This window comes from Phyllobates terribilis, unplaced genomic scaffold (assembly GCF_046119375.1).
Source record: "Phyllobates terribilis strain yellow unplaced genomic scaffold, ASM4611937v1 Scaffold_43__1_contigs__length_10536358, whole genome shotgun sequence".
Classification (NCBI taxonomy): Eukaryota; Metazoa; Chordata; class Amphibia; order Anura; family Dendrobatidae; genus Phyllobates; species Phyllobates terribilis.
This window is the reverse complement of record NW_027362803.1, coordinates 4,481,970-4,626,148: the sequence shown is the minus strand read 5'-3', so window position 1 is coordinate 4,626,148 and position 144,179 is coordinate 4,481,970.

The window sequence follows — 144,179 nt, the reverse complement described above, 5'->3', positions numbered from 1 at the left end:
ATGTCATAATGGTCGTCATGGCGACGATGATGTCATAATGGTCGTCATGGCGACGATGATGTCATACTGGTCGTCATGGCGACGGTGTTGCCATAATGGTCGTCATGGCGACGATGATGTCATAATGGTCGTCATGGCGACGGTGATGTCATAATGGTCGTCAAGCCGACGATGATGTCAGTATGGTGGTCATTGCTTTGGTGATGTCATAATGGTCGTCATGGCGACGATGATGTCATAATGGTCGTCATAGCGACGATGATGTCATAATGGTCGTCATGGCGACGATGATGTCAGTATGGTGGTCATGGCTTTGGTGATGTCATATTGGTTGTCTTGGCGACGGTGATGTCATAATGGTCGTCATGGCAATGGTGATGTCAGAATGGTCGTCATGGCGACGATGATGTCAGTATGGTGGTCATGGCTTTGGTGATGTCATAATGGTCGTCATGGCGACGATGATGTCATAATGGTCGTCATGGCGACGATGATGTCAATATGGTTGTCATGGCTTTGGTGATGTCATAATGGTCGACATGGCGACGTTGATGTCATAATGGTCGTCATGACGACGATGATGTCATAATGGTCGTCATGGCGATGATGATGTCATAATGGTCGTCACGGCGACGATGATGTCATACTGGTCGTCATGGCGACGGTGTTGCCATAATGGTCGTCATGGCGACGAAGATGTCATAATGGTCGTCATGGCGACGATGATGTCATAATGGTCGTCATGGCGACGATGATGTCATACTGGTCGTCATGGCGACGATGATGTCATAATGGTCGTCATGGCGACGGTGATGTCATAATGGTCGTCAAGCCGACGATGATGTCAGTATGGTGGTCATGGCTTTGGTGATGCCATAATGGTCGTCATAGAGACGATGATGTCATAATGTTCGTCATGGCGACGATGATGTCAGTATGGTGGTCATGGCTTTGGTGATGTCATAATGGTTGTCATGGCGACGGTGATGTCATAATGGTCGTCATGGCAATGGTGATGTCAGAATGGTCGTCATGGCGACGATGATGTCAGTATGGTGGTCATGGCTTTGGTGATGTCATAATGGTCGTCATGGCGACGATGATGTCATAATGGTCGTCATGGCGACGATGATGTCAATATGGTTGTCATGGCTTTGGTGATGTCATAATGGTCGACATGGCGACGCGTGATGTCATAATGGTCGTCATGGCGACGATGATGTCATAATGGTCGTCATGGCGACGATGATGTCATAATGGTCGTCACAGCGACGGTGATGTCATAATTTTTGTCATGGCGACGATGATGTCATACTGATCGTCATGGCGACGGTGTTGCCATAATGGTCGTCATGGCGACGATGATGTCATAATGGTCGTCATGGCGACAATGATGTCATAATGGTCGTCATGGCGAAGGTGATGTCATAATGGTCGTCACGGCGATGGTGATGTCATAATGGTCGTCATGGCGACGATGATGTCATACTGGTCGTCATGGAGACGGTGATGCCATAATGGTCGTCATGGCGACGATGATGTCATAAAGGTCGTCATGGCGACGATGATGTCATAATGGTCGTCATGGCGACGGTGTTGCCATAATGGTCGTCATGGCGACGATGATGTCATAATGGTCGTCATGCCGACGATGATGTCATAATGGTCGTCATGGCGACGGTGTTGCCATAATGGTCGTCATGGCGACGATGATGTCATAATGGTCGTCATGGCGACAATGATGTCATAATGGTCGTCATGGCGACGATGATGTCATAATGGTCGTCATGGCGACGATGGTGTCAATATGGTTGTCATGGCTTTGGTGATGTCATAATGGTCGTCATGGCGACGGTGATGTCATAATGGTCGTCATGGCGACGATGATGTCATAATGGTCGTCACAGCGACGATGATGTCATAATGGTCGTCACGGCGACGGTGATGTCGTAATGGTCGTCATGGCGACGATGATGTCATAATGGTCGTCATGGCGACGGTGTTGCCATAATGGTCGTCATTTCGACGATGATGTCATAATGGTCGTCATGGCGACGGTGATGTCATAATGGTCGTCATGGCGACGGTGATGTCATGATGGTCGTCATGCCGACGATGATGCCAGTATGGTGGTCATGGCTTTGGTGATGTCATAATGGTCGTCATGGCGACGATCATGTCATAATGGTCGTCATAGCGACGATGATGTCATAATGGTCATCATGGCGACGATGATGTCAGTATGGTGGTCATGGCTTTGGTGATGTCATAATGGTTGTCATGGCGACGGTGATGTCATAATGGTCGTCATGGCGACGATGATGTCATAATGGTCGTCATGGCGACGATGACGTCATAATGGTCGTCATGGCGACGATGACGTCATAATGGTCGTCATGGCGACGATGTTGTCATAAAGGTCGTCATGGCGACGATGATGTCATACTGGTCGTCATGGCGACGGTGTTGCCATAATGGTCGTCATGGCGACGATGTTGTCATAAAGGTCGTCATGGCGACGATGATGTCATACTGGTCGTCATGGCGACGGTGTTGCCATAATGGTCGTCATGGCGACGATGATGTCATAATGGTCGTCATGGCGACGATGATGTCAATATGGTTGTCATGGCTTTGGTGATGTCATAATGGTCGTCATGGCGACGGTGATGTCATAATGTTCGTCACGGCGACGATGATGTCATAATGATCGTCACGGCGACGATGATGTCATAATGTCGTCACGGCGACGGTGATGTCATTATGGTCGTCATGGCGACGATAACGTCATAATGGTCGTCATGGCGACGATGATGTCATAATGGTCGTCATGGCGACGATGATGTCATAATGGTCGTCATGGCGACGATGATGTCATAATGGTCGTCATGGCGACGATGATGACATAATGGTCGTCATGGCGACGATGACGTCATAATGGTCGTCATGGCGACGATGATGCCATAATGGTCGTCATGGCGACGATGATGTCATACTGGTCGTCATGGCGACGGTGATGTCATAATGGTCGTCATGGCGACAATGATGTCATAATGGTCGTCATGGCGACGATGTCAGTATGGTGGTCATGGCTTTGATGATGTCATAATGGTCGTCATGGCGACGGTGATGTCATAATGGTCGTCATGGCAAGGGTGATGTCAGAATGGTCGTCATGGCGACGATGATGTCCGTATGGTGGTCATGGCTTTGGTGATGTCATAATGGTCGTCATGGCGACGATGATGTCAATATGGTTGTCATGGCGACGGTGATGTCATAATGGTCGTCATGGCGACGATGATGTCATACTGGTCGTCATGGCGACGATGATGTCATAATGGTCGTCACGGCGACGATGATGTCATAATGGTCGTCATGGCGACGATGACGTCATAATGGTCGTCATGGCGACGATGATGTCATAATGGTCGTCAATGCGACGATGATGTCATACTGGTCGTCATGGCGACGGTGTTGCCATAATGGTCGTCATGGCGAAGATGATGTCATAATGGTCGTCATGGCGACGATGATGTCATAATGGTCGTCATACCGACGATGATGTCATAATGGTCGTCATGACGAAGATGATGTCATAATCGTCGTCATGGCGACGATGATGTCATAATGGTCGTCTTGCCGACGATGATGTCATAATGGTCGTCATGGCGACGGTGATGTCATAATAGTCGTCATGGCGACGATGATGTCATAATGGTCGTCTTGCCGACGATGATGTCATAATGGTCGTCATGGCGACGGTGTTGCCATAATGGTCGTCATGGCGACGATCATGTCATAATGGTCGTCATGGCGACGATGATGTCATAATGGTCGTCATGGCGACGATGATGTCAGTATGGTGGTCATGGCTTTGGTGATGTCATAATGGTCGTCATGGCAATAGTGATGTCAGAATGGTCGTCATGGCGACGATGATGTCAGTATGGTGGTCATGGCTTTGGTGATGTCATAATGGTCGTCATGGCGACGATGATGTCATAATGGTCGTCATGGCGACGATGATGTCATAATGGTCGTCATGGCGACGATGATGTCATACTGGTCGTCATGGCGACAGTATTGCCATAATGGTCATCATGGCGACGATGATGTCATAATGGTCGTCATGCCGACGATGATGTCATAATGGTCGTCATGGCGACGATGATGTCAGTATGGTGGTCATGGCTTTGGTGATGTCATAATGGTCGTCATGGCGACGATGATGTCATAATGGTCGTCATGGCGACGATGATGTCATAATGGTCGTCATGGCGACGATGATGTCATACTGGTCGTCATGGCGACGGTATTGCCATAATGGTCATCATGGCGACGATGATGTCATAATGGTCGTCATGCCGACGATGATGTCATAATGGTCGTCATGGCGACGATGATGTCAGTATGGTGGTCATGGCTTTGGTGATGTCATAATGGTCGTCATGGCAACGGTGATGTCATAATGGTCGTCATGGCAATGGTGATGTCAGAATGGTCGTCATGGCGACGGTGATGTCAGTATGGTGGTCATGGCTTTGGTGATGTCATAATGGTCGTCATGGCGACGATGATGTCATAATGGTCGTCATGGCGACGATGATGTCAATATGGTTGTCATGGCTTTGGTGATGTCATAACGGTCGTCAAGGCGACGGTGATGTCATAATGGTCGTCATGGCGACGATGATGTCATAATGGGCGTCACGGCGACGGTGATGTCATAATTGTCGTCACGGCGACGATGATGTCATACTGGTCGTCATGGCGACGATGATGTCATACTGGTCGTCATGGCGACGGTGTTGCCATAATGGTCGTCATGGCGACGATGACGTCATAATGGTCGTCATGGCGACGATGATGTCATAATGGTCGTCATGGCAACGATGACGTCATAATGGTCGTCATGACGACGATGATGTCATAATGGTAGTCATGGCGACGATGATGTCATACTGGTCGTCATGGCGACGGTGTTGCCATAATGGTCGTCATGGCGACGATGATGTCATAATGATCGTCATGGCGACGGTGATGTCATAATGGTCGTCATGCCGACGATGATGTCATAATGGTCGTCATGGCGAAGATGATGTCATAATGGTCTTCATGGCGACGATGACGTCATAATGGTCGTCATGGCGACGATGACGTCATAATGGTCGTCATGGCGACGGTGATGTCATAATGGTCGTCATGGCAATGGTGATGTCAGAATGGTCGTCATGGCGACGATGATGTCAGTATGGTGGTCATGGCTTTGGTGATGTCATAATGGTCATCATGGCGACGATGATGTCATAATGGTCGTCATGGCGACGATGATGTCAATATGGTTGTAATGGCTTTGGTGATGTCATAATGTTCGTCATGGCGACGATGATGTCATAATGGTCATCATGGCGACGGTGATGTCATAATAGTCGTCATCGCGACGATGATGTCATAATGGTCGTCTTGCCGACGATGATGTCATAATGGTCGTCATGGCGACGGTGTTGCCATAATGGTCGTCATGGCGACGATGATGTCATAATGGTCGTCATGGCGACAATGATGTCATAATCGTCGTCATGGCGACGATGATGTCAGTATGGTGGTCATGGCTTTGGTGATGTCACAATGGTCGTCATGGCAATGGTGATGTCAGAATGGTCGTCATGGCGACGATGATGTCAGTATGGTGGTCATGGCTTTGGTGATGTCATAATGGTCGTCATGGCGACGATGATGTCATAATGGTCGTCATGGCGACGATGATGTCAATATGGTTGTCATGGCTTTGGTGATGTCATAATGGTCGTCATGGCGACGGTGATGTCATAATGGTCGGCATGGCGACAATGATGTCATAATGGTTGTCACGGCGACGATGATGTCATAATGGTCGTCACGGCGACGGTGATGTCATAATGGTCGTCATGGCGACGATGATGTCATACTGGTCGTCATGGCGACGGTGTTGCCATAATGGTCGTCATGGCGACGATGATGTCATAATGGTCGTCATGGCGACAATGATGTCAGTATGGTGGTCATGGCTTTGGTGATGTCATAATGGTCGTCATGGCGACGGTGATGTCATAATGGTCGTCATGGCAATGGTGATGTCAGAATGGTTGTCATGGCGACGATGATGTCAGTATGGTGGCCATGGCTTTGGTAATGTCATAATGGTCGTCATGGCGACGATGATGTCATAATGGTCGTCATGGCGACGATGATGTCAATATGGTTGTCATGGCTTTGGTGATGTCATAATGGTCGTCATGGCGACGGTGATGTCATAATGGTCGTCATGGCGACGATGATGTCAATATGGTTGTCATGGCTTTGGTGATGTCATAATGGTCGTCATGGCGACGGTGATGTCATAATGGTCGTCATGGCGACGATGATGTCATAATGGTCGTCACGGCGACGATGATGTCATTATGGTCGTCACGGCGACGGTGATGTCATAATGGTCGCCATGGCGACGATGATGTCATACTGGTCGTCATGGCGACGGTGTTGCCATAATGGTCGTCATGGCGACGATGATGTCATAATGGTCGTCATGGCGACGATGATGTCATAATGGTCGTCATGGCGACGATGATGTCATACTGGTCGTCATGGCGACGGTTTTGCCATAATGGTCGTCATGGCGACGATGATGTCATAATGGTCGTCATGGCGACGGTGATGTCATAATGGTCGTCAAGCCGACGATGATGTCAGTATGGTGGTCATTGCTTTGGTGATGTCATAATGGTCGTCATGGCGACGATGATGTCATAATGGTCGTCATAGCGACGATGATGTCATAATGGTCGTCATGGCGACGATGATGTCAGTATGGTGGTCATGGCTTTGGTGATGTCATATTGGTTGTCTTGGCGACGGTGATGTCATAATGGTCGTCATGGCAATGGTGATGTCAGAATGGTCGTCATGGCGACGATGATGTCAGTATGGTGGTCATGGCTTTGGTGATGTCATAATGGTCGTCATGGCGACGATGATGTCATAATGGTCGTCATGGCGACGATGATGTCAATATGGTTGTCATGGCTTTGGTGATGTCATAATGGTCGACATGGCGACGTTGATGTCATAATGGTCGTCATGACGACGTTGATGTCATAATGGTCGTCATGGCGATGATGATGTCATAATGGTCGTCACGGCGACGATGATGTCATACTGGTCGTCATGGCGACGGTGTTGCCATAATGGTCGTCATGGCGACGAAGATGTCATAATGGTCGTCATGGCGACGATGATGTCATAATGGTCGTCATGGCGACGATGATGTCATACTGGTCGTCATGGCGACGATGATGTCATAATGGTCGTCATGGCGACGGTGATGTCATAATGGTCGTCAAGCCGACGATGATGTCAGTATGGTGGTCATGGCTTTGGTGATGCCATAATGGTCGTCATGGCGACGATGATGTCATAATGGTCGTCATAGAGACGATGATGTCATAATGTTCGTCATGGCGACGATGATGTCAGTATGGTGGTCATGGCTTTGGTGATGTCATAATGGTTGTCATGGCGACGGTGATGTCATAATGGTCGTCATGGCAATGGTGATGTCAGAATGGTCGTTATGGCGACGATGATGTCAGTATGGTGGTCATGGCTTTGGTGATGTCATAATGGTCGTCATGGCGACGATGATGTCATAATGGTCGTCATGGCGACGATGATGTCAATATGGTTGTCATGGCTTTGGTGATGTCATAATGGTCGACATGGCGACGCGTGATGTCATAATGGTCGTCATGGCGACGATGATGTCATAATGGTCGTCATGGCGACGATGATGTCATAATGGTCGTCACAGCGACGGTGATGTCATAATTTTCGTCATGGCGACGATGATGTCATACTGATCGTCATGGCGACGGTGTTGCCATAATGGTCGTCATGGCGACGATGATGTCATAATGGTCGTCATGGCGACAATGATGTCATAATGGTCGTCATGGCGAAGGTGATGTCATAATGGTCGTCACGGCGATGGTGATGTCATAATGGTCGTCATGGCGACGATGATGTCATACTGGTCGTCATGGAGACGGTGATGCCATAATGGTCGTCATGGCGACGATGATGTCATAAAGGTCGTCATGGCGACGATGATGTCATAATGGTCGTCATGGCGACGGTGTTGCCATAATGGTCGTCATGGCGACGATGATGTCATAATGGTCGTCATGCCGACGATGATGTCATAATGGTCGTCATGGCGACGGTGTTGCCATAATGGTCGTCATGGCGACGATGATGTCATAATGGTCGTCATGGCGACAATGATGTCATAATGGTCGTCATGGCGACGATGATGTCATAATGGTCGTCATGGCGACGATGGTGTCAATATGGTTGTCATGGCTTTGGTGATGTCATAATGGTCGTCATGGCGACGGTGATGTCATAATGGTCGTCATGGCGACGATGATGTCATAATGGTCGTCACAGCGACGATGATGTCATAATGGTCGTCACGGCGACGGTGATGTCGTAATGGTCGTCATGGCGACGATGATGTCATAATGGTCGTCATGGCGACGGTGTTGCCATAATGGTCGTCATGGCGACGATGATGTCATAATGGTCGTCATGGCGACGGTGATTTCATAATGGTCGTCATGGCGACGGTGATGTCATGATGGTCGTCATGCCGACGATGATGTCAGTATGGTGGTCATGGCTTTGGTGATGTCATAATGGTCGTCATGGCGACGATCATGTCATAATGGTCGTCATAGCGACGATGATGTCATAATGGTCATCATGGCGACGATGATGTCAGTATGGTGGTCATGGCTTTGGTGATGTCATAATGGTTGTCATGGCGACGGTGATGTCATAATGGTCGTCATGGCGACGATGATGTCATAATGGTCGTCATGGTGACGATGACGTCATAATGGTCGTCATGGCGACGATGACGTCATAATGGTCGTCATGGCGACGATGTTGTCATAAAGGTCGTCATGGCGACGATGATGTCATACTGGTCGTCATGGCGACGGTGTTGCCATAATGGTCGTCATGGCGACGATGTTGTCATAAAGGTCGTCATGGCGACGATGATGTCATACTGGTCGTCATGGCGACGGTGTTGCCATAATGGTCGTCATGGCGACGATGATGTCATAATGGTCGTCATGGCGACGATGATGTCAATATGGTTGTCATGGCTTTGGTGATGTCATAATGGTCGTCATGGCGACGGTGATGTCATAATGTTCGTCACGGCGACGATGATGTCATAATGATCGTCACGGCGACGATGATGTCATAATGTCGTCACGGCGACGGTGATGTCATTATGGTCGTCATGGCGACGATAACGTCATAATGGTCGTCATGGCGACGATGATGTCATAATGGTCGTCATGGCGACGATGATGTCATAATGGTCGTCATGGCGACGATGATGTCATAATGGTCGTCATGGCGACGATGATGACATAATGGTCGTCATGGCGACGATGACGTCATAATGGTCGTCATGGCGACGATGATGCCATAATGGTCGTCATGGCGACGATGATGTCATACTGGTCGTCATGGCGACGGTGATGTCATAATGGTCGTCATGGCGACAATGATGTCATAATGGTCGTCATGGCGACGATGTCAGTATGGTGGTCATGGCTTTGATGATGTCATAATGGTCGTCATGGCGACGGTGATGTCATAATGGTCGTCATGGCAAGGGTGATGTCAGAATGGTCGTCATGGCGACGATGATGTACCGTATGGTGGTCATGGCTTTGGTGATGTCATAATGGTCGTCATGGCGACGATGATGTCAATATGGTTGTCATGGCGACGGTGATGTCATAATGGTCGTCATGGCGACGATGATGTCATACTGGTCGTCATGGCGACGATGATGTCATAATGGTCGTCACGGCGACGATGATGTCATAATGGTCGTCATGGCGACGATGACGTCATAATGGTCGTCATGGCGACGATGATGTCATAATGGTCGTCAATGCGACGATGATGTCATACTGGTCGTCATGGCGACGGTGTTGCCATAATGGTCGTCATGGCGACGATGATGTCATAATGGTCGTCATGGCGACGATGATGTCATAATGGTCGTCATACCGACGATGATGTCATAATGGTCGTCATGACGAAGATGATGTCATAATCGTCGTCATGGCGACGATGATGTCATAATGGTCGTCTTGCCGACGATGATGTCATAATGGTCGTCATGGCGACGGTGATGTCATAATAGTCGTCATGGCGACGATGATGTCATAATGGTCGTCTTGCCGACGATGATGTCATAATGGTCGTCATGGCGACGGTGTTGCCATAATGGTCGTCATGGCGACGATCATGTCATAATGGTCGTCATGGCGACGATGATGTCATAATGGTCGTCATGGCGACGATGATGTCAGTATGGTGGTCATGGCTTTGGTGATGTCATAATGGTCGTCATGGCAATAGTGATGTCAGAATGGTCGTCATGGCGACGATGATGTCAGTTTGGTGGTCATGGCTTTGGTGATGTCATAATGGTCGTCATGGCGACGATGATGTCATAATGGTCGTCATGGCGACGATGATGTCATAATGGTCGTCATGGCGACGATGATGTCATACTGGTCGTCATGGCGACGGTATTGCCATAATGGTCATCATGGCGACGATGATGTCATAATGGTCGTCATGCCGACGATGATGTCATAATGGTCGTCATGGCGACGATGATGTCAGTATGGTGGTCATGGCTTTGGTGATGTCATAATGGTCGTCATGGCGACGATGATGTCATAATGGTCGTCATGGCGACGATGATGTCATAATGGTCGTCATGGCGACGATGATGTCATACTGGTCGTCATGGCGACGGTATTGCCATAATGGTCATCATGGCGACGATGATGTCATAATGGTCGTCATGCCGACGATGATGTCATAATGGTCGTCATGGCGACGATGATGTCAGTATGGTGGTCATGGCTTTGGTGATGTCATAATGGTCGTCATGGCAACGGTGATGTCATAATGGTCGTCATGGCAATGGTGATGTCAGAATGGTCGTCATGGCGACGGTGATGTCAGTATGGTGGTCATGGCTTTGGTGATGTCATAATGGTCGTCATGGCGACGATGATGTCATAATGGTCGTCATGGCGACGATGATGTCAATATGGTTGTCATGGCTTTGGTGATGTCATAACGGTCGTCAAGGCGACGGTGATGTCATAATGGTCGTCATGGCGACGATGATGTCATAATGGGCGTCACGGCGACGGTGATGTCATAATTGTCGTCACGGCGACGATGATGTCATACTGGTCGTCATGGCGACGATGATGTCATACTGGTCGTCATGGCGACGGTGTTGCCATAATGGTCGTCATGGCGACGATGACGTCATAATGGTCGTCATGGCGACGATGATGTCATAATGGTCGTCATGGCAACGATGACGTCATAATGGTCGTCATGACGACGATGATGTCATAATGGTAGTCATGGCGACGATGATGTCATACTGGTCGTCATGGCGACGGTGTTGCCATAATGGTCGTCATGGCGACGATGATGTCATAATGATCGTCATGGCGACGGTGATGTCATAATGGTCGTCATGCCGACGATGATGTCATAATGGTCGTCATGGCGAAGATGATGTCATAATGGTCTTCATGGCGACGATGACGTCATAATGGTCGTCATGGCGACGATGACGTCATAATGGTCGTCATGGCGCCGGTGATGTCATAATAGTCGTCATGGCGACGATGATGTCATAATGGTCGTCATGCCGACGATGATGTCATAATGGTCGTCATGGCGACGGTGTTGCCATAATGGTCGTCATGGCGACGATGATATCATAATGGTCGTCATGGCGACGATGATGTCAATATGGTTGTAATGGCTTTGGTGATGTCATAATGTTCGTCATGGCGACGATGATGTCATAATGGTCATCATGGCGACGGTGATGTCATAATAGTCGTCATCTCGACGATGATGTCATAATGGTCGTCTTGCCGACGATGATGTCATAATGGTCGTCATGGCGACGGTGTTGCCATAATGGTCGTCATGGCGACGATGATGTCATAATGGTCGTCATGGCGACGATGATGTCATAATGGTCGTCATGGCGACGATGATGTCAGTATGGTGGTCATGGCTTTGGTGATGTCACAATGGTCGTCATGGCAATGGTGATGTCAGAATGGTCGTCATGGCGACGATGATGTCAGTATGGTGGTCATGGCTTTGGTGATGTCATAATGGTCGTCATGGCGACGGTGATGTCATAATGGTCGTCATGGCGACGGTGTTGACATAATGGTCGTCATGGCGACGATGATGTCATAATGGTCGTCATGGCGACGATGATGTCAATATGGTTGTCATGGCTTTGGTGATGTCATAATAGTCGTCATGCCGACGGTGATGTCATAATGGTCGTCATGGCGACGATGATGTCATAATGGTCGTCACGGCGACGATGATGTCATAATGGTCGTCACGGCGACGGTGATGTCATAATGGTCGCCATGGCGACGATGATGTCATACTGGTCGTCATGGCGACGGTGTTGCCATAATGGTCGTCATGGCGACGATGATGTCATAATGGTCGTCATGGCGACGATGATGTCATAATGGTCATCATGGTGACGATGCTGTCATACTGGTCGTCATGGCGACGGTGTTGCCATAATGGTCGTCATGGCGACGATGATGTCATAATGGTCGTCATGGCGACGGTGATGTCATAATGGTCGTCAAGCCGACGATGATGTCAGTATGGTGGTCATTGCTTTGGTGATGTCATAATGGTCGTCATGGAGACGATGATGTCATAATGGTCGTCATAGTGACGATGATGTCATAATGGTCGTCATGGCGACGATGATGTCAGTATGGTGGTCATGGCTTTGGTGATGTCATAATGGTTGTCATGGCGACTGTGATGTCATAATGGTCGTCATGGCAATGGTGATGTCAGAATGGTCGTCATGGCGACGATGATGTCAGTATGGTGGTCATGGCTTTGGTGATGTTATAATGGTCGTCATGGCGACGATGATGTCATAATGGTCGTCATGGCGACGATGATGTCAATATGGTTGTCATGGCTTTGGTGATGTCATAACGGTCGTCAAGGCGACGGTGATGTCATAATGGTCGTCATGGCGACGATGATGTCATAATGGGCGTCACGGCGACGGTGATGTCATAATTGTCGTCACGGCGACGATGATGTCATACTGGTCGTCATGGCGACGATGATGTCATACTGGTCGTCATGGCGACGGTGTTGCCATAATGGTCGTTATGGCGACGATGACGTCATAATGGTCGTCATGGCGACGATGATGTCATAATGGTCGTCATGGCAACGATGACGTCATAATGGTCGTCATGACGACGATGATGTCATAATGGTAGTCATGGCGACGGTGTTGCCATAATGGTCGTCATGGCGACGATGATGTCATAATGGTCGTCATGCCGACGATGATGTCATAATGGTCGTCATGGCGACGGTGTTGCCATAATGGTCGTCATGGCGACGATGATGTCATAATGGTCGTCATGGCGACAATGATGTCATAATGGTCGTCATGGCGACGATGATGTCATAATGGTCGTCATGGCGACGATGATATCATAATGGTCGTCATGGCGACGATGATGTCAATATGGTTGTAATGGCTTTGGTGATGTCATAATGTTCGTCATGGCGACGATGATGTCATAATGGTCATCATGGCGACGGTGATGTCATAATAGTCGTCATCTCGACGATGATGTCATAATGGTCGTCTTGCCGACGATGATGTCATAATGGTCGTCATGGCGACGGTGTTGCCATAATGGTCGTCATGGCGACGATGATGTCATAATGGTCGTCATGGCGACGATGATGTCATAATGGTCGTCATGGCGACGATGATGTCAGTATGGTGGTCATGGCTTTGGTGATGTCACAATGGTCGTCATGGCAATGGTGATGTCAGAATGGTCGTCATGGCGACGATGATGTCAGTATGGTGGTCATGGCTTTGGTGATGTCATAATGGTCGTCATGGCGACGGTGATGTCATAATGGTCGTCATGGTGACGATGATGTCAATATGGTTGTCATGGCTTTGTTGATGTCATAATGGTCGTCATGGCGACGGTGATGTCATAATGGTCGTCATGGCGACAATGATGTCATAATGGTCGTCACGGCGACGATGATGTCATAATGGTCGTCACGGCGACGGTGATGTCATAATGGTCGTCATGGCGACGATGATGTCATACTGGTCGTCATGGCGACGGTGTTACCATAATGGTCGTCATGGCGACGATGATGTCATAATGGTCGTCATGGCGACGATGATGTCAGTATGGTGGTCAGGGCTTTGGTGATGTCATAATGGTCATGGCGACGGTGATGTCATAATGGTCGTCATGGCAATGGTGATGTCAGAATGGTTGTCATGGCGACGATGATGTCAGTATGGTGGCCATGGCTTTGGTGATGTCATAATGGTCGTCATGGCGACGATGATGTCATAATGGTCGTCATGGCGACGATGATGTCAATATGGTTGTCATGGCTTTGGTGATGTCATAATGGTCGTCATGGCGACGGTGATGTCATAATGGTCGTCATGCCGACGATGATGCCATAATGGTCGTCATGGCGACGGTGTTGACATAATGGTCGTCATGGCGACGATGATGTCATAATGGTCGTCATGGCGACGATGATGTCAATATGGTTGTCATGGCTTTGGTGATGTCATAATAGTCGTCATGGCGACGGTGATGTCATAATGGTCGTCATGGCGACGATGATGTCATAATGGTCGTCACGGCGACGATGATGTCATAATGGTCGTCACGGCGACGGTGATGTCATAATGGTCGCCATGGCGACGATGATGTCATACTGGTCGTCATGGCGACGGTGTTGCCATAATGGTCGTCATGGCGACGATGATGTCATAATGGTCGTCATGGCGACGATGATGTCATAATGGTCGTCATGGCGACGATGATGTCATAATGGTCATCATGGTGACGATGCTGTCATACTGGTCGTCATGGCGACGGTGTTGCCATAATGGTCGTCATGGCGACGATGATGTCATAATGGTCGTCATGGCGACGGTGATGTCATAATGGTCGTCAAGCCGACGATGATGTCAGTATGGTGGTCATTGCTTTGGTGATGTCATAATGGTCGTCATGGAGACGATGATGTCATAATGGTCGTCATAGTGACGATGATGTCATAATGGTCGTCATGGCGACGATGATGTCAGTATGGTGGTCATGGCTTTGGTGATGTCATAATGGTTGTCATGGCGACTGTGATGTCATAATGGTCGTCATGGCAATGGTGATGTCAGAATGGTCGTCATGGCGACGATGATGTCAGTATGGTGGTCATGGCTTTGGTGATGTTATAATGGTCGTCATGGCGACGATGATGTCATAATGGTCGTCATGGCGACGATGATGTCAATATGGTTGTCATGGCTTTGGTGATGTCATAACGGTCGTCAAGGCGACGGTGATGTCATAATGGTCGTCATGGCGACGATGATGTCATAATGGGCGTCACGGCGACGGTGATGTCATAATTGTCGTCACGGCGACGATGATGTCATACTGGTCGTCATGGCGACGATGATGTCATACTGGTCGTCATGGCGACGGTGTTGCCATAATGGTCGTTATGGCGACGATGACGTCATAATGGTCGTCATGGCGACGATGATGTCATAATGGTCGTCATGGCAACGATGACGTCATAATGGTCGTCATGACGACGATGATGTCATAATGGTAGTCATGGCGACGGTGTTGCCATAATGGTCGTCATGGCGACGATGATGTCATAATGGTCGTCATGCCGACGATGATGTCATAATGGTCGTCATGGCGACGGTGTTGCCATAATGGTCGTCATGGCGACGATGATGTCATAATGGTCGTCATGGCGACAATGATGTCATAATGGTCGTCATGGCGACGATGATGTCATAATGGTCGTCATGGCGACGATGGTGTCAATATGGTTGTCATGGCTTTGGTGATGTCATAATGGTCGTCATGGCGACGGTGATGTCATAATGGTCGTCATGGCGACGATGATGTCATAATGGTCGTCACAGCGACGATGATGTCATAATGGTCGTCACGGCGACGGTGATGTCGTAATGGTCGTCATGGCGGCGATGATGTCATAATGGTCGTCATGGCGACGGTGTTGCCATAATGGTCGTCATGGCGACGATGATGTCATAATGGTCGTCATGGCGACGGTGATGTCATAATGGTCGTCATGGCGACGGTGATGTCATGATGGTCGTCATGCCGACGATGATGTCAGTATGGTGGTCATGGCTTTGGTGATGTCATAATGGTCGTCATGGCGACGATGATGTCATAATGGTCGTCATAGCGACGATGATGTCATAATGGTCGTCATGGCGACGATGATGTCAGTATGGTGGTCATGGCTTTGGTGATGTCATAATGGTTGTCATGGCGACGGTGATGTCATAATGGTCGTCATGGCGACGATGATGTCATAATGGTCGTCATGGTGACGATGACATCATAATGGCCGTCATGGCGACGATGACGTCATAATGGTCGTCATGGCGACGATGTTGTCATAAAGGTCGTCATGGCGACGATGATGTCATACTGGTCGTCATGGCGACGGTGTTGCCATAATGGTCGTCATGGCGACGATGTTGTCATAAAGGTCGTCATGGCGACGATGATGTCATACTGGTCGTCATGGCGACGGTGTTGCCATAATGGTCGTCATGGCGACGATGATGTCATAATGGTCGTCATGGCGACGATGATGTCAATATGGTTGTCATGGCTTTGGTGATGTCATAATGGTCGTCATGGCGACGGTGATGTCATAATGTTCGTCACGGCGACGATGATGTCATAATGATCGTCACGGCGACGATGATGTCATAATGTCGTCACGGCGGCGGTGATGTCATTATGGTCGTCATGGCGACGATAACGTCATAATGGTCGTCATGGCGACGATGATGTCATAATGGTCGTCATGGCGACGATGATGTCATAATGGTCGTCATGGCGACGATGATGTCATAATGGTCGTCATGGCGACGATGATGACATAATGGTCGTCATGGCGACGATGACGTCATAATGGTCGTCATGGCGACGATGATGCCATAATGGTCGTCATGGCGACGATGATGTCATACTGGTCGTCATGGCGACGGTGATGTCATAATGGTCGTCATGGCGACAATGATGTCATAATGGTCGTCATGGCGACGATGTCAGTATGGTGGTCATGGCTTTGATGATGTCATAATGGTCGTCATGGCGACGGTGATGTCATAATGGTCGTCATGGCAAGGGTGATGTCAGAATGGTCGTCATGGCGACGATGATGTCCGTATGGTGGTCATGGCTTTGGTGATGTCATAATGGTCGTCATGGCGACGATGATGTCAATATGGTTGTCATGGCGACGGTGATGTCATAATGGTCGTCATGGCGACGATGATGTCATAATGGTCGTCATGGCGACGATGATGTCATACTGGTCGTCACGGCGACGATGATGTCATAATGGTCGTCACGGCGACGATGACGTCATAATGGTCGTCATGGCGACGATGACGTCATAATGGTCGTCATGGCGACGATGATGTCATAATGGTCGTCATGGCGACGATGATGTCATACTGGTCGTCATGGCGACGGTGTTGCCATAATGGTCGTCATGGCGACGATGATGTCATAATGGTCGTCATGGCGACGATGATGTCATAATGGTCGTCATACCGACGATGATGTCATAATGGTCGTCATGGCGAAGATGATGTCATAATGGTCGTCATGGCGACGATGATGTCATAATGGTCGTCTTGCCGACGATGATGTCATAATGGTCGTCATGGCGACGGTGATGTCATAATAGTCGTCATGGCGACGATGATGTCATAATGGTCGTCTTGCCGACGATGATGTCATAATGGTCGTCATGGCGACGGTGTTGCCATAATGGTCGTCATGGCGACGATCATGTCATAATGGTCGTCATGGCGACGATGATGTCATAATGGTCGTCATGGCGACGATGATGTCAGTATGGTGGTCATGGCTTTGGTGATGTCATAATGGTCGTCATGGCAATGGTGATGTCAGAATGGTCGTCATGGCGACGATGATGTCAGTATGGTGGTCATGGCTTTGGTGATGTCATAATGGTCGTCATGGCGACGATGATGTCATAATGGTCGTCATGGCGACGATGATGTCATAATGGTCGTCATGGCGACGATGATGTCAATATGGTTGTCATGGCTTTGGTGATGTCATAATGGTCGTCATGGCGACGGTGATGTCATAATGTTCGTCACGGCGACGATGATGTCATAATGTCGTCACGGCGACGGTGATGTCATTATGGTCGTCATGGCGACGATAACGTCATAATGGTCGTCATGGCGACGATGATGTCATAATGGTCGTCATGGCGACGATGATGTCATAATGGTCGTCATGGCGACGATGATGTCATAATGGTCGTCATGGCGACGATGATGACATAATGGTCGTCATGGCGACGATGACGTCATAATGGTCGTCATGGCGACGATGATGCCATAATGGTCGTCATGGCGACGATGATGTCATACTGGTCGTCATGGCGACGGTGATGTCATAATGGTCGTCATGGCGACAATGATGTCATAATGGTCGTCATGGCGACGATGTCAGTATGGTGGTCATGGCTTTGATGATGTCATAATGGTCGTCATGGCGACGGTGATGTCATAATGGTCGTCATGGCAAGGGTGATGTCAGAATGGTCGTCATGGCGACGATGATGTCCGTATGGTGGTCATGGCTTTGGTGATGTCATAATGGTCGTCATGGCGACGATGATGTCAATATGGTTGTCATGGCGACGGTGATGTCATAATGGTCGTCATGGCGACGATGATGTCATACTGGTCGTCATGGCGACGATGATGTCATAATGGTCGTCACGGCGACGATGATGTCATAATGGTCGTCATGGCGACGATGACGTCATAATGGTCGTCATGGCGACGATGATGTCATAATGGTCGTCATGGCGACGATCATGTCATACTGGTCGTCATGGCGACGGTGTTGCCATAATGGTCGTCATGGCGACGATGATGTCATAATGGTCGTCATGGCGACGATGATGTCATAATGGTCGTCATACAGACGATGATGTCATAATGGTCGTCATGGCGAAGATGATGTCATAATCGTCGTCATGGCGACGATGATGTCATAATGGTCGTCTTGCCGACGATGATGTCATAATGGTCGTCATGGCGACGGTGATGTCATAATAGTCGTCATGGCGACGATGATGTCATAATGGTCGTCTTGCCGACGATGATGTCATAATGGTCGTCATGGCGACGGTGTTGCCATAATGGTCGCCATGGCGACGATCATGTCATAATGGTCGTCATGGCGACGATGATGTCATAATGGTCGTCATGGCGACGAGGATGTCAGTATGGTGGTCATGGCTTTGGTGATGTCATAATGGTCGTCATGGCAATGGTGATGTCAGAATGGTCGTCATGGCGACGATGATGTCAGTATGGTGGTCATGGCTTTGGTGATGTCATAATGGTCGTCATGGCGACGATGATGTCATAATGGTCGTCATGGCGACGATGATGTCATAATGGTCGTCATGGCGACGATGATGTCATACTGGTCGTCATGGCGACGGTATTGCCATAATGGTCATCATGGCGACGATGATGTCATAATGGTCGTCATGCCGACGATGATGTCATAATGGTCGTCATGGCGACGATGATGTCAGTATGGTGGTCATGGCTTTGGTGATGTCATAATGGTCGTCATGGCAACGGTGATGTCATAATGGTCGTCATGGCAATGGTGATGTCAGAATGGTCGTCATGGCTTTGGTGATGTCAGTATGGTGGTCATGGCTTTGGTGATGTCATAATGGTCGTCATGGCGACGATGATGTCATAATGGTCGTCATGGCGACGATGATGTCAATATGGTTGTCATGGCTTTGGTGATGTCATAACGGTCGTCAAGGCGACGGTGATGTCATAATGGTCGTCATGGCGACGATGATGTCATAATGGGCGTCACGGCGACGGTGATGTCATAATTGTCGTCACGGCGACGATGATGTCATACTGGTCGTCATGGCGACGATGATGTCATACTGGTCGTCATGGCGACGGTGTTGCCATAATGGTCGTCATGGCGACAATGACGTCATAATGGTCGTCATGGCGACGATGATGTCATAATGGTAGTCATGGCGACGATGATGTCATACTGGTCGTCATGGCGACGGTGTTGCCATAATGGTCGTCATGGCGACGATGATGTCATAATGATCGTCATGGCGACGGTGATGTCATAATGGTCGACATGCCGACGATGATGTCATAATGGTCGTCATGGCGAAGATGATGTCATAATGGTCTTCATGGCGACGATGACGTCATAATGGTCGTCATGGCGACGATGACGTCATAATGGTCGTCATGGCGACGGTGATGTCATAATAGTCGTCATGGCGATGATGATGTCATAATGGTCGTCATGCCGACGATGATGTCATAATGGTCGTCATGGCGACGGTGTTGCCATAATGGTCGTCATGGCGACGATGATATCATAATGGTCGTCATGGCGACGATGATGTCAATATGGTTGTAATGGCTTTGGTGATGTCATAATGGTCGTCATGGCGACGATGATGTCATACTGGTCGTCACGGCGACGATGATGTCATAATGGTCGTCACGGCGACGATGACGTCATAATGGTCGTCATGGCGACGATGACGTCATAATGGTCGTCATGGCGACGATGATGTCATAATGGTCGTCATGGCGACGATGATGTCATACTGGTCGTCATGGCGACGGTGTTGCCATAATGGTCGTCATGGCGACGATGATGTCATAATGGTCGTCATGGCGACGATGATGTCATAATGGTCGTCATACCGACGATGATGTCATAATGGTCGTCATGGCGAAGATGATGTCATAATGGTCGTCATGGCGACGATGATGTCATAATGGTCGTCTTGCCGACGATGATGTCATAATGGTCGTCATGGCGACGGTGATGTCATAATAGTCGTCATGGCGACGATGATGTCATAATGGTCGTCTTGCCGACGATGATGTCATAATGGTCGTCATGGCGACGGTGTTGCCATAATGGTCGTCATGGCGACGATCATGTCATAATGGTCGTCATGGCGACGATGATGTCATAATGGTCGTCATGGCGACGATGATGTCAGTATGGTGGTCATGGCTTTGGTGATGTCATAATGGTCGTCATGGCAATGGTGATGTCAGAATGGTCGTCATGGCGACGATGATGTCAGTATGGTGGTCATGGCTTTGGTGATGTCATAATGGTCGTCATGGCGACGATGATGTCATAATGGTCGTCATGGCGACGATGATGTCATAATGGTCGTCATGGCGACGATGATGTCAATATGGTTGTCATGGCTTTGGTGATGTCATAATGGTCGTCATGGCGACGGTGATGTCATAATGTTCGTCACGGCGACGATGATGTCATAATGTCGTCACGGCGACGGTGATGTCATTATGGTCGTCATGGCGACGATAACGTCATAATGGTCGTCATGGCGACGATGATGTCATAATGGTCGTCATGGCGACGATGATGTCATAATGGTCGTCATGGCGACGATGATGTCATAATGGTCGTCATGGCGACGATGATGACATAATGGTCGTCATGGCGACGATGACGTCATAATGGTCGTCATGGCGACGATGATGCCATAATGGTCGTCATGGCGACGATGATGTCATACTGGTCGTCATGGCGACGGTGATGTCATAATGGTCGTCATGGCGACAATGATGTCATAATGGTCGTCATGGCGACGATGTCAGTATGGTGGTCATGGCTTTGATGATGTCATAATGGTCGTCATGGCGACGGTGATGTCATAATGGTCGTCATGGCAAGGGTGATGTCAGAATGGTCGTCATGGCGACGATGATGTCCGTATGGTGGTCATGGCTTTGGTGATGTCATAATGGTCGTCATGGCGACGATGATGTCAATATGGTTGTCATGGCGACGGTGATGTCATAATGGTCGTCATGGCGACGATGATGTCATACTGGTCGTCATGGCGACGATGATGTCATAATGGTCGTCACGGCGACGATGATGTCATAATGGTCGTCATGGCGACGATGACGTCATAATGGTCGTCATGGCGACGATGATGTCATAATGGTCGTCATGGCGACGATCATGTCATACTGGTCGTCATGGCGACGGTGTTGCCATAATGGTCGTCATGGCGACGATGATGTCATAATGGTCGTCATGGCGACGATGATGTCATAATGGTCGTCATACAGACGATGATGTCATAATGGTCGTCATGGCGAAGATGATGTCATAATCGTCGTCATGGCGACGATGATGTCATAATGGTCGTCTTGCCGACGATGATGTCATAATGGTCGTCATGGCGACGGTGATGTCATAATAGTCGTCATGGCGACGATGATGTCATAATGGTCGTCTTGCCGACGATGATGTCATAATGGTCGTCATGGCGACGGTGTTGCCATAATGGTCGCCATGGCGACGATCATGTCATAATGGTCGTCATGGCGACGATGATGTCATAATGGTCGTCATGGCGACGAGGATGTCAGTATGGTGGTCATGGCTTTGGTGATGTCATAATGGTCGTCATGGCAATGGTGATGTCAGAATGGTCGTCATGGCGACGATGATGTCAGTATGGTGGTCATGGCTTTGGTGATGTCATAATGGTCGTCATGGCGACGATGATGTCATAATGGTCGTCATGGCGACGATGATGTCATAATGGTCGTCATGGCGACGATGATGTCATACTGGTCGTCATGGCGACGGTATTGCCATAATGGTCATCATGGCGACGATGATGTCATAATGGTCGTCATGCCGACGATGATGTCATAATGGTCGTCATGGCGACGATGATGTCAGTATGGTGGTCATGGCTTTGGTGATGTCATAATGGTCGTCATGGCAACGGTGATGTCATAATGGTCGTCATGGCAATGGTGATGTCAGAATGGTCGTCATGGCTTTGGTGATGTCAGTATGGTGGTCATGGCTTTGGTGATGTCATAATGGTCGTCATGGCGACGATGATGTCATAATGGTCGTCATGGCGACGATGATGTCAATATGGTTGTCATGGCTTTGGTGATGTCATAACGGTCGTCAAGGCGACGGTGATGTCATAATGGTCGTCATGGCGACGATGATGTCATAATGGGCGTCACGGCGACGGTGATGTCATAATTGTCGTCACGGCGACGATGATGTCATACTGGTCGTCATGGCGACGATGATGTCATACTGGTCGTCATGGCGACGGTGTTGCCATAATGGTCGTCATGGCGACGATGACGTCATAATGGTCGTCATGGCGACGATGATGTCATAATGGTAGTCATGGCGACGATGATGTCATACTGGTCGTCATGGCGACGGTGTTGCCATAATGGTCGTCATGGCGACGATGATGTCATAATGATCGTCATGGCGACGGTGATGTCATAATGGTCGACATGCCGACGATGATGTCATAATGGTCGTCATGGCGAAGATGATGTCATAATGGTCTTCATGGCGACGATGACGTCATAATGGTCGTCATGGCGACGATGACGTCATAATGGTCGTCATGGCGACGGTGATGTCATAATAGTCGTCATGGCGATGATGATGTCATAATGGTCGTCATGCCGACGATGATGTCATAATGGTCGTCATGGCGACGGTGTTGCCATAATGGTCGTCATGGCGACGATGATATCATAATGGTCGTCATGGCGACGATGATGTCAATATGGTTGTAATGGCTTTGGTGATGTCATAATGTTCGTCATGGCGACGATGATGTCATAATGGTCATCATGGCGACGGTGATGTCATAATAGTCGTCATCGCGACGATGATGTCATAATGGTCGTCTTGCCGACGATGATGTCATAATGGTCGTCATGGCGACGGTGTTGCCATAATGGTCGTCATGGCGACGATGATGTCATAATGGTCGTCATGGCGACGATGATGTCATAATGGTCGTCATGGCGACGATGATGTCAGTATGGTGGTCATGGCTTTGGTGATATCACAATGGTCGTCATGGCAATGGTGATGTCAGAATGGTCGTCATGGCGACGATGATGTCAGTATGGTGGTCATGGCTTTGATGATGTCATAATGGTCGTCATGGCGACGGTGATGTCATAATGGTCGTCATGGCGACGATGATGTCAATATGGTTGTCATGGCTTTGTTGATGTCATAATGGTCGTCATGGCGACGGTGATGTCATAATGGTCGTCATGGCGACAATGATGTCATAATGGTTGTCACGGCGACGATGATGTCATAATGGTCGTCACGGCGACGGTGATGTCATAATGGTCGTCATGGCGACGATGATGTCATACTGGTCGTCATGGCGACGGTGTTACCATAATGGTCGTCATGGCGACGATGATGTCATAATGGTCGTCATGGCGACGATGATGTCAGTATGGTGGTCATGGCTTTGGTGATGTCATAATGGTCGTCATGGCGATGGTGATGTCATAATGGTCGTCATGGCAATGGTGATGTCAGAATGGTTGTCATGGCGACGATGATGTCAGTATGGTGGCCATGGCTTTGGTGATGTCATAATGGTCGTCATGGCGACGATGATGTCATAATGTTCGTCATGGCGACGATGATGTCAATATGGTTGTCATGGCTTTGGTGATGTCATAATGGTCGTCATGGCGACGGTGATGTCATAATGGTCGTCATGCCGACGATGATGCCATAATGGTCGTCATGGCGACGGTGTTGACATAATGGTCGTCATGGCGACGATGATGTCATAATGGTCGTCATGGCGACGATGATGTCAATATGGTTGTCATGGCTTTGGTGATGTCATAATGGTCGTCATGGCGACGGTGATGTCATAATGGTCGTCATGGCGACGATGATGTCATAATGGTCGTCACGGCGACAATAATGTCATAATGGTCGTCACGGCGACGGTGATGTCATAATGGTCGCCATGGCGACGATGATGTCATACTGGTCGTCATGGCGACGGTGTTGCCATAATGGTCATCATGGCGACGATGATGTCATAATGGTCGTCATGGCGACGATGATGTCATAATGGTCGTCATGGTGACGATGATGTCATACTGGTCGTCATGGCGACGGTGTTGCCATAATGGTTGTCATGGCGACTGTGATGTCATAATGGTCGTCATGGCAATGGTGATGTCAGAATGGTCGTCATGGCGACGATGATGTCAGTATGGTGGTCATGGCTTTGGTGATGTCATAATGGTCGTCATGGCGACGATGATGTCATAATGGTCGTCATGGCGACGATGATGTCAATATGGTTGTCATGGCTTTGGTGATGTCATAATGGTCGACATGGCGACGGTGATGTCATAATGGTCGTCATGGCAATGATGATGTCATAATGGTCGTCATGGCGACGATGATGTCATAATGGTCGTCACGGCGACGGTGATGTCATAATGGTCGTCATGGCGACGATGATGTCATAATAGTCGTCACGGCGACGATGATGTCATAATGGTCGTCATGGCGACGTTGATGTCATAATGGTCGTCAAGCCGACGATGATGTCAGTATGGTGGTCATGGCTTTGGTGATGTCATAATGGTCGTCATGGCGACGGTGTTGCCATAATGGTCGTCATGGCGACGATGATGTCATAATGGTCGTCATGGCGACGATGATGTCATACTGGTCATAATGGCGACGATGATGTCATAATGGTCGTCATGGCGACGATGATGTCATAATGGTCATCATGGCGACGATGATGTCATACTGGTCGTCATGGCGACGGTGTTGCCATAATGGTCGTCATGGCGACGGTGTTACCATAATGGTCGTCATGGCGACGATGATGTCATAATGGTCGTCATGGCGACGATGATGTCAATATGGTTGTCATGGCTTTGGTGATGTCATAATGGTCGTCAAGGCGACGGTGATGTCATAATGGTCGTCATGGCGACGATGATGTCATAATGGGCGTCACGGCGACGGTGATGTCATAATTGTCGTCATGGCGACGATGATGTCATACTGGTCGTCATGGCGACGGTGTTGCCATAATTGTCGTCATGGCGACGATGACGTCATAATGGTCGTCATGGCGACGATGATGTCATAATGGTCGTCATGGCAACGATGACGTCATAATGGTCGTCATGGCGACGATGATGTCATAATGGTAGTCATGGCGACGATGATGTCATACTGGTCGTCATGGCGACGGTGATGTCATACTGGTCGTCATGGCGACGGTGTTGCCATAATGATCGTCATGGCGACGATGATGTCATAATGATCGTCATGGCGACGGTGATGTCATAATGGTCGTCATGCCGACGATGATGTCATAATGGTCGTCATGGCGAAGATGATGTCATAATGGTCGTCATGGCGACGATGACGTCATAATGGTCGTCATGGCGACGATGACGTCATAATGGTCGTCATGGCGACGATGATGTCATAATGGTCGTCATGGCGACGGTGATGTCATAATAGTCGTCATGGCGACGATGATGTCATAATGGTCGTCATGCCGACGATGATGTCATAATGGTCTTCATGGCGACGGTGTTGCCATAATGGTCGTCATGGCGACGATGATATCATAATGGTCGTCATGGCGACGATGATGTCAGTATGGTGGTCATGGCTTTGGTGATGTCTTAATGGTCGTCATGGCGACGGTGATGTCATAATGGTCGTCATGGCAATGGTGATGTCAGAATGGTCGTCATGGCGACGATGATGTCAGTATGGTGGTCATGGCTTTGGTGATGTCATAATGGTCGTCATGGCGACGATGATGTCATAATGGTCGTCATGGTGACGATGATGTCAATATGGTTGTAATGGCTTTGGTGATGTCATAATGTTCGTCATGGCGACGATGATGTCATAATGGTCATCATGGCGACGGTGATGTCATAATAGTCGTCATCGCGACGATGATGTCATCATGGTCGTCTTGCCGACGATGATGTCATAATGGTCGTCATGGCGACGGTGTTGCCATAATGGTCGTCATGGCGACGATGATGTCATAATGGTCGTCATGGCGACGATGATGTCATAATGGTCGTCATGGCGACGATGATGTCAGTATGGTGGTCATGGCTTTGGTGATGTCACAATGGTCGTCATGGCAATGGTGATGTCAGAATGGTCGTCATGGCGACGATGATGTCAGTATGGTGGTCATGGCTTTGGTGATGTCATAATGGTCGTCATGGCGACGATGATGTCATAATGGTCGTCATGGCGACGATGATGTCAATATGGTTGTCATGGGTTTGGTGATGTCATAATGGTCGTCATGGCGACGGTGATGTCATAATGGTCGCCATGGCGACAATGATGTCATAATGGTCGTCACGGCGACGATGATGTCATAATGGTCGTCACGGCGACGGTGATGTCATAATGGTCGTCATGGCGACGATGATGTCATACTGGTCGTCATGGCGACGGTGTTGCCATAATGGACGTCATGGCGACGATGATGTCATAATGGTCGTCATGGCGACGATGATGTCAGTATGGTGGTCATGGCTTTGGTGATGTCATAATGGTCGTCATGGCGACGGTGATGTCATAATGGTCGTCATGGCAATGGTGATGTCAGAATGGTTGTCATGGCGACGATGATGTCAGTATGGTGGCCATGGCTTTGGTGATGTCATAATGGTCGTCATGGCGACGATGATGTCATAATGGTCGTCATGGCGACGATGATGTCAATATGGTTGTCATGGCTTTGGTGATGTCATAATGGTCGTCATGGCGACGTTGATGTCATAATGGTCGTCATGCCGACGATGATGCCATAATGGTCGTCATGGCGACGGTGTTGACATAATGGTCGTCATGGCGACGATGATGTCATAATGGTCGTCATGGCGACGATGATGTCAATATGGTTGTCATAGCTTTGGTGATGTCATAATGGTCGTCATGGCGACGATGATGTCATAATGGTCGTCACGGCGACGATGATGTCATAATGGTCGTCACGGCGACGGTGATGTCATAATGGTCTCCATGGTGACGATGATGTCATACTGGTCGTCATGGCGACGGTGTTGCCATAATGGTCGTCATGGCGACGATGATGTCATAATGGTCGTTATGGCGACGATGATGTCATAATGGTCGTCATGGCGACGATGATGTCAATATGGTTGTCATGGCTTTGGTGATGTCATAATGGTCGTCATGGCGACGGTGATGTCATAATGGTCGTCATGCCGACGATGATGCCATAATGGTCGTCATGGCGACGGTGTTGACATAATGGTCGTCATGGCGACGATGATGTCATAATGGTCGTCATGGCGACGATGATGTCAATATGGTTGTCATGGCTTTGGTGATGTCATAATGGTCGTCATGGCGACGGTGATGTCATAATGGTCGTCATGGCGACGATGATGTCATAATGGTCGTCACGGCGACGATGATGTCATAATGGTCGTCACGGCGACGGTGATGTCATAATGGTCGCCATGGGGACGATGATGTCATACTGGTCGTCATGGCGACGGTGTTGCCATAATGGTCGTCATGGCGACGATGATGTCATAATGGTCGTCATGGCGACGATGATGTCATAATGGTCGTCACGGCGACGGTGATGTCATAATGGTCGTCATGGCGATGATGATGTCATACTGGTCGTCATGGCGACGGTGTTGCCATAATGGTCGTCATGGCGACGATGATATCATAATGGTCGTCATGGCGACGATGATGTCATAATGGTCGTCATGGCGACGATGATGTCATACTGGTCGTCATGGCGACGATGATGTCATAATGGTCGTCATGGCGACGGTGATGTCATAATGGTCGTCAAGCCGACGATGATGTCAGTATGGTGGTCATGGCTTTGGTGATGTCATAATGGTCGTCATGGCGACGATGATGTCATAATGGTCGTCATAGCGACGATGATGTCATAATGTTCGTCATGGCGACGATGATGTCAGTATGGTGGTCATGGCTTTGGTAATGTCATAATGGTTGTCTTGGCGACGGTGATGTCATAATGGTCGTCATGGCAATGGTGATGTCAGAATGGTCGTCATGGCGACGATGATGTCAGTATGGTGGTCATGGCTTTGGTGATGTCATAATGGTCGTCATGGCGACGATGATGTCATACTGGTCGTCATGGAGACGGTGTTGCCATAATGGTCGTCATGGCGACGATGATGTCATAAAGGTCGTCATGGCGACGATGATGTCATAATGGTCGTCATGGCGACGGTGTTGCCATAATGGTCGTCATGGCGACGATGATGTCATAATGGTCGTCATGCCGACGATGATGTCATAATGGTCGTCATGGCGACGGTGTTGCCATAATGGTCGTCATGGCGACGATGATGTCATAATGGTCGTCATGGCGACAATGATGTCATAATGGTCGTCATGGCGACGATGATGTCATAATGGTCGTCATGGCGACGTTGATGTCATAATGGTCGTCATGCCGACGATGATGCCATAATGGTCGTCATGGCGACGGTGTTGACATAATGGTCGTCATGGCGACGATGATGTCATAATGGTCGTCATGGCGACGATGATGTCAATATGGTTGTCATAGCTTTGGTGATGTCATAATGGTCGTCATGGCGACGATGATGTCATAATGGTCGTCACGGCGACGATGATGTCATAATGGTCGTCACGGCGACGGTGATGTCATAATGGTCGCCATGGTGACGATGATGTCATACTGGTCGTCATGGCGACGGTGTTGCCATAATGGTCGTCATGGCGACGATGATGTCATAATGGTCGTTATGGCGACGATGATGTCATAATGGTCGTCATGGCGACGATGATGTCAATATGGTTGTCATGGCTTTGGTGATGTCATAATGGTCGTCATGGCGACGGTGATGTCATAATGGTCGTCATGCCGACGATGATGCCATAATGGTCGTCATGGCGACGGTGTTGACATAATGGTCGTCATGGCGACGATGATGTCATAATGGTCGTCATGGCGATGATGATGTCAATATGGTTGTCATGGCTTTGGTGATGTCATAATGGTCGTCATGGCGACGGTGATGTCATAATGGTCGTCATGGCGACGATGATGTCATAATGGTCGTCACGGCGACGATGATGTCATAATGGTCGTCACGGCGACGGTGATGTCATAATGGTCGCCATGGGGACGATGATGTCATACTGGTCGTCATGGCGACGGTGTTGCCATAATGGTCGTCATGGCGACGATGATGTCATAATGGTCGTCATGGCGACGATGATGTCATAATGGTCGTCACGGCGACGGTGATGTCATAATGGTCGTCATGGCGATGATGATGTCATACTGGTCGTCATGGCGACGGTGTTGCCATAATGGTCGTCATGGCGACGATGATATCATAATGGTCGTCATGGCGACGATGATGTCATAATGGTCGTCATGGCGACGATGATGTCATACTGGTCGTCATGGCGACGATGATGTCATAATGGTCGTCATGGCGACGGTGATGTCATAATGGTCGTCAAGCCGACGATGATGTCAGTATGGTGGTCATGGCTTTGGTGATGTCATAATGGTCGTCATGGCGACGATGATGTCATAATGGTCGTCATAGCGACGATGATGTCATAATGTTCGTCATGGCGACGATGATGTCAGTATGGTGGTCATGGCTTTGGTAATGTCATAATGGTTGTCATGGCGACGGTGATGTCATAATGGTCGTCATGGCAATGGTGATGTCAGAATGGTCGTCATGGCGACGATGATGTCAGTATGGTGGTCATGGCTTTGGTGATGTCATAATGGTCGTCATGGCGACGATGATGTCATACTGGTCGTCATGGAGACGGTGTTGCCATAATGGTCGTCATGGCGACGATGATGTCATAAAGGTCGTCATGGCGACGATGATGTCATAATGGTCGTCATGGCGACGGTGTTGCCATAATGGTCGTCATGGCGACGATGATGTCATAATGGTCGTCATGCCGACGATGATGTCATAATGGTCGTCATGGCGACGGTGTTGCCATAATGGTCGTCATGGCGACGATGATGTCATAATGGTCGTCATGGCGACAATGATGTCATAATGGTCGTCATGGCGACGATGATGTCATAATGGTCGTCATGGCGACGATGATGTCAATATGGTTGTCATGGCTTTGGTGATGTCATAATGGTCGTCATGGCGACGGTGATGTCATTATGGTCGTCATGGCGACGATGATGTCATAATGGTCGTCATGGCGACGATGATGTCATAATGGTCGTCACGGCGACGGTGATGTCATAATTTTCGTCATGGCGACGATGATGTCATACTGATCGTCATGGCGACGGTGTTGCCATAATGGTCGTCATGGCGACGATGATGTCATAATGGTCGTCATGGCGACAATGATGTCAGTATGGTGGTCATGGCTTTGGTGATGTCATAATGGTCGTCATGGCGACGGTGATGTCATAATGGTCGTCATGGCAATGGTGATGTCAGAATGGTCGTCATGGCGACGATGATGTCAGTATGGTGGTCATGGCTATGGTGATGTCATAATGGTCGTCATGGCGACGATGATGTCAATATGGTTGTCATGGCTTTGGTGATGTCATAATGTTCGTCATGGCGACGATGATGTCATAATGGTCATCATGGCAACGGTGATGTCATAATAGTCGTCATCGCGACGATGATGTCATAATGGTCGTCTTGCCGACGATGATGTCATAATGGTCGTCATGGCGACGGTGTTGCCATAATGGTCGTCATGGCGACGATGATGTCAGAATGGTCGTCATGGCGACGATGATGTCATAATGGTCGTCATGGCGACGATGATGTCAGTATGGTGGTCATGGCTTTGGTGATGTCACAATGGTCGCCATGGCAATGGTGATGTCAGAATGGTTGTCATGGCGACGATGATGTCAGTATGGTGGCCATGGCTTTGGTGATGTCATAATGGTCGTCATGGCGACGATGATGTCATAATGGTCGTCATGGCGACGATGATGTCAATATGGTTGTCATGGCTTTGGTGATGTCATAATGGTCGTCATGGCGACGGTGATGTCATAATGGTCGTCATGCCGACGATGATTCCATAATGGTCGTCATGGCGACGGTGTTGACATAATGGTCGTCATGGCGACGATGATGTCATAATGGTCGTCATGGCGACGATGATGTCAATATGGTTGTCATGGCTTTGGTGATGTCATAATGGTCGTCATGGCGACGGTGATGTCATAAAGGTCGTCATGGCGACGATGATGTCATAATGGTCGTCACGGCGACGATGATGTCATAATGGTCGTCACGGCGACGGTGATGTCATAATGGTCGCCATGGCGACGATGATGTCATACTGGTCGTCATGGCGACGGTGTTGCCATAATGGTCGTCATGGCGACGATGATGTCATAATGGTCGTCATGGCGACGATGATGTCATAATGGTCGTCATGGCGACGATGATGTCATACTGGTCGTCATGGCGACGGTGTTGCCATAATGGTCGTCATGGCGACGATGATGTCATAATGGTCGTCATGGCGACGGTGATGTCATAATGGTCGTCATGGCGACGATGATGTCAGTATGGTGGTCATTGCTTTGGTGATGTCATAATGGTCGTCATGTCGACGATGATGTCATAATGGTCGTCATAGCGACGATGATGTCATAATGGTCGTCATGGCGACGATGATGTCAGTATGGTGGTCATGGCTTTGGTGATGTCATAATGGTTGTCATGGCGACGGTGATGTCATAATGGTCGTCATGGCAATGGTGATGTCAGAATGGTCGTCATGGCGACGATGATGTCAGTATGGTGGTCATGGCTTTGGTGATGTCATAATGGTCGTCATGGCGACGATGATGTCAATATGGTTGTCATGGCTTTGGTGATGTCATAATGGTCGTCATGACGACGATGATGTCATAATGGTCGTCATGGCGACGATGATGTCATAATGGTCGTCACGGCGACGGTGATGTCATAATGGTCGTCATGGCGATGATGATGTCATACTGGTCGTCATGGCGACGGTGTTGCCATAATGGTCGTCATGGCGACGATTATGTCATAATGGTCGTCATGGCGACGATGATGTCATAATGGTCGTCATGGCGACGATGATGTCATACTGGTCGTCATGGCGACGATGATGTCATAATGGTCGTCATGGCGACGGTGATGTCATAATGGTCGTCAAGCCGACGATGATGTCAGTATGGTGGTCATGGCTTTGGTGATGTCATAATGGTCGTCATGGCGACGATGATGTCATAATGGTCGTCATAGCGACGATGATGTCATAATGTTCGTCATGGCGACGATGATGTCAGTATGGTGGTCATGGCTTTGGTGATGTCATAATGGTTGTCATGGCGACGGTGATGTCATAATGGTCGTCATGGCAATGGTGATGTCAGAATGGTCGTCATGGCGACGATGATGTCAGTATGGTGGTCATGGCTTTGGTGATGTCATAATGGTCGTCATGGCGACGATGATGTCAATATGGTTGTCATGGCTTTGGTGATGTCATAATGGTCGACATGGCGACGGTGATGTCATAATGGTCGTCATGGCGACGATGATGTCATCATGGTCGTCATGGCGACGATGATGTCATAATGGTCGTCACGGCGACGGTGATGTCATAATTTTCGTCATGGCGACGATGATGTCATACTGATCGTCATGGCGACGGTGTTGCCATAATGGTCGTCATGGCGACGATGATGTCATAATGGTCGTCATGGCGACAATGATGTCAGTATGGTGGTCATGGCTTTGGTGATGTCATAATGGTCGTCATGGCGACGGTGATGTCATAATGGTCGTCATGGCAATGGTGATGTCAGAATGGTCGTCATGGCGACAATGATGTCAGTATGGTGGTCATGGCTTTGGTGATGTCATAATGGTCGTCATGGCGACGATGATGTCAATATGGTTGTCATGGCTTTGGTGATGTCATAATGGTCGTCATGGCGACGGTGATGTCATAATGGTCGTCACGGCGACGATGATGTCATAATGGTCATCACGGCGACGATGATGTCATAATGGTCGTCACGGCGACGATGATGTCATAATGGTCGTCACGGCGATGGTGATGTCATAATGGTCGTCATGGCGACGATGATGTCATACTGGTCGTCATGGAGACGGTGTTGCCATAATGGTCGTCATGGCGACTACGATGTCATAAAGGTCGTCATGGCGACGATGATGTCATAATGGTCGTCATGGCGACGGTGTTGCCTTAATGGTCGTCATGGCGACGATGATGTCATAATGGTCGTCATGCCGACGATGATGTCATAATGGTCGTCATGGCGACGGTGTTGCCATAATGGTCGTCATGGCGACGATGATGTCATAATGGTCGTCATGGCGACAATGATGTCATAATGGTCGTCATGGCGACGATGATGTCATAATGGTCGTCATGGCGACGATGATGTCAATATGGTTGTCATGGCTTTGGTGATGTCATAATGGTCGTCATGGCGACGGTGATGTCATTATGGTCGTCATGGCGACGATGATGTCATAATGGTCGTCATGGCGACGATGATGTCATAATGGTCGTCACGGCGACGGTGATGTCATAATTTTCGTCATGGCGACGATGATGTCATACTGATCGTCATGGCGACGGTGTTGCCATAATGGTCGTCATGGCGACGATGATGTCATAATGGTCGTCATGGCGACAATGATGTCAGTATGGTGGTCATGGCTTTGGTGATGTCATAATGGTCGTCATGGCGACGGTGATGTCATAATGGTCGTCATGGCAATGGTGATGTCAGAATGGTCGTCATGGCGACGATGATGTCAGTATGGTGGTCATGGCTTTGGTGATGTCATAATGGTCGTCATGGCGACGATGATGTCAATATGGTTGTCATGGCTTTGGTGATGTCATAATGTTCGTCATGGCGACGATGATGTCATAATGGTCATCATGGCAACGGTGATGTCATAATAGTCGTCATCGCGACGATGATGTCATAATGGTCGTCTTGCCGACGATGATGTCATAATGGTCGTCATGGCGACGGTGTTGCCATAATGGTCGTCATGGCGACGATGATGTCATAATGGTCGTCATGGCGACGATGATGTCATAATGGTCGTCACGGCGACGGTGATGTCATAATTTTCGTCATGGCGACGATGATGTCATACTGATCGTCATGGCGACGGTGTTGCCATAATGGTCGTCATGGCGACGATGATGTCATAATGGTCGTCATGGCGACAATGATGTCAGTATGGTGGTCATGGCTTTGGTGATGTCATAATGGTCGTCATGGCGACGGTGATGTCATAATGGTCGTCATGGCAATGGTGATGTCAGAATGGTCGTCATGGCGACGATGATGTCAGTATGGTGGTCATGGCTTTGGTGATGTCATAATGGTCGTCATGGCGACGATGATGTCAATATGGTTGTCATGGCTTTGGTGATGTCATAATGTTCGTCATGGCGACGATGATGTCATAATGGTCATCATGGCAACGGTGATGTCATAATAGTCGTCATCGCGACGATGATGTCATAATGGTCGTCTTGCCGACGATGATGTCATAATGGTCGTCATGGCGACGGTGTTGCCATAATGGTCGTCATGGCGACGATGATGTCATAATGGTCGTCATGGCGACGATGATGTCATAATGGTCGTCATGGCGACGATGATGTCAGTATGGTGGTCATGGCTTTGGTGATGTCACAATGGTCGCCATGGCAATGGTGATGTCAGAATGGTCGTCATGGCGACGATGATGTCAGTATGGTGGTCATGGCTTTGGTGATGTCATAATGGTCGTCATGGCGACGATGATGTCATAATGGTCGTCATGGCGACGATGATGTCAATATGGTTGTCATGGTTTTGGTGATGTCATAATGGTCGTCATGGCGACGGTGATGTCATAATGGTCGCCATGGCGACAATGATGTCATAATGGTCGTCACGGCGACGATGATGTCATAATGGTCGTCACGGCGACGGTGATGTCATAATGGTCGTCATGGCGACGATGATGTCAGTATGGTGGTCAAGGCTTTGGTGATGTTATAATGGTCGTCATGGCGACGATGATGTCATAATGGTCGTCATGGTGACGATGATGTCATAATGGTCGTCATGGCGACGATGATGTCATACTGGTCGTCATGGCGACGGTATTGCCATAATGGTCATCATGGCGACGATGATGTCATAATGGTCGTCACGGCGACGGTGATGTCATAATGGTCGTCATGGCGACGATGATGTCATACTGGTCGTCATGGCGACGGTGTTACCATAATGGTCGTCATGGCGACGATGATGTCATAATGGTCGTCATGGCGACGATGATGTCAGTATGGTGGTCATGGCTTTGGTGATGTCATAATGGTCGTCATGGCGACGATGATGTCATAATGGTCGTCATGGCAATGGTGATGTCAGAATGGTCGTCATGGCGACGGTGATGTCAGTATGGTGGTCATGGCTTTGGTGATGTCATAATGGTCGTCATGGCGACGATGATGTCATAATGGTCGTCATGGCGACGATGATGTCAATATGGTTGTCATGGCTTTGGTGATGTCATAATGGTCGTCAAGGCGACGGTGATGTCATAATGGTCGTCATGGCGACGATGATGTCATAATGGGCGTCACGCCGACGGTGATGTCATAATTGTCGTCATGGCGACGATGATGTCATACTGGTCGTCATGGCGACGGTGTTGCCATAATTGTCGTCATGGCGACGATGACGTCATAATGGTCGTCATGGCGACGATGATGTCATAATGGTCGTCATGGCAACGATGACGTCATAATGGTCGTCATGGCGACGATGATGTCATAATGGTAGTCATGGCGACGATGATGTCATACTGGTCGTCATGGCGACGGTGTTGCCATAATGGTCGTCATGGCGACGATGATGTCATAATGATCGTCATGGCGACGGTGATGTCATAATGGTCGTCATGCCGACGATGATGTCATAATGGTCGTCATGGCGTAGATGATGTCATAATGGTCGTCATGGCGACGATGACGTCATAATGGTCGTCATGGCGACGATGACGTCATAATGGTCGTCATGGCGACGATGATGTCATAATGGTCGTCATGGCGACGGTGATGTCATAATAGTCGTCATGGCGACGATGATGTCATAATGGTCGTCATGCCGACGATGATGTCATAATGGTCTTCATGGCGACGGTGTTGCCATAATGGTCGTCATGGCGACGATGATATCATAATGGTCGTCATGGCGACGATGATGTCAGTATGGTGGTCATGGCTTTGGTGATGTCATAATGGTCGTTATGGCAATGGTGATGTCAGAATGGTCGTCATGGCGACGATGATGTCAGTATGGTGGTCATGGCTTTGGTGATGTCATAATGGTCGTCATGGCGACGATGATGTCATAATGGTCGTCATGGTGACGATGATGTCAATATGGTTGTAATGGCTTTGGTGATGTCATAATGTTCGTCATGGCGACGATGATGTCATAATGGTCATCATGGCGACGGTGATGTCATAATAGTCGTCATCGCGACGATGATGTCATAATGGTCGTCTTGCCGACGATGATGTCATAATGGTCGTCATGGCGACGGTGTTGCCATAATGGTCGTCATGGCGACGATGATGTCATAATGGTCGTCATGGCGACGATGATGTCATAATGGTCGTCATGGCGACGATGATGTCAGTATGGTGGTCATGGCTTTGGTGATGTCACAATGGTCGTCATGGCAATGGTGATGTCAGAATGGTCGTAATGGCGACGATGATGTCAGTATGGTGGTCATGGCTTTGGTGATGTCATAATGGTCGTCATGGCGACGATGATGTCATAATGGTCGTCATGGCGACGATGATGTCAATATGGTTGTCATGGCTTTGGTGATGTCATAATGGTCGTCATGGCGACGGTGATGTCATAATGGTCGCCATGGCGACAATGATGTCATAATGGTCGTCACGGCGACGGTGATGTCATAATGGTCGTCATGGCGACGATGATGTCATACTGGTCGTCATGGCGACGGTGTTGCCATAATGGACGTCATGGCGACGATGATGTCATAATGGTCGTCATGGCGACGATGATGTCAGTATGGTGGTCATGGCTTTGGTGATGTCATAATGGTCGTCATGGCGACGGTGATGTCATAATGGTCGTCATGGCAATGGTGATGTCAGAATGGTTGTCATGGCGACGATGATGTCAGTATGGTGGCCATGGCTTTGGTGATGTCATAATGGTCGTCATGGCGACGATGATGTCATAATGGTCGTCATGGCGACGATGATGTCAATATGGTTGTCATGGCTTTGGTGATGTCATAATGGTTGTCATGGCGACGTTGATGTCATAATGGTTGTCATGCCGACGATGATGCCATAATGGTCGTCATGGCGACGGTGTTGACATAATGGTCGTCATGGCGACGATGATGTCATAATGGTCGTCATGGCGACGATGATGTCAATATGGTTGTCATGGCTTTGGTGATGTCATAATGGTCGTCATGGCGACGATGATGTCATAATGGTCGTCACGGCGACGATGATGTCATAATGGTCGTCACGGCGACAGTGATGTCATAATGGTCGCCATGGCGACGATGATGTCATACTGGTCGTCATGGCGACGGTGTTGCCATAATGGTCGTCATGGCGACGATGATGTCATAATGGTCGTTATGGCGACGATGATGTCATAATGGTCGTCATGGCGACGATGATGTTAATATGGTTGTCATGGCTTTGGTGATGTCATAATGGTCGTCATGGCGACGGTGATGTCATAATGGTCGTCATGCCGACGATGATGCCATAATGGTCGTCATGGCGACGGTGTTGACATAATGGTCGTCATGGCGACGATGATGTCATAATGGTCGTCATGGCGACGATGATGTCAATATGGTTGTCATGGCTTTGGTGATGTCATAATGGTCGTCATGGCGACGGTGATGTCATAATGGTCGTCATGGCGACGATGATGTCATAATGGTCGTCACGGCGACGATGATGTCATAATGGTCGTCACGGCGACGGTGATGTCATAATGGTCGCCATGGCGACGATGATGTCATACTGGTCGTCATGGCGACGGTGTTGCCATAATGGTCGTCATGGCGACGATGATGTCATAATGGTCGTCATGGCGACGATGATGTCATAATGGTCGTCATGGTGACGATGATGTCATACTGGTCGTCATGGCGACGGTGTTGCCATAATGGTCGTCATGGCGACGATGATGTCATAATGGTCGTCATGGCGACGGTGATGTCATAATGGTCGTCAAGCCGACAATGATGTCAGTATGGTGGTCATTGCTTTGGTGATGTCATAATGGTCGTCATGGAGACGATGATGTCATAATGGTCGTCATAGCGCCGATGATGTCATAATGGTCGTCATGGCGACGATGATGTCAGTATGGTGGTCATGGCTTTGGTGATGTCATAATGGTTGTCATGGCGACGGTGATGTCATAATGGTCGTCATGGCAATGGTGATGTCAGAATGGTCGTCATGGCGACGATGATGTCAGTATGGTGGTCATGTCTTTGGTGATGTCATAATGGTCGTCATGGCGACGATGATGTCATAATGGTCGTCATGGCGACGATGATGTCAATATGGTTGTCATGGCTTTGGTGATGTCATAATGGTCGACATGGCGACGGTGATGTCATAATGGTCGTCATGGCGACGATGATGTCATAATGGTCGTCATGGCGACGATGATGTCATAATGGTCGTCACGGCGACGGTGATGTCATAATGGTCGTCATGGCGACGATGATGTCATAATGGTCGTCATGGCGACGATGATGTCATAATGGTCGTCATGGCGACGGTGATGTCATAATGGTCGTCAAGCCGACGATGATGTCAGTATGGTGGTCATGGCTTTGGTGATGTCATAATGGTCGTCATGGCGACGGTGTTGCCATAATGGTCGTCATGGCGACGATGATGTCATAATGGTCGTCATGGCGACGATGATGTCATAATGGTCGTCATGGCGACGATGATGTCAATATGGTTGTCATGGCTTTGGTGATGTCATAATGGTCGTCATGGCGACGGTGATGTCATAATGGTCGCCATGGCGACAATGATGTCATAATGGTCGTCACGGCGACGATGATGTCATAATGGTCGTCACGGCGACGGTGATGTCATAATGGTCGTCATGGCGACGATGATGTCATACTGGTCGTCATGGCGACGGTGTTGCCATAATGGTCGTCATGGCGACGATGATGTCATAATGGTCGTCATGGCGACGATGATGTCAGTATGGTGGTCATGGCTTTGGTGATGTCATAATGGTCGTCATGGCGACGGTGATGTCATAATGGTCGTCATGGCAATGGTGATGTCAGAATGGTTGTCATGGCGACGATGATGTCAGTATGGTGGCCATGGCTTTGGTGATGTCATAATGGTCGTCATGGCGACGATGATGTCATAATGGTCGTCATGGCGACGATGATGTCATAATGGTCGTCATGGCGACGATGATGTCAATATCGTTGTCATGGCTTTGGTGATGTCATAATGGTCGTCATGGCGACGGTGATGTCATAATGGTCGTCATGCCGACGATGATGCCATAATGGTCGTCATGGCGACGGTGTTGACATAATGGTCGTCATGGCGACGATGATGTCATAATGGTCGTCATGGCGACGATGATGTCAATATGGTTGTCATGGCTTTGGTGATGTCATAATGGTCGTCATGGCGACAGTGATGTCATAATGGTCGTCATGGCGACGATGATGTCATAATGGTCGTCACGGCGACGATGATGTCATAATGGTCGTCATGGCGACGATGATGTCAGTATGGTGGTCATGGCTTTGGTGATGTCATAATGGTTGTCATGGCGACGGTGATGTCATAATGGTCGTCATGGCAATGGTGATGTCAGAATGGTCGTCATGGCGACGATGATGTCAGTATGGTGGTCATGGCTTTGGTGATGTCATAATGGTCGTCATGGCGATGATGATGTCATAATGGTCGTCATGGCGACGATGATGTCAATATGGTTGTCATGGCTTTGGTGATGTCATAATGGTCGACATGGCGACGTTGATGTCATAATGGTCGTCATGACGACGATGATGTCATAATGGTCGTCATGGCGACGATGATGTCATAATGGTCGTCACGGCGACGGTGATGTCATAATGGTCGTCATGGCGATGATAATGTCATACTGGTCGTCATGGCGACGGTGTTGCCATAATGGTCGTCATGGCGACGATGATGTCATAATGGTCGTCATGGCGACGATGATGTCATACTGGTCGTCATGGCGACGATGATGTCATACTGGTCGTCATGGCGACGATGATGTCATAATGGTCGTCATGGCGACGGTGATGTCATAATGGTCGTCAAGCCGACGATGATGTCAGTATGGTGGTCATGGCTTTGGTGATGTCATAATGGTCGTCATGGCGACGATGATGTCATAATGGTCGTCATAGCGACGATGATGTCATAATGTTCGTCATGGCGACGATGATGTCAGTATGGTGGTCATGGCTTTGGTTATGTCATAATGGTTGTCATGGCGACGGTGATGTCATAATGGTCGTCATGGCAATGGTGATGTCAGAATGGTCGTCATGGCGACGATGATGTCAGTATGGTGGTCATGGCTTTGGTGATGTCATAATGGTCGTCATGGCGACGATGATGTCATACTGGTCGTCATGGAGACGGTGTTGCCATAATGGTCGTCATGGCGACGATGATGTCATAAAGGTCGTCATGGCGACGATGATGTCATAATGGTCGTCATGGCGACGGTGTTGCCATAATGGTCGTCATGGCGACGATGATGTCATAATGGTCGTCATGCCGACGATGATGTCATAATGGTCGTCATAGCGACGGTGTTGCCATAATGGTCGTCATGGCGACGATGATGTCATAATGGTCGTCATGGCGACAATGATGTCATAATGGTCGTCATGGCGACGATGATGTCATAATGGTCGTCATGGCGACGATGATGTCAATATGGTTGTCATGGCTTTGGTGATGTCATAATGGTCGTCATGGCGACGGTGATGTCATTATGGTCGTCATGGCGACGATGATGTCATAATGGTCGTCATGGCGACGATGATGTCATAATGGTCGTCACGGCGACGGTGATGTCATAATTTTCGTCACGGCGACGGTGATGTCATAATTTTCGTCATGGCGACGATGATGTCATACTGATCGTCATGGCGACGGTGTTGCCATAATGGTCGTCATGGCGACAATGATGTCAGTATGGTGGTCATGGCTTTGGTGATGTCATAATGGTCGTCATGGCGACGGTGATGTCATAATGGTCGTCATGGCAATGGTGATGTCAGAATGGTCGTCATGGCGACGATGATGTCAGTATGGTGGTCATGGCTTTGGTGATGTCATAATGGTCGTCATGGCGACGATGATGTCAATATGGTTGTCATTGCTTTGGTGATGTCATAATGTACGTCATGGCGACGATGATGTCATAATGGTCATCATGGCAACGGTGATGTCATAATAGTCGTCATCGCGACGATGATGTCATAATGGTCGTCTTGCCGACGATGATGTCATAATGGTCGTCATGGCGACGGTGTTGCCATAATGGTCGTCATGGCGACGATGATGTCAGAATGGTCGTCATGGCGACGATGATGTCATAATGGTCGTCATGGCGACGATGATGTCAGTATGGTGGTCATGGCTTTGGTGATGTCACAATGGTCGCCATGGCAATGGTGATGTCAGAATGGTTGTCATGGCGACGATGATGTCAGTATGGTGGCCATGGCTTTGGTGATGTCATAATGGTCGTTATGGCGACGATGATGTCATAATGGTCGTCATGGCGACGATGATGTCAATATGGTTGTCATGGCTTTGGTGATGTCATAATGGTCGTCATGGCGACGGTGATGTCATAATGGTCGTCATGCCGACGATGATTCCATAATGGTCGTCATGGCGACGGTGTTGACATAATGGTCGTCATGGCGACGATGATGTCATAATGGTCGTCATGGCGGCGATGATGTCAATATGGTTGTCATGGCTTTGGTGATGTCATAATGGTCGTCATGGCGACGGTGATGTCATAATGGTCGTCATGGCGACGATGATGTCATAATGGTCGTCACGGCGACGATGATGTCATAATGGTCGTCACGGCGACGGTGATGTCATAATGGTCGCCATGGCGACGATGATGTCATACTGGTCGTCATGGCGACGGTGTTGCCATAATGGTCGTCATGGCGACGATGATGTCATAATGGTCGTCATGGCGACGATGATGTCATAATGGTCGTCATGGCGACGATTATGTCATACTGGTCGTCATGGCGACGGTGTTGCCATAATGGTCGTCATGGCGACGATGATGTCATAATGGTCGTCATGGCGACGGTGATGTCATAATGGTCGTCAAGCCGACGATGATGTCAGTATGGTGGTCATTGCTTTGGTGATGTCATAATGGTCGTCATGGCGACGATGATGTCATAATGGTCGTCATAGCGACGATGATGTCATAATGGTCGTCATGGCGACGATGATGTCAGTATGGTGGTCATGGCTTTGGTGATGTCATAATGGTTGTCATGGCGACGGTGATGTCATAATGGTCGTCATGGCAATGGTGATGTCAGAATGGTCGTCATGGCGACGATGATGTCAGTATGGTGGTCATGGCTTTGGTGATGTCATAATGGTCGTCATGGCGACGATGATGTCAATATGGTTGTCATGGCTTTGGTGATGTCATAATGGTCGTCATGACGACGATGATGTCATAATGGTCGTCATGGCGACGATGATGTCATAATGGTCGTCACGGCGACGGTGATGTCATAATGGTCGTCATGGCGATGATGATGTCATACTGGTCGTCATGGCGACGGTGTTGCCATAATGGTCGTCATGGCGACGATTATGTCATAATGGTCGTCATGGCGACGATGATGTCATAATGGTCGTCATGGCGACGATGATGTCATACTGGTCGTCATGGCGACGATGATGTCATAATGGTCGTCATGGCGACGGTGATGTCATAATGGTCGTCAAGCCGACGATGATGTCAGTATGGTGGTCATGGCTTTGGTGATGTCATAATGGTCGTCATGGCGACGATGATGTCATAATGGTCGTCATAGCGTCGATGATGTCATAATGTTCGTCATGGCGACGATGATGTCAGTATGGTGGTCATGGCTTTGGTGATGTCATAATGGTTGTCATGGCGACGGTGATGTCATAATGGTCGTCATGGCAATGGTGATGTCAGAATGGTCGTCATGGCGACGATGATGTCAGTATGGTGGTCATGGCTTTGGTGATGTCATAATGGTCGTCATGGCGACGATGATGTCATAATGGTCGTCATGGCGACGATGATGTCAATATGGTTGTCATGGCTTTGGTGATGTCATAATGGTCGACATGGCGACGGTGATGTCATAATGGTCGTCATGGCGACGATGATGTCATCATGGTCGTCATGGCGACGATGATGTCATAATGGTCGTCACGGCGACGGTGATGTCATAATTTTCGTCATGGCGACGATGATGTCATACTGATCGTCATGGCGACGGTGTTGCCATAATGGTCGTCATGGCGACGATGATGTCATAATGGTCGTCATGGCGACAATGATGTCAGTATGGTGGTCATGGCTTTGGTGATGTCATAATGGTCGTCATGGCGACGGTGATGTCATAATGGTCGTCATGGCAATGGTGATGTCAGAATGGTCGTCATGGCGACGATGATGTCAGTATGGTGGTCATGGCTTTGGTGATGTCATAATGGTCGTCATGGCGACGATGATGTCAATATGGTTGTCATGGCTTTGGTGATGTCATAATGGTCGTCATGGCGACGGTGATGTCATAATGGTCGTCATGGCGATGATGATGTCATAATGGTCATCACGGCGACGATGATGTCATAATGGTCGTCACGGCGACGATGATGTCATAATGGTCGTCACGGCGATGGTGATGTCATAATGGTCGTCATGGCGACGATGATGTCATACTGGTCGTCATGGAGACGGTGTTGCCATAATGGTCGTCATGGCGACGATGATGTCATAAAGGTCGTCATGGCGACGATGATGTCATAATGGTCGTCATGGCGACGGTGTTGCCATAATGGTCGTCATGGCGACGATGATGTCATAATGGTCGTCATGCCGACGATGATGTCATAATGGTCGTCATGGCGACGGTGTTGCCATAATGGTCGTCATGGCGACGATGATGTCATAATGGTCGTCATGGCGACGATGATGTCAATATGGTTGTCATGGCTTTGGTGATGTCATAATGGTCGTCATGGCGACGGTGATGTCATTATGGTCGTCATGGCGACGATGATGTCATAATGGTCGTCATGGCGACGATGATGTCATAATGGTCGTCACGGCGACGGTGATGTCATAATTTTCGTCATGGCGACGATGATGTCATACTGATCGTCATGGCGACGGTGCTGCCATAATGGTCGTCATGGCGACGATGATGTCATAATGGTCGTCATGGCGACAATGATGTCAGTATGGTGGTCATGGCTTTGGTGATGTCATAATGGTCGTCATGGCGACGGTGATGTCATAATGGTCGTCATGGCAATGGTGATGTCAGAATGGTCGTCATGGCGACGATGATGTCAGTATGGTGGTCATGGCTTTGGTGATGTCATAATGGTCGTCATGGCGACGATGATGTCAATATGGTTGTCATGGCTTTGGTGATGTCATAATGTTCGTCATGGCGACGATGATGTCATAATGGTCATCATGGCAACGGTGATGTCATAATAGTCGTCATCGCGACGATGATGTCATAATGGTCGTCTTGCCGACGATGATGTCATAATGGTCGTCATGGCGACGGTGTTGCCATAATGGTCGTCATGGCGACGATGATGTCATAATGGTCGTCATGGCGACGATGATGTCATAATGGTCGTCATGGTGACGATGATGTCAGTATGGTGGTCATGGCTTTGGTGATGTCACAATGGTCGCCATGGCAATGGTGATGTCAGAATGGTCGTCATGGCGACGATGATGTCAGTATGGTGGTCATGGCTTTGGTGATGTCATAATGGTCGTCATGGCGACGATGATGTCATAATGGTCGTCATGGCGACGATGATGTCAATATGGTTGTCATGGTTTTGGTGATGTCATAATGGTCGTCATGGCGACGGTGATGTCATAATGGTCGCCATGGCGACAATGATGTCATAATGGTCGTCACGGCGACGATGATGTCATAATGGTCGTCACGGCGACGGTGATGTCATACTGGTCGTCATGGCGACGGTGTTGCCATAATGGTCGTCTTGGCGACGATGATGTCATAATGGTCGTCATGGCGACGATGATGTCAGTATGGTCGTCATGGCTTTGGTGATGTCATAATGGTCGTCATGGCGACGGTGATGTCATAATGGTCGTCATGGCAATGGTGATGTCAGAATGGTTGTCATGGCGACGACGATGTCAGTATGGTGGCCATGGCTTTGGTGATGTCATAATGGTCGTCATGGCGACGATGATGTCATAATGGTCGTCATGGCGACGATGATGTCAATATGGTTGTCATGGCATTGGTGATGTCATAATGGTCGTCATGGCGACAGTGATGTCATAATGGTCGTCATGCCGACGATGATTCCATAATGGTCGTCATGGCGACGGTGTTGACATAATGGTCGTCATGGCGACGATGATGTCATAATGGTCGTCATGGCGACGATGATGTCAATATGGTTGTCATGGCTTTGGTGATGTCATAATGGTCGTCATGGCGACGGTGATGTCATAATGGTCGTCATGGCGACGATGATGTCATAATGGTCGTCACGGCGACGATGATGTCATAATGGTCGTCACGGCGACGGTGATGTCATAATGGTCGCCATGGCGACGATGATGTCATACTGGTCGTCATGGCGACGGTGTTGCCATAATGGTCGTCATGGCGACGATGATGTCATAATGGTCGTCATGGCGACGATGATGTCATAATGGTCGTCATGGCGACGATGATGTCATACTGGTCGTCATGGCGTTGGTGTTGCCATAATGGTCGTCATGGCGACGATGATGTCATAATGGTCGTCATGGCGACGGTGATGTCATAATGGTCGTCAAGCCGACGATGATGTCAGTATGGTGGTCATTGCTTTGGTGATGTCATAATGGTCGTCATGGCGACGATGATGTCATAATGGTCGTCATAGCGACGATGATGTCATAATGGTCGTCATGGCGACGATGATGTCAGTATGGTGGTCATGGCTTTGGTGATGTCATAATGGTTGTCATGGCGACGGTGATGTCATAATGGTCGTCATGGCAATGGTGATGTCAGAATGGTCGTCATGGCGACGATGATGTCAGTATGGTGGTCATGGCTTTGGTGATGTCATAATGGTCGTCATGGCGACGATGATGTCATAATGGTCGTCATGGCGACGATGATGTCAATATGGTTGTCATGGCTTTGGTGATGTCATAATGGTCGACATGGCGACGTTGATGTCATAATGGTCGTCATGACGACGATGATGTCATAATGGTCGTCATGGCGACGATGATGTCATAATGGTCGTCACGGCGACGGTGATGTCATAATGGTCGTCATGGCGACGATGATGTCATACTGGTCGTCATGGCGACGGTGTTGCCATAATGGTCGTCATGGCGACGATGATGTCATAATGGTCGTCATAGCGACGATGATGTCATAATGGTCGTCATGGCGACGATGATGTCAGTATGGTGGTCATGGCTTTGGTGATGTCATAATGGTTGTCATGGCGACGGTGATGTCATAATGGTCGTCATGGCAATGGTGATGTCAGAATGGTCGTCATGGCGACGATGATGTCAGTATGGTGGTCATGGCTTTGGTGATGTCATAATGGTCGTCATGGCGACGATGATGTCAATATGGTTGTCATGGCTTTGGTGATGTCATAATGGTCGTCATGGCGACGGTGATGTCATAATGGTCGTCATGGCGACGATGATGTCATAATGGTCGTCACGGCGACGATGATGTCATAATGGTCGTCACGGCGACGGTGATGTCATAATGGTCGCCATGGCGACGATGATGTCATACTGGTCGTCATGGCGACGGTGTTGCCATAATGGTCGTCATGGCGACGATGATGTCATAATGGTCGTCATGGCGACGATGATGTCATAATGGTCGTCATGGCGACGATGATGTCATACTGGTCGTCATGGCGACGGTGTTGCCATAATGGTCGTCATGGCGACGATGATGTCATAATGGTCGTCATGGCGACGGTGATGTCATAATGGTCGTCAAGCCGACGATGATGTCAGTATGGTGGTCATTGCTTTGGTGATGTCATAATGGTCGTCATGGCGACGATGATGTCATAATGGTCGTCATAGCGACGATGATGTCATAATGGTCGTCATGGCGACGATGATGTCAGTATGGTGGTCATGGCTTTGGTGATGTCATAATGGTTGTCATGGCGACGGTGATGTCATAATGGTCGTCATGGCAATGGTGATGTCAGAATGGTCGTCATGGCGACGATGATGTCAGTATGGTGGTCATGGCTTTGGTGATGTCATAATGGTCGTCATGGCGACGATGATGTCATAATGGTCGTCATGGCGACGATGATGTCAATATGGTTGTCATGGCTTTGGTGATGTCATAATGGTCGACATGGCGACGTTGATGTCATAATGGTCGTCATGACGACGATGATGTCATAATGGTCGTCATGGCGACGATGATGTCATAATGGTCGTCACGGCGACGGTGATGTCATAATGGTCGTCATGGCGACGATGAAGTCATACTGGTCGTCATGGCGACGGTGTTGCCATAATAGTCGTCATGGCGACGATGATGTCATAATGGTCGTCATAGCGACGATGATGTCATAATGGTCGTCATGGCGACGATGATGTCAGTATGGTGGTCATGGCTTTGGTGATGTCATAATGGTTGTCATGGCGACGGTGATGTCATAATGGTCGTCATGGCAATGGTGATGTCAGAATGGTCGTCATGGCGACGATGATGTCAGTATGGTGGTCATGGCTTTGGTGATGTCATAATGGTCGTCATGGCGACGATGATGTCAATATGGTTGTCATGGCTTTGGTGATGTCATAATGGTCGTCATGGCGACAGTGATGTCATAATGGTCGTCATGGCGACGATGATGTCATAATGGTCGTCACGGCGACGATGATGTCATAATGGTCGTCACGGCGACGGTGATGTCATAATGGTCGCCATGGCGACGATGATGTCATACTGGTCGTCATGGCGACGGTGTTGCCATAATGGTCGTCATGGCGACGATGATGTCATAATGGTCGTCATGGCGACGATGATGTCATAATGGTCGTCATGGCGACGATGATGTCATACTGGTCGTCATGGCGACGGTGTTGCCATAATGGTCGTCATGGCGACGATGATGTCATAATGGTCGTCATGGCGACGGTGATGTCATAATGGTCGTCAAGCCGACGATGATGTCAGTATGGTGGTCATTGCTTTGGTGATGTCATAATGGTCGTCATGGCGACGATGATGTCATAATGGTCGTCATAGCGACGATGATGTCATAATGGTCGTCATGGCGACGATGATGTCAGTATGGTGGTCATGGCTTTGGTGATGTCATAATGGTTGTCATGGCGACGGTGATGTCATAATGGTCGTCATGGCAATGGTGATGTCAGAATGGTCGTCATGGCGACGATGATGTCAGTATGGTGGTCATGGCTTTGGTGATGTCATAATGGTCGTCATGGCGACGATGATGTCAATATGGTTGTCATGGCTTTGGTGATGTCATAATGGTCGTCATGGCGACGGTGATGTCATAATGGTCGTCATGGCGACGATTATGTCATAATGGTCATCACGGCGACGATGATGTCATAATGGTCGTCACGGCGACGATGATGTCATAATGGTCGTCACGGCGATGGTGATGTCATAATGGTCGTCATGGCGACGATGATGTCATACTGGTCGTCATGGAGACGGTGTTGCCATAATGGTCGTCATGGCGACGATGATGTCATAAAGGTCGTCATGGCGACGATGATGTCATAATGGTCGTCATGGCGACGGTGTTGCCATAATGGTCGTCATGGCGACGATGATGTCATAATGGTCGTCATGCCGACGATGATGTCATAATGGTCGTCATGGCGACGGTGTTGCCATAATGGTCGTCATGGCGACGGTGATGTCATAATGGTCGTCATAGCGACGATGATGTCATAATGTTCGTCATGGCGACGATGATGTCAGTATGGTGGTCATGGCTTTGGTGATGTCATAATGGTCGTCACGGCGACGGTGATGTCATAATTTTCGTCATGGCGACGATGATGTCATACTGATCGTCATGGCGACGGTGTTGCCATAATGGTCGTCATGGCGACGATGATGTCATAATGGTCGTCATGGCGACAATGATGTCAGTATGGTGGTCATGGCTTTGGTGATGTCATAATGGTCGTCATGGCGACGGTGATGTCATAATGGTCGTCATGGCAATGGTGATGTCAGAATGGTCGTCATGGCGACGATGATGTCAGTATGGTGGTCATGGCTTTGGTGGTGTCATAATGGTCGTCATGGCGACGATGATGTCAATATCGTTGTCATGGCTTTGGTGATGTCATAATGGTCGTCATGGCGACGGTGATGTCATAATGGTCGTCATGGCGACGATGATGTCATAATGGTCATCACGGCGACGATGATGTCATAATGGTCGTCACGGCGACGATGATGTCATAATGGTCTTCACGGCGATGGTGATGTCATAATGGTCGTCAATGCGACGATGATGTCATACTGGTCGTCATGGAGACGGTGTTGCCATAATGGTCGTCATGGCGACGATGATGTCATAAAGGTCGTCATGGCGACGATTATGTCATAATGGTCGTCATGGCGACGGTGTTGCCATAATGGTCGTCATGGCGACGATGATGTCATAATGGTCGTCATGCCGACGATGATGTCATAATGGTCGTCATGGCGACGGTGTTGCCATAATGGTCGTCATGGCGACGATGATGTCATAATGGTCGTCATGGCGACAATGATGTCATAATGGTCGTCATGGCGACGATGATGTCATAATGGTCGTCATGGCGACGATGATGTCAATATGGTTGTCATGGCTTTGGTGATGTCATAATGGTCGTCATGGCGACGGTGATGTCATAATGGTCGTCATGGCGACGATGATGTCATAATGGTCGTCATGGCGACGATGATGTCATAATGGTCGTCACGGCGACGGTGATGTCATAATTTTCGTCATGGCGACGATGATGTCATACTGATCGTCATGGCGACGGTGTTGCCATAATGGTCGTCATGGCGACGATGATGTCATAATGGTCGTCATGGCGACAATGATGTCAGTATGGTGGTCATGGCTTTGGTGATGTCATAATGGTCGTCATGGCGACGGTGATGTCATAATGGTCGTCATGGCAATGTTGATGTAAGAATGGTCGTCATGGCGACGATGATGTCAGTATGGTGGTCATGGCTTTGGTGATGTCATAATGGTCGTCATGGCGACGATGATGTCAATATGGTTGTCATGGCTTTGGTGATGTCATAATGGTCGTCATGGCGACGGTGATGTCATAATGGTCGTCATGGCGACGATGATGTCATAATGGTCATCACGGCGACGATGATGTCATAATGGTCGTCACGGCGACGATGATGTCATAATGGTCGTCACGGCGATGGTGATGTCATAATGGTCGTCATGGCGACGATGATGTCATACTGGTCGTCATGGAGACGGTGTTGCCATAATGGTCGTCATGGCGACGATGATGTCATAATGGTCGTCACGGCGACGGTGATGTCATAATGGTCGCCATGGCGACGATGATGTCATACTGGTCGTCATGGCGACGGTGTTGCCATAATGGTCGTCATGGCGACGATGATGTCATAATGGTCGTCATGGCGACGATGATGTCATAATGGTCGTCATGGCGACGATGATGTCAATATGGTTGTCATGGCTTTGGTGATGTCATAATGGTCGTCATGGCGACGGTGATGTCATAATGGTCGTCATGCCGACGATGATGCCATAATGGTCGTCATGGCGACGGTGTTGACATAATGGTCGTAATGGCGACGATGATGTCATAATGGTCGTCATGGCGACGATGATGTCAATATGGTTGTCATGGCTTTGGTGATGTCATAATGGTCGTCATGGCGACAGTGATGTCATAATGGTCGTCATGGCGACGATGATGTCATAATGGTCGTCACGGCGACGATGATGTCATAATGGTCGTCATGGCGACGATGATGTCAGTATGGTGGTCATGGCTTTGGTGATGTCATAATGGTTGTCATGGCGACGGTGATGTCATAATGGTCGTCATGGCAATGGTGATGTCAGAATGGTCGTCATGGCGACGATGATGTCAGTATGGTGGTCATGGCTTTGGTGATGTCATAATGGTCGTCATGGCGACGATGATGTCATAATGGTCGTCATGGTGACGATGATGTCAATATGGTTGTCATGGCTTTGGTGATGTCATAATGGTCGACATGGCGACGTTGATGTCATAATGGTCGTCATGACGACGATGATGTCATAATGGTCGTCATGGCGACGATGATGTCATAATGGTCGTCACGGCGACGGTGATGTCATAATGGTCGTCATGGCGATGATGATGTCATACTGGTCGTCATGGCGACGGTGTTGCCATAATGGTCGTCATGGCGACGATGATGTCATAATGGTCGTCATGGCGACGATGATGTCATAATGGTCGTCATGGCGACGATGATGTCATACTGGTCGTCATGGCGACGATGATGTCATAATGGTCGTCATGGCGACGGTGATGTCATAATGGTCGTCAAGCCGACGATGATGTCAGTATGGTGGTCATGGCTTTGGTGATGTCATAATGGTCGTCATGGCGACGATGATGTCATAATGGTCGTCATAGCGACGATGATGTCATAATGTTCGTCATGGCGACGATGATGTCAGTATGGTGGTCATGGCTTTGGTGATGTCATAATGGTTGTCATGGCGACGGTGATGTCATAATGGTCGTCATGGCAATGGTGATGTCAGAATGGTCGTCATGGCGACGATGATGTCAGTATGGTGGTCATGGCTTTGGTGATGTCATAATGGTCGTCATGGCGACGATGATGTCATAATGGTCGTCATGGCGACGATGATGTCAATATGGTTGTCATGGCTTTGGTGATGTCATAATGGTCGACATGGCGACGGTGATGTCATAATGGTCGTCATGTCGACGATGATGTCATAATGGTCGTCATGGCGACGATGATGTCATAATGGTCGTCACGGCGACGGTGATGTCATAATTTTCGTCATGGCGACGATGATGTCATACTGATCGTCATGGCGACGGTGTTGCCATAATGGTCGTCATGGCGACGATGATGTCATAATGGTCGTCATGGCGACAATGATGTCTGTATGGTGGTCATGGCTTTGGTGATGTCATAATGGTCGTCATGGCGACGATGATGTCATAATGGTCGTCATGGCAATGGTGATGTCAGAATGGTCGTCATGGCGACGTTGATGTCAGTATGGTGGTCATGGCTTTGGTGATGTCATAATGGTCGTCATGGCGACGATGATGTCAATATGGTTGTCATGGCTTTGGTGATGTCATAATGGTCGTCATGGCGACGGTGATGTCATAATGGTCGTCATGGCGACGATGATGTCATAATGGTCATCACGGCGACGATGATGTCATAATGGTCGTCACGCCGACGATGATGTCATAATGGTCGTCACGGCGACGGTGATGTCATAATGGTCGTCATGGCGACGATGATGTCATACTGGTCGTCATGGAGACGGTGTTGCCATAATGGTCGTCATGGCGACGATGATGTCATAAAGGTCGTCATGGCGACGATGATGTCATAATGGTCGTCATGGCGACGGTGTTGCCATAATGGTCGTCATGGCGACGATGATGTCATAATGGTCGTCATGCCGACGATGATGTCATAATGGTCGTCATGGCGACGGTGTTGCCATAATGGTCGTCATGGCGACGATGATGTCATAATGGTCGTCATGGCGACAATGATGTCATAATGGTCGTCATGGCGACGATGATGTCATAATGGTCGTCATGGCGACGATGATGTCAATATGGTTGTCATGGCTTTGGTGATGTCATAATGGTCGTCATGGCGACGGTGATGTCATTATGGTCGTCATGGCGACGATGATGTCATAATGGTCGTCACGGCGACGGTGATGTCATAATTTTCGTCATGGCGACGATGATGTCATACTGATCGTCATGGCGACGGTGTTGCCATAATGGTCGTCATGGCGACGATGATGTCATAATGGTCGTCATGGCGACAATGATGTCAGTATGGTGGTCATGGCTTTGGTGATGTCATAATGGTCGTCATGGCGACGGTGATGTCATAATGGTCATCATGGCAATGGTGATGTCAGAATGGTCATCATGGCGACGATGATGTCAGTATGGTGGTCATGGCTTTGGTGATGTCATAATGGTCGTCATGGCGACGATGATGTCAATATGGTTGTCATGGCTTTGGTGATGTCATAATGTTCGTCATGGCGACGATGATGTCATAATGGTCATCATGGCAACGGTGATGTCATAATAGTCGTCATCGCGACGATGATGTCATAATGGTCGTCTTGCCGACGATGATGTCATAATGGTCGTCATGGCGACGGTGTTGCCATAATGGTCGTCATGGCGACGATGATGTCATAATGGTCGTCATGGCGACGATGATGTCATAATGGTCGTCATGGCGACGATGATGTCAGTATGGTGGTCATGGCTTTGGTGATGTCACAATGGTCGCCATGGCAATGGTGATGTCAGAATGGTCGTCATGGCGACGATGATGTCCGTATGGTGGTCATGGCTTTGGTGATGTCATAATGGTCGTCATGGCGACGATGATGTCATAATGGTCGTCATGGCGACGATGATGTCAATATGGTTGTCATGGCTTTGGTGATGTCATAATGGTCGTCATGGCGACGGTGATGTCATAATGGTCGCCATGGCGACAATGATGTCATAATGGTCGTCACGGCGACGATGATGTCATAATGGTCGTCACGGCGACGGTGATGTCATAATGGTCGTCACGGCGACGGTGATGTCATAATGGTCGTCATGGCGACGATGATGTCATACTGGTCGTCATGGCGACGGTGTTGCCATAATGGTCGTCTTGGCGACGATGATGTCATAATGGTCGTCATGGCGACGATGATGTCAGTATGGTGGTCATGGTTTTGGTGATGTCATAATGGTCGTCATGGCGACGGTGATGTCATAATGGTCGTCATGGCAATGGTGATGTCAGAATGGTTGTCATGGCGACGATGATGTCAGTATGGTGGCCATGGCTTTGGTGATGTCATAATGGTCGTCATGGCGACGATGATGTCATAATGGTCGTCATGGCGACGATGATGTCAATATGGTTGTCATGGCTTTGGTGATGTCATAATGGTCGTCATGGCGACGGTGATGTCATAATGGTCGTCATGCCGACGATGATTCCATAATGGTCGTCATGGCGACGGTGTTGACATAATGGTCGTCATGGCGACGATGATGTTATAATGGTCGTCATGGCGACGATGATGTCAATATGGTTGTCATGGCTTTGGTGATGTCATAATGGTCGTCATGGCGACGGTGATGTCATAATGGTCGTCATGGCGACGATGATGTCATAATGGTCGTCACGGCGACGATGATGTCATAATGGTCGTCACGGCGACGGTGATGTCATAATGGTCGCCATGGCGACGATGATGTCATACTGGTCGTCATGGCGACGGTGTTGCCATAATGGTCGTCATGGCGACGATGATGTCATAATGTTCGTCATGGCGACGATGATGTCATAATGGTCGTCATGGCGACGATGATGTCATACTGGTCGTCATGGCGACGGTGTTGCCATAATGGTCGTCATGGCGACGATGATGTCATAATGGTCGTCATGGCGACGGTGATGTCATAATGGTCGTCAAGCCGACGATGATGTCAGTATGGTGGTCATTGCTTTGGTGATGTCATAATGGTCGTCATGGCGACGATGATGTCATAATGGTCGTCATAGCGACGATGATGTCATAATGGTCGTCATGGCGACGATGATGTCAGTATGGTGGTCATGGCTTTGGTGATGTCATAATGGTTGTCATGGCGACGGTGATGTCATAATGGTCGTCATGGCAATGGTGATGTCAGAATGGTCGTCATGGCGACGATGATGTCAGTATGGTGGTCATGGCTTTGGTGATGTCATAATGGTCGTCATGGCGACGATGATGTCAATATGGTTGTCATGGCTTTGGTGATGTCATAATGGTCGTCATGGCGACGGTGATGTCATAATCTTCGTCATGGCGACGATGATGTCATAATGGTCATCACGGCGACGATGATGTCATAATGGTCGTCACGGCGACGATGATGTCATAATGATCGTCACGGCGATGGTGATGTCATAATGGTCGTCATGGCGACGATGATGTCATACTGGTCGTCATGGAGACGGTGTTGCCATAATGGTCGTCATGGCGACGATGATGTCATAAAGGTCGTCATGGCGACGATGATGTCATAATGGTCGTCATGGCGACGGTGTTGCCATAATGGTCGTCATGGCGACGATGATGTCATAATGGTCGTCATTCCGACGATGATGTCATAATGGTCGTCATGGCGACGGTGTTGCCATAATGGTCGTCATGGCGACGATGATGTCATAATGGTCGTCATGGCGACAATGATGTCATAATGGTCGTCATGGCGACGATGATGTCATAATGGTCGTCATGGCGACGATGATGTCAATATGGTTGTCATGGCTTTGGTGATGTCATAATGGTCGTCATGGCGACGGTGATGTCATAATGGTCGTCATGGCGACGATGATGTCATAATGGTCGTCATGGCGACGATGATGTCATAATGGTCGTCACGGCGACGGTGATGTCATAATTTTCGTCATGGCGACGATGATGTCATACTGATCGTCATGGCGACGGTGTTGCCATAATGGTCGTCATGGCGACGATGATGTCATAATGGTCGTCATGGCGACAATGATGTCAGTATGGTGGTCATGGCTTTGGTGATGTCATAATGGTCGTCATGGCGACGGTGATGTCATAATGGTCGTCATGGCAATGGTGATGTCAGAATGGTCGTCATGGCGACGATGATGTCAGTATGGTGGTCATGGCTTTGGTGATGTCATAATGGTCCTCATGGCGACGATGATGTCAATATGGTTGTCATGGCTTTGGTGATGTCATAATGTTCGTCATGGCGACGATGATGTCATAATGGTCATCATGGCAACGGTGATGTCATAATAGTCGTCATCGCGACGATGATGTCATAATGGTCGTCTTGCCGACGATGATGTCATAATGGTCGTCATGGCGACGGTGTTGCCATAATGGTCGTCGTGGCGACGATGATGTCATAATGGTCGTCATGGCGACGATGATGTCATAATGGTCGTCATGGCGACGATGATGTCAGTATGGCGGTCATGGCTTTGGTGATGTCACAATGGTCGCCATGGCAATGGTGATGTCAGAATGGTCGTCATGGCGACGATGATGTCAGTATGGTGGTCATGGCTTTGGTGATGTCATAATGGTCGTCATGGCGACGATGATGTCATAATGGTCGTCATGGCGACGATGATGTCAATATGGTTGTCATGGCTTTGGTGATGTCATAATGGTCGTCATGGCGACGGTGATGTCATAATGGTCGCCATGGCGACAATGATGTCATAATGGTCGTCACGGCGACGATGATGTCATAATGGTCGTCACGGCGACGGTGATGTCATAATGGTCGTCATGGCGACGATGATGTCATACTGGTCGTCATGGCGACGGTGTTGCCATAATGGTCGTCTTGGCGACGATGATGTCATAATGGTCGTCATGGCGACGATGATGTCAGTATGGTGGTCATGGCTTTGGTGATGTCATAATGGTCGTCATGGCGACGGTGATGTCATAATGGTCGTCATGGCAATGGTGATGTCAGAATGGTTGTCATGGCGACGATGATGTCAGTATGGTGGCCATGGCTTTGGTGATGTCATAATGGTCGTCATGGCGACGATGATGTCATAATGGTCGTCATGGCGACGATGATGTCAATATGGTTGTCATGGCTTTGGTGATGTCATAATGGTCGTCATGGCGACGGTGATGTCATAATGGTCGTCATGCCGACGATGATTCCATAATGGTCGTCATGGCGACGGTGTTGACATAATGGTCGTCATGGCGACGATGATGTCATAATGGTCGTCATGGCGACGATGATGTCAATATGGTTGTCATGGCTTTGGTGATGTCATAATGGTCGTCATGGCGACGGTGATGTCATAATGGTCGTCATGGCGACGATGATGTCATAATGGTCGTCACGGCGACGATGATGTCATAATGGTCGTCACGGCGACGGTGATGTCATAATGGTCGCCATTGCGACGATGATGTCATACTGGTCGTCATGGCGACGGTGTTGCCATAATGGTCGTCATGGCGACGATGATGTCATAATGGTCGTCATGGCGACGATGATGTCATAATGGTCGTCATGGCGACGATGATGTCATACTGGTCGTCATGGCGACGGTGTTGCCATAATGGTCGTCATGGCGACGATGATGTCATAATGGTCGTCATGGCGACGGTGATGTCATAATGGTCGTCAAGCCGACGATGATGTCAGTATGGTGGTCATTGCTTTGGTGATGTCATAATGGTCGTCATGGCGACGATGATGTCATAATGGTCGTCATAGCGACGATGATGTCATAATGGTCGTCATGGCGACGATGATGTCAGTATGGTGGTCATGGCTTTGGTGATGTCATAATGGTTGTCATGGCGACGGTGATGTCATAATGGTCGTCATGGCAATGGTGATGTCAGAATGGTCGTCATGGCGACGATGATGTCAGTATGGTGGTCATGGCTTTGGTGATGTCATAATGGTCGTCATGGCGACGATGATGTCATAATGGTCGTCATGGCGACGATGATGTCAATATGGTTGTCATGGCTTTGGTGATGTCATAATGGTCGTCATGGCGACGATGATGTCATACTGGTCGTCATGGCGACGGTGTTGCCATAATGGTCGTCATGGCGACGATGATGTCATAATGGTCGTCATGGCGACGATGATGTCATTATGGTCGTCATGGCGACGATGATGTCATACTGGTCGTCATGGCGACGATGATGTCATAATGGTCGTCATGGCGACGGTGATGTCATAATGGTCGTCAAGCCGACGATGATGTCAGTATGGTGGTCATGGCTTTGGTGATGTCATTATGGTCGTCATGGCGACGATGATGTCATAATGGTCGTCATAGCGACGATGATGTCATAATGTTCGTCATGGCGACGATGATGTCAGTATGGTGGTCATGGCTTTGGTGATGTCATAATGGTTGTCATGGCGACGGTGATGTCATAATGGTCGTCATGGCAATGGTGATGTCAGAATGGTCGTCATGGCGACGATGATGTCAGTATGGTGGTCATGGCTTTGGTGATGTCATAATGGTCGTCATGGCGACGATGATGTCATAATGGTCGTCATGGCGACGATGATGTCAATATGGTTGTCATGGCTTTGGTGATGTCATAATGGTCAACATGGCGACGGTGATGTCATAATGGTCGTCATGGCGACGATGATGTCATAATGGTCGTCATGGCGACGATGATGTCATAATGGTCGTCACGGCGACGGTGATGTCATAATTTTCGTCATGGCGACGATGATGTCATACTGATCGTCATGGCGACGGTGTTGCCATAATGGTCGTCATGGCGACGATGATGTCATAATGGTCGTCATGGCGACAATGATGTCAGTATGGTGGTCATGGCTTTGGTGATGTCATAATGGTCGTCATGGCGACGGTGATGTCATAATGGTCGTCATGGCAATGGTGATGTCAGAATGGTCGTCATGGCGACGATGATGTCAGTATGGTGGTCATGGCTTTGGTGATGTCATAATGGTCGTCATGGCGACGATGATGTCAATATGGTTGTCATGGCTTTGGTGATGTCATAATGGTCGTCATGGCGACGGTGATGTCATAATGGTCGTCATGGCGACGATGATGTCATAATGGTCATCACGGCGACGATGATGTCATAATGGTCGTCACGGCGACGATGATGTCATAATGGTCTTCACGGCGATGGTGATGTCATAATGGTCGTCATGGCGACGATGATGTCATACTGGTCGTCATGGAGACGGTGTTGCCATAATGGTCGTCATGGCGACGATGATGTCATAAAGGTCGTCATGGCGACGATTATGTCATAATGGTCGTCATGGCGACGGTGTTGCCATAATGGTCGTCATGGCGACGATGATGTCATAATGGTCGTCATGCCGACGATGATGTCATAATGGTCGTCATGGCGACGGTGTTGCCATAATGGTCGTTATGGCGACGATGATGTCATAATGGTCGTCATGGCGACAATGATGTCATAATGGTCGTCATGGCGACGATGATGTCATAATGGTCGTCATGGCGACGATGATGTCAATATGGTTGTCATGGCTTTGGTGATGTCATAATGGTCGTCATGGCGACGGTGATGTCACAATGGTCGTCATGGCGACGATGATGTCATAATGGTCGTCATGGCGACGATGATGTCATAATGGTCGTCACGGCGACGGTGATGTCATAATTTTCGTCATGGCGACGATGATGTCATACTGATCGTCATGGCGACGGTGTTGCCATAATGGTCGTCATGGCGACGATGATGTCATAATGGTCGTCATGGCGACAATGATGTCAGTATGGTGGTCATGGCTTTGGTGATGTCATAATGGTCGTCATGGCGACGGTGATGTCATAATGGTCGTCATGGCAATGGTGATGTAAGAATGGTCGTCATGGCGACGATGATGTCAGTATGGTGGTCATGGCTTTGGTGATGTCATAATGGTCGTCATGGCGACGATGATGTCAATATGGTTGTCATGGCTTTGGTGATGTCATAATGGTCGTCATGGCGACGGTGATGTCATAATGGTCGTCATGGCGACGATGATGTCATAATGGTCATCACGGCGACGATGATGTCATAATGGTCGTCACGGCGACGATGATGTCATAATGGTCGTCACGGCGATGGTGATGTCATAATGGTCGTCATGGCGACGATGATGTCATACTGGTCGTCATGGAGACGGTGTTGCCATAATGGTCGTCATGGCGACGATGATGTCATAAAGGTCGTCATGGCGACGATGATGTCATAATGGTCGTCATGGCGACGGTGTTGCCATAATGGTCGTCATGGCGACGATGATGTCATAATGGTCGTCATGCCGACGATGATGTCATAATGGTCGTCATGGCGACGGTGTTGCCATAATGGTCGTCATGGCGACGATGATGTCATAATGGTCGTCATGGCGACGATGATGTCAATATGGTTGTCATGGCTTTGGTGATGTCATAATGGTCGTCATGGCGACGGTGATGTCATAATGGTCGTCATGGCGACGATGATGTCATAATGGTCGTCATGGCGACGATGATGTCATAATGGTCGTCATGGCGACGGTGTTGCCATAATGGTCGTCATGGCGACGATGATGTCATAATGGTCGTCATGGCGACGGTGATGTCATAATGGTCGTCATGGCGACGGTGATGTCATAATGGTCGTCATGCCGACGATGATGTCAGTATGGTGGTCATGGCTTTGGTGATGTCATAATGGTCGTCATGGCGACGATGATGTCATAATGGTCGTCATAGCGACGATGATGTCATAATGGTCGTCTTGGCGACGATGATGTCAGTATGGTGGTCATGGCTTTGGTGATGTCATAATGGTTGTCATGGCGACGGTGATGTCATAATGGTCGTCATGGCGACGATGATGTCATAATGGTCGTCATGGCGACGATGACGTCATAATGGTCGTCATGGCGACGATGACGTCATAATGGTCGTCATGGCGACGATGTTGTCATAAAGGTCGTCATGGCGACAATGATGTCATACTGGTCGTCATGGCGACGGTGTTGCCATAATGGTCGTCATGGCGACGATGATGTCATAATGGTCGTCATGGCGACGATGATGTCAATATGGTTGTCATAGCTTTGGTGATGTCATAATGGTCGTCATGGCGACGATGATGTCAGTATGGTGGTCATGGCTTTGGTGATGTCATAATGGTTGTCATGGCGACGGTGATGTCATAATGGTCGTCATGGCAATGGTGATGTCAGAATGGTCGTCATGGCGACGATGATGTCAGTATGGTGGTCATGGCTTTGGTGATGTCATAATGGTCGTCATGGCGACGATGATGTCATAATGGTCGTCATGGCGACGATGATGTCAATATGGTTGTCATGGCTTTGGTGATGTCATAATGGTCGTCATGGCGACGATGATGTCATACTGGTCGTCATGGCGACGGTGTTGCCATAATGGTCGTCATGGCGACGATGATGTCATAATGGTCGTCATGGCGACGATGATGTCATAATGGTCGTCATGGCGACGATGATGTCATACTGGTCGTCATGGCGACGATGATGTCATAATGGTCGTCATGGCGACGGTGATGTCATAATGGTCGTCAAGCCGACGATGATGTCAGTATGGTGGTCATGGCTTTGGTGATGTCATTATGGTCGTCATGGCGACGATGATGTCATAATGGTCGTCATAGCGACGATGATGTCATAATGTTCGTCATGGCGACGATGATGTCAGAATGGTGGTCATGGCTTTGGTGATGTCATAATGGTTGTCATGGCGACGGTGATGTCATAATGGTCGTCATGGCAATGGTGATGTCAGAATGGTCGTCATGGCGACGATGATGTCAGTATGGTGGTCATGGCTTTGGTGATGTCATAATGGTCGTCATGGCGACGATGATGTCATAATGGTCGTCATGGCGACGATGATGTCAATATGGTTGTCATGGCTTTGGTGATGTCATAATGGTCAACATGGCGACGGTGATGTCATAATGGTCGTCATGGCGACGATGATGTCATAATGGTCGTCATGGCGACGATGATGTCATAATGGTCGTCACGGCGACGGTGATGTCATAATTTTCGTCATGGCGACGATGATGTCATACTGATCGTCATGGCGACGGTGTTGCCATAATAGTCGTCATGGCGACGATGATGTCATAATGGTCGTCATGGCGACAATGATGTCAGTATGGTGGTCATGGCTTTGGTGATGTCATAATGGTCGTCATGGCGACGGTGATGTCATAATGGTCGTCATGGCAATGGTGATGTCAGAATGGTCGTCATGGCGACGATGATGTCAGTATGGTGGTCATGGCTTTGGTGATGTCATAATGGTCGTCATGGCGACGATGATGTCAATATGGTTGTCATGGCTTTGGTGATGTCATAATGGTCGTCATGGCGACGGTGATGTCATAATGGTCGTCATGGCGACGATGATGTCATAATGGTCATCACGGCGACGATGATGTCATAATGGTCGTCACGGCGACGATGATGTCATAATGGTCTTCACGGCGATGGTGATGTCATAATGGTCGTCATGGCGACGATGATGTCATACTGGTCGTCATGGAGACGGTGTTGCCATAATGGTCGTCATGGCGACGATGATGTCATAAAGGTCGTCATGGCGACGATTATGTCATAATGGTCGTCATGGCGACGGTGTTGCCATAATGGTCGTCATGGCGACGATGATGTCATAATGGTCGTCATGCCGACGATGATGTCATAATGGTCGTCATGGCGACGGTGTTGCCATAATGGTCGTTATGGCGACGATGATGTCATAATGGTCGTCATGGCGACAATGATGTCATAATGGTCGTCATGGCGACGATGATGTCATAATGGTCGTCATGGCGACGATGATGTCAATATGGTTGTCATGGCTTTGGTGATGTCATAATGGTCGTCATGGCGACGGTGATGTCACAATGGTCGTCATGGCGACGATGATGTCATAATGGTCGTCATGGCGACGATGATGTCATAATGGTCGTCACGGCGACGGTGATGTCATAATTTTCGTCATGGCGACGATGATGTCATACTGATCGTCATGGCGACGGTGTTGCCATAATGGTCGTCATGGCGACGATGATGTCATAATGGTCGTCATGGCGACAATGATGTCAGTATGGTGGTCATGGCTTTGGTGATGTCATAATGGTCGTCATGGCGACGGTGATGTCATAATGGTCGTCATGGCAATGGTGATGTAAGAATGGTCGTCATGGCGACGATGATGTCAGTATGGTGGTCATGGCTTTGGTGATGTCATAATGGTCGTCATGGCGACGATGATGTCAATATGGTTGTCATGGCTTTGGTGATGTCATAATGGTCGTCATGGCGACGGTGATGTCATAATGGTCGTCATGGCGACGATGATGTCATAATGGTCATCACGGCGACGATGATGTCATAATGGTCGTCACGGCGACGATGATGTCATAATGGTCGTCACGGCGATGGTGATGTCATAATGGTCGTCATGGCGACGATGATGTCATACTGGTCGTCATGGAGACGGTGTTGCCATAATGGTCGTCATGGCGACGATGATGTCATAAAGGTCGTCATGGCGACGATGATGTCATAATGGTCGTCATGGCGACGGTGTTGCCATAATGGTCGTCATGGCGACGATGATGTCATAATGGTCGTCATGCCGACGATGATGTCATAATGGTCGTCATGGCGACGGTGTTGCCATAATGGTCGTCATGGCGACGATGATGTCATAATGGTCGTCATGGCGACGATGATGTCAATATGGTTGTCATGGCTTTGGTGATGTCATAATGGTCGTCATGGCGACGGTGATGTCATAATGGTCGTCATGGCGACGATGATGTCATAATGGTCGTCATGGCGACGATGATGTCATAATGGTCGTCATGGCGACGGTGTTGCCATAATGGTCGTCATGGCGACGATGATGTCATAATGGTCGTCATGGCGACGGTGATGTCATAATGGTCGTCATGGCGACGGTGATGTCATAATGGTCGTCATGCCGACGATGATGTCAGTATGGTGGTCATGGCTTTGGTGATGTCATAATGGTCGTCATGGCGACGATGATGTCATAATGGTCGTCATAGCGACGATGATGTCATAATGGTCGTCTTGGCGACGATGATGTCAGTATGGTGGTCATGGCTTTGGTGATGTCATAATGGTTGTCATGGCGACGGTGATGTCATAATGGTCGTCATGGCGACGATGATGTCATAATGGTCGTCATGGCGACGATGACGTCATAATGGTCGTCATGGCGACGATGTTGTCATAAAGGTCGTCATGGCGACAATGATGTCATACTGGTCGTCATGGCGACGGTGTTGCCATAATGGTCGTCATGGCGACGATGATGTCATAATGGTCGTCATGGCGACGATGATGTCAATATGGTTGTCATAGCTTTGGTGATGTCATAATGGTCGTCATGGCGACGGTGATGTCATAATGTTCGTCACGGCGACGATGATGTCATAATGATCGTCACGGCGACGATGATGTCATAAAGGTCGTCACGGCGACGGTGATGTCATTATGGTCGTCATGGCGACGATAACGTCATAATGGTCGTCATGGCGACGATGATGTCATAATGGTCGTCATGGCGACGATGATGTCATAATGGTCGTCATGGCGACGATGATGTCATAATGGTCGTCATGGCGACGATGACGTCATAATGGTCGTCATGGCGACGATGATGCCATAATGGTCGTCATTGCGACGATGATGTCATAGTGGTCGTCATGGCGACGGTGATGTCATAATGGTCGTCATGGCGACAATGATGTCATAATGGTCGTCATGGCGACGATGATGTCAGTATGGTGGTCATGGCTTTGATGATGTCATAATGGTCGTCATGGCGACGGTGATGTCATAATGGTCGTCATGGCAAGGGTGATGTCAGAATGGTCGTCATGGCGACGATGATGTCCGTATGGTGGTCATGGCTTTGGTGATGTCATAATGGTCGTCATGGCGACGATGATGTCATAATGGTCGTCATGGCGACGATGATGTCAATATGGTTGTCATGGCTTTGGTGATGTCATAATGGTCGTCATGGCGACGGTGATGTCATCATGGTCGTCATGGCGACGATGATGTCATAATGGTCGTCACGGCGACGATGATGTCATAATGGTCGTCACGGCGGCGGTAATGTCATAATTGTCGTCATGGCGACGATGATGTCATACTGTCGTCATGGCAACGGTGTTGCCATAATGGTCGTCATGGCGACGATGATGTCATAATGGTCATCATGGCAACGATGACGTCATAATGGTCGTCATGGCGACGATGACGTCATAATGGTCGTCATGGCGACGATGATGTCATAATGGTCGTCATGGCGACGATGATGTCATACTGGTCGTCATGGCGACGGTGTTGCCATAATGGTCGTCATGGCGACGATGATGTCATAATGGTAGTCATGCCGACGATGATGTCATAATGGTCGTCATGGCGACGGTGTTGCCATAATGGTCGTCATGGCGACGATGATGTCATAATGGTCGTCATGGCAACGATGATGTCATAATGGTCGTCATGGCGACGATGATGTCAGTATGGTGGTCATGGCTTTGGTGATGTCATAATGGTCGTCATGGCGACGATGTCAGTATGGTGGTCATTGCTTTGGTGATGTCATAATGGTCGTCATGGCGACGGTGATTTCATAATAGTAGTCATGGCAATGGTGATGTCATACTGGTCGCCATGGCGACGGTGTTGCCATAATGGTCGTCATTTCGACGATGATGTCATAATGTTCGTCATGCCGACAATGATGTCATAATGGTCGTCATGGCGACGGTGTTGTCATAATGGTCGTCATGGCGACGGTGATGTCATGATGGTCGTCATGCCGACGATGATGTCAGTATGGTGGTCATGGCTTTGGTGATGTCATAATGGTCGTCATGGCGACGATGATGTCATAATGGTCGTCATAGCGACGATGATGTCATAATGGTCGTCATGGCGACGATGATGTCATAATGGTCGTCATGGCGACGATGATGTCAGGATGGTGGTCATGGCTTTGGTGATGTCATAATGGTTGTCATGGCGACGGTGATGTCATAATGGTCGTCATGGCGACGATGATGTCATAATGGTCGTCATGGTGACGATGATGTCATTAAGGTCGTCATGGCGACGATGACGTCATAATGGTCGTCATGGCGACGATGTTGTCATAATGGTCGTCATGGCGACGATGATGTCATACTGGTCGTCATGGCAACGGTGTTGCCATAGTGGTCGTCATGGCGACGATGATGTCATAATGGTCGTCATGGCGACGATGATGTCAATATGGTTGTCATGGCTTTGGTGATGTCATAATGGTCGTCATGGCGACGGTGATGTCATAATGTTCGTCACGGCGACGATGATGTCATAATGATCGTCACGGCGACGATGATGTCATAATGGTCGTCACGGCGACGGTGATGTCATAATGGTTGTCATGGCGACGATAACGTCATAATGGTCGTCATGGCGACGATGATGTCATAATGGTCGTCATGGCGACGATGATGTCAGTATGGTGGTCATGGCTTTGGTGATGTCATAATGGTCGTCATGGCGACGATGATGTCAATATGGTTGTCATGGCTTTGGTGATGTCATAATGGTCGTCATGGCGACGGTGATGTCATAATGGTCGTCATGGCGACGATGATGTCATAATGGTCATCACGGCGACGATGATGTCATAATGGTCGTCATGGCGACGATGATGTCATAATGGTCGTCATGGCGACGGTGTTGCCATAATGGTCGTCATGGCGACGATGATGTCATAATGGTCGTCATGCCGACGATGATGTCATAATGGTCGTCATGGCGACGGTGTTGCCATAATGGTCGTCATGGCGACGATGATGTCATAATGGTCGTCATGGCGACAATGATGTCATAATGGCCGTCATGGCGACGATGATGTCATAATGGTCGTCATGGCGACGATGATGTCAATATGGTTGTCATGGCTTTGGTGATGTCATAATGGTCGTCATGGCGACGGTGATGTCATAATGGTCGTCATGGCGACGATGATGTCATAATGGTCGTCATGGCGACGATGATGTCATAATGGTCGTCACGGCGACGGAGATGTCATAATTTTCGTCATGGCGACGATGATGTCATACTGATCGTCATGGCGACGATGTTGCCATAATGGTCGTCATGGCGACGATGATGTCATAATGGTCGTCATGGCGACAATGATGTCAGTATGGTGGTCATGGCTTTGGTGATGTCATAATGGTCGTCATGGCGACGGTGATGTCATAATGGTCGTCATGGCAATGGTGATGTCAGAATGGTCGTCATGGCGACGATGATGTCAGTATGGTGGTCATGGCTTTGGTGATGTCATAATGGTCGTCATGGCGACGATGATGTCAATATGGTTGTCATGGCTTTGGTGATGTCATAATGTTCGTCATGGCGACGATGATGTCATAATGGTCATCATGGCAACGGTGATGTCATAATAGTCGTCATCGCGACGATGATGTCATAATGGTCGTCTTGCCGACGATGATGTCATAATGGTCGTCATGGCGACGGTGTTGCCATAATGGTCGTCGTGGCGACGATGATGTCATAATGGTCGTCATGGCGACGATGATGTCATAATGGTCGTCATGGCGACGATGATGTCAGTATGGCGGTCATGGCTTTGGTGATGTCACAATGGTCGCCATGGCAATGGTGATGTCAGAATGGTCGTCATGGCGACGATGATGTCAGTATGGTGGTCATGGCTTTGGTGATGTCATAATGGTCGTCATGGCGACGATGATGTCATAATGGTCGTCATGGCGACGATGATGTCAATATGGTTGTCATGGCTTTGGTGATGTCATAATGGTCGTCATGGCGACGGTGATGTCATAATGGTCGCCATGGCGACAATGATGTCATAATGGTCGTCACGGCGACGATGATGTCATAATGGTCGTCACGGCGATGGTGATGTCATAATGGTCGTCATGGCGACGATGATGTCATACTGGTCGTCATGGCGACGGTGTTGCCATAATGGTCGTCTTGGCGACGATGATGTCATAATGGTCGTCATGGCGACGATGATGTCAGTATGGTGGTCATGGCTTTGGTGATGTCATAATGGTCGTCATGGCGACGGTGATGTCATAATGGTCGTCATGGCAATGGTGATGTCAGAATGGTTGTCATGGCGACGATGATGTCAGTATGGTGGCCATGGCTTTGGTGATGTCAGAATGGTCGTCATGGCGACGATGATGTCATAATGGTCGTCATGGCGACGATGATGTCAATATGGTTGTCATGGCTTTGGTGATGTCATAATGGTCGTCATGGCGACGGTGATGTCATAATGGTCGTCATGCCGACGATGATTCCATAATGGTCGTCATGGCGACGGTGTTGACATAATGGTCGTCATGGCGACGATGATGTCATAATGGTCGTCATGGCGACGATGTTGTCAATATGGTTGTCATGGCTTTGGTGATGTCATAATGGTCGTCATGGCGACGGTGATGTCATAATGGTCGTCATGGCGACGATGATGTCATAATGGTCGTCACGGCGACGATGATGTCATAATGGTCGTCACGGCGACGGTGATGTCATAATGGTCGCCATGGCGACGATGATGTCATACTGGTCGTCATGGCGACGGTGTTGCCATAATGGTCGTCATGGCGACGATGATGTCATAATGGTCGTCATGGCGACGATGATGTCATAATGGTCGTCATGGCGACGATGATGTCATACTGGTCGTCATGGCGACGGTGTTGCCATAATGGTCGTCATGGCGACGATGATGTCATAATGGTCGTCATGGCGACGGTGATGTCATAATGGTCGTCAAGCCGACGATGATGTCAGTATGGTGGTCATGGCTTTGGTGATGTCATTATGGTCGTCATGGCGACGATGATGTCATAATGGTCGTCATAGCGACGATGATGTCATAATGTTCGTCATGGCGACGATGATGTCAGTATGGTGGTCATGGCTTTGGTGATGTCATAATGGTTGTCATGGCGACGGTGATGTCATAATGGTCGTCATGGCAATGGTGATGTCAGAATGGTCGTCATGGCGACGATGATGTCAGTATGGTGGTCATGGCTTTGGTGATGTCATAATGGTCGTCATGGCAACGATGATGTCATAATGGTCGTCATGGCGACGATGATGTCAATATGGTTGTCATGGCTTTGGTGATGTCATAATGGTCGACATGGCGACGGTGATGTCATAATGGTCGTCATGGCGACGATGATGTCATAATGGTCGTCATGGCGACGATGATGTCATAATGGTCGTCACGGCGACGGTGATGTCATAATTTTCGTCATGGCGACGATGATGTCATACTGATCGTCATGGCGACGGTGTTGCCATAATGGTCGTCATGGCGACGATGATGTCATAATGGTCGTCATGGCGACAATGATGTCAGTATGGTGGTCATGGCTTTGGTGATGTCATAATGGTCGTCATGGCGACGGTGATGTCATAATGGTCGTCATGGCAATGGTGATGTCAGAATGGTCGTCATGGCGACGATGATGTCAGTATGGTGGTCATGGCTTTGGTGATGTCATAATGGTCGTCATGGCGACGATGATGTCAATATGGTTGTCATGGCTTTGGTGATGTCATAATGGTCGTCATGGCGACGGTGATGTCATAATGGTCGTCATGGCGACGATGATGTCATAATGGTCATCACGGCGACGATGATGTCATAATGGTCGTCACGGCGACGATGATGTCATAATGGTCGTCACGGCGATGGTGATGTCATAATCGTCGTCATGGCGACGATGATGTCATACTGGTCGTCATGGAGACGGTGTTGCCATAATGGTCGTCATGGCGACGATGATGTCATAAAGGTCGTCATGGCGACGATGATGTCATAATGGTCGTCATGGCGACGGTGTTGCCATAATGGTCGTCATGGCGACGATGATGTCATAATGGTCGTCATGCCGACGATGATGTCATAATGGTCGTCATGGCGACGGTGTTGCCATAATGGTCGTCATGGCGACGATGATGTCATAATGGTCGTCATGGCGACAATGATGTCATAATGGTCGTCATGGCGACGATGATGTCATAATGGTCGTCATGGCGACGATGATGTCAATATGGTTGTCATGGCTTTGGTGATGTCATAATGGTCGTCATGGCGACGGTGATGTCATAATGGTCGTCATGGCGACGATGATGTCATAATGGTCGTCATGGCGACGATGATGTCATAATGGTCGTCACGGCGACGGTGATGTCATAATTTTCGTCATGGCGACGATGATGTCATACTGATCGTCATGGCGACGGTGTTGCCATAATGGTCGTCATGGCGACGATGATGTCATAATGGTCGTCATGGCGACAATGATGTCAGTATGGTGGTCATGGCTTTGGTGATGTCATAATGGTCGTCATGGCGACGGTGATGTCATAATGGTCGTCATGGCAATGGTGATGTCAGAATGGTCGTCATGGCGACGATGATGTCAGTATGGTGGTCATGGCTTTGGTGATGTCATAATGGTCGTCATGGCGACGATGATGTCAATATGGTTGTCATGGCTTTGGTGATGTCATAATGGTCGTCATGGCGACGGTGATGTCATAATGGTCGTCATGGCGACGATGATGTCATAATGGTCATCACGGCGACGATGATGTCATAATGGTCGTCACGGCGACGATGATGTCATAATGGTCGTCACGGCGATGGTGATGTCATAATGGTCGTCATGGCGACGATGATGTCATACTGGTCGTCATGGAGACGGTGTTGCCATAATGGTCGTCATGGCGACGATGATGTCATAAAGGTCGTCATGGCGACGATGATGTCATAATGGTCGTCATGGCGACGGTGTTGCCATAATGGTCGTCATGGCGACGATGATGTCATAATGGTCGTCATGCCGACGATGATGTCATAATGGTCGTCATGGCGACGGTGTTGCCATAATGGTCATCATGGCGACGATGATGTCATAATGGTCGTCATGGCGACGATGATGTCAATATGGTTGTCATGGCTTTGGTGATGTCATAATGGTCGTCATGGCGACGGTGATGTCATAATGGTCGTCATGGCGACGATGATGTCATAATGGTCGTCATGGCGACGATGATGTCATAATGGTCGTCATGGCGACGGTGTTGCCATAATGGTCGTCATGGCGACGATGATGTCATAATGGTCGTCATGGCGACGGTGATGTCATAATGGTCGTCATGGCGACGGTGATGTCATGATGGTCGTCATGCCGACGATGATGTCAGTATGGTGGTCATGGCTTTGGTGATGTCATAATGGTCGTCATGGCGACGATGATGTCATAATGGTCGTCATAGCGACGATGATGTCATAATGGTCGTCTTGGCGACGATGATGTCAGTATGGTGGTCATGGCTTTGGTGATGTCATAACGGTTGTCATGGCGACGGTGATGTCATAATGGTCGTCATGGCGACGATGATGTCATAATGGTCGTCATGGTGACGATGATGTCATAATGGTCGTCATGGCGACGATGACGTCATAATGGTCGTCATGGCGACGATGACGTCATAATGGTCGTCATGGCGATGATGTTGTCATAAAGGTCGTCATGGCGACAATGATGTCATACTGGTCGTCATGGCGACGGTGTTGCCATAATGGTCGTCATGGCGACGATGATGTCATAATGGTCGTCATGGCGACGATGATGTCAATATGGTTGTCATAGCTTTGGTGATGTCATAATGGTCGTCATGGCGACGGTGATGTCATATTGTTCGTCACGGCGACGATGATGTCATAATGATCGTCACGGCGACGATGATGTCATAATGGTCGTCACGGCGACGGTGATGTCATTATGGTCGTCATGGCGACGATAACGTCATAATGGTCGTCATGGCGACGATGATGTCATAATGGTCGTCATGGCGACGATGATGTCATAATGGTCGTCATGGCGACGATGACGTCATAATGGTCGTCATGGCGACGGTGATGTCATAATGGTCGTCATGGCAAGGGTGATGTCAGAATGGTCGTCATGGCGACGATGATGTCCGTATGGTGGTCATGGCTTTGGTGATGTCATAATGGACGTCATGGCGACGATGATGTCATAATGGTCGTCATGGCGACGATGATGTCAATATGGTTGTCATGGCTTTGGTGATGTCATAATGGTCGTCATGGCGACGGTGATGTCATCATGGTCGTCATGGCGACGATGATGTCATAATGGTCGTCACGGCGACGATGATGTCATAATGGTCGTCACGGCGGCGGTAATGTCATAATTGTCGTCATGGCGACGATGATGTCATACTGTCGTCATGGCAACGGTGTTGCCATAATGGTCGTCATGGCGACGATGGTGTCATAATGGTCATCATGGCAACGATGACGTCATAATGGTCGTCATGGCGACGATGACGTCATAATGGTCGTCATGGCGACGATGATGTCATAATGGTCGTCATGGCGACGATGATGTCATACTGGTCGTCATGGCGACGGTGTTGCCATAATGGTCGTCATGGCGACGATGATGTCATAATGGTAGTCATGCCGACGATGATGTCATAATGGTCGTCATGGCGACGGTGTTGCCATAATGGTCGTCATGGCGACGATGATGTCATAATGGTCGTCATGGCAACGATGATGTCATAATGGTCGTCATGGCGACGATGATGTCAGTATGGTGGTCATGGCTTTGGTGATGTCATAATCGTCGTCATGGCGACGATGTCAGTATGGTGGTCATTGCTTTGGTGATGTCATAATGGTCGTCATGGCGACGGTGATTTCATAATAGTAGTCATGGCAATGGTGATGTCATACTGGTCGTCATGGCGACGGTGTTGCCATAATGGTCGTCATTTCGACGATGATGTCATAATGGTCGTCATGGCGACGATGATGTCATACTGGTCGTCATGGCAACGGTGTTGCCATAGTGGTCGTCATGGCGACGATGATGTCATAATGGTCGTCATGGCGACGATGATGTCAATATGGTTGTCATGGCTTTGGTGATGTCATAATGGTCGTCATGGCGACGGTGATGTCATAATGGTCGTCACGGCGACGATGATGTCATAATGATCGTCACGGCGACGATGATGTCATAATGGTCGTCACGGCGACGGTGATGTCATAATGGTTGTCATGGCGACGATAACGTCATAATGGTCGTCATGGCGACGATGATGTCATAATGGTCGTCATGGCGACGATGATGTCATAATGGTCGTCATGGCGACGATGATGACATAATGGTCGTCATGGCGACAATGACGTCATAATGGTCGTCATGGCGACGATGATGTCATAATGGTCGTCATGGCGACGATGATGTCATACTGGTCGTCATGGCGACGGTGTTGCCATAATGGTCGTCATGGCGACGATGATGTCATTATTGGTCGTCATGGCGACGATGATATCATACTGGTCGTCATGGCGACGGTGTTGCCATAATGGTCGTCACGGCGACGATGATGTCATAATGGTCGTCATGGCGACGGTGATGTCATAATGGTCGTCATGGCGACGGTGATGTCATGATGGTCGTCATGCCGACGATGATGTCAGAATGGTGGTCATGGCTTTGGTGATGTCATAATGGTCGTCATGCCGACGGTGTTGCCATAATGGTCATCATGGCGACGATGATGTCATAATGGTCGTCATGGCGACGATGATGTCAATATGGTTGTCATGGCTTTGGTGATGTCATAATGGTCGTCATGGCGACGGTGATGTCATAATGGTCGTCATGGCGACGATGATGTCATAATGGTCGTCATGGCGACGATGATGTCATAATGGTCGTCATGGCGACGGTGTTGCCATAATGGTCGTCATGGCGACGATGATGTCATAATGGTCGTCATGGCGACGGTGATGTCATAATGGTCGTCATGGCGACGGTGATGTCATGATGGTCGTCATGCCGACGATGATGTCAGTATGGTGGTCATGGCTTTGGTGATGTCATAATGGTCGTCATGGCGACGATGATGTCATAATGGTCGTCATAGCGACGATGATGTCATAATGGTCGTCTTGGCGACGATGATGTCAGTATGGTGGTCATGGCTTTGGTGATGTCATAATGGTTGTCATGGCGACGGTGATGTCATAATGGTCGTCATGGCGACGATGATGTCATAATGGTCGTCATGGTGACGATGATGTCATAATGGTCGTCATGGCGACGATGACGTCATAATGGTCGTCATGGCGACGATGACGTCATAATGGTCGTCATGGCGATGATGTTGTCATAAAGGTCGTCATGGCGACAATGATGTCATACTGGTCGTCATGGCGACGGTGTTGCCATAATGGTCGTCATGGCGACGATGATGTCATAATGGTCGTCATGGCGACGATGATGTCAATATGGTTGTCATAGCTTTGGTGATGTCATAATGGTCGTCATGGCGACGGTGATGTCATATTGTTCGTCACGGCGACGATGATGTCATAATGATCGTCACGGCGACGATGATGTCATAATGGTCGTCACGGCGACGGTGATGTCATTATGGTCGTCATGGCGACGATAACGTCATAATGGTCGTCATGGCGACGATGATGTCATAATGGTCGTCATGGCGACGATGATGTCATAATGGTCGTCATGGCGACGATGACGTCATAATGGTCGTCATGGCGACGGTGATGTCATAATGGTCGTCATGGCAAGGGTGATGTCAGAATGGTCGTCATGGCGACGATGATGTCCGTATGGTGGTCATGGCTTTGGTGATGTCATAATGGACGTCATGGCGACGATGATGTCATAATGGTCGTCATGGCGACGATGATGTCAATATGGTTGTCATGGCTTTGGTGATGTCATAATGGTCGTCATGGCGACGGTGATGTCATCATGGTCGTCATGGCGACGATGATGTCATAATGGTCGTCACGGCGACGATGATGTCATAATGGTCGTCACGGCGGCGGTAATGTCATAATTGTCGTCATGGCGACGATGATGTCATACTGTCGTCATGGCAACGGTGTTGCCATAATGGTCGTCATGGCGACGATGGTGTCATAATGGTCATCATGGCAACGATGACGTCATAATGGTCGTCATGGCGACGATGACGTCATAATGGTCGTCATGGCGACGATGATGTCATAATGGTCGTCATGGCGACGATGATGTCATACTGGTCGTCATGGCGACGGTGTTGCCATAATGGTCGTCATGGCGACGATGATGTCATAATGGTAGTCATGCCGACGATGATGTCATAATGGTCGTCATGGCGACGGTGTTGCCATAATGGTCGTCATGGCGACGATGATGTCATAATGGTCGTCATGGCAACGATGATGTCATAATGGTCGTCATGGCGACGATGATGTCAGTATGGTGGTCATGGCTTTGGTGATGTCATAATCGTCGTCATGGCGACGATGTCAGTATGGTGGTCATTGCTTTGGTGATGTCATAATGGTCGTCATGGCGACGGTGATTTCATAATAGTAGTCATGGCAATGGTGATGTCATACTGGTCGTCATGGCGACGGTGTTGCCATAATGGTCGTCATTTCGACGATGATGTCATAATGGTCGTCATGGCGACGATGATGTCATACTGGTCGTCATGGCAACGGTGTTGCCATAGTGGTCGTCATGGCGACGATGATGTCATAATGGTCGTCATGGCGACGATGATGTCAATATGGTTGTCATGGCTTTGGTGATGTCATAATGGTCGTCATGGCGACGGTGATGTCATAATGGTCGTCACGGCGACGATGATGTCATAATGATCGTCACGGCGACGATGATGTCATAATGGTCGTCACGGCGACGGTGATGTCATAATGGTTGTCATGGCGACGATAACGTCATAATGGTCGTCATGGCGACGATGATGTCATAATGGTCGTCATGGCGACGATGATGTCATAATGGTCGTCATGGCGACGATGATGACATAATGGTCGTCATGGCGACAATGACGTCATAATGGTCGTCATGGCGACGATGATGTCATAATGGTCGTCATGGCGACGATGATGTCATACTGGTCGTCATGGCGACGGTGTTGCCATAATGGTCGTCATGGCGACGATGATGTCATTATTGGTCGTCATGGCGACGATGATATCATACTGGTCGTCATGGCGACGGTGTTGCCATAATGGTCGTCACGGCGACGATGATGTCATAATGGTCGTCATGGCGACGGTGATGTCATAATGGTCGTCATGGCGACGGTGATGTCATGATGGTCGTCATGCCGACGATGATGTCAGAATGGTGGTCATGGCTTTGGTGATGTCATAATGGTCGTCATGCCGACGATGATGTCATAATGGTCGTCATAGCGACGATGATGTCATAATGGTCGTCATGGCGACGATGATGTCAGTATGGTGGTCATGGCTTTGGTGATGTCATAATGGTTGTCATGGCGACGGTGATGTCATAATGGTCGTCATGGCGACGATGATGTCATAATGGTCGTCATGGTGACGATGATGTCATAATGGTCGTCATGGCGACGATGACGTCATAATGGTCGTCATGGCGATGATGACGTCATAATGGTCGTCATGGCGACGATGTTGTCATAATGGTCGTCATGGCGACGATGACGTCATAATGGTCGTCATGGCGACGATGTTGTCATAATGGTCGTCATGGCGACGATGATGTCATATTGGTCGTCATGGCGACGGTGTTGCCATAATGGTCGTCATGGCGACGATGATGTCATAATGGTCGTCATGGCGACGATGATGTCAATATGGTTGTCATGGCTTTGGTGATGTCATAATGGTCGTCATGGCGACGATGATGTCATAATGGTCGTCATAGCGACGATGATGTCATAATGGTCGTCATGGCGACGATGATGTCAGTATGGTGGTCATGGCTTTGGAGATGTCATAATGGTTGTCATGGCGACGGTGATGTCATAATGGTCGTCATGGCAATGGTGATGTCAGAATGGTCGTCATGGCGACGATGATGTCAGTATGGTGGTCATGGCTTTGGTGATGTCATAATGGTCGTCATGGCGACGATGATGTCATAATGGTCGTCATGGCGACGATGATGTCAATATGGTTGTCATGGCTTTGGTGATGTCATAATGGTCGACATGGCGACGGTGATGTCATAATGGTCGTCATGGCGACGATGATGTCATTATGGTCGTTATGGCGACGGTGATGTCATAATGGTCGTCCCGGCGACGGTGATGTCATAATGGTCGTCATGGCGACGGTGATGTCATACTGGTCGTCATGGCGACGGTGTTGCCATAATGGTCGTCATGGCGACGATGATATCATAATGGTCGTCATGGCGACGATGATGTCATAATGGTCGTCATGGCGACGATGATGTCATACTGGTCGTCATGGCGACGGTGTTGCCATAATGGTTGTCATGGCGACGATGATGTCATAATGGTCGTCATGGCGACGGTGATGTCATAATGGTCGTCAAGCCGACGATGATGTCAGTATGGTGGTCATGGCTTTGGTGATGTCATAATGGTCGTCATGGCGACGATTATGTCATAATGGTCGTCATAGCGACGATGATGTCATAATGGTCGTCATGGCGACGATGATGTCAGTATGGTGGTCAGGGCTTTGGTGATGTCATAATGGTTGTCATGGCGACGGTGATGTCATAATGGTCGTCATGGCAATGGTGATGTCAGAATGGTCGTCATGGCGACGATGATGTCAGTAGGGTGGTCATGGCTTTGGTGATGTCATAATGGTCGTCATGGCGACGATGATGTCATAATGGTCGTCATGGCGACGATGATGTCATAATGGTCGTCATGGCGACGATGATGTCATAATGGTCGTCACGGCGACGGTGATGTCATAATGGTCGTCATGGCGACGATGATGTCATACTGGTCGTCATGGCGATGGTGTTGCCATAATGGTCGTCATGGCGACAATGATGTCAGTATGGTGGTCATGGCTTTGGTGATGTCATAATGGTCGTCATGGCGACGGTGATGTCATAATGGTCGTCATGGCAATGGTGATGTCAGAATGGTCGTCATGGCGACGATGATGTCAGTATGGTGGTCATGGCTTTGGTGATGTCATAATGGTCGTCATGGCGACGATGATGTCAATATGGTTGTCATGGCTTTGGTGATGTCATAATGGTCGTCATGGCGACGGTGATGTCATAATGGTCATCACGGCGACGATGATGTCATAATGGTCGTCACGGCGACGATGATGTCATAATGGTCGTCACGGCGATGGTGATGTCATAATGGTCGTCATGGCGACGATGATGTCATACTGGTCGTCATGGAGACGGTGTTGCCATAATGGTCGTCATGGCGACGATGATGTCATAAAGGTCGTCATGGCGACCGTGATGTCATAATGGTCGTCATGCCGACGATGATGTCATAATGGTCGTCATGGCGAAGATGATGTCATAATGGTCGTCATTCCGAAGATGATGTCATAATGGTCGTCATGGCGACGATGACGTCATAATGGTCGTCATGGCGACGATGACGTCATAAAGGTCGTCATGGCGACGACGATGTCATAATGGTCGTCATGGCGACGGTGATGTCATAATAGTCGTCATGGCGACGGTGATGTCATAATAGTCGTCATGGCGACGATGATGTCATAATGGTCGTCATGCCGACGATGATGTCATAATGGTCGTCATGGCGACGGTGTTGCCATAATGGTCGTCATGGCGACGATGATGTCATAATGGTCGTCATGGCGACAATGATGTCATAATGGTCGTCATGGCGACGATGATGTCATAATGGTCGTCATGGCAACGATGATGTCATAATGGTCGTCATGGCGACGATGATGTCAGTATGGTGGTCATGGCTTTGGTGATGTCATAATGGTCGTCATGGCGACGATGTCAGTATGGTGGTCATTGCTTTGGTGATGTCATAATGGTCGTCATGGCGACGGTGATTTCATAATAGTAGTCATGGCAATGGTGATGTCATACTGGTCGTCATGGCGACGGTGTTGCCATAATGGTCGTCATTTCGACGATGATGTCATAATGGTCGTCATGGCGACGATGATGTCATAATGGTCGTCATGGCGACGATGATGTCAGGATGGTGGTCATGGCTTTGGTGATGTCATAATGGTTGTCATGGCGACGGTGATGTCATAATGGTCGTCATGGCGACGATGATGTCATAATGGTCGTCATGGTGACGATGATGTCATTAAGGTCGTCATGGCGACGATGACGTCATAATGGTCGTCATGGCGACGATGTTGTCATAATGGTCGTCATGGCGACGATGATGTCATACTGGTCGTCATGGCAACGGTGTTGCCATAGTGGTCGTCATGGCGACGATGATGTCATAATGGTCGTCATGGCGACGATGATGTCAATATGGTTGTCATGGCTTTGGTGATGTCATAATGGTCGTCATGGCGACGGTGATGTCATAATGGTCGTCACGGCGACGATGATGTCATAATGATCGTCACGGCGACGATGATGTCATAATGGTCGTCACGGCGACGGTGATGTCATAATGGTTGTCATGGCGACGATAACGTCATAATGGTCGTCATGGCGACGATGATGTCATAATGGTCGTCATGGCGACGATGATGTCATAATGGTCGTCATGGCGACGATGATGTCATAATGGTCGTCATGGCGACGATGATGACATAATGGTCGTCATGGCGACAATGACGTCATAATGGTCGTCATGGCGACGATGATGTCATAATGGTCGTCATGGCGACGATGATGTCATACTGGTCGTCATGGCGACGGTGTTGCCATAATGGTCGTCATGGCGACGATGATGTCATTATTGGTCGTCATGGCGACGATGATATCATACTGGTCGTCATGGCGACGGTGTTGCCATAATGGTCGTCACGGCGACGATGATGTCATAATGGTCGTCATGGCGACGGTGATGTCATAATGGTCGTCATGGCGACGGTGATGTCATGATGGTCGTCATGCCGACGATGATGTCAGTATGGTGGTCATGGCTTTGGTGATGTCATAATGGTGGTCATGGCGACGATGATGTCATAATGGTCGTCATAGCGACGATGATGTCATAATGGTCGTCATGGCGACGATGATGTCAGTATGGTGGTCATGGCTTTGGTGATGTCATAATGGTTGTCATGGCGACGGTGATGTCATAATGGTCGTCATGGCGACGATGATGTCATAATGGTCGTCATGGTGACGATGATGTCATAATGGTCGTCATGGCGACGATGACGTCATAATGGTCGTCATGGCGATGATGACGTCATAATGGTCGTCATGGCGACGATGTTGTCATAATGGTCGTCATGGCGACGATGATGTCATATGGGTCGTCATGGCGACGGTGTTGCCATAATGGTCGTCATGGCGACGATGATGTCATAATGGTCGTCATGGCGACGATGATGTCAATATGGTTGTCATGGCTTTGGTGATGTCATAATGGTCGTCATGGCGACGATGATGTCATAATGGTCGTCATAGCGACGATGATGTCATAATGGTCGTCATGGCGACGATGATGTCAGTATGGTGGTCATGGCTTTGGAGATGTCATAATGGTTGTCATGGCGACGGTGATGTCATAATGGTCGTCATGGCAATGGTGATGTCAGAATGGTCGTCATGGCGACGATGATGTCAGTATGGTGGTCATGGCTTTGGTGATGTCATAATGGTCGTCATGGCGACGATGATGTCATAATGGTCGTCATGGCGACGATGATGTCAATATGGTTGTCATGGCTTTGGTGATGTCATAATGGTCGTCATGGCGACGATGATGTCATTATGGTCGTTATGGCGACGGTGATGTCATAATGGTCGTCCCGGCGACGGTGATGTCATAATGGTCGTCATGGCGACGGTGATGTCATACTGGTCGTCATGGCGACGGTGTTGCCATAATGGTCGTCATGGCGACGATGATATCATAATGGTCGTCATGGCGACGATGATGTCATAATGGTCGTCATGGCGACGATGATGTCATACTGGTCGTCATGGCGACGGTGTTGCCATAATGGTCGTCATGGCGACGATGATGTCATAATGGTCGTCATGGCGACGGTGATGTCATAATGGTCGTCAAGCCGACGATGATGTCAGTATGGTGGTCATGGCTTTGGTGATGTCATAATGGTCGCCATGGCGACGATTATGTCATAATGGTCGTCATAGCGACGATGATGTCATAATGGTCGTCATGGCGACGATGATGTCAGTATGGTGGTCAGGGCTTTGGTGATGTCATAATGGTTGTCATGGCGACGGTGATGTCATAATGGTCGTCATGGCAATGGTGATGTCAGAATGGTCGTCATGGCGACGATGATGTCAGTAGGGTGGTCATGGCTTTGGTGATGTCATAATGGTCGTCATGGCGACGATGATGTCATAATGGTCGTCATGGCGACTATGATGTCTTAATGGTCGTCACGGCGACGGTGATGTCATAATGGTCGTCATGGCGACGATGATGTCATACTGGTCTTCATGGCCACGGTGTTGCCATAATGGTCGTCATGGCGACAATGATGTCAGTATGGTGGTCATGGCTTTGGTGATGTCATAATGGTCGTCATGGCGACGGTGATGTCATAATGGTCGTCATGGCAATGGTGATGTCAGAATGGTCGTCATGGCGACGATGATGTCAGTATGGTGGTCATGGCTTTGGTGATGTCATAATGGTCGTCATGGCGACGATGATGTCAATATGGTTGTCATGGCTTTGGTGATGTCATAATGGTCGTCATGGCGACGGTGATGTCATAATGGTCATCACGGCGACGATGATGTCATAATGGTCGTCACGGCGACGATGATGTCATAATGGTCGTCACGGCGATGGTGATGTCATAATGGTCGTCATGGCGACGATGATGTCATACTGGTCGTCATGGAGACGGTGTTGCCATAATGGTCGTCATGGCGACGATGATGTCATAAAGGTCGTCATGGCGACCGTGATGTCATAATGGTCGTCATGCCGACGATGATGTCATAATGGTCGTCATGGCGAAGATGATGTCATAATGGTCGTCATTCCGAAGATGATGTCATAATGGTCGTCATGGCGACGATGATGTCATAATGGTCGTCATGGCGACGATGACGTCATAAAGGTCGTCATGGCGACGACGATGTCATAATGGTCGTCATGGCGACGGTGATGTCATAATAGTCGTCATGGCGACGATGATGTCATAATGGTCGTCATGCCGACGATGATGTCATAATGGTCGTCATGGCGACGGTGTTGCCATAATGGTCGTCATGGCGACGATGATGTCATAATGGTCGTCATGGCGACAATGATGTCATAATGGTCGTCATGGCGACGATGATGTCATAATGGTCGTCATGGCGACGATGATGTCAACATGGTTGTCATGGCTTTGGTGATGTCATAATGGTCGTCATGGCGACGGTGATGTCATAATGGTCGTCATGGCGACAATGATGTCATAATGGTCGTCACGGCGACGATGATGTCATAATGGTCGTCACGGCGACGGTGATGTCATAATGGTCGTCATGGCGACGATGATGTCATACTGGTCGTCATGGCGACGGTGTTGCCATAATGGTCGTCATGGCGACGATGATGTCATAATGGTCGTCATGGCGACGATAACGTCATAATGGTCGTCATGGCGACGATGACTTCATAATGGTCGTCATGGCGACGATGATGTAATAATGGTCGTCATGGCGACGATGATATCATACTGGTCGTCATGGCGACGGTGTTGCCATAATGGTCGTCATGGCGACGATGATGTCATAATGGTCGTCATGGCGACGGTGATGTCATAATGGTCGTCATGGCGACGGTGATGTCATGATGGTCGTCATGCCGACGATGATGTCAGTATGGTGGTCATGGCTTTGGTGATGTCATAATGGTCGTCATGGCGACGATGATGTCATAATGGTCGTCATGGCGACGATGATGTCAGTATGGTGGTCATGGCTTTGGCGATGTCATAATGGTTGTCATGGCGACGGTGATGTCATAATGGTCGTCATGGCGACGGTGATGTCATAATGGTCGTCATGGCGACGATGATGTCATAATGGTCGTCATGGTGACGATGATGTCATAATGGTCGTCATGGCGACGATGACGTCATAATGGTTGTCATGGCGACGATGTTGTCATAAAGGTCGTCATGGCGACGATGATGTCATACTGGTCGTCATGGCGACGGTGTTGCCATAATGGTCGTCATGGCGACGATGATGTCATAATAGTCGTCATGGCGACGATGATGTCAATATGGTTGTCATGGCTTTGGTGATGTCATAATGGTCGTCATGGCGACGGTGATGTCATAATGTTCGTCACGGCGACGATGATGTCATAATGATCGTCACGGCGACGATGATGTCATAATGGTCGTCACGGCGACGGTGATGTAATTACGGTCGTCATGGCGACGATAACGTCATAATGGTCGTCATGGCGACGATGATGTCATAATGGTCGTCATGGCGACGATGATGTCATAATGGTCGTCATGGCGACGATGATGACATAATGTTCGTCATGGCGACGATGATGCCATAATGGTCGTCATGGCGACGATGATGTCATACTGGTCGTCATGGCGACGGTGATGTCATAATGGTCGTCATGGCGACAATGATGTCATAATGGTCGTCATGGCGACGATGATGTCAGTATGGTGGTCATGGCTTTGGTGATGTCATAATGGTCGTCATGGCGACGGTGATGTCATAATGGTCGTCATGGCAATGGTGATGTCAGAATGGTCGTCATGGCGACGATGATGTCCGTATGGTGGTCATGGCTTTGGTGATGTCATAATGGTCGTCATGGCGACGATAATGTCAATATGGTTGTCATGGCTTTGGTGATGTCATAATGGTCGTCATGGCGACGGTGATGTCATAATGGTCGTCATGGCGACGATGATGTCATAATGGTCGTCACGGCGACGATGATGTCATAATGGTCTTCACGGCGGCGGTAATGTCATAATTGTCGTCATGGCGACGATGATGTCATACTGTCGTCATGGCGACGGTGTTGCCATAATGGTCGTCATGGCGACGATGATGTCATAATGGTCATCATGGCGACGATGACGTCATAATGGTCGTCATGGCGACGATGACGTCATAATGGTCGTCATGGCGACGATGATGTCATAATGGTCGTCATGGCGACGATGATGTCATACTGGTCGTCATGGCGACGGTGTTGCCATAATGGTCGTCATGGCGACGATGATGTCATAATGGTAGTCATGCCGACGATGATGTCATAATGGTCGTCATGGCGATGGTGTTGCCATAATGGTCGTCATGGCGACGATGATGTCATAATGGTCGTCATGGCAACGATGATGTCATAATGGTCGTCATGGCGACGATGATGTCAGTATGGTGGTCATGGCTTTGGTGATGTCATAATGGTCGTCATGGCGACGATGATGTCAGTATGGTGGTCATTGCTTTGGTGATGTCATAATGGTCGTCATGGCGACGGTTATTTCATAATAGTCGTCATGGCAATGGTGATGTCTTACTGGTCGTCATGGCGACGGTGTTGCCATAATGGTCGTCATTTCGACGATGATGTCATAATGTTCGTCATGGCGACGGTGTTGTCATAATGGTCGTCATGGCGACGGTGATGTCATGATGGTCGTCATGCCGACGATGATGTCAGTATGGTGGTCATGGCTTTGGTGATGTCATAATGGTCGTCATGGCGACAATGATGTCATAATGGTCGTTATGGCGACGATGATGTCATAATGGTCGTCATGGCGACGATGATGTCAATATGGTTGTCATGGCTTTGGTGATGTCATAATGGTCGTCATGGCGACGGTGATGTCATAATGGTCGTCACAGCGACGATGATGTCATAATGGTCGTCACGGCGACGGTGATGTCATAATGGTCGTCATGGCGACGATGATGTCATACTGGTCGTCATGGCGACGGTGTTGCCATAATGGTCGTCATGGCGACGATGATGTCATAATGGTCGTCATGGCGACGGTGATGTCATAATGGTCGTCATGGCGACGGTGATGTCATGATGGTCGTCATGCCGACGATGATGTCAGTATGGTGGTCATGGCTTTGGTGATGTCATAATGGTCGTCATGGCGACGGTGTTGCCATAATGGTCGTCATGGCTTTGGTGATGTCATAATGGTCGTCATGGCGACGGTGTTGCCATAATGGTCGTCATGGTGACGATGATGTCATAATGGTCGTCATGGCGATGGTGATGTCATAATGGTCGTCAAGCCGACGATGATGTCAGTATGGTGGTCATGGCTTTGGTGATGTCATAATGGTCGTCATGGCGACGATGATGTCAGTATGGTGGTCATGGCTTTGGTGATGTCATAATGGTCGTCATGGCGACGATGATGTCATAATGGTCGTCATGGCGACGATGATGTCATAATGGTCGTCATGGCGACGATTATGTCATACTGGTCGTCATGGCGACGGTATTGCCATAATGGTCGTCATGGCGACGATGATGTCATAATGGTCGTCATGGCGACGATGATGTCATAATGGTCGTCATGGCAACGATGACATCATAATTGTCGTCATGGCGACGATGATGTCATAATGGTAGTCATGGCGAAGATGATGTCATACTGGTCGTCATGGCGACGGTGTTGCCATAATGGTCGTCATGGCGACGATGATGTCATAATGATCGTCATGGCGACGGTGATGTCATAATGGTCGTCATGCCGACGATGATGTCATAATGGTCGTCATGGCGACGATGATGTCATACTGGTCGTCATGGCGACGGTGTTGCCATAATGGTCGTCATGGCGACGATGATGTCATAATGGTCGTCATGGCGACGGTGATGACATAATGGTCGTCAAGCCGACGATGATGTCAGTATGGTGGTCATGGCTTTGGTGATGTCATAATGGTCGTCATGGCGACGATGATGTCATAATGGTCGTCATAGCGACGATGATGTCATAATGGTCGTCATGGCGACGATGATGTCAGTATGGTGGTCATGGCTTTGGTGATGTCATAATGGTTGTCATGGCGACGGTGATGTCATAATGGTCGTCATGGCAATGGTGATGTCAGAATGGTCGTCATGGCGACGATGATGTCAGTAGGGTGGTCATGGCTTTGGTGATGTCATAATGGTCGTCATGGCGACTATGATGTCTTAATGGTCGTCATGGCGACGATGATGTCATAATGGTCGTCACGGTGATGTCATAATGGTCGTCATGGCGACGATGATGTCATACTGGTCGTCATGGCGACGGTGTTGCCATAATGGTCGTCATGGCGACAATGATGTCAGTATGGTGGTCATGGCTTTGGTGATGTCATAATGGTCGTCATGGCGACGGTGATGTCATAATGGTCGTCATGGCAATGGTGATGTCAGAATGGTCGTCATGGCGACGATGATGTCAGTATGGTGGTCATGGCTTTGGTGATGTCATAATGGTCGTCATGGCGACGATGATGTCAATATGGTTGTCATGGCTTTGGTGATGTCATAATGGTCGTCATGGCGACGGTGATGTCATAATGGTCATCACGGCGACGATGATGTCATAATGGTCGTCATGGCGACGATGATGTCATAATGGTCGTCACGGTGATGTCATAATGGTCGTCATGGCGACGATGATGTCATACTGGTCGTCATGGCGACGGTGTTGCCATAATGGTCGTCATGGCGACAATGATGTCAGTATGGTGGTCATGGCTTTGGTGATGTCATAATGGTCGTCATGGCGACGGTGATGTCATAATGGTCGTCATGGCAATGGTGATGTCAGAATGGTCGTCATGGCGACGATGATGTCAGTATGGTGGTCATGGCTTTGGTGATGTCATAATGGTCGTCATGGCGACGATGATGTCAATATGGTTGTCATGGCTTTGGTGATGTCATAATGGTCGTCATGGCGACGGTGATGTCATAATGGTCATCACGGCGACGATGATGTCATAATGGTCGTCACGGCGACGATGATGTCATAATGGTCGTCACGGCGATGGTGATGTCATAATGGTCGTCATGGCGACGATGATGTCATACTGGTCGTCATGGAGACGGTGTTGCCATAATGGTCGTCATGGCGACGATGATGTCATAAAGGTCGTCATGGCGACCGTGATGTCATAATGGTCGTCATGCCGACGATGATGTCATAATGGTCGTCATGGCGAAGATGATGTCATAATGGTCGTCATTCCGAAGATGATGTCATAATGGTCGTCATGGTGACGATGACGTCATAATGGTCGTCATGGCGACGATGACGTCATAAAGGTCGTCATGGCGACGATGATGTCATAATGGTCGTCATGGCGACGGTGATGTCATAATAGTCGTCATGGCGACGATGATGTCATAATGGTCGTCATGCCGACGATGATGTCATAATGGTCGTCATGGCGACGGTGTTGCCATAATGGTCGTCATGGCGACGATGATGTCATAATGGTCGTCATGGCGACAATGATGTCATAATGGTCGTCATGGCGACGATGATGTCATAATGGTCGTCATGGCGACGATGATGTCAATATGGTTGTCATGGCTTTGGTGATGTCATAATGGTCGTCATGGCGACGGTGATGTCATAATGGTCGTCATGGCGACAATGATGTCATAATGGTCGTCACAGCGACGATAATGTCATAATGGTCGTCACGGCGACGGTGATGTCATAATGGTCGTCATGGCGACGATGATGTCATACTGGTCGTCATGGCGACGGTGTTGCCATAATGGTCGTCATGGCGACGATGATGTCATAATGGTCGTCATGGCGACGATTACGTCATAATGGTCGTCATGGCGACGATGACGTCATAATGGTCGTCATGGCGACGATGATGTAATAATGGTCGTCATGGCGACGATGATATCATACTGATCGTCATGGCGACGGTGTTGCCATAATGGTCGTCATGGCGACGATGATGTCATAATGGTCGTCATGGCGACGGTGATGTCATAATGGTCGTCATGGCGACGGTGATGTCATGATGGTCGTCATGCCGACGATGATGTCAGTATGGTGGTCATGGCTTTGGTGATGTCATAATGGTCGTCATGGCGACGATGATGTCATAATGGTCGTCATAGCGACGATGATGTCATAATGGTCGTCATGGCGACGATGATGTCAGTATGGTGGTCATGGCTTTGGTGATGTCATAATGGGTGTCATGGCGACGGTGATGTCATAATGGTCGTCATGGCGACGGTTATGTCAGTATGGTGGTCATGGCTTTGGTGATGTCATAATGGTTGTCATGGCGACGGTGATGTCATAATGTTCGTCACGGCGACGATGATGTCATAATGATCGTCACGGCGACGATGATGTCATAATGGTCGTCACGGCGACGGTGATGTCATTACGGTCGTCATGGCGACGATAACGTCATAATGGTCGTCATGGCGACGATGATGTCATAATGGTCGTCATGGCGACGATGATGTCATAATGGTCGTCATGGCGACGATGATGACATAATGTTCGTCATGGCGACGATGATGCCATAATGGTCGTCATGGCGACGATGATGTCATACTGGTCGTCATGGCGACGGTGATGTCATAATGGTCGTCATGGCGACAATGATGTCATAATGGTCGTCATGGCGACGATGATGTCAGTATGGTGGTCATGGCTTTGGTGATGTCATAATGGTCGTCATGGCGACGGTGATGTCATAATGGTCGTCATGGCAATGGTGATGTCAGAATGGTCGTCATGGCGACGATGATGTCCGTATGGTGGTCATGGCTTTGGTGATGTCATAATGGTCGTCATGGCGACGATAATGTCAATATGGTTGTCATGGCTTTGGTGATGTCATAATGGTCGTCATGGCGACGGTGATGTCATAATGGTCGTCATGGCGACGGTGATGTCATAATGGTCGTCACGGCGACGATGATGTCATAATGGTCGTCACGGCGACGATGATGTCATAATGGTCTTCACGGCGGCGGTAATGTCATAATTGTCGTCATGGCGACGATGATGTCATACTGTCGTCATGGCGACGGTGTTGCCATAATGGTCGTCATGGCGACGATGATGTCATAATGGTCATCATGGCGACGATTACGTCATAATGGTCGTCATGGCGACGATGACGTCATAATGGTCGTCATGGCGACGATGATGTCATAATGGTCGTCATGGCGACGATGATGTCATACTGGTCGTCATGGCGACGGTGTTGCCATAATGGTCGTCATGGCGACGATGATGTCATAATGGTAGTCATGCCGACGATGATGTCATAATGGTCGTCATGGCGATGGTGTTGCCATAATGGTCGTCATGGCGACGATGATGTCATAATGGTCGTCATGGCAACGATGATGTCATAATGGTCGTCATGGCGACGATGATGTCAGTATGGTGGTCATGGCTTTGGTGATGTCATAATGGTCGTCATGGCGACGATGATGTCATACTGGTCGTCATGGCGACGGTGTTGCCATAATGGTCGTCATGGCGACGATGATGTCATAATGGTAGTCATGCCGACGATGATGTCATAATGGTCGTCATGGCGATGGTGTTGCCATAATGGTCGTCATGGCGACGATGATGTCATAATGGTCGTCATGGCAACGATGATGTCATAATGGTCGTCATGGCGACGATGATGTCAGTATGGTGGTCATGGCTTTGGTGATGTCATAATGGTCGTCATGGCGACGATGATGTCAGTATGGTGGTCATTGCTTTGGTGATGTCATAATGGTCGTCATGGCGACGGTGATTTCATAATAGTCGTCATGGCAATGGTGATGTCTTACTGGTCTTCATGGCGACGGTGTTGCCATAATGGTCGTCATTTCGACGATGATGTCATAATGTTCGTCATGGCGACGGTGTTGTCATAATGGTCGTCATGGCGACGGTGATGTCATGATGGTCGTCATGCCGACGATGATGTCAGTATGGTGGTCATGGCTTTGGTGATGTCATAATGGTCGTCATGGCGACAATGATGTCATAATGGTCGTCATGGCGACGATGATGTCATAATGGTCGTCATGGCGACGATGATGTCAATATGGTTGTCATGGCTTTGGTGATGTCATAATGGTCGTCATGGCGACGGTAATGTCATAATGGTCGTCACAGCGACGATGATGTCATAATGGTCGTCACGGCGACGGTGATGTCATAATGGTCGTCATGGCGACGATGATGTCATACTGGTCGTCATGGCGACGGTGTTGCCATAATGGTCGTCATGGCGACGATGATGTCATAATGGTCGTCATGGCGACGATGACGTCATAATGGTCGTCATAGCGACGATGATGTAATAATGGTCGTCATGGCGACGATGATATCATACTGGTCGTCATGGCGACGGTGTTGCCATAATGGTCGTCATGGCGACGATGATGTCATAATGGTCGTCATGGCGACGGTGATGTCATAATGGTCGTCATGGCGACGGTGATGTCATGATGGTCGTCATGCCGACGATGATGTCAGTATGGTGGTCATGGCTTTGGTGATGTCATAATGGTCGTCATGGCGACGGTGTTGCCATAATGGTCGTCATGGCGACGATGATGTCATAATGGTCGTCATGGCGACGATGATGTCATAATGGTCGTCATGGCGACGATGATGTCATACTGGTCGTCATGGCGACGGTGTTGCCATAATGGTCGTCATGGCGACGATGATGTCATAATGGTCGTCATGGCGATGGTGATGTCATAATGGTCGTCAAGCCGACGATGATGTCAGTATGGTGGTTATGGCTTTGGTGATGTCATAATGGTCGTCATGGCGACGATAATGTCAATATGGTTGTCATGGCTTTGGTGATGTCATAATGGTCGTCATGGCGACGGTGATGTCATAATGGTCGTCATGGCGACGGTGATGTCATAATGGTCGTCACGGCGACGATGATGTCATAATGGTCGTCACGGCGACGATGATGTCATAATGGTCTTCACGGCGGCGGTAATGTCATAATTGTCGTCATGGCGACGATGATGTCATACTGTCGTCATGGCGACGGTGTTGCCATAATGGTCGTCATGGCGACGATGATGTCATAATGGTCATCATGGCGACGATGACGTCATAATGGTCGTCATGGCGACGATGACGTCATAATGGTCGTCATGGCGACGATGACGTCATAATGGTCGTCATGGCGACGATGGTGTCATAATGGTCGTCATGGCGACGATGATGTCATACTGGTCGTCATGGCGACGGTGTTGCCATAATGGTCGTCATGGCGACGATGATGTCATAATGGTAGTCATGCCGACGATGATGTCATAATGGTCGTCATGGCGATGGTGTTGCCATAATGGTCGTCATGGCGACGATGATGTCATAATGGTCGTCATGGCAACGATGATGTCATAATGGTCGTCATGGCGACGATGATGTCAGTATGGTGGTCATGGCTTTGGTGATGTCATAATGGTCGTCATGGCGACGATGATGTCAGTATGGTGGTCATTGCTTTGGTGATGTCATAATGGTCGTCATGGCGACGGTGATTTCATAATAGTCGTCATGGCAATGGTGATGTCTTACTGGTCGTCATGGCGACGGTGTTGCCATAATGGTCGTCATTTCGACGATGATGTCATAATGTTCGTCATGGCGACGGTGTTGTCATAATGGTCGTCATGGCGACGGTGATGTCATGATGGTCGTCATGCCGACGATGATGTCAGTATGGTGGTCATGGCTTTGGTGATGTCATAATGGTCGTCATGGCGACAATGATGTCATAATGGTCGTCATGGCGACGATGATGTCATAATGGTCGTCATGGCGACGATGATGTCAATATGGTTGTCATGGCTTTGGTGATGTCATAATGGTCGTCATGGCAATGGTGATGTCAGAATGGTCGTCATGGCGACGATGATGTCAGTATGGTCGTCATGGCGACGATGATGTCATAATGGTCATCATGGCGACGATGATGTCAATATGGTTGTCATGGCTTTGGTGATGTCATAATGGTCGTCATGGCGACGGTGATGTCATAATGGTCGCCATGGCGACAATGATGTCATAATGGTCGTCACGGCGACGATGATGTCATAATGGTCGTCACGGCGACGGTGATGTCATAATGGTCGTCATGGCGACGATGATGTCATACTGGTCGTCATGGCGACGATGATGTCAGTATGGTGGCCATGGCTTTGGTGATGTCATAATGGTCGTCATGGCGACGATGATGTCATAATGGTCGTCATGGCGACGATGATGTCAATATGGTTGTCATGGCTTTCGTGATGTCATAATGGTCGTCATGGCGACGGTGATGTCATAATGGTCGTCATGCCGACGATGATGCCATAATGGTCGTCATGGCGACGGTGTTGACATAATGGTCGTCATGGCGATGATGATGTCATAATGGTCGTCATGGCGACGATGATGTCAATATGGTTGTCATGGCTTTGGTGATGTCATAATGGTCGTCATGGCGACGGTGATGTCATAATGGTCGTCATGGCGACGATGATGTCATAATGGTCGTCACGGCGACGATGATGTCATAATGGTCGTCACGGCGACGGTGATGTCATAATGGTCGCCATGGCGACGATGATGTCATACTGGTCGTCATGGCGACGGTGTTGCCATAATGGTCGTCATGGCGACGATGATGTCATAATGGTCGTCATGGCGACGATGATGTCATACTGGTCGTCATGGCGACGATGATGTCATACTGGTCGTCATGGCGACGGTGTTGCCATAATGGTCGTCATGGCGACGATGATGTCATAATGGTCGTCATGGCGACAGTGATGTCATAATGGTCGTCAAGCCGACGATGATGTCAGTATGGTGGTCATTGCTTTGGTGATGTCATAATGGTCGTCATGGCGACGATGATGTCATCATGGTCGTCATAGCGACTATGATGTCATAATGGTCGTCATGACGACGATGATGTCAGTATGGTGGTCATGGCTTTGGTGATGTCATAATGGTTGTCATGGCGACGGTGATGTCATAATGGTCGTCATGGCAATGGTGATGTCAGAATGGTCGTCATGGCGACGATGATGTCAGTATGGTGGTCATGGCTTTGGTGATGTCATAATGGTCGACATGGCGACGTTGATGTCATAATGGTCGTCATGGCGACGATGATGTCATAATGGTCGTCATGGCGACGATGATGTCATAATGGTCGTCACGGCGACGGTGATGTCATAATGGTCGTCATGGCGACGATGATGTCATACTGGTCATCATGGCGACGGTGTTGCCATAATGGTCGTCATGGCGACGATGATGTCATAATGGTCGTCATGGCGACGATGATGTCATAATGGTCGTCAAGCCGACGATGATGTCATAATGGTCGTCATGGCGACGGTGATGTCATAATGGTCGTCAAGCCGACGATGATGTCAGTATGGTGGTCATGGCTTTGGTGATGTCATAATGGTCGTCATGGCGACGATGATGTCATAATGGTCGTCATAGCGACGATGATGTCATAATGTTCGTCATGGCGACGATGATGTCAGTATGGTGGTCATGGCTTTGGTGATGTCATAATGGTTGTCATGGCGACGGTGATGTCATAATGGTCGTCATGGCAATGGTGATGTCAGAATGGTCGTCATGGCGACGATGATGTCAGTATGGTGGTCATGGCTTTGGTGATGTCATAATGGTCGTCATGGCGACGATGATGTCATAATGGTCGTCATGGCGACGATGATATCATAATTGTCGTCATGGCGACGATGATGTCAGTATGGTGGTCATGGCTTTGGTGATGTCTTAATGGTCGTCATGGCGACGGTGATGTCATAATGGTCGTCATGGCAATGGTGATGTCAGAATGGTCGTCATGGCGACGATGATGTCAGTATGGTGGTCATGGCTTTGGTGATGTCATAATGGTCGTCATGGCGACGATGATGTCATAATGGTCGTCATGGCGACGATGATGTCAATATGGTTGTAATGGCTTTGGTGATGTCATAATGTTCGTCATGGCGACGATGATGTCATAATGGTCATCATGGCGACGGTGATGTCATAATAGTCGTCATCGCGACGATGATGTCATAATGGTCGTCATGGCGACGGTGTTGCCATAATGGTCGTCATGGCGACGATGATGTCATAATGGTCGTCATGGCGACGATGATGTCATAATGGTCGTCATGGCGACGATGATGTCAGTATGGTGGTCATGGCTTTGGTGATGTCACAATGGTCGTCATGGCAATGGTGATGTCAGAATGGTCGTCATGGCGACGATGATGTCAGTATGGTCGTCATGGCGACGATGATGTCATAATGGTCGTCATGGCGACGATGATGTCAATATGGTTGTCATGGCTTTGGTGATGTCATAATGGTCGTCATGGCGACGGTGATGTCATAATGGTCGCCATGGCGACAATGATGTCATAATGGTCGTCACGGCGACGATGATGTCATAATGGTCGTCACGGCGACGGTGATGTCATAATGGTCGTCATGGCGACGATGATGTCATACTGGTCGTCATGGCGACGATGATGTCAGTATGGTGGTCATGGCTTTGGTGATGTCATAATGGTCGTCATGGCGACGGTGATGTCATAATGGTCGTCATGGCAATGGTGATGTCAGAATGGTTGTCATGGCGACGATGATGTCAGTATGGTGGCCATGGCTTTGGTGATGTCATAATGGTCGTCATGGCGACGATGATGTCATAATGGTCGTCATGGCGACGATGATGTCAATATGGTTGTCATGGCTTTGGTGATGTCATAATGGTCGTCATGCCGACGATGATGCCATAATGGTCGTCATGGCGACGGTGTTGACATAATGGTCGTCATGGCGATGATGATGTCATAATGGTCGTCATGGCGACGATGATGTCAATATGGTTGTCATGGCTTTGGTGATGTCATAATGGTCGTCATGGCGACGGTGATGTCATAATGGTCGTCATGGCGACGATGATGTCATAATGGTCGTCACGGCGACGATGATGTCATAATGGTCGTCACGGCGACGGTGATGTCATAATGGTCGCCATGGCGACGATGATGTCATACTGGTCGTCATGGCGACGGTGTTGCCATAATGGTCGTCATGGCGACGATGATGTCATAATGGTCGTCATGGCGACGATGATGTCATACTGGTCGTCATGGCGACGATGATGTCATACTGGTCGTCATGGCGACGGTGTTGCCATAATGGTCGTCATGGCGACGATGATGTCATAATGGTCGTCATGGCGACAGTGATGTCATAATGGTCGTCAAGCCGACGATGATGTCAGTATGGTGGTCATTGCTTTGGTGATGTCATAATGGTCGTCATGGCGACGATGATGTCATCATGGTCGTCATAGCGACTATGATGTCATAATGGTCGTCATGACGACGATGATGTCAATATGGTGGTCATGGCTTTGGTGATGTCATAATGGTTGTCATGGCGACGGTGATGTCATAATGGTCGTCATGGCAATGGTGATGTCAGAATGGTCGTCATGGCGACGATGATGTCAGTATGGTGGTCATGGCTTTGGTGATGTCATAATGGTCGACATGGCGACGTTGATGTCATAATGGTCGTCATGGCGACGATGATGTCATAATGGTCGTCATGGCGACGATGATGTCATAATGGTCGTCACGGCGACGGTGATGTCATAATGGTCGTCATGGCGACGATGATGTCATAATGGTCGTCACGGCGACGGTGATGTCATAATGGTCGTCATGGCGACGATGATGTCATACTGGTCGTCATGGCGACGATGATGTCAGTATGGTGGTCATGGCTTTGGTGATGTCATAATGGTCGTCATGGCGACGGTGATGTCATAATGGTCGTCATGGCAATGGTGATGTCAGAATGGTTGTCATGGCGACGATGATGTCAGTATGGTGGCCATGGCTTTGGTGATGTCATAATGGTCGTCATGGCGACGATGATGTCATAATGGTCGTCATGGCGACGATGATGTCAATATGGTTGTCATGGCTTTGGTGATGTCATAATGGTCGTCATGGCGACGGTGATGTCATAATGGTCGTCATGCCGACGATGATGCCATAATGGTCGTCATGGCGACGGTGTTGACATAATGGTCGTCATGGCGATGATGATGTCATAATGGTCGTCATGGCGACGATGATGTCAATATGGTTGTCATGGCTTTGGTGATGTCATAATGGTCGTCATGGCGACGGTGATGTCATAATGGTCGTCATGGCGACGATGATGTCATAATGGTCGTCACGGCGACGATGATGTCATAATGGTCGTCACGGCGACGGTGATGTCATAATGGTCGCCATGGCGACGATGATGTCATACTGGTCGTCATGGCGACGGTGTTGCCATAATGGTCGTCATGGCGACGATGATGTCATAATGGTCGTCATGGCGACGATGATGTCATACTGGTCGTCATGGCGACGATGATGTCATACTGGTCGTCATGGCGACGGTGTTGCCATAATGGTCGTCATGGCGACGATGATGTCATAATGGTCGTCATGGCGACAGTGATGTCATAATGGTCGTCAAGCCGACGATGATGTCAGTATGGTGGTCATTGCTTTGGTGATGTCATAATGGTCGTCATGGCGACGATGATGTCATCATGGTCGTCATAGCGACTATGATGTCATAATGGTCGTCATGACGACGATGATGTCAATATGGTGGTCATGGCTTTGGTGATGTCATAATGGTTGTCATGGCGACGGTGATGTCATAATGGTCGTCATGGCAATGGTGATGTCAGAATGGTCGTCATGGCGACGATGATGTCAGTATGGTGGTCATGGCTTTGGTGATGTCATAATGATCGACATGGCGACGTTGATGTCATAATGGTCGTCATGGCGACGATGATGTCATAATGGTCGTCATGGCGACGATGATGTCATAATGGTCGTCACGGCGACGGTGATGTCATAATGGTCGTCATGGCGACGATGATGTCATACTGGTCGTCATGGCGACGGTGTTGCCATAATGGTCGTCATGGCGACGATGATGTCATAATGGTCGTCATGGCGACGATGATGTCATAATGGTCGTCAAGCCGACGATGATGTCATAATGGTCGTCATGGCGACGGTGATGTCATAATGGTCGTCAAGCCGACGATGATGTCAGTATGGTGGTCATGGCTTTGGTGATGTCATAATGGTCGTCATGGCGACGATGATGTCATAATGGTCGTCATAGCGACGATGATGTCATAATGTTCGTCATGGCGACGATGATGTCAGTATGGTGGTCATGGCTTTGGTGATGTCATAATGGTTGTCATGGCGACGGTGATGTCATAATGGTCGTCATGGCAATGGTGATGTCAGAATGGTCGTCATGGCGACGATGATGTCAGTATGGTGGTCATGGCTTTGGTGATGTCATAATGGTCGTCATGGCGACGATGATGTCATAATGGTCGTCATGGCGACGATGATGTCAATATGGTTGTCATGGCTTTGGTGATGTCATAATGGTCGACATGGCGACGGTGATGTCATAATGGTCGTCATGGCGACGATGATGTCATAATGGTCGTCATGGCGACGATGATGTCATAATGGTCGTCATGGCGACGATGATGTCATACTGATCGTCATGGCGACGGTGTTGCCATAATGGTCGTCATGGCGACGATGATGTCATAATGGTCGTCATGGCGACAATGATGTCAGTATGGTGGTCATGGCTTTGGTGATGTCATAATGGTCGTCATGGCGACGGTGATGTCATAATGGTCGTCATGGCAATGGTGATGTCAGAATGGTCGTCATGGCGACGATGATGTCAGTGTGGTGGTCATGGCTTTGGTGATGTCATAACGGTCGTCATGGCGACGATGATGTCAATATGGTTGTCATGGCTTTGGTGATGTCATAATGGTCGTCATGGCGACGGTGATGTCATAATGGTCGTCATGGCGACGATGATGTCATAATGGTCATCACGGCGACGATGATGTCATAATGGTCGTCACTGCGACGATGATGTCATAATGGTCGTCACGGCGATGGTGATGTCATAATGGTCGTCATGGCGACGATGATGTCATACTGGTCGTCATGGAGACGGTGTTGCCATAATGGTCGTCATGGCGACGATGATGTCATAAAGGTCGTCATGGCGACGATGATGTCATAATGGTCGTCATGGCGACGGTGTTGCCATAATGGTCGTCATGGCGACGATGATGTCATAATGGTCGTCATGCCGACGATGATGTCATAATGGTCGTCATGGCGACGGTGTTGCCATAATGGTCGTCATGGCGACGATGATGTCATAATGGTCGTCATGGCGACAATGATGTCAGAATGGTCGTCATGGCGAAGATGATGTCATAATGGTCGTCATGGCGACGATGATGTCAATATGGTTGTCATGGCTTTGGTGATGTCATAATGGTCGTCATGGCGACGGTGATGTCATAATGGTCGTCATGGCGACGATGATGTCATAATGGTCGTCACAGCGACGATGATGTCATAATGGTCGTCACGGCGACGGTGATGTCATACTGGTCGTCATGGCGACGATGATGTCATACTGGTCGTCATGGCGACGGTGTTGCCATAATGGTCGTCATGGCGACGATGATGTCATAATGGTCGTCATGGCGACAGTGATGTCATAATGGTCGTCAAGCCGACGATGATGTCAGTATGGTGGTCATTGCTTTGGTGATGTCATAAAGGTCGTCATGGCGACGATGATGTCATCATGGTCGTCATAGCGACTATGATGTCATAATGGTCGTCATGACGACGATGATGTCAATATGGTGGTCATGGCTTTGGTGATGTCATAATGGTTGTCATGGCGACGGTGATGTCATAATGGTCGTCATGGCAATGGTGATGTCAGAATGGTCGTCATGGCGACGATGATGTCAGTATGGTGGTCATGGCTTTGGTGATGTCATAATGGTCGACATGGCGACGTTGATGTCATAATGGTCGTCATGGCGACGATGATGTCATAATGGTCGTCATGGCGACGATGATGTCATAATGGTCGTCACGGCGACGGTGATGTCATAATGGTCGTCATGGCGACGATGATGTCATACTGGTCGTCATGGCGACGGTGTTGCCATAATGGTCGTCATGGCGACGATGATGTCATAATGGTCGTCATGGCGACGATGATGTCATAATGGTCGTCAAGCCGACGATGATGTCATAATGGTCGTCATGGCGACGGTGATGTCATAATGGTCGTCAAGCCGACGATGATGTCAGTATGGTGGTCATGGCTTTGGTGATGTCATAATGGTCGTCATGGCGACGATGATGTCATAATGGTCGTCATAGCGACGATGATGTCATAATGTTCGTCATGGCGACGATGATGTCAGTATGGTGGTTATGGCTTTGGTGATGTCATAATGGTTTTCATGGCGACGGTGATGTCATAATGGTCGTCATGGCAATGGTGATGTCAGAATGGTCGTCATGGCGACGATGATGTCAGTATGGTGGTCATGGCTTTGGTGATGTCATAATGGTCGTCATGGCGACGATGATGTCATAATGGTCGTCATGGCGACGATGATGTCAATATGGTTGTCATGGCTTTGGTGATGTCATAATGGTCGACATGGCGACGGTGATGTCATAATGGTCGTCATGGCGACGATGATGTCATAATGGTCGTCATGGCGACGATGATGTCATAATGGTCGTCATGGCGACGATGATGTCATACTGATCGTCATGGCGACGGTGTTGCCATAATGGTCGTCATGGCGACGATGATGTCATAATGGTCGTCATGGCGACAATGATGTCAGTATGGTGGTCATGGCTTTGGTGATGTCATAATGGTCGTCATTGCGACGGTGATGTCATAATGGTCGTCATGGCAATGGTGATGTCAGAATGGTCGTCATGGCGACGATGATGTCAGTGTGGTGGTCATGGCTTTGGTGATGTCATAACGGTCGTCATGGCGACGATGATGTCAATATGGTTGTCATGGCTTTGGTGATGTCATAATGGTCGTCATGGCGACGGTGATGTCATAATGGTCGTCATGGCGCCGATGATGTCATAATGGTCATCACGGCGACGATGATGTCATAATGGTCGTCACTGCGACGATGATGTCATAATGGTCGTCACGGCGATGGTGATGTCATAATGGTCGTCATGGCGACGATGATGTCATACTGGTCGTCATGGAGACGGTGTTGCCATAATGGTCGTCATGGCGACGATGATGTCATAAAGGTCGTCATGGCGACGATGATGTCATAATGGTCGTCATGGCGACGGTGTTGCCATAATGGTCGTCATGGCGACGATGATGTCATAATGGTCGTCATGCCGACGATGATGTCATAATGGTCGTCATGGCGACGGTGTTGCCATAATGGTCGTCATGGCGACGATGATGTCATAATGGTCGTCATGGCGACAATGATGTCAGAATGGTCGTCATGGCGAAGATGATGTCATAATGGTCGTCATGGCGACGATGATGTCAATATGGTTGTCATGGCTTTAGTGATGTCATAATGGTCGTCATGGCGACGGTGATGTCATAATGGTCGTCATGGCGACGATGATGTCATAATGGTCGTCACAGCGACGATGATGTCATAATGGTCGTCACGGCGACGGTGATGTCATAATGGTCGTCATGGCGACGATGATGTCATACTGGTCGTCATGGCGACGGTGTTGCCATAATGGTCGTCATGGCGACGATGATGTCATAATGGTCGTCATGGCGACGGTGATGTCATAATGGTCGTCATGGCGACGGTGATGTCATGATGGTCGTCATGCCGACGATGATGTCATAATGGTCGTCATGGCGACGATGATGTCAATATGGTTGTCATGGCTTTGGTGATGTCATAATGGTCGACATGGCGACGGTGATGTCATAATGGTCGTCATGGCGACGATGATGTCATAATGGTCGTCATGGCGACGATGATGTCATAATGGTCGTCATGGCGACGATGATGTCATACTGATCGTCATGGCGACGGTGTTGCCATAATGGTCGTCATGGCGACGATGATGTCATAATGGTCGTCATGGCGACAATGATGTCAGTATGGTGGTCATGGCTTTGGTGATGTCATAATGGTCGTCATTGCGACGGTGATGTCATAATGGTCGTCATGGCAATGGTGATGTCAGAATGGTCGTCATGGCGACGATGATGTCAGTGTGGTGGTCATGGCTTTGGTGATGTCATAACGGTCGTCATGGCGACGATGATGTCAATATGGTTGTCATGGCTTTGGTGATGTCATAATGGTCGTCATGGCGACGGTGATGTCATAATGGTCGTCATGGCGCCGATGATGTCATAATGGTCATCACGGCGACGATGATGTCATAATGGTCGTCACTGCGACGATGATGTCATAATGGTCGTCACGGCGATGGTGATGTCATAATGGTCGTCATGGCGACGATGATGTCATACTGGTCGTCATGGAGACGGTGTTGCCATAATGGTCGTCATGGCGACGATGATGTCATAAAGGTCGTCATGGCGACGATGATGTCATAATGGTCGTCATGGCGACGGTGTTGCCATAATGGTCGTCATGGCGACGATGATGTCATAATGGTCGTCATGCCGACGATGATGTCATAATGGTCGTCATGGCGACGGTGTTGCCATAATGGTCGTCATGGCGACGATGATGTCATAATGGTCGTCATGGCGACAATGATGTCAGAATGGTCGTCATGGCGAAGATGATGTCATAATGGTCGTCATGGCGACGATGATGTCAATATGGTTGTCATGGCTTTAGTGATGTCATAATGGTCGTCATGGCGACGGTGATGTCATAATGGTCGTCATGGCGACGATGATGTCATAATGGTCGTCACAGCGACGATGATGTCATAATGGTCGTCACGGCGACGGTGATGTCATAATGGTCGTCATGGCGACGATGATGTCATACTGGTCGTCATGGCGACGGTGTTGCCATAATGGTCGTCATGGCGACGATGATGTCATAATGGTCGTCATGGCGACGGTGATGTCATAATGGTCGTCATGGCGACGGTGATGTCATGATGGTCGTCATGCCGACGATGATGTCAGTATGGCGGTCATGGCTTTGGTGATGTCATAATGGTCGTCATGGCGACGATGATGTCATAATGGTCGTCATAGCGACGATGATGTCATAATGGTCGTCATGGCGACGATGATGTCAGTATGGTGGTCATGGCTTTGGTGATGTCATAATGGTTGTCATGGCGACGGTGATGTCATAATGGTCGTCATGGCGACGATGATGTCATAATGGTCGTCATGGTGACGATGATGTCATAATGGTCGTCATGGCGACGATGACGTCATAATGGTCGTCATGGCGACGATGACGTCATAATGGTCGTCATGGCGACGATGTTGTCATAAAGGTCGTCATGGCGACGATGATGTCATACTGGTCGTCATGGCGACGGTGTTGCCATAATGGTCGTCATGGCGACGATGATGTCATAATGGTCGTCATGGCGACGATGATGTCAATATGGTTGTCATGGCTTTGGTGATGTCATAATGGTCGTCATGGCGACGGTGATGTCATAATGTTCGTCACGGCGACGATGATGTCATAATGATCGTCACGGCGACGATGATGTCATAATGGTCGTCACGGCGACGGTGATGTCATTATGGTCGTCATGGCGACGATAACGTTATAATGGTCGTCATGGCGACGATGATGTCATAATGGTCGTCATGGCGACGATGATGTCATAATGGTCGTCATGGCGACGATGATGACATAATGGTCGTCATGGCGACGATGACGTCATAATGGTCGTCATGGCGACGATGATGCCATAATGGTCGTCATGGCGACGATGATGTCATACTGGTCGTCATGGCGACGGTGATGTCATAATGGTCGTCATGGCGACAATGATGTCATAATGGTCGTCATGGCGACGATGATGTCAGTATGGTGGTCATGGCTTTGATAATGTCATAATGGTCGTCATGGCGACGGTGATGTCATAATGGTCGTCATGGCAAGGGTGATGTCAGAATGGTCGTCATGGCGACGATGATGTCCGTATGGTGGTCATGGCTTTGGTGATGTCATAATGGTCGTCATGGCGACGATGATGTCATAATGGTCGTCATGGCGACGATGATGTCAATATAGTTGTCATGGCTTTGGTGATGTCATAATGGTCGTCATGGCGACGGTGATGTCATAATGGTCGTCATGGCGACGATGATGTCATAATGGTCGTCACGGCGACGATGATGTCATAATGGTCGTCACGGCGGCGGTAATGTCATAATTGTCGTCATGGCGACGATGATGTCATACTGTCGTCATGGCGACGGTGTTGCCATAATGGTCGTCATGGCGACGATGATGTCATAATGGTCATCATGGCGACGATGACGTCATAATGGTCGTCATGGCGACGATGACGTCATAATGGTCGTCATGGCGACGATGATGTCATAATGGTCGTCATGGCGACGATGATGTCATACTGGTCGTCATGGCGACGGTGTTGCCATAATGGTCGTCATGGCGACGATGATGTCATAATGGTAGTCATGCCGACGATGATGTCATAATGGTCGTCATGGCGACGGTCTTGCCATAATGGTCGTCATGGCGACGATGATGTCATAATGGTCGTCATGGCAACGATGATGTCATAATGGTCGTCATGGCGACGATGATGTCAGTATGGTGGTCATGGCTTTGGTGATGTCATAATGGTCGTCATGGCGACGATGTCAATATGGTGGTCATTGCTTTGGTGATGTCATAATGGTCGTCATGGCGACGGTGATTTCATAATAGTAGTCATGGCAATGGTGATGTCATACTGGTCGTCATGGCGACGGTGTTGCCATAATGGTCGTCATTTCGACGATGATGTCATAATGTTCGTCATGCCGACGATGATGTCATAATGGTCGTCATGGCGACGGTGTTGTCATAATGGTCGTCATGGCGACGGTGATGTCATGATGGTCGTCATGCCGACGATGATGTCAGTATGGTGGTCATGGCTTTGGTGATGTCATAATGGTCGTCATGGCGACGATGATGTCATAATGGTCGTCATAGCGACGATGATGTCATAATGGTCGTCATGGCGACGATGATGTCATAATGGTCGTCATGGCGACGATGATGTCAGTATGGTGGTCATGGCTTTGGTGATGTCATAATGGTCGTCATGGCGACGATGTCAATATGGTGGTCATTGCTTTGGTGATGTCATAATGGTCGTCATGGCGACGGTGATTTCATAATAGTAGTCATGGCAATGGTGATGTCATACTGGTCGTCATGGCGACGGTGTTGCCATAATGGTCGTCATTTCGACGATGATGTCATAATGTTCGTCATGCCGACGATGATGTCATAATGGTCGTCATGGCGACGGTGTTGTCATAATGGTCGTCATGGCGACGGTGATGTCATGATGGTCGTCATGCCGACGATGATGTCGGTATGGTGGTCATGGCTTTGGTGATGTCATAATGGTCGTCATGGCGACGATGATGTCATAATGGTCGTCATAGCGACAATGATGTCATAATGGTCGTCATGGCGACGATGATGTCATAATGGTCGTCATGGCGACGATGATGTCAGTATGGTGGTCATGGCTTTGGTGATGTCATAATGGTTGTCATGGCGACGGTGATGTCATAATGGTCGTCATGGCGACGATGATGTCATAATGGTCGTCATGGTGACGATGATGTCATAATGGTCGTCATGGTGACGATGATGTCATAATGGTCGTCATGGCGACGATGACGTCATAATGGTCGTCATGTCGACGATGTTGTCATAATGGTCGTCATGGCGACGATGATGTCATACTGGTCGTCATGGCGACGATGATGTCATACTGGTCGTCATGGCGACGGTGTTGCCATAATGGTCGTCATGGCGACGATGATGTCATAATGGTCGTCATGGCGACGATGATGTCAATATGGTTGTCATGGCTTTGGTGATGTCATAATGGTCGTCACGGCGACGATGATGTCATAATGATCGTCACGGCGACGATGATGTCATAATGGTCGTCACGGCGACGGTGATGTCATAATGGTTGTCATGGCGACGAAAACGTCATAATGGTCGTCATGGCGACGATGATGTCATAATGGTCGTCATGGCGACGGTGATGTCATAATGGTCGTCAAGCCGACGATGATGTCAGTATGGTGGTCATGGCTTTGGTGATGTCATAATGGTCGTCATGGCGACGATGATGTCAGTATGGTGGTCATGGCTTTGGTGATGTCATAATGGTCGTCATGGCGACGATGATGTCATAATGGTCGTCATGGCGACGATGATGTCATAATGGTCGTCTTAGCGACGATGATGTCATACTGGTCGTCATGGCGACGGCATTGCCATAATGGTCATCATGGCGACGATGATGTCATAATGGTCGTCATGGCGACGATGATGTCATAATGGTCGTCATGGCAACGATGAAGTCATAATGGTCGTCATGGCGACGATGATGTCATAATGGTAGTCATGGCGACGATGATGTCATACTGGTCGTCATGGCGACGGTGTTGCCATAATGGTCGTCATGGCGACGATGATGTCATAATGATCGTCATGGCGACGGTGATGTCATAATGGTCGTCATGCCGACGATGATGTCATAATGGTCGTCATGGCGAAGATGATGTCATAATGGTCGTCATGGCGACGATGACGTCATAATGGTCGTCATGGCGACGATGACGTCATAATGGTCGTCATGGCGACGGTGATGTCATAATAGTCGTCATGGCGACGATGATGTCATAATGGTCGTCATGCCGACGATGATGTCATAATGGTCGTCATGGCGACGGTGTTGCCATAATGGTCGTCATGGCGACGATGATATCATAATGGTCGTCATGGCGACGATGATGTCAGTATGGTGGTCATGGCTTTGGTGATGTCTTAATGGTCATCATGGCGACGGTGATGTCATAATGGTCGTCATGGCAATGGTGATGTCAGAATGGTCGTCATGGCGACGATGATGTCAGTATGGTGGTCATGGCTTTGGTGATGTCATAATGGTCGTCATGGCGACGATGATGTCATAATGGTCGTCATGGCGACGATGATGTCAATATGGTTGTAATGGCTTTGGTGATGTCATAATGTTCGTCATGGCGACGATGATGTCATAATGGTCATCATGGCGACGGTGATGTCATAATAGTCGTCATCGCGACGATGATGTCATAATGGTCGTCTTGCCGACGATGATGTCATAATGGTCGTCATGGCGACGGTGTTGCCATAATGGTCGTCATGGCGACGATGATGTCATAATGGTCGTCATGGCGACGATGATGTCATAATGGTCGTCATGGCGACGATGATGTCAGTATGGTGGTCATGGCTTTGGTGATGTCACAATGGTCGTCATTGCAATGGTGATGTCAGAATGGTCGTCATGGCGACGATGATGTCAGTATGGTGGTCATGGCTTTGATGATGTCATAATGGTCGTCATGGCGACGATGATGTCATAATGGTCGTCATGGCGACGATGATGTCAATATGGTTGTCATGGCTTTGGTGATGTCATAATGGTCGTCATGGCGACGGTGATGTCATAATGGTCGCCATGGCGACAATGATGTCATAATGGTCGTCACGGCGACGATGATGTCATAATGGTCGTCACGGCGACGGTGATGTCATAATGGTCGTCATGGCGACGATGATGTCATACTGGTCGTCATGGCGACGGTGTTGCCATAATGGTCGTCATGGCGACGATGATGTCATAATGGTCGTCATGGCGACGATGATGTCAGTATGGTGGTCATGGCTTTGGTGATGTCATAATGGTCGTCATGGCGACGGTGATGTCATAATGGTCGTCATGGCAATGGTGATGTCAGAATGGTTGTCATGGCGACGATGATGTCAGTATAGTGGCCATGGCTTTGGTGATGTCATAATGGTCGTCATGGCGACGAAGATGTCATAATGGTCGTCATGGCGACGATGATGTCATACTGGTCGTCATGGCGACGATGATGTCATACTGGTCGTCATGGCGACGGTGTTGCCATAATGGTCGTCATGGCGACGATGATGTCATAATGGTCGTCATGGCGACGGTGCTGTCATAATGGTCGTTAAGCCGACGATGATGTCAGTATGGTGGTCATTGCTTTGGTGATGTCATAATGGTCGTCATGGCGACGATGATGTCATGATGGTCGTCATAGCGACGATGATGTCATAATGGTCGTCATGACGACGATGATGTCAGTATGGTGGTCATGGCTTTGGTGATGTCATAATGGTTGTCATGGCGACGGTGATGTCATAATGGTCGTCATGGCAATGGTGATGTCAGAATGGTCGTCATGGCGACGATGATGTCCGTATGGTGGTCATGGCTTTGGTGATGTCATAATGGTCGTCATGGCGACGATGATGTCATAATGGTCGTCATGGCGACGATGATGTCAATATGGTTGTCATGCCTTTGGTGATGTCATAATGGTCGACATGGCGACGTTGATGTCATAATGGTCGTCATGGCGACGATGATGTCATAATGGTCGTCATGGCGACGATGATGTCATAATGGTCGTCACGGCGACGGTGATGTCATAATGGTCGTCATGGCGACGATGATGTCATAATGGTCGTCATGGCGACGGTGTTGCCATAATGGTCGTCATGGCGACGATGATGTCATAATGGTCGTCATGGCGACGATGATGTCATAATGGTCGTCATGGCGACGATGATGTCATACTGGTCGTCATGGCGAAGATGATGTCATAATGGTCGTCATGGCGACGGTGATGTCATAATGGTCGTCAAGCCGACGATGATGTCAGTATGGTGGTCATGGCTTTGGTGATGTCATAATGGTCGTCATGGCGACGATGATGTCATAATGGTCGTCATAGCGACGATGATGTCATAATGTTCGTCATGGCGACGATGATGTCAGTATGGTGGTCATGGCTTTGGTGATGTCATAATGGTTGTCATGGCGACGGTGATGTCATAATGGTCGTCATGGCAATGGTGATGTCAGAATGGTCGTCATGGCGACGATGATGTCAGTATGGTGGTCATGGCTTTGGTGATGTCATAATGGTCGTCATGGCGACGATGATGTCATAATGGTCGTCATGGCGACGATGATGTCAATATGGTTGTCATGGCTTTGGTGATGTCATAATGGTCGACATGGCGACGGTGATGTCATAATGGTCGTCATGGCGACGATGATGTCATAATGGTCGTCATGGCGACGATGCTGTCATAATGGTCGTCATGGCGACGATGATGTCATACTGATCGTCATGGCGACGGTGTTGCCATAATGGTCGTCATGGCGACGATGATGTCATAATGGTCGTCATGGCGACAATGATGTCAGTATGGTGGTCATGGCTTTGGTGATGTCATAATGGTCGTCATGGCGACGGTGATGTCATAATGGTCGTCATGGCAATGGTGATGTCAGAATGGTCGTCATGGCGACGATGATGTCAGTATGGTGGTCATGGCTTTGGTGATGTCATAATGGTCGTCATGGCGACGATGATGTCAATATGGTTGTCATGGCTTTGGTGATGTCATAATGGTCGTCATGGCGACGGTGATGTCATAATGGTCGTCATGGCGACGATGATGTCATAATGGTCATCACGGCGACGATGATGTCATAATGGTCGTCACGGCGATGGTGATGTCATAATGGTCGTCATGGCGACGATGATGTCATACTGGTCGTCATGGAGACGGTGTTGCCATAATGGTCGTCATGGCGACGATGATGTCATAAAGGTCGTCATGGCGACGATGATGTCATAATGGTCGTCATGGCGACGGTGTTGCCATAATGGTCGTCATGGCGACGATGATGTCATAATGGTCGTCATGCCGACGATGATGTCATAATGGTCGTCATGGCGACGGTGTTGCCATAATGGTCGTCATGGCGACGATGATGTCATAATGGTCGTCATGGCGACAATGATGTCATAATGGTCGTCATGGCGACGATGATGTCATAATGGTCGTCATGGCGACGATGATGTCAATATGGTTGTCATGGCTTTGGTGATGTCATAATGGCCGTCATGGCGACGGTGATGTCATAATGGTCGTCATGGCGATGATGATGTCATAATGGTCGTCACAGCGACGATGATGTCATAATGGTCGTCACGGCGACGGTGATGTCATAATGGTCGTCATGGCGACGATGATGTCATACTGGTCGTCATGGCGACGGTGTTGACATAATGGTCGTCATGGCGACGATGATGTCATAATGGTCGTCATGGCGACGGTGATGTCATAATGGTCGTCATGGCGACGGTGATGTCATGATGGTCGTCATGCCGACGATGATGTCAGTATGGTGGTCATGGCTTTGGTGATGTCATAATGGTCGTCATGGCGACGATGATGTCATAATGGTCGTCATAGCGACGATGATGTCATAATGGTCGTCATGGCGACGATGATGTCAGTATGGTGGTCATGGCTTTGGTGATGTCATAATGGTTGTCATGGCGACGGTGATGTCATAATGGTCGTCATGGCGACGATGATTTCATAATGGTCGTCATGGTGACGATGATGTCATAATGGTCGTCATGGCGACGATGACGTCATAATGGTCGTCATGGCGACGATGACGTCATAATGGTCGTCATGGCGTCGATGTTGTCATAAAGGTCGTCATGGCGACGATGATGTCATACTGGTCGTCATGGCGACAGTGTTGCCATAATGGTCGTCATGGCGACGATGATGTCATAATGGTCGTCATGGCGACGATGATGTCAATATGGTTGTCATGGCTTTGGTGATGTCATAATGGTCGTCATGGCGACGGTGATGTCATAATGTTCGTCACGGCGACGATGATGTCATAATGATCGTCACGGCAACGATGATGTCATAATGGTCGTCACGGCGACGGTGATGTCATTATGGTCGTCATGGCGACGATAACGTCATAATGGTCGTCATGGCGACGATGATGTCATAATGGTCGTCATGGCGACGATGATGTCATAATGGTCGTCATGGCGACGATGATGACATAATGGTCGTCATGGCGACGATGACGTCATAATGGTCGTCATGGCGACGATGATGCCATAATGGTCGTCATGGCGACGATGATGTCATACTGGTCGTCATGGCGACGGTGATGTCATAATGGTCGTCATGGCGACAATGATGTCATAATGGTCGTCATGGCGACGATGATGTCAGTATGGTGGTCATGGCTTTGATGATGTCATAATGGTCGTCATGGCGACTGTGATGTCATAATGGTCGTCATGGCAAGGGTGATGTCAGAATGGTCGTCATGGCGACGATGATGTCCGTATGGTGGTCATGTCTTTGGTGATGTCATAATGGTCGTCATGGCGACGATGATGTCATAATGGTCGTCATGGCGACGATGATGTCAATATGGTTGTCATGGCTTTGGTGATGTCATAATGGTCGTCATGGCGACGGTGATGTCATAATGGTCGTCATGGCGACGATGATGTCATAATGGTCGTCACGGCGACGATGATGTCATAATGGTCGTCACGGCGGCGGTAATGTCATAATTGTCGTCATGGCGACGATGATGTCATACTGTCGTCATGGCGACGGTGTTGCCATAATGGTCGTCATGGCGACGATGATGTCATAATGGTCATCATGGCGACGATGACGTCATAATGGTCGTCAAGGCGACGATGACGTCATAATGGTCGTCATGGCGACGATGATGTCATAATGGTCGTCATGGCGACGATGATGTCATACTGGTCGTCATGGCGACGGTGTTGCCATAATGGTCGTCATGGCGACGATGATGTCATAATGGTCGTCATGGCAACGATGATGTCATAATGGTCGTCATGGCGACGATGTCAATATGGTGGGCATTGCTTTGGTGATGTCATAATGGTCGTCATGGCGACGGTGTTGCCATAATGGTCGTCATGGCGACGATGATGTCATAATGGTCGTCATGGCAACGATGATGTCATAATGGTCGTCATGGCGACGATGTCAATATGGTGGGCATTGCTTTGGTGATGTCATAATGGTCGTCATGGCGACGGTGATTTCATAATAGTAGTCATGGCAATGGTCATGTCATACTGGTCGTCATGGCGACGGTGTTGCCATAATGGTCGTCATTTCGACGATGATGTCATAATGTTCGTCATGCCGACGATGATGTCATAATGGTCGTCATGGCGACGGTGTTGTCATAATGGTCGTCATGGCGACGGTGATGTCATGATGGTCGTCATGCCGACGATGATGTCATAATGGTCGTCATGGCGACGGTGTTGTCATAATGGTCGTCATGGCAATGGTGATGTCAGAATGGTCGTCATGGCGACGATGATGTCAGTATGGTGGTCATGGCTTTGGTGATGTCATAATGGTCGTCATGGCGACGATGATGTCATAATGGTCGTCATGGCGACGATGATGTCAATATGGTTGTCATGGCTTTGGTGATGTCATAATGGTCGACATGGCGACGTTGATGTCATAATGGTCGTCATGGCGACGATGATGTCATAATGGTCGTCATGGCGACGATGATGTCATAATGGTCGTCACGGCGACGGTGATGTCATAATGGTCGTCATGGCGACGATGATGTCATACTGGTCGTCATGGCGACGGTGTTGCCATAATGGTCGTCATGGCGACGATTATGTCATAATGGTCGTCATGGCGACGATGATGTCATAATGGTCGTCATGGCGACGATGATGTCATACTGGTCGTCATGGCGAAGATGATGTCATAATGGTCGTCATGGCGACGGTGATGTCATAATGGTCGTCAAGCCGACGATGATGTCAGTATGGTGGTCATGGCTTTGGTGATGTCATAATGGTCGTCATGGCGACGATGATGTCATAATGGTCGTCATAGTGACGATGATGTCATAATGTTCGTCATGGCGACGATGATGTCAGTATGGTGGTCATGGCTTTGGTGATGTCATAATGATTGTCATGGCGACGGTGATGTCATAATGGTCGTCATGGCAATGGTGATGTCAGAATGGTCATCATGGCGACGATGATGTCAGTATGGTGGTCATGGCTTTGGTGATGTCATAATGGTCGTCATGGCGACGATGATGTCATAATGGTCGTCATAGTGACGATGATGTCATAATGTTCGTCATGGCGACGATGATGTCAGTATGGTGGTCATGGCTTTGGTGATGTCATAATGATTGTCATGGCGACGGTGATGTCATAATGGTCGTCATGGCAATGGTGATGTCAGAATGGTCATCATGGCGACGATGATGTCAGTATGGTGGTCATGGCTTTGGTGATGTCATAATGGTCGTCATGGCGACGATGATGTCATAATGGTCGTCATGGCGACGATGATGTCAATATGGTTGTCATGGCTTTGGTGATGTCATAATGGTCGACATGGCGACGGTGATGTCATAATGGTCGTCATGGCGACGATGATGTCATAATGGTCGTCATGGCGACGATGATGTCATAATGGTCGTCATGGCGACGATGATGTCATACTGATCGTCATGGCGACGGTGTTGCCATAATGGTCGTCATGGCGACGATGATGTCATAATGGTCGTCATGGCGACAATGATGTCAGTATGGTGGTCATGGCTTTGGTGATGTCATAATGGTCGTCATGGCGACAGTGATGTCATAATGGTCGTCATGGCAATGGTGATGTCAGAATGGTCGTCATGGCGACGATGATGTCAGTATGGTGGTCATGGCTTTGGTGATGTCATAATGGTCGTCATGGCGACGATGATGTCAATATGGTTGTCATGGCTTTGGTGATGTCATAATGGTCGTCATGGCGACGGTGATGTCATAATGGTCGTCATGGCGACGATGATGTCATAATGGTCATCACGGCGACGATGATGTCATAATGGTCGTCACGGCGATGGTGATGTCATAATGGTCGTCATGGCGACGATGATGTCATACTGGTCGTCATGGAGATGGTGTTGCCATAATGGTCGTCATGGCGACGATGATGTCATAAAGGTCGTCATGGCGACGATGATGTCATAATGGTCGTCATGGCGACGGTGTTGCCATAATGGTCGTCATGGCGACGATGATGTCATAATGGTCGTCATGCCGACGATGATGTCATAATGGTCGTCATGGCGACGGTGTTGCCATAATGGTCGTCATGGCGACGATGATGTCATAATGGTCGTCATGGCGACAATGATGTCATAATGGTCGTCATGGCGACGATGATGTCATAATGGTCGTCATGGCGACGATGATGTCAATATGGTTGTCATGGCTTTGGTGATGTCATAATGGTCGTCATGGCGACGGTGATGTCATAATGGTCGTCATGGCGACGATGATGTCATAATGGTCGTCACAGCGACGATGATGTCATAATGGTCGTCACGGCGACGGTGATGTCATAATGGTCGTCATGGCGACGATGATGTCATACTGGTCGTCATGGCGACGGTGTTGACATAATGGTCGTCATGGCGACGATGATGTCATAATGGTCGTCATGGCGACGGTGATGTCATAATGGTCGTCATGGCGACGGTGATGTCATGATGGTCGTCATGCCGACGATGATGTCAGTATGGTGGTCATGGCTTTGGTGATGTCATAATGGTCGTCATGGCGACGATGATGTCATAATGGTCGTCATAGCGACGATGATGTCATAATGGTCGTCATGGCGACGATGATGTCAGTATGGTGGTCATGGCTTTGGTGATGTCATAATGGTTGTCATGGTGACGGTGATGTCATAATGGTCGTCATGGCGACGATGATGTCATAATGGTCGTCATGGCGACGATGACGTCATAATGGTCGTCATGGCGACGATGACGTCATAATGGTCGTCATGGCGACGATGTTGTCATAAAGGTCGTCATGGCGACGATGATGTCATACTGGTCGTCATGGCGACAGTGTTGCCATAATGGTCGTCATGGCGACGATGATGTCATAATGGTCGTCATGGCGACGATGATGTCAATATGGTTGTCATGGCTTTGGTGATGTCATAATGGTCGTCATGGCGACGGTGATGTCATAATGTTCGTCACGGCGACGATGATGTCATAATGATAGTCACGGCAACGATGATGTCATAATGGTCGTCACGGCGACGGTGATGTCATTATGGTCGTCATGGCGACGATAACGTCATAATGGTCGTCATGGCGACGATGATGTCATAATGGTCGTCATGGCGACGATGATGTCATAATGGTCGTCATGGCGACGATGATGACAAAATGGTCGTCATGGCGACGATGACGTCATAATGGTCGTCATGGCGACGATGATGCCATAATGGTCGTCATGGCGACGATGATGTCATACTGGTCGTCATGGCGACGGTGATGTCATAATGGTCGTCATGGCGACAATGATGTCATAATGGTCGTCATGGCGACGATGATGTCAGTATGGTGGTCATGGCTTTGATGATGTCATAATGGTCGTCATGGCGACGGTGATGTCATAATGGTCGTCATGGCAAGGGTGATGTCAGAATGGTCGTCATGGCGACGATGATGTCCGTATGGTGGTCATGGCTTTGGTGATGTCATAATGGTCGTCATGGCGACGATGATGTCATAATGGTCGTCATGGCGACGATGATGTCAATATGGTTGTCATGGCTTTGGTGATGTCATAATGGTCGTCATGGCGACGATGATGTCATAATGGTCGTCACGGCGACGATGATGTCATAATGGTCGTCACGGCGGCGGTAATGTCATAATTGTCGTCATGGCGACGATGATGTCATACTGTCGTCATGGCGACGGTGTTGCCATAATGGTCGTCATGGCGACGATGATGTCATAATGGTCATCATGGCGACGATGACGTCATAATGGTCGTCATGGCGACGATGACGTCATAATGGTCGTCATGGCGACGATGATGTCATAATGGTCGTCATGGCGACGATGATGTCATACTGGTCGTCATGGCGACGGTGTTGCCATAATGGTCGTCATGGCGACGATGATGTCATAATGGTAGTCATGCCGACGATGATGTCATAATGGTCGTCATGGCGACGGTGTTGCCATAATGGTCGTCATGGCGACGATGATGTCATAATGGTCGTCATGGCAACGATGATGTCATAATGGTCGTCATGGCGACGATGATGTCAGTATGGTGGTCATGGCTTTGGTGATGTCATAATGGTCGTCATGGCGACGATGTCAATATGGTGGTCATTGCTTTGGTGATGTCATAATGGTCGTCATGGCGACGGTGATTTCATAATAGTAGTCATGGCAATGGTCATGTCATACTGGTCGTCATGGCGACGGTGTTGCCATAATGGTCGTCATTTCGACGATGATGTCATAATGTTCATCATGCCGACGATGATGTCATAATGGTCGTCATGGCGACGGTGTTGTCATAATGGTCGTCATGGCGACGGTGATGTCATGATGGTCGTCATGCCGACGATGATGTCAGTATGGTGGTCATGGCTTTGGTGATGTCATAATGGTCGTCATGGCGACGATGATGTCATAATGGTCGTCATAGCGACGATGATGTCATAATGGTCGTCATGGCGACGATGATGACATAATGGTCGTCATGGCGACGATGATGTCAGTATGGTGGTCATGGCTTTGGTGATGTCATAATGGTTGTCATGGCGACGGTGATGTCATAATGGTCGTCATGGCGACGATGATGTCATAATGGTCGTCATGGCGACGATGATGTCATAATGGTCATCACGGCGATGATGATGTCATAATGGTCGTCACGGCGATGGTGATGTCATAATGGTCGTCATGGCGACGATGATGTCATAATGGTCGTCATGGCGACGATGATGTCATACTGGTCGTCATGGAGACGGTGTTGCCATAATGGTCGTCATGGCGACGATGATGTCATAATGTTCGTCATGGCGACGATGATGTCAGTATGGTGGTCATGGCTTTGGTGATGTCATAATGGTCGTCATGGCAATGGTGATGTCAGAATGGTCGTCATGGCGACGATGATGTCAGTATGGTGGTCATGGCTTTGGTGATGTCATAATGGTCGTCATGGCGACGATGATGTCATAATGGTCGTCATGGCGACGATGATGTCATAATGGTCGTCATGGCGACGATGATGTCAATATGGTTGTCATGGCTTTGGTGATGTCATAATGGTCGACATGGCGACGGTGATGTCATAATGGTCGTCATGGCGACGATGATGTCATAATGGTCGTCATGGCGACGATGATGTCATAATGGTCGTCATGGCGACGATGATGTCATACTGATCGTCATGGCGACGGTGTTGCCATAATGGTCGTCATGGCGACGATGATGTCATAATGGTCGTCATGGCGACAATGATGTCAGTATGGTGGTCATGGCTTTGGTGATGTCATAATGGTCGTCATGGCGACAGTGATGTCATAATGGTCGTCATGGCAATGGTGATGTCAGAATGGTCGTCATGGCGACGATGATGTCAGTATGGTGGTCATGGCTTTGGTGATGTCATAATGGTCGTCATGGCGACGATGATGTCAATATGGTTGTCATGGCTTTGGTGATGTCATAATGGTCGTCATGGCGACGGTGATGTCATAATGGTCGTCATGGCGACGATGATGTCATAATGGTCATCACGGCGACGATGATGTCATAATGGTCGTCACGGCGATGGTGATGTCATAATGGTCGTCATGGCGACGATGATGTCATACTGGTCGTCATGGAGATGGTGTTGCCATAATGGTCGTCATGGCGACGATGATGTCATAAAGGTCGTCATGGCGACGATGATGTCATAATGCTCGTCATGGCGACGGTGTTGCCATAATGGTCGTCATGGCGACGATGATGTCATAATGGTCGTCATGCCGACGATGATGTCATAATGGTCGTCATGGCGACGGTGTTGCCATAATGGTCATCATGGCGACGATGATGTCATAATGGTCGTCATGGCGACAATGATGTCATAATGGTCGTCATGGCGACGATGATGTCATAATGGTCGTCATGGCGACGATGATGTCAATATGGTTGTCATGGCTTTGGTGATGTCATAATGGTCGTCATGGCGACGGTGATGTCATAATGGTCGTCATGGCGACGATGATGTCATAATGGTCGTCACAGCGACGATGATGTCATAATGGTCGTCACGGCGACGGTGATGTCATAATGGTCGTCATGGCGACGATGATGTCATACTGGTCGTCATGGCGACGGTGTTGACATAATGGTCGTCATGGCGACGATGATGTCATAATGGTCGTCATGGCGACGGTGATGTCATAATGGTCGTCATGGCGACGGTGATGTCATGATGGTCGTCATGCCGACGATGATGTCAGTATGGTGGTCATGGCTTTGGTGATGTCATAATGGTCGTCATGGCGACGATGATGTCATAATGGTCGTCATAGCGACGATGATGTCATAATGGTCGTCATGGCGACGATGATGTCAGTATGGTGGTCATGGCTTTGGTGATGTCATAATGGTTGTCATGGTGACGGTGATGTCATAATGGTCGTCATGGCGACGATGATGTCATAATGGTCGTCATGGCGACGATGACGTCATAATGGTCGTCATGGCGACGATGACGTCATAATGGTCGTCATGGCGACGATGTTGTCATAAAGGTCGTCATGGCGACGATGATGTCATACTGGTCGTCATGGCGACAGTGTTGCCATAATGGTCGTCATGGCGACGATGATGTCATAATGGTCGTCATGGCGACGATGATGTCAATATGGTTGTCATGGCTTTGGTGATGTCATAATGGTCGTCATGGCGACGGTGATGTCATAATGTTCGTCACGGCGACGATGATGTCATAATGATAGTCACGGCAACGATGATGTCATAATGGTCGTCACGGCGACGGTGATGTCATTATGGTCGTCATGGCGACGATAACGTCATAATGGTCGTCATGGCGACGATGATGTCATAATGGTCGTCATGGCGACGATGATGTCATAATGGTCGTCATGGCGACGATGATGACAAAATGGTCGTCATGGCGACGATGACGTCATAATGGTCGTCATGGCGACGATGATGCCATAATGGTCGTCATGGCGACGATGATGTCATACTGGTCGTCATGGCGACGGTGATGTCATAATGGTCGTCATGGCGACAATGATGTCATAATGGTCGTCATGGCGACGATGATGTCAGTATGGTGGTCATGGCTTTGATGATGTCATAATGGTCGTCATGGCGACGGTGATGTCATAATGGTCGTCATGGCAAGGGTGATGTCAGAATGGTCGTCATGGCGACGATGATGTCCGTATGGTGGTCATGGCTTTGGTGATGTCATAATGGTCGTCATGGCGACGATGATGTCATAATGGTCGTCATGGCGACGATGATGTCAATATGGTTGTCATGGCTTTGGTGATGTCATAATGGTCGTCATGGCGACGATGATGTCATAATGGTCGTCACGGCGACGATGATGTCATAATGGTCGTCACGGCGGCGGTAATGTCATAATTGTCGTCATGGCGACGATGATGTCATACTGTCGTCATGGCGACGGTGTTGCCATAATGGTCGTCATGGCGACGATGATGTCATAATGGTCATCATGGCGACGATGACGTCATAATGGTCGTCATGGCGACGATGACGTCATAATGGTCGTCATGGCGACGATGATGTCATAATGGTCGTCATGGCGACGATGATGTCATACTGGTCGTCATGGCGACGGTGTTGCCATAATGGTCGTCATGGCGACGATGATGTCATAATGGTAGTCATGCCGACGATGATGTCATAATGGTCGTCATGGCGACGGTAATGCCATAATGGTCGTCATGGCGACGATGATGTCATAATGGTCGTCATGGCAACGATGATGTCATAATGGTCGTCATGGCGACGATGATGTCAGTATGGTGGTCATGGCTTTGGTGATGTCATAATGGTCGTCATGGCGACGATGTCAATATGGTGGTCATTGCTTTGGTGATGTCATAATGGTCGTCATGGCGACGGTGATTTCATAATAGTAGTCATGGCAATGGTCATGTCATACTGGTCGTCATGGCGACGGTGTTGCCATAATGGTCGTCATTTCGACGATGATGTCATAATGTTCATCATGCCGACGATGATGTCATAATGGTCGTCATGGCGACGGTGTTGTCATAATGGTCGTCATGGCGACGGTGATGTCATGATGGTCGTCATGCCGACGATGATGTCAGTATGGTGGTCATGGCTTTGGTGATGTCATAATGGTCGTCATGGGGACGATGATGTCATAATGGTCGTCATAGCGACGATGATGTCATAATGGTCGTCATGGCGACGATGATGACATAATGGTCGTCATGGCGAAGATGATGTCAGTATGGTGGTCATGGCTTTGGTGATGTCATAATGGTTGTCATGGCGACGGTGATGTCATAATGGTCGTCATGGCGACGATGATGTCATAATGGTCGTCATGGCGACGATGATGTCATAATGGTCATCACGGCGATGATGATGTCATAATGGTCGTCACGGCGATGGTGATGTCATAATGGTCGTCATGGCGACGATGATGTCATAATGGTCGTCATGGCGACGATGATGTCATACTGGTCGTCATGGAGACGGTGTTGCCATAATGGTCGTCATGGCGACGATGATGTCATAAAGGTCGTCATGGCGACGATGATGTCATAATGGTCGTCATGGCGACGGTGTTGCCATAATGGTCGTCATGGCGACGATGATGTCATAATGGTCGTCATGCCGACGATGATGTCATAATGGTCGTCATGGCGACGGTGTTGCCATAATGGTCGTCATGGCGACGATGATGTCATAATGGTCGTCATGGCGACAATGATGTCATAATGGTCGTCATGGCGACGATGATGTCAATATGGTTGTCATGGCTTTGGTGATGTCATAATGGTCGTCATGGCGACGGTGATGTCATAATGGTCGTCATGGCGACGATGATGTCATAATGGTCGTCACAGCGACGATGATGTCATAATGGTCGTCACGGCGACGGTGATGTCATAATGGTCGTCATGGCAATGGTGATGTCAGAATGGTCGTCATGGCGACGATGATGTCAGTATGGTTGTCATGGCTTTGGTGATGTCATAATGGTCGTCATGGCGACGATGATGTCATAATGGTCGTCATGGCGACGATGATGTCATACTGGTCGTCATGGCGACGGTGTTGACATAATGGTCGTCATGGCGACGATGATGTCATAATGGTCGTCATGGCGACGGTGATGTCATAATGGTCGTCATGGCGACGGTGATGTCATGATGGTCGTCATTCCGACGATGATGTCAGTATGGTGGTCATGGCTTTGGTGATGTCATAATGGTCGTCATGGCGACGATGATGTCATAATGGTCGTCATAGCGACGATGATGTCATAATGGTCGTCATGGCGACGATGATGTCAGTATGGTGGTCATGGCTTTGGTGATGTCATAATGGTTGTCATGGCGACGGTGATGTCATAATGGTCGTCATGGCGACGATGATATCATAATGGTCGTCATGGTGACGATGATGTCATAATTGTCGTCATGGCGACGATGACGTCATAATGGTCGTCATGGCGACGATGACGTCATAATGGTCGTCATGGCGACGATGTTGTCATAAAGGTCGTCATGGCGACGATGATGTCATACTGGTCGTCATGGCGACGATGATGTCAATATGGTTGTCATGGCTTTGGTGATGTCATAATGGTCGTCATGGCGACGGTGATGTCATAATGTTCGTCACGGCGACGATGATGTCATAATGATCGTCACGGCAACGATGATGTCATAATGGTCGTCACGGCGACGGTGATGTCATTATGGTCGTCATGGCGACGATGATGTCATAATGGTCGTCATGGCGACGATGATGTCATAATGGTCGTCATGGCGACGATGATGACATAATGGTCGTCATGGCGACGATGACGTCATAATGGTCGTCATGGCGACGATGATGCCATAATGGTCGTCATGGCGACGGTGATGTCATAATGGTCGTCATGGCGACAATGATGTCATAATGGTCGTCATGGCGACGATGATGTCAGTATGGTGGTCATGGCTTTGATGATGTCATAATGGTCGTCATGGCGACGGTGATGTCATAATGGTCGTCATGGCAAGGGTGATGTCAGAATGGTCGTCATGGCGACGATGATGTCCGTATGGTGGTCATGGCTTTGGTGATGTCATAATGGTCGTCATGGCGACGATGATGTCATAATGGTCGTCATGGCGACGATGATGTCATAATGGTCGTCACGGCGACGATGATGTCATAATGGTCGTCACGGCGGCGGTAATGTCATAATTGTCGTCATGGCGACGATGATGTCATACTGTCGTCATGGCGACGGTGTTGCCATAATGGTCGTCATGGCGACGATGATGTCATAATGGTCATCATGGCGACGATGACGTCATAATGGTCGTCATGGCGACGATGACGTCATAATGGTCGTCATGGCGACGATGATGTCATAATGGTCGTCATGGCGACGATGATGTCATACTGGTCGTCATGGCGACGGTGTTGCCATAATGGTCGTCATGGCGACGATGATGTCATAATGGTAGTCATGCCGACGATGATGTCATAATGGTCGTCATGGCGACGGTGTTGCCATAATGGTCGTCATGGCGACGATGATGTCATAATGGTCGTCATGGCAACGATGATGTCATAATGGTCGTCATGGCGACGATGATGTCAGTATGGTGGTCATGGCTTTGGTGATGTCATAATGGTCGTCATGGCGACGATGTCAATATGGTGGTCATTGCTTTGGTGATGTCATAATGGTCGTCATGGCGACGGTGATTTCATAATAGTAGTCATGGCAATGGTCATGTCATACTGGTCGTCATGGCGACGGTGTTGCCATAATGGTCGTCATTTCGACGATGATGTCATAATGTTCGTCATGCCGACGATGATGTCATAATGGTCGTCATGGCGACGGTGTTGTCATAATGGTCGTCATGGCGACGGTGATGTCATGATGGTCGTCATGCCGACGATGATGTCAGTATGGTGGTCATGGCTTTGGTGATGTCATAATGGTCGTCATGGCGACGATGATGTCATAATGGTCGTCATAGCGACGATGATGTCATAATGGTCGTCATGGCGACGATGATGACATAATGGTCGTCATGGCGACGATGATGTCAGTATGGTGGTCATGGCTTTGGTGATGTCATAATGGTTGTCATGGCGACGGTGATGTCATAATGGTCGTCATGGCGACGATGATGTCATAATGGTCGTCATGGAGACGATGATGTCATAATGGTCATCACGGCGATGATGATGTCATAATGGTCGTCACGGCGATGGTGATGTCATAATGGTCGTCATGGCGACGATGATGTCATAATGGTCGTCATGGCGACGATGATGTCATACTGGTCGTCATGGAGACGGTGTTGCCATAATGGTCGTCATGGCGACGATGATGTCATAAAGGTCGTCATGGCGACGATGATGTCATAATGGTCGTCATGGCGACGGTGTTGCCATAATGGTCGTCATGGCGACGATGATGTCATAATGGTCGTCATGCCGACGATGATGTCATAATGGTCGTCATGGCGACGGTGTTGCCATAATGGTCGTCATGGCGACGATGATGTCAGTATGGTGGTCATGGCTTTGGTGATGTCATAATGGTCGTCATGGCGACGATGATGTCATAATGGTCGTCATAGCGACGATGATGTCATAATGGTCGTCATGGCGACGATGATGTCAGTATGGTGGTCATGGCTTTGGTGATGTCATAATGGTTGTCATGGCGACGGTGATGTCATAATGGTCGTCATGGCGACGATGATGTAATAATGGTCGTCATGGTGACGATGATGTCATAATGGTCGTCATAGCGACGATGACGTCATAATGGTCGTCATGGCGACGATGACGTCATAATGGTCGTCATGGCGACGATGTTGTCATAAAGGTCGTCATGGCGACGATGATGTCATACTGGTCGTCATGGCGACGGTGTTGCCATAATGGTCGTCATGGCGACGATGATGTCAATATGGTTGTCATGGCTTTGGTGATGTCATAATGGTCGTCATGGCGACGGTGATGTCATAATGTTCGTCACGGCGACGATGATGTCATAATGATCGTCACGGCGACGATGATGTCATAATGGTCGTCACGGCGACGGTGATGTCATAATGGTCGTCATGGCGACGATAACGTCATAATGGTCGTCATGGCGACGATGATGTCATAATGGTCGTCATGGCGACGATGATGTCATAATGGTCGTCATGGCGACGATGATGACATAATGGTCGTCATGGCGACGATGACGTCATAATGGTCGTCATGGCGACGATGATGTCATAATGGTCGTCATGGCGACGATGATGTCATACTGGTCGTCATGGCGACGATGACGTCATAATGGTCGTCATGGCGACGATGATGTCATAATGGTCGTCATGGCGACGATGATGTCATACTGGTCGTCATGGCGACGGTGTTGCCATAATGGTCATCATGGCTACGATGATGTCATAATGGTCGTCATGGCGACGGTGATGTCATAATGGTCGTCATGGCGACGATGATGTCATAATAGTCGTCATGGCGACGATGATGTCAGTATGGTGGTCATGGCTTTGGTGATGTCATAATGGTCGTCATGGCGACGGTGATGTCATAATGGTCGTCGTGGCAATGGTGATGTCAGAATGGTCGTCATGGCGACGATGATGTCAGTATGGTGGTCATGGCTTTGGTGATGTCATAATGGTCGTCATGGCGACGATGATGTCATAATGGTCGTCATGGCGACGATGATGTCAATATGGTTGTCATGGCTTTGGTGATGTCATAATGGTCGTCATGGCGACGGTGATGTCATAATGGTCGTCATGGCGACGATGATGTCATAATGGTCGTCACGGCGACGATGATGTCATAATGGTCGTCACGGCGGCGGTAATGTCATATTTGTCGTCATGGCGACGATGATGTCATATTGTCGTCATGGCGACGGTGTTGCCATAATGGTCGTCATAGCGACGATGATGTCATAATGGTCATCATGGCGACGATGACGTCATAATGGTCGTCATGGCGACGATGACGTCATAATGGTCGTTATGGCGACGATGATGTCATAATGGTCGTCATGGCGACGATGATGTCATACTGGTCGTCATGGCGACGATGATGTCATACTGGTCGTCATGGCGACGGTGTTGCCATAATGGTCGTCATGCCGACGATGATGTCATAATGGTCGTCATGCCGACGATGATGTCATAATGGTCGTCATGGCGACGGTGTTGCCATAATGGTCGTCATGGCGACGATGATGTCATAATGGTCGTCATGGCAACGATGATGTCATAATGGTCGTCATGGCGACGATGATGTCAGTATGGTGGTCATTGCTTTGGTGATGTCATAATGGTCGTCATGGCGACGGTGATGTCATAATAGTCGTCATGGCAATGGTGATGTCATACTGGTCGTCATGGCGACGGTGTTGCCATAATGGTCGTCATTTCGACGATGATGTCATAATGGTCGTCATGTCGACGATGATGTCATAATGGTCGTCATGGCGACGGTGTTGTCATAATGGTCGTCATGGCGACGATGATGTCATAATGGTCGTCATGGCGACGATGATGTCATAATGGTCGTCATGGCGACAATGATGTCATAATGGTCGTCATGGCGACGATGATGTCATAATGGTCGTCATGGCGACGATGATGTCATAATGGTCGTCATGGCGACGATGATGTCAATATGGTTGTCATGGCTTTGGTGATGTCATAATGGTCGTCATGGCGACGGTGATGTCATAATGGTCGTCATGGCGACGATGATGTCATAATGGTCGTCACAGCGACGATGATGTCATAATGGTCATCACGGCGACGGTGATGTCATAATGGTCGTCATGGCGACGATGATGTCATACTGGTCGTCATGGCGACGGTGTTGCCATAATGGTCGTCATGGCGACGATGATGTCATAATGGTCATCATGGCGACGATGGTGTCATAATGGTCGTCATGGCGACGATGACGTCATAATGGTCGTCATTGCGACAATGATGTAATAATGGTCGTCATGGCGACGATGATATCATACTGGTCGTCATGGCGACGGTGTTGCCATAATGGTCGTCATGGCGACGATGATGTCATAATGGTCGTCATGGCGACGGTGATGTCATAATGGTCGTCATAGCGACGATGATGTCATAATGGTCGTCATGGCGACGATGATGTCAGTATGGTGGTCATGGCTTTGGTGATGTCATAATGGTTGTCATGGCGATGGTGATGTCATAATGGTCGTCATGGCGACGATGATGTCATAATGGTCGTCATGGTGACGATGATGTCATAATGGTCGTCATGGCGACGATGACGTCATAATGGTCGTCATGGCGACGATGACGTCATAATGGTTGTCATGGCGACGATGTTGTCATAATGGTCGTCACGGCGACGATGATGTCATACTGGTCGTCATGGCGACGGTGTTGCCATAATGGTCGTCATGGCGACGATGATGTCATAATGGTCGTCACGGCGACGGTGATGTCCTACTGGTCGTCATGGCGACGATAACGTCATAATGGTCGTCATGGCGACGATGATGTCATAATGGTCGTCATGGCGACGATGATGTCATAATGGTCGTCATGGCGACGATGATGACATAATGGTCGTCATGGCGACGATGACGTCATAATGGTCGTCATGGTGACGATGACGTCATAATGGTCGTCATGGCGACGATGATGTCATACTGGTCGTCATGGCGACGGTGTTGCCATAATGGTCGTCATGGCGACGATGATGTCATAATGATCGTCATGGCGACGGTGATGTCATAATGGTCGTCATGGCGACGGTGATGTCATGATGGTCGTCATGCCGACGATGATGTCAGTATGGTTGTCATGGCTTTGGTGATGTCATAATGGTCGTCATGGCGACGATGATGTCATAATGGTTGTCATAGCGACGATGATGTCATAATGGTCGTCATGGCGACGATGATGTCAGTATGGTGGTAATGGCTTTGGTGATGTCATAATGGTTGTCATGGCGACGGTGATGTCTTAATGGTCGTCATGGTGACGATGATGTCATAATGGTCGTCATGGCGACGATGACGTCATAATGGTCGTCATGGCGACGATGACGTCATAATGGTCGTCATGGCGACGATGTTGTCATAATGGTCGTCATGGCGACGATGATGTCATATTGGTCGTCATGGCGACGGTGTTGCCATAATGGTCGTCATGGCGACGATGATGTCATAATGGTCGTCATGGCGACGATGATGTCAATATGGTTGTCATGGCTTTGGTGATGTCATAATGTTCGTCACGGCGACGATGATGTCATAATGATCGTCACGGCGACGATGATGTCATAATGGTCGTCACGGCGACGGTGATGTCATAATGGTCGTCATGGCGACGATAACGTCATAATGGTCGTCATGGCGACGATGATGTCATAATGGTCGTCATGGCGACGATGATGTCATAATGGTCGTCATGGCGACGATGATGACATAATGGTCGTCATGGCGACGATGACGTCATAATGGTCGTCATGGCGACGATGATGTCATAATGGTCGTCATGGCGACGATGATGTCATACTGGTCGTCATGGCGACGATGACGTCATAATGGTCGTCATGGCGACGATGATGTCATAATGGTCGTCATTGCGACGATGATGTCATACTGGTCGTCATGGCGACGGTGATGTCATAATGGTCGTCATGGCGACGATGATGTCATAATAGTCGTCATGGCGACGATGATGTCAGTATGGTGGTCATGGCTTTGGTGATGTCATAATGGTCGTCATGGCGACGGTGATGTCATAATGGTCGTCATGGCAATTGTGATGTCAGAATGGTCGTCATGGCGACGATGATTTCAGTATGGTGGTCATGGCTTTGGTGATGTCATAATGGTCGTCATGGCGACGATGATGTCATAATGGTCGTCATGGCGACGATGATGTCAATATGGTTGTCATGGCTTTGGTGATGTCATAATGGTCGTCATGGCGACGGTGATGTCATAATGGTCGTCATGGCGACGATGATGTCAGTATGGTGGTCATGGCTTTGGTGATGTCACAATGGTCGTCATGGCAATGGTGATGTCAGAATGGTCGTCATGGCGACGATGATGTCAGTATGGTGGTCATGGCTTTGGTGATGTCATAATGGTCGTCATGGCGACGATGATGTCATAATGGTCGTCATGGCGACGATGATGTCAATATGGTTGTCATGGCTTTGGTGATGTCATAATGGTCGTCATGGCGACGGTGATGTCATAATGGTCGCCATGGCGACAATGATGTCATAATGGTCGTCACGGCGACGATGATGTCATAATGGTCGTCACGGCGACGGTGATGTCATAATGGTCGTCATGGCGACGATGATGTCATACTGGTCGTCATGGCGACGATGATGTCATAATGGTCGTCATGGCGACAATGATGTCATAATGGTCGTCATGGCGACGATGATGTCATAATGGTCGTCATGGCGACGATGATGTCAGTATGGTGGTCATGGCTTTGGTGATGTCATAATGGTCGTCATGGCGACGGTGATGTCATAATGGTCGTCATGGCAATGGTGATGTCAGAATGGTTGTCATGGCGACGATAATGTCAGTATGGTGGCCATGGCTTTGGTGATGTCATAATGGTCGTCATGGCGACGAAGATGTCATAATGGTCGTCATGGCGACGATGATGTCATACTGGTCGTCATGGCGACGATGATGTCATACTGGTCGTCATGGCGACGGTGTTGCCATAATGGTCGTCATGGCGACGATGATGTCATAATGGTCGTCATGGCGACGGTGCTGTCATAATGGTCATTAAGCCGACGATGATGTCAGTATGGTGGTCATTGCTTTGGTGATGTCATAATGGTCGTCATGGCGACGATGATGTCATGATGGTCGTCATAGCGACGATGATGTCATAATGGTCGTCATGACGACGATGATGTCAGTATGGTGGTCATGGCTTTGGTGATGTCATAATGGTTGTCATGGCGACGGTGATGTCATAATGGTCGTCATGGCAATGGTGATGTCAGAATGGTCGTCATGGCGACGATGATGTCAGTATGGTGGTCATGGCTTTGGTGATGTCATAATGGTCGTCATGGCGACGATGATGTCATAATGGTCGTCATGGCGACGATGATGTCAATATGGTTGTCATGGCTTTGGTGATGTCATAATGGTCGACATGGCGACGTTGATGTCATAATGGTCGTCATGGCGACGATGATGTCATAATGGTCGTCATGGCGACGATGATGTCATAATGGTCGTCACGGCGACGGTGATGTCATAATGGTCGTCATGGCGACGATGATGTCATACTGGTCGTCATGGCGACGGTGTTGCCATAATGGTCGTCATGGCGACGATGATGTCATAATGGTCGTCATGGCGACGATGATGTCATAATAGTCGTCATGGCGACGATGATGTCAGTATGGTGGTCATGGCTTTGGTGATGTCATAATGGTCGTCATGGCGACGGTGATGTCATAATGGTCGTCATGGCAATGGTGATGTCAGAATGGTCGTCATGGCGACGATGATTTCAGTATGGTGGTCATGGCTTTGGTGATGTCATAATGGTCGTCATGGCGACGGTGATGTCATAATGGTCGTCATGGCGACGATGATGTCAGTATGGTGGTCATGGCTTTGGTGATGTCATAATGGTCGTCATGGCGACGATGATGTCATAATGGTCGTCATGGCGACGATGATGTCAATATGGTTGTCATGGCTTTGGTGATGTCATAATGGTCGTCATGGCGACGGTGATGTCATAATGGTCGCCATGGCGACAATGATGTCATAATGGTCGTCACGGCGACGATGATGTCATAATGGTCGTCACGGCGACGGTGATGTCATAATGGTCGTCATGGCGACGATGATGTCATACTGGTCGTCATGGCGACGATGATGTCATAATGGTCGTCATGGCGACAATGATGTCATAATGGTCGTCATGGCGACGATGATGTCATAATGGTCGTCATGGCGACGATGATGTCAGTATGGTGGTCGTGGCTTTGGTGATGTCATAATGGTCGTCATGGCGACGGTGATGTCATAATGGTCGTCATGGCAATGGTGATGTCAGAATGGTTGTCATGGCGACGATAATGTCAGTATGGTGGCCATGGCTTTGGTGATGTCATAATGGTCGTCATGGTGACGAAGATGTCATAATGGTCGTCATGGCGACGATGATGTCATACTGGTCGTCATGGCGACGATGATGTCATACTGGTCGTCATGGCGACGGTGTTGCCATAATGGTCGTCATGGCGACGATGATGTCATAATGGTCGTCATGGCGACGGTGCTGTCATAATGGTCATTAAGCCGACGATGATGTCAGTATGGTGGTCATTGCTTTGGTGATGTCATAATGGTCGTCATGGCGACGATGATGTCATGATGGTCGTCATAGCGACGATGATGTCATAATGGTCGTCATGACGACGATGATGTCAGTATGGTGGTCATGGCTTTGGTGATGTCATAATGGTTGTCATGGCGACGGTGATGTCATAATGGTCGTCATGGCAATGGTGATGTCAGAATGGTCGTCATGGCGACGATGATGTCAGTATGGTGGTCATGGCTTTGGTGATGTCATAATGGTCGTCATGGCGACGATGATGTCATAATGGTCGTCATGGCGACGATGATGTCAATATGGTTGTCATGGCTTTGGTGATGTCATAATGGTCGACATGGCGACGTTGATGTCATAATGGTCGTCATGGCGACGATGATGTCATAATGGTCGTCATGGCGACGATGATGTCATAATGGTCGTCACGGCGACGGTGATGTCATAATGGTCGTCATGGCGACGATGATGTCATACTGGTCGTCATGGCGACGGTGTTGCCATAATGGTCGTCATGGCGACGATGATGTCATAATGGTCGTCATGGCGACGATGATGTCATAATAGTCGTCATGGCGACGATGATGTCAGTATGGTGGTCATGGCTTTGGTGATGTCATAATGGTCGTCATGGCGACGGTGATGTCATAATGGTCGTCATGGCAATGGTGATGTCAGAATGGTCGTCATGGCGACGATGATTTCAGTATGGTGGTCATGGCTTTGGTGATGTCATAATGGTCGTCATGGCGACGATGATGTCATAATGGTCGTCATGGCGACGATGATGTCAATATGGTTGTCATGGCTTTGGTGATGTCATAATGGTCGTCATGGCGACGGTGATGTCATAATGGTCGTCATGGCGACGATGATGTCAGTATGGTGGTCATGGCTTTTGTGATGTCACAATGGTCGTCATGGCAATGGTGATGTCAGAATGGTCGTCATGGCGACGATGATGTCAGTATGGTGGTCATGGCTTTGGTGATGTCATAATGGTCGTCATGGCGACGATGATGTCATAATGGTCGTCATGGCGACGATGATGTCAATATGGTTGTCATGGCTTTGGTGATGTCATAATGGTCGTCATGGCGACTGTGATGTCATAATGGTCGCCATGGCGACGATGATGTCATAATGGTCGTCACGGCGACGATGATGTCATAATGGTCGTCACGGCGACGGTGATGTCATAATGGTCGTCATGGCGACGATGATGTCAGTATGGTGGTCATGGCTTTGGTGATGTCATAATGGTCGTCATGGCGACGGTGATGTCATAATGGTCGTCATGGCAATGGTGATGTCAGAATGGTTGTCATGGCGACGATGATGTCAGTATGGTGGCCATGGCTTTGGTGATGTCATAATGGTCGTCATGGCGACGAAGATGTCATAATGGTCGTCATGGCGACGATGATGTCATACTGGTCGTCATGGCGACGATGATGTCATACTGGTCGTCATGGCGACGGTGTTGCCATAATGGTCGTCATGGCGACGATGATGTCATAATGGTCGTCATGGCGACGGTGCTGTCATAATGGTCATTAAGCCGACGATGATGTCAGTATGGTGGTCATTGCTTTGGTGATGTCATAATGGTCGTCATGGCGACGATGATGTCATGATGGTCGTCATAGCGACGATGATGTCATAATGGTCGTCATGACGACGATGATGTCAGTATGGTGGTCATGGCTTTGGTGATGTCATAATGGTTGTCATGGCGACGGTGATGTCATAATGGTCGTCATGGCAATGGTGATGTCAGAATGGTCGTCATGGCGACGATGATGTCAGTATGGTGGTCATGGCTTTGGTGATGTCATAATGGTCGTCATGGCGACGATGATGTCATAATGGTCGTCATGGCGACGATGATGTCAATATGGTTGTCATGGCTTTGGTGATGTCATAATGGTCGACATGGCGACGTTGATGTCATAATGGTCGTCATGGCGACGATGATGTCATAATGGTCGTCATGGCGACGACGATGTCAAAATGGTCGTCACGGCGACGGTGATGTCATAATGGTCGTCATGGCGACGATGATGTCATACTGGTCGTCATGGCGACGGTGTTGCCATAATGGTCGTCATGGCGACGATGATGTCATAATGGTCGTCATGGCGACGATGATGTCATAATGGTCGTCATGGCGACGATGATGTCATACTGGTCGTCATGGCGAAGATGATGTCATAATGGTCGTCATGGCGACGGTGATGTCATAATGGTCGTCAAGCCGACGATGATGTCAGTATGGTGGTCATGGCTTTGGTGATGTCATAATGGTCGTCATGGCGACGATGATGTCATAATGGTCGTCATAGCGACGATGATGTCATAATGTTCGTCATGGCGACGATGATGTCAGTATGGTGGTCATGGCTTTGGTGATGTCATAATGGTTGTCATGGCGACGGTGATGTCATAATGGTCGTCATGGCAATGGTGATGTCAGAATGGTCGTCATGGCGACGATGATGTCAGTATGGTGGTCATGGCTTTGGTGATGTCATAATGGTCGTCATGGCGACGATGATGTCAATATGGTTGTCATGGCTTTGGTGATGTCATAATGGTCGACATGGCGACGGTGATGTCATAATGGTCGTCATGGCGACGATGATGTCATAATGGTCGTCATGGCGACGATGATGTCATAATGGTCGTCATGGCGACGATGATGTCTTACTGATCGTCATGGCGACGGTGTTGCCATAATGGTCGTCATGGCGACGATGATGTCAGTATGGTGGTCATGGCTTTGGTGATGTCATAATGGTTGTCATGGCGACGGTGATGTCATAATGGTCGTCATGGCAATGGTGATGTCAGAATGGTCGTCATGGCGACGATGATGTCAGTATGGTGGTCATGGCTTTGGTGATGTCATAATGGTCGTCATGGCGACGATGATGTCAATATGGTTGTCATGGCTTTGGTGATGTCATAATGGTCGACATGGCGACGGTGATGTCATAATGGTCGTCATGGCGACGATGATGTCATAATGGTCGTCATGGCGACGATGATGTCATAATGGTCGTCATGGCGACGATGATGTCTTACTGATCGTCATGGCGACGGTGTTGCCATAATGGTCGTCATGGCAATGGTGATGTCAGAATGGTCGTCATGGCGACGATGATGTCAGTATGGTGGTCATGGCTTTGGTGATGTCATAATGGTCGTCATGGCGACGATGATGTCAATATGGTTGTCATGGCTTTGGTGATGTCATAATGGTCGACATGGCGACGGTGATGTCATAATGGTCGTCATGGCGACGATGATGTCATAATGGTCGTCATGGCGACGATGATGTCATAATGGTCGTCATGGCGACGATGATGTCTTACTGATCGTCATGGCGACGGTGTTGCCATAATGGTCGTCATGGCGACGATGATGTCAGTATGGTGGTCATGGCTTTGGTGATGTCATAATGGTTGTCATGGCGACGGTGATGTCATAATGGTCGTCATGGCAATGGTGATGTCAGAATGGTCGTCATGGCGACGATGATGTCAGTATGGTGGTCATGGCTTTGGTGATGTCATAATGGTCGTCATGGCGACGATGATGTCAATATGGTTGTCATGGCTTTGGTGATGTCATAATGGTCGACATGGCGACGGTGATGTCATAATGGTCGTCATGGCGACGATGATGTCATAATGGTCGTCATGGCGACGATGATGTCATAATGGTCGTCATGGCGACGATGATGTCTTACTGATCGTCATGGCGACGGTGTTGCCATAATGGTCGTCATGGCGACGATGATGTCATAATGGTCGTCATGGCGACAATGATGTCAGTATGGTGGTCATGGCTTTGGTGATGTCATAATGGTCGTCATGGCGACGGTGATGTCATAATGGTCGTCATGGCAATGGTGATGTCAGAATGGTCGTCATGGCGACGATGATGTCAGTATGGTGGTCATGGCTTTGGTGATGTCATAATGGTCGTCATGGCGACGATGATGTCAATATGGTTGTCATGGCTTTGGTGATGTCATAATGGTCGTCATGGCGACGGTGATGTCATAATGGTCGTCATGGCGACGATGATGTCATAATGGTCATCACGGCGATGATGATGTCATAATGGTCGTCACGGCGATGGTGATGTCATAATGGTCGTCATGGCGACGATGATGTCATACTGGTCGTCATGGAGACAGTGTTGCCATAATGGTCGTCATGGTGACGATGATGTCATAAAGGTCGTCATGGCGACGATGATGTCATAATGGTCGTCATGGCGACGGTGTTGCCATAATGGTCGTCATGGCGACGATGATGTCATAATGGTCATCATGCCGACGATGATGTCATAATGGTCGTCATGGCGACGGTGTTGCCATAATGGTCGTCATGGCGACGATGATGTCATAATGGTCGTCATGGCGACAATGATGTCATAATGGTCGTCATGGCGACGATGATGTCATAATGGTCGTCATGGCGACGATGATGTCAATATGGTTGTCATGGCTTTGGTGATGTCATAATGGTCGTCATGGCGACGGTGATGTCATAATGGTCGTCATGGCGACGATGATGTCATAATGGTCGTCACAGCGACGATGATGTCATAATGGTCGTCACGGCGACGGTGATGTCATAATGGTCGTCATGGCGACGATGATGTCATATTGGTCGTCATGGCGACGGTGTTGACATAATGGTCGTCATGGCGACGATGATGTCATAATGGTCGTCATGGCGACGGTGATGTCATAATGGTCGTCATGGCGACGGTGATGTCATGATGGTCGTCATGCCGACGATGATGTCAGTATGGTGGTCATGGCTTTGGTGATGTCATAATGGTCGTCATGGCGACGATGATGTCATAATGGTCGTCATAGCGACGATGATGTCATAATGGTCGTCATGGCGACGATGATGTCAGTATGGTGGTCATGGCTTTGGTGATGTCATAATGGTTGTCATGGCGACGGTGATGTCATAATGGTCGTCATGGCGACGATGATGTCATAATGGTCGTCATGGTGACGATGATGTCATAATGGTCGTCATGGCGACGATGACGTCATAATGGTCGTCATGGCGACGATGACGTCATAATGGTCGTCATGGCGACGATGTTGTCATAAAGGTCGTCATGGCGACGATGATGTCATACTGGTCGTCATGGCGACGGTGTTGCCATAATGGTCGTCATGGCGACGATGATGTCATAATGGTCGTCATGGCGACGATGATGTCAATATGGTTGTCATGGCTTTGGTGATGTCATAATGGTCGTCATGGCGACGGTGATGTCATAATGTTCGTCACGGCGACGATGATGTCATAATGATCGTCACGGCAACGATGATGTCATAATGGTCGTCACGGCGACGGTGATGTCATTATGGTCGTCATGGCGACGATAACGTCATAATGGTCGTCATGGCGACGATGATGTCATAATGGTCGTCATGGCGACGATGATGTCATAATGGTCGTCATGGCGACGATGATGACATAATGGTCGTCATGGCGACGATGACGTCATAATGGTCGTCATGGCGACGATGATGCCATAATGGTCGTCATGGCGACGATGATGTCATACTGGTCGTCATGGCGACGGTGATATCATAATGGTCGTCATGGCGACAATGATGTCATAATGGTCGTCATGGCGACGATGATGTCAGTATGGTGGTCATGGCTTTGATGATGTCATAATGGTCGTCATGGCGACGGTGATGTCATAATGGTCGTCATGGCAAGGGTGATGTCAGAATGGTCGTCATGGCGACGATGATGTCCGTATGGTGGTCATGGCTTTGGTGATGTCATAATGGTCGTCATGGCGACGATGATGTCATAATGGTCGTCATGGCGACGATGATGTCAATATGGTTGTCATGGCTTTGGTGATGTCATAATGGTCGTCATGGCGACGGTGATGTCATAATGGTCGTCATGGCGACGATGATGTCATAATGGTCGTCACGGCGACGATGATGTCATAATGGTCGTCACGGCGGCGGTAATGTCATAATTGTCGTCATGGCGACGATGATGTCATACTGTCGTCATGGCGACGGTGTTGCCATAATGGTCGTCATGGCGACGATGATGTCATAATGGTCATCATGGCGACGATGACGTCATATTGGTCGTCATGGCGACGATGACGTTATAATGGTCGTCATGGCGACGATGATGTCATAATGGTCGTCATGGCGACGATGATGTCATAATGGTCGTCATGGCGACGGTGTTGCCATAATGGTCGTCATGGCGACGATGATGTCATAATGGTCGTCATGGCAACGATGATGTCATAATGGTCGTCATGGCGACGATGATGTCAGTATGGTGGGCATGGCTTTGGTGATGTCATAATGGTCGTCATGGCGACGATGTCAATATGGTGGTCATTGCTTTGGTGATGTCATAATGGTCGTCATGGCGACGGTGATTTCATAATAGTAGTCATGGCAATGGTGATGTCATACTGGTCGTCATGGCGACGGTGTTGCCATAATGGTCGTCATTTCGACGATGATGTCATAATGTTCGTCATGCCGACGATGATGTCATAATGGTCGTCATGGCGACGGTGTTGTCATAATGGTCGTCATGGCGACGGTGATGTCATGATGGTCGTCATGCCGACGATGATGTCAGTATGGTGGTCATGGCTTTGGTGATGTCATAATGGTCGTCATGGCGACGATGATGTCATAATGGTCGTCATGGCGACGATGATGTCATACTGGTCGTCATGGAGACGGTGTTGCCATAATGGTCGTCATGGCGACGATGATGTCATAAAGGTCGTCATGGCGACGATGATGTCATAATGGTCGTCATGGCGACGATGATGTCATAATGGTCGTCATGCCGACGATGATGTCATAATGGTCGTCATGGCGACGGTGTTGCCATAATGGTCGTCATGGCGACGATGATGTCATAATGGTCGTCATGGCGACAATGATGTCATAATGGTCGTCATGGCGACGATGATGTCATAATGGTCGTCATGGCGACGATGATGTCAATATGGTTGTCATGGCTTTGGTGATGTCATAATGGTCGTCATGGCGACGGTGATGTCATAATGGTCGTCATGGCGACGATGATGTCATAATGGTCGTCACGGCGACGATGATGTCATAATGGTCGTCACGGCGACGGTGATGTCATAATGGTCGTCACGGCGACGGTGATGTCATAATGGTCGTCATGGCGACGGTGATGTCATAATGGTCGTCATGGCGACGGTGATGTCATGATGGTCGTCATGCCGACGATGATGTCAGTATGGTGGTCATGGCTTTGGTGATGTCATAATGGTCGTCATGGCGACGATGATGTCATAATGGTCGTCATAGCGACGATGACGTCATGATGGTCGTCATGGCGACGATGACGTCATAATGGTTGTCATGGCGACGATGTTGTCATAAAGGTCGTCATGGCGACGATAATGTCATACTGGTCGTCATGGCGACGGTGTTGCCATAATGGTCGTCATGGCGACGATGATGTCAATATGGTTGTCATGGCTTTGGTGATGTCATAATGGTCGTCATGGCGACGGTGATGTCATAATGTTCGTCACGGCGACGATGATGTCATAATGATCGTCACGGCGACGATGATGTCATAATGGTCGTCACGGCGACGGTGATGTCATAATGGTCGTCATGGCGACGATAACGTCATAATGGTCGTCATGGCGACGATGATGTCATAATGGTCGTCATGGCGACGATGATGTCATAATGGTCGTCATGGCGACGATGATGACATAATGGTCGTCATGGCGACGATGACGTCATAATGGTCGTCATGGCGACGATGATGTCATAATGGTCGTCATGGCGACGATGATGTCATACTGGTCGTCATGGCGACGATGACGTCATAATGGTCGTCATGGCGACGATGATGTCATAATGGTCGTCATGGCGACGATGATGTCATACTGGTCGTCATGGCGACGGTGTTGCCATAATGGTTGTCATGGCTACGATGATGTCATAATGGTCGTCATGGCGACGGTGATGTCATAATGGTCGTCATGGCGACGATGATGTCATAATAGTCGTCATGGCGACGATGATGTCAGTATGGTGGTCATGGCTTTGGTGATGTCATAATGGTCGTCATGGCGACGGTGATGTCATAATGGTCGTCATGGCAATGGTGATGTCAGAATGGTCGTCATGGCGACGATGATGTCAGTATGGTGGTCATGGCTTTGGTGATGTCATAATGGTCGTCATGGCGACGATGATGTCAATATGGTTGTCATGGCTTTGGTGATGTCATAATGGTCGTCATGGCGACGGTGATGTCATAATGGTCGTCATGGCGACGATGATGTCATAATGGTCGTCACGGCGACGATGATGTCATAATGGTCGTCACGGCGGCGGTGATGTCATAATTGTCGTCATGGCGACGATGATGTCATATTGTCGTCATGGCGACGGTGTTGCCATAATGGTCGTCATGGCGACGATGATGTCATCATGGTCATCATGGCGACGATGACGTCATAATGGGCGTCATGGCGACGATGACGTCATAATGGTCGTCATGGCGACGATGATGTCATAATGGTCGTCATGGCGACGATGATGTCATACTGGTCGTCATGGCGACGATGATGTCATACTGGTCGTCATGGCGACGGTGTTGCCATAATGGTCGTCATGCCGACGATGATGTCATAATGGTCGTCATGCCGACGATGATGTCATAATGGTCGTCATGGCGACGGTGTTGCCATAATGGTCGTCATGGCGACGATGATGTCATAATGGTCGTCATGGCAACGATGATGTCATAATGGTCGTCATGGCGACGATGATGTCAGTATGGTGGTCATTGCTTTGGTGATGTCATAATGGTCGTCATGGCAATGGTGATGTCATACTGGTCGTCATGGCGACGGTGTTGCCATAATGGTCGTCATTTCGACGATGATGTCATAATGGTCGTCATGTCGACGATGATGTCATAATGGTCGTCATGGCGACGGTGTTGTCATAATGGTCGTCATGGCGACGATGATGTCATAATGGTCGTCATGGCGACGATGATGTCATAATGGTCGTCATGGCGACCATGATGTCATAATGGTCGTCATGGCGACGATGATGTCATAATGGTCGTCATGGCGACGATGATGTCATAATGATCGTCATGGCGACGATGATGTCAATATGGTTGTCATGGCTTTGGTGATGTCATAATGGTCGTCATGGCGACGATGATGTCATAATGGTCGTCACAGCGACGATGATGTCATAATGGTCGTCACGGCGACGGTGATGTCATAATGGTCGTCATGGCGACGATGATGTCATACTGGTCGTCATGGCGACGGTGTTGCCATAATGGTCGTCATGGCGACGATGATGTCATAATGGTCATCTTGGCGACGATGATGTCATAATGGTCGTCATGGCGACGATGACGTCATAATGGTCGTCATTGCGCCAATGATGTAATAATGGTCGTCATGGCGACGATGATATCATACTGGTCGTCATGGCGACGGTGTTGCCATAATGGTCGTCATGGCGACGATGATGTCATAATGGTCGTCATGGCGACGGTGATGTCATAATGGTCGTCATAGCGACGATGATGTCATAATGGTCGTCATGGCGACGATGATGTCAGTATGGTGGTCATGGCTTTGGTGATGTCATAATGGTTGTCATGGCGATGGTGATGTCATAATGGTCGTCATGGCGACGATGATGTCATAATGGTCGTCATGGTGACGATGATGTCATAATGGTCGTCATGGCGACGATGACGTCATAATGGTCGTCATGGCGACGATGACGTCATAATGGTCGTCATGGCGACGATGTTGTCATAATGGTCGTCACGGCGACGATGATGTCATACTGGTTGTCATGGCGACGGTGTTGCCATAATGGTCGTCATGGCGACGATGATGTCATAATGGTCGTCACGGCAACGGTGATGTCATAATGGTCGTCATGGCGACGATAACGTCATAATGGTCGTCATGGCGACGATAACGTCATAATGGTCGTCATGGCGACGATGATGTCATAATGGTCGTCATGGCCACGATGATGTCATAATGGTCGTCATGGCGACGATGATGACATAATGGTCGTCATGGCGACGATGACGTCATAATGGTCGTCATGGTGACAATGACGTCATAATGGTCGTCATGGCGACGATGATGTCATACTGGTCGTCATGGCGACGGTGTTGCCATAATGTTCGTCATGGCGACGATGATGTCATAATGGTCGTCATGGCGACGGTGATGTCATAATGGTCGTCATGGCGACGGTGATGTCATGATGGTCGTCATGCCGACGATGATGTCAGTATGGTGGTCATGGCTTTGGTGATGTCATAATGGTCGTCATGGCGACGATGATGTCATAATGGTCGTCATAGCGACGATGATGTCATAATGGTCGTCATGGCGACGATGATGTCAGTATGGTGGTAATGGCTTTGGTGATGTCATAATGGTTGTCATGGCGACGGTGATGTCTTAATGGTCGTCATGGTGACGATGATGTCATAATGGTCGTCATGGCGACGATGACGTCATAATGGTCGTCATGGCGACGATGACGTCATAATGGTCGTCATGGCGACGATGTTGTCATAATGGTCGTCATGGCGACGATGATGTCATATTGGTCGTCATGGCGACGGTGTTGCCATAATGGTCGTCATGGCGACGATGATGTCATAATGGTCGTCATGGCGACGATGATGTCAATATGGTTGTCATGGCTTTGGTGATGTCATAATGGTCGTCATGGCGACGGTGATGTCATAATGTTCGTCACGGCGACGATGATGTCATAATGATCGTCACGGCGACGATGATGTCATAATGGTCGTCACGGCGACGGTGATGTCATAATGGTCGTCATGGCGACGATAACGTCATAATGGTCGTCATGGCGACGATGATGTCATAATGGTCGTCATGGCGACGATGATGTCATAATGGTCGTCATGGCGACGATGATGACATAATGTTCGTCATGGCGACGATGACGTCATAATGGTCGTCATGGCGACGATGACGTCATAATGGTCGTCATGGCGACGATGATGTCATAATGGTCGTCATGGCGACGATGATGTCATACTGGTCGTCATGGCGACGATGACGTCATAATGGTCGTCATGGCGACGATGATGTCATACTGGTCGTCATGGCGACGGTGTTGCCATAATGGTCGTCATGGCTACGATGATGTCATAATGGTCGTCATGGCGACGGTGATGTCATAATGGTCGTCATGGCGACGATGATGTCATAATAGTCGTCATGGCGACGATGATGTCAGTATGGTGGTCATGGCTTTGGTGATGTCATAATGGTCGTCATGGCGACGGTGTTGCCATAATGGTCGTCATGCCGACGATGATGTCATAATGGTCGTCATGGCGACGGTGTTGCCATAATGGTCGTCATGGCGACGATGATGTCATAATGGTCGTCATGGCAACGATGATGTCATAATGGTCGTCATGGCGACGATGATGTCAGTATGGTGGTCATGGCTTTGGTGATGTCATAATGGTCGTCATGGCGACGATGTCAATATGGTGGTCATTGCTTTGGTGATGTCATAATGGTCGTCATGGCGACGGTGATTTCATAATAGTAGTCATGGCAATGGTGATGTCATACTGGTCGTCATGGCGACGGTGTTGTCATAATGGTCGTCATGGCGACGGTGATGTCATGATGGTCGTCATGCCGACGATGATGTCAGTATGGTGGTCATGGCTTTGGTGATGTCATAATGGTCGTCATGGCGACGATGATGTCATAATGGTCGTCATGGCGACGATGATGTCATACTGGTCGTCATGGAGACGGTGTTGCCATAATGGTCGTCATGGCGACGATGATGTCATAAAGGTCGTCATGGCGACGATGATGTCATAATGGTCGTCATGGCGACGATGATGTCATAATGGTCGTCATGCCGACGATGATGTCATAATGGTCGTCATGGCGACGGTGTTGCCATAATGGTCGTCATGGCGACGATGATGTCATAATGGTCGTCATGGCGACAATGATGTCATAATGGTCGTCATGGCGACGATGATGTCATAATGGTCGTCATGGCGACGATGATGTCAATATGGTTGTCATGGCTTTGGTGATGTCATAATGGTCGTCATGGCGACGGTGATGTCATAATGGTCGTCATGGCGACGATGATGTCATAATGGTCGTCACGGCGACGATGATGTCATAATGGTCGTCACGGCGGCGGTAATGTCATAATTGTCGTCATGGCGACGATGATGTCATATTGTCGTCATGGCGACGGTGTTGCCATAATGGTCGTCATGGCGACGATGATGTCATAATGGTCATCATGGCGACGATGACGTCATAATGGTCGTCATGGCGACGATGACGTCATAATGGTCGTCATGGCGACGATGATGTCATAATGGTCGTCATGGCGACGATGATGTCATACTGGTCGTCATGGCGACGATGATGTCATACTGGTCGTCATGGCGACGGTGTTGCCATAATGGTCGTCATGCCGACGATGATGTCATAATGGTCGTCATGCCGACGATGATGTCATAATGGTCGTCATGGCGACGGTGTTGCCATAATGGTCGT